The sequence below is a fragment of the Neodiprion pinetum genome, chromosome 4 (genome assembly GCF_021155775.2).
Source record: "Neodiprion pinetum isolate iyNeoPine1 chromosome 4, iyNeoPine1.2, whole genome shotgun sequence".
Taxonomy (NCBI): Eukaryota; Metazoa; Arthropoda; class Insecta; order Hymenoptera; family Diprionidae; genus Neodiprion; species Neodiprion pinetum.
Genome location: NC_060235.2, coordinates 4,180,012 through 4,319,596, shown reverse-complemented (window position 1 = coordinate 4,319,596; position 139,585 = coordinate 4,180,012). Strand labels below are relative to the sequence as shown.

At 40.6% G+C, this 139,585-nt stretch overlaps 17 protein-coding genes across 31 annotated transcripts in view; 11 read left to right on the top strand and 6 right to left on the bottom strand.

Annotated features, from left to right (window-relative positions):
• Positions 1–1,340: 1,340 nt before the first annotated feature.
• Wat (worker-enriched antennal transcript) lies at positions 1,341–10,967 on the bottom strand. The gene is made up of 3 exons (XM_046621260.2): positions 10,756–10,967; positions 3,459–3,591; positions 1,341–1,815 (listed from the first exon to the last, which is right to left on the bottom strand). Exons 1-3 carry the CDS (start codon positions 10,762–10,764, stop codon positions 1,706–1,708), a joined length of 252 nt encoding a protein of 83 aa, XP_046477216.1. The 5' UTR covers positions 10,765–10,967; the 3' UTR covers positions 1,341–1,705.
• An 11,448-nt stretch (positions 10,968–22,415) lies between these two features.
• Positions 22,416–42,329, bottom strand: LOC124216597 (angiotensin-converting enzyme-like). The gene is made up of 13 exons (XM_069135017.1): positions 42,279–42,329; positions 26,136–26,424; positions 25,515–25,619; positions 25,295–25,456; positions 25,083–25,215; positions 24,583–24,774; positions 24,236–24,333; positions 23,997–24,172; positions 23,798–23,922; positions 23,473–23,716; positions 23,233–23,331; positions 23,016–23,160; positions 22,416–22,896 (listed from the first exon to the last, which is right to left on the bottom strand). Exons 2-13 carry the CDS (start codon positions 26,340–26,342, stop codon positions 22,672–22,674), a joined length of 1,911 nt encoding a protein of 636 aa, XP_068991118.1. The 5' UTR covers positions 26,343–26,424; positions 42,279–42,329; the 3' UTR covers positions 22,416–22,671.
• On the top strand, positions 34,191–79,027 carry Ance-3 (angiotensin-converting enzyme Ance-3). The gene is made up of 13 exons (XM_046621232.2): positions 34,191–34,438; positions 35,098–35,331; positions 38,076–38,234; positions 38,358–38,454; positions 38,893–39,036; positions 39,124–39,315; positions 40,831–40,928; positions 41,670–41,839; positions 42,301–42,425; positions 43,222–43,564; positions 70,247–70,387; positions 77,113–77,279; positions 78,443–79,027. The coding sequence occupies exons 1-13, from the start codon at positions 34,379–34,381 to the stop codon at positions 78,613–78,615; spliced, it is 2,103 nt and encodes a 700-aa protein (XP_046477188.1). The 5' UTR covers positions 34,191–34,378; the 3' UTR covers positions 78,616–79,027.
• LOC124216588 (uncharacterized) lies at positions 43,841–45,762 on the bottom strand. Its single transcript, XM_046621249.1, has 2 exons — positions 45,647–45,762; positions 43,841–45,271 (listed from the first exon to the last, which is right to left on the bottom strand). Exons 1-2 carry the CDS (start codon positions 45,656–45,658, stop codon positions 44,060–44,062), a joined length of 1,224 nt encoding a protein of 407 aa, XP_046477205.1. The 5' UTR covers positions 45,659–45,762; the 3' UTR covers positions 43,841–44,059.
• LOC124216580 (uncharacterized PPE family protein PPE54-like) lies at positions 51,350–54,281 on the bottom strand. Its single transcript, XM_046621230.1, has 2 exons — positions 54,133–54,281; positions 51,350–53,789 (listed from the first exon to the last, which is right to left on the bottom strand). The coding sequence occupies exons 1-2, from the start codon at positions 54,142–54,144 to the stop codon at positions 51,558–51,560; spliced, it is 2,244 nt and encodes a 747-aa protein (XP_046477186.1). The 5' UTR covers positions 54,145–54,281; the 3' UTR covers positions 51,350–51,557.
• Positions 62,137–64,195, bottom strand: LOC124216594 (valine-rich protein-like). 2 transcript variants are annotated; one of them, XM_069135183.1, is made up of 4 exons: positions 63,970–64,195; positions 63,807–63,890; positions 63,515–63,716; positions 62,137–63,303 (listed from the first exon to the last, which is right to left on the bottom strand). In XM_069135183.1, the coding sequence occupies exons 2-4, from the start codon at positions 63,816–63,818 to the stop codon at positions 62,561–62,563; spliced, it is 957 nt and encodes a 318-aa protein (XP_068991284.1). In that variant the 5' UTR covers positions 63,819–63,890; positions 63,970–64,195; the 3' UTR covers positions 62,137–62,560. The 2 variants fall into 2 exon arrangements, with proteins under 2 accessions (XP_068991284.1, XP_068991285.1); XM_069135184.1 differs by having other exon boundaries at positions 63,515–63,713; positions 63,807–64,195.
• On the bottom strand, positions 66,759–68,814 carry LOC124216585 (mantle protein-like). Its single transcript, XM_046621242.2, has 2 exons — positions 68,654–68,814; positions 66,759–68,386 (listed from the first exon to the last, which is right to left on the bottom strand). Exons 1-2 carry the CDS (start codon positions 68,663–68,665, stop codon positions 67,076–67,078), a joined length of 1,323 nt encoding a protein of 440 aa, XP_046477198.1. The 5' UTR covers positions 68,666–68,814; the 3' UTR covers positions 66,759–67,075.
• A 5,384-nt stretch (positions 79,028–84,411) lies between the features above and the next one.
• On the top strand, positions 84,412–102,688 carry LOC124216583 (uncharacterized). 4 transcript variants are annotated; one of them, XM_046621239.2, is made up of 11 exons: positions 84,413–85,277; positions 89,173–89,373; positions 89,623–89,756; positions 90,294–90,420; positions 96,808–96,991; positions 99,043–99,160; positions 100,027–100,328; positions 100,396–100,566; positions 100,669–100,896; positions 101,404–101,541; positions 101,826–102,688. In XM_046621239.2, exons 3-11 carry the CDS (start codon positions 89,647–89,649, stop codon positions 101,954–101,956), a joined length of 1,509 nt encoding a protein of 502 aa, XP_046477195.1. In that variant the 5' UTR covers positions 84,413–85,277; positions 89,173–89,373; positions 89,623–89,646; the 3' UTR covers positions 101,957–102,688. The 4 variants fall into 4 exon arrangements, with proteins under 4 accessions (XP_046477194.1, XP_046477195.1, XP_046477192.1 ...); XM_046621236.2 differs by having other exon boundaries at positions 84,415–85,277; positions 100,651–100,896; XM_046621237.2 differs by having other exon boundaries at positions 84,415–85,277; positions 89,138–89,373; positions 100,651–100,896.
• Positions 102,689–102,987: 299 nt separating this feature from the next.
• Positions 102,988–106,375, top strand: LOC124216589 (epidermal growth factor-like protein). The gene is made up of 4 exons (XM_046621250.2): positions 102,988–103,220; positions 104,205–104,283; positions 104,846–105,288; positions 105,766–106,375. The coding sequence occupies exons 1-4, from the start codon at positions 103,060–103,062 to the stop codon at positions 106,235–106,237; spliced, it is 1,155 nt and encodes a 384-aa protein (XP_046477206.1). The 5' UTR covers positions 102,988–103,059; the 3' UTR covers positions 106,238–106,375.
• A 13-nt stretch (positions 106,376–106,388) lies between these two features.
• Positions 106,389–114,010, top strand: LOC124217223 (multiple epidermal growth factor-like domains protein 11). Of its 6 annotated transcripts, none has more exons than XM_046622618.2 (13): positions 106,389–106,530; positions 106,853–107,182; positions 107,277–107,373; positions 107,475–108,613; positions 108,700–108,875; positions 108,953–109,105; positions 109,176–109,262; positions 110,317–110,449; positions 111,002–111,101; positions 111,184–112,730; positions 113,085–113,245; positions 113,346–113,498; positions 113,694–114,010. In XM_046622618.2, the coding sequence occupies exons 2-13, from the start codon at positions 107,073–107,075 to the stop codon at positions 113,750–113,752; spliced, it is 3,915 nt and encodes a 1,304-aa protein (XP_046478574.2). In that variant the 5' UTR covers positions 106,389–106,530; positions 106,853–107,072; the 3' UTR covers positions 113,753–114,010. The 6 variants fall into 6 exon arrangements, with proteins under 6 accessions (XP_046478574.2, XP_068991039.1, XP_068991040.1 ...); XM_069134937.1 differs by having other exon boundaries at positions 106,390–106,530; positions 106,927–107,182; XM_069134936.1 differs by having other exon boundaries at positions 106,397–106,530; positions 106,857–107,182.
• A 144-nt stretch (positions 114,011–114,154) lies between these two features.
• Positions 114,155–120,798, top strand: LOC138190740 (epidermal growth factor-like protein). Of its 5 annotated transcripts, none has more exons than XM_069134943.1 (8): positions 114,787–115,151; positions 115,272–116,408; positions 117,425–117,585; positions 117,755–117,907; positions 118,083–119,317; positions 119,468–119,598; positions 119,824–119,982; positions 120,156–120,798. In XM_069134943.1, exons 1-5 carry the CDS (start codon positions 115,042–115,044, stop codon positions 118,154–118,156), a joined length of 1,635 nt encoding a protein of 544 aa, XP_068991044.1. In that variant the 5' UTR covers positions 114,787–115,041; the 3' UTR covers positions 118,157–119,317; positions 119,468–119,598; positions 119,824–119,982; positions 120,156–120,798. The 5 variants fall into 5 exon arrangements, with proteins under 5 accessions (XP_068991046.1, XP_068991044.1, XP_068991043.1 ...); XM_069134942.1 differs by lacking the exon at positions 119,468–119,598 and having other exon boundaries at positions 118,083–118,455; positions 119,036–119,317; positions 120,156–120,797; XM_069134944.1 differs by lacking the exon at positions 119,468–119,598 and having other exon boundaries at positions 118,083–118,465; positions 119,036–119,317; positions 120,156–120,797.
• A 111-nt stretch (positions 120,799–120,909) lies between these two features.
• On the top strand, positions 120,910–123,902 carry LOC124216592 (uncharacterized). The gene is made up of 6 exons (XM_046621254.2): positions 120,910–121,554; positions 121,759–121,861; positions 121,965–122,455; positions 122,730–122,890; positions 122,973–123,134; positions 123,276–123,902. Exons 1-6 carry the CDS (start codon positions 121,433–121,435, stop codon positions 123,356–123,358), a joined length of 1,122 nt encoding a protein of 373 aa, XP_046477210.1. The 5' UTR covers positions 120,910–121,432; the 3' UTR covers positions 123,359–123,902.
• Positions 123,903–124,427: 525 nt separating this feature from the next.
• On the top strand, positions 124,428–127,926 carry LOC124216593 (uncharacterized). The gene is made up of 7 exons (XM_046621255.1): positions 124,428–124,645; positions 124,730–124,855; positions 125,022–125,121; positions 125,196–125,656; positions 126,296–126,468; positions 126,623–126,787; positions 126,936–127,926. Exons 2-7 carry the CDS (start codon positions 124,749–124,751, stop codon positions 127,010–127,012), a joined length of 1,083 nt encoding a protein of 360 aa, XP_046477211.1. The 5' UTR covers positions 124,428–124,645; positions 124,730–124,748; the 3' UTR covers positions 127,013–127,926.
• A 213-nt stretch (positions 127,927–128,139) lies between these two features.
• On the top strand, positions 128,140–131,220 carry LOC124216595 (uncharacterized). 2 transcript variants are annotated; one of them, XM_069135209.1, is made up of 5 exons: positions 128,140–128,595; positions 128,754–129,035; positions 129,186–129,316; positions 129,542–129,700; positions 131,045–131,220. In XM_069135209.1, the coding sequence occupies exons 1-5, from the start codon at positions 128,498–128,500 to the stop codon at positions 131,059–131,061; spliced, it is 687 nt and encodes a 228-aa protein (XP_068991310.1). In that variant the 5' UTR covers positions 128,140–128,497; the 3' UTR covers positions 131,062–131,220. The 2 variants fall into 2 exon arrangements, with proteins under 2 accessions (XP_068991310.1, XP_046477215.1); XM_046621259.2 differs by lacking the exon at positions 131,045–131,220 and adding an exon at positions 129,868–130,321 and having other exon boundaries at positions 128,268–128,595.
• Positions 131,221–132,303: 1,083 nt separating this feature from the next.
• Positions 132,304–134,683, top strand: LOC124216590 (uncharacterized). Its single transcript, XM_046621251.2, has 6 exons — positions 132,304–132,554; positions 132,654–132,753; positions 132,848–133,338; positions 133,530–133,690; positions 133,854–134,015; positions 134,178–134,683. Exons 1-6 carry the CDS (start codon positions 132,454–132,456, stop codon positions 134,303–134,305), a joined length of 1,143 nt encoding a protein of 380 aa, XP_046477207.1. The 5' UTR covers positions 132,304–132,453; the 3' UTR covers positions 134,306–134,683.
• Positions 134,684–134,818: 135 nt separating this feature from the next.
• Positions 134,819–137,262, top strand: LOC124216591 (multiple epidermal growth factor-like domains protein 10). Its single transcript, XM_046621253.2, has 6 exons — positions 134,819–135,251; positions 135,338–135,437; positions 135,548–136,068; positions 136,301–136,485; positions 136,633–136,794; positions 136,909–137,262. Exons 1-6 carry the CDS (start codon positions 135,130–135,132, stop codon positions 136,941–136,943), a joined length of 1,125 nt encoding a protein of 374 aa, XP_046477209.1. The 5' UTR covers positions 134,819–135,129; the 3' UTR covers positions 136,944–137,262.
• A 944-nt stretch (positions 137,263–138,206) lies between these two features.
• The window catches only part of LOC124216582 (protein draper-like), a 3,294-nt gene continuing 1,915 nt past the window's right edge, over positions 138,207–139,585 (top strand). Inside the window, exons 1-2 of the mRNA XM_046621233.2 lie at positions 138,207–138,332; positions 139,341–139,585. The exon at positions 139,341–139,585 is cut by the window's right edge and continues 850 nt beyond it. Coding sequence (XP_046477189.1) covers positions 138,223–138,332; positions 139,341–139,585 — 355 coding nt within the window. The 5' untranslated portion in view covers positions 138,207–138,222. The remainder of the gene's footprint in view (positions 138,333–139,340) is intronic.

The window sequence follows — 139,585 nt, the reverse complement described above, 5'->3', positions numbered from 1 at the left end:
ACGTTGCGCATACGTGCAACTGTAAGTTTAACCCCGGGCAAAAATATTCGCGTTTATACTCGCGTTTCGCTGCGCGTGTGTGTGTGTAAAGCGTCGTTACCCAATTCCCGCATATCTTGATTCTTCTCACTTGTGTAATATTGATACATCTACTTTATGGTTCGCGTATGGATAAACGAAGGTTACTTCACCGCGTTTGACGGGTCGTCGAGCTGAGTTCAAGGCTCGTTGTTATAATATCAGACGGTATAAGCGCATCGAATTATTAATAAAAAATTTTAATCCCGACTCGACGGTAACGTTAACTTTTTTTCATCTGAAAAACGGGACAAAAGTAGCGTATTATTCCCTATTAACTTTATTTTCCTAATCTGCGGGAAAAATGTGACACTTTTCTCCCGCATTTCCGGGAAATATGAGTTCTCCGACTTTATTCCCTTGTCACATAATGCATTATTCGTGCAAACGAATGAGATCGATGTTTAAAAATATCTGTCTCGTCTTAAAAATTCAGATTTTCTTCAACCTGCACCCCCATAAATTTTTAGTACACCACAGAAATACTTAGGAGGTTGTGCAACTTACAATTAAACCAGTGCTTTTTTGGGAAATAGGGGAGGAATTTTGTGTTTTCCTTTATAACTGGCATGCGTTTCAAGGTGTTGGTACTTATCGTATGGTATGTAAAATTTCTTTTTTTTCCAACTTTTTTTTCTCTCTCCCAGGGAAAATCATGCAAAACGGTGATAAAAATCAAAAAAAAAAAATACGATATTTAAATACATCGTGCATTCGTTCAATATTTCACAACATATAAAACAGACACACAACTTGTTAAACATTTATACTAATCATGCAAGATATACGTTCACCTTGTTTCACGTTTCGTCTTGGATGTTTTTTTTTTTTTTCTTTTCTTGCCTTGTTCTTTTCTTTAATTGTTAAGTAAATTACCCAACTAATTGGGGTCTTCTACCTTTTCCCAGTGATTTATAACGTACAACATTACAGGTGCTATGTACACCAGACTGCAATTGTGCGACGACTTTCGCTTTGTCAGGAAAAATTAATTATACCGTCCCAAACTGATTGTATATAAGATTAAGTATATATATATATATACATACGTACAAAAAGGAGAAACAAAAACACACACAACCACAAAAGTAACCAAAAAAATTCGAACAATCATAATCGACGCACCATGCAGTAATAATTTGTGTATATATATACAACATCCCTGCCACAGGGTAAGTTTTTAACACACCCAAAATAAGAAAACAAAAAAATAAGTGAAACAACAATAAAAAGAAAAACACACACCTGAAGAGGTTATTCAATAATGATAACATAAATAGCGTTTATTTATAAATAAGTGCTTGTGAAAGTGTGACTTGTTTGTGCTTGGGAATGTCCGTGTGAGTGAGAGAGAGAGAGTGTTAATTAATTCGTCTATAATTTGTAAAAAATATTATACAGATAGACAGCGTCCAAGTGTTTCATGTATGTACGTGTGTGTGTGTATGCCATACACATATGTATATGTACGGACGTATGTTTTTTTTATACAACGTGTGTTAGGAATGCGCGGAATCGAATCTTAGCGTCGTTTCCCCGCATTCGGATCGACGCGACGCTCTGAATTTTGCCATTTTTCGTTGATTCATATTTTCCTTAATTACTCCCTGCAACCTTGGCGAAGATCTCAGTATTTCTGGTTACCTGGGGGTACAAATCCGTAGCCACTAGCTCCGACGATCACGCCGCTTGTCTCATCGCTGGGTGACGGTGGACCGGCGGGAAATACGACTGGACCTAGGACCAAATTAACCCTCTTTAACACCACCCTCAACTTTTCGTTTTTCATTGTACGCAAATTTTTTACTTTTTTTTTTACCAATCATTTTTCGATTTCTCGTTCCACGTGAGTCGATTAATTAATTAAACTCAATCAGACGCCAATGCCGGATTCCGCTTTTGTTTCATTACGTATCCATAGAACTTGTTTATCGTTTAAGATTTTTCGCGTGTCAAGCAGAATCGATATTTTTATTTTATAGCCCGGAAGAATTTTTCAATTGAATTTAATCGTACGAGTAACGAGATTGACAAAATCTATAATCCGATTATTATTTCATCCGTGCACAGTTTTTACTGTTTATAGTAACAAAGAAGTAGCTATAATAAATTCAGGAAACGAAATATCCTGCTGAAAATTACCGTATTGTCAATGATAAGTCATTCGATCGTTAAACTTATACTGGAAAAGGTGATAATAGAAGCAGAAATGTAAACGAAAAGAAACTAATTCGTATAAATGTATCTACACCGAGTTTCAGAACGTTTAATAAATTAACGATAATAATGACTATTGGCGTGCATAAAGTTGTTTTAAAATTTACTGTAGCGTATCGGGATTCTCGTACTGTATACATACAATAAATATATATATATATATATATATATATATATATATTCTACCAACTGCAGTCTCGGTAATCAAGTAATTAAAACATGTTACATTTATAATTGACGTTAAATAATTACAGGCGAGTGTTAGACTATTTGTGTTACATATATATAGCGTCGAGTGAGAAACTGCCGGCCATTTATTATATATCATTTGAAATCGGTAAGATTGATATTTTCACACACGAAATGCGTGGTGCGTGCGTATAAAAGGATATATTTAAATGCATTAGCCGCGTGATCTTTGCACTCTGTTATTACGTTATAAGTTTGTATGAAAATTCCAAGACGAAGAAAAATGAATAAAGCAGGAAAAAAACAATTCACTGTACCCAAATTAAAGGTTTTTTTTTTTTTTTTATACACGCGTGGAAACTTGAGGTATTTTATTCGAAATCGGTTGTCGATCGTTATAAAATTGTTGCATAACGTTGCATTGTTTAATTGTATATCTGTGTATAAATCCGATATACACATTTATGACATTGTTAGATAAATATTTTACAAACGATGTAATAAAACTTTCTAAACGTTTAACGACTCTGCGATAAATTACGGTTTGAAAAAGCTAACGGCGCGAAATTTTGACATACTTATCGTTCGGTTGATTTTTCGGAAAAATTTTTCTAATTTTCACCGTCACTGCTTTCTTTCTGGGATGTTGGAATACCGGAATAACTCCACTCTCATCTTTTACGGTCTACGGATTAACAGTCGTAACGATTTTAAGAGTTGATCGTTTATTCGATGCTTTTTCTCCGACTTTTTGACCGCGGTCAAGATTGAGTAATTTTAAAACACGCGGAAATGCCTCAACGATTTACAAAAAGTGAAACAAACCACACCGATTGGATGAATGAATAGACAAATATTTAACCAAAAAAACAGGACCAGGTATTCCCACGTGAATTTATCACCGAACAACGAGATTAATTCGTTGCTTCCTTGCAATTAAAAAGTTGGGATAATCTCCTCCTCCTCCTCCTCACCTCGGTTAGATCGGGGGTCCCTAAGGCCCGAACTCCTCTGAGGGTAGGATCCAATTTCGGCATATAGTTGTCTGTAATAATCCTGGGCAAAGACGCCGGCCAGGATGGCGAGGAAACAAACTGCCAAGGTGATCTGAAAAGCACAATAATTCCTGGGTTTAAATTCGCTGAGCATTGGACAAAAATTTGTTCGTGTTTTTTTTTTTTTTTTTTTCACGCGTGGCTGATTCGGCGAGTTTGTTTCAAGAGAGGGAGAGAGAGAGACAGAGAGAGAGAGAGTTTACGCGTTTGGTAAAATCCGATATTGCGTGTTTTCGAATTTTTACAACCCACCGAGGTGAGACTTGTAAAAAGTTTGTTATTGCGGTTGGTAAACACGTTCGCTAAATTCCACCGACGTCTTGCTGGATTCCCTTTTTCCCATTTTCTCTATTCGCGGTAAGCAAGAACTTTACGACACGCAAAGTTGAGATGAAATTTAGGCGAGTCTTGTATATTCGAGGTTTGAACGAACTTCTGCAACTGATTCTTACACACGCGGGAATTATAGAGAAATAAGAGAAATGAAAAAGGAATAAAGAAATTCAAACCCGATGGTATCGCGACAAGTGTACGTAATACCGGGCAATATAAAACAGATAAACGAGCGGGAGATGAAGTCAAAAAAATCAAAGTGTAAAAAAAAAAAAAAAAAAAAAAAAAAAATCTTACGCCGTGAGAAACTCGCTTGGAATTTCGGAGAAATTATTCAAACCAAGTTGCAAAGAAGACATCTTGAGTAACGATTTCGGATGTGCAGAAACATTTCGCGCTTAAGCCTGTCTGATTTTAATACGTGACGTATATGCCGTATGTTATTCAGTATTAAGTAATGAGCTATAAAATTTGAAACGTCTTTCTGTAGCCGTAATAATTATCGCAATCAAGTTGAAATATTAACGATCAGTGTTACACCGACAGGTAAATAATTTATGTACACCCGTAGCGGCATTGTGAGAAATATTATTTCAACTAATAATAGGCCCGCAACGGGAAGCGGGAAAGTTGTTTATTTGCAAAATAAGAAAGTCCCGACGGCAATATCATAATTACTCCTCGTAATCCAGTCGCTCTGTGCACGCAGTCTGCACTTTTTATGCGTTCACTTTATCCCCTGAAACGATCCGAAAATATATAAACCGATCAATTCGCGAGTTGGATTGATATTTTGAAGATAGATCCGATCGCGGGTTAATTCGGGAAAGAAATAAACGAACCGCAGCTTTTGCACCCGGGTCGCTAATTTTAAGTTTCACTGTTCGAGCTGCGAGAAAGGGAAGAAAAGGAAGAAAACTAGGCGAGTTTTAATTTCCAGGTTTATGTTATCCCCGTTAATAGACGTGTGTTTACGGGCCACCAGACGCAACATGTGGGCCCATTATCGCGATCTTTATACTTTCACATTTCTATAAGGTGTTCCTGAACAATGGCTCGATAATTATAATGAATTTTTCGCTAAACCGATTTAACGATCTATCGATAACCGTTATTACAGAGAAACACCGCCTTCGCGGTGTAAAAATGATCTTTCTCGTTTCTTCACGTGTCGGGAAAAGAAATTCACTACGTTTCTAGGAATAACCTGTATTTTCTAAAGGGTTGCGTATAATTCGCGACCTGATTTACGAAAAAATAACGACAATCGCAAAATTATTTCATATTGCAATCAGACATGTTCCAGGTTATTATTCGTACAAGTTAAACATTCGTCAAAAATTTTTCACTTTGGAAATTCAAGAAATAGGAATATTCTGTTCACGGTAAATAAATTCAAACATTTTTTTTACAAGAAACGAAAGAGTCTTTCAATTTCTTCGAGGGAAATAGACGCGTTGATTAGGTGTGAGCGGCATTCTCAGCTGATCGTCGGACTTCCGTGTGACCGTGCGACTTATCTGTGCAAAACAGAGCATGCAGCTTATTCCGTACCTTTCGAACCTTCACGTACGGATGTGTGCTGGTTCGTTTTACGCTGTACTACACGGGGTTTGTTCGACATGCGATTAGACACCGTACGTAATAAGTATTGCTCTGCGATTGCACACCCGCGTTGCGAATCCACAAAGTTAGACTAACGTTGCGAAGTCGGAAAGATTAGAAATTAGAGGGATGGCGGTGTGGATTTTTTTAAACATACGAATCGACTTTAAATTACGCGAAAGGTCGAAATGCAAAGTTTCGAATCGTCCGAAATTCGACGCTCAAAGTTCCGAAAGTGCAAAGTTCCAAAAGGAGAAAATGCAAAGTTCTGAAATTGGGAAAATTAATAAATTTGAAACATCGAAGTTCCGAATGATCCAAGATTTTCAGTTCTATGAATTTCTGGCTTGGTGAAAATTCACCACTTTGATCTATTTTACCGACTTTTCACACGCATCCGCTGAACAAACTACGCTGTATGAGTATATTTTAATTTTTGGAATATCACTTTGTCGAACTTAATTTTTCGAAATTTTATTCGCAACTATCTTGACTTGAATTATCAGAATCTTGCATTTCGAAATTTCGAGCCTTCGGGTTACCGGCAATTCGAAACTTTGTTAATTCGTAAAAGTTTGACATCTTTACTTCAACTTTCGCCATTAAATAATTCAAAATTAAAAAACTAAAACCCCGCCCCCAAAAAACCGAAATACGTGACCCTTCAATTTTCCAATCCTTCTACATTTTCAGACCCGTCCAAAAATTGGAATCGTATAACCGAACGATACTCAAATTATACGCGTAGATATACGACTATTTCATTGTTAATACCACTGCTTTATATTTTCGATTAAATACACCTAAGAAGCGGATGAATCAATTAATTAAGGTGTGAGCATAATGAGGCCTGCAAACCGCACACCGACTACCGTTAATTCCACACGATAATTTATAAGGTATTAATGCAGCAGCAGGCAGCTGATACGTTCGCCCAGTGGAGCCGAGATATATTGGACATGCTTTCTAGACTCGTGCGATGTATTATGCCTCGGCATATCAGGCTGTAATGCGAAATTAATCCCAATCGCAGATCTCTTATCTAAAATTTTCAATTTACAAGTTGAAGTTTAAGTTTCCTTTTTTCAATTTAATCGCAATTTTAAAACTAACCTTTTCCCGTTTAATTATCACAAACGTCTCGCAGCGTGACAATCAATTGTCGCGTTACACGACCGAGGGACAAGATCGTTATATTCCGCAACGAGAAATGTGCGAAGAATGTTGGATGGTAATTATTAATTAGATACGCACGATGACAAGCTAGACGCGGGAAATCCAAATTCGGTAATTACAACAAGATTGTCTCGATTTTAAAAGGAAAAAGTATCGCGATCGACGTCCAGCTTCCGAAAATTCGCGCTGCAGTTTTGAGATTTTGCAAACTCCCAGCTACGTTATATCTATAATCAAGAAATTCGCGATACGATATTTACGGCTGTCCTTTATATTTGCGTAACCAACCTCGCCTCCTTTTCGCCGAGCATAACAGTCTCATTGTCTTCGCGTAATCCAACCGAAACAGCTTAAAATCCACGATCGGTAAAATGTGAAAGTGCGGAGTGCCGATCGAGTTTGTTCAACGAACCGACTTGCGCTTCGACGTCCGCGGTGGCTGAGGACCGATTTTTTCAACATCCCCCAAACCGGACACGATTGTAAACAGAACCACCGATCGTTGAAGCGTAAAAATTCACAAGACCGCAATGAAATTCGTACGTGTGGGTAATAAATGAAAAGAACGTCTTCTTTTATACGAAGGCAAAGATTCGGGGTTATAAAATATTTTCGCAAATTTCATTTACCACCGGTTATTACGAATACAAGCCGCTCGATACTTGCCGCGTTGCAATTGACTCGAGTTATTTCTCGCACTGTGCAGTCGTCGTGAAGTAACACCGACCGACATCCTTTTATTAGCCGCAAGACCCCGTGCCGAGCGAATTCGCAACCCGATCTCTCGAGTGTCGGAATCAGATACTGTGTTCAGCGGCAAAACGCAAGGCTAGAGAACACAGTCGGGGCTTGTCCGTAAGAATCCAGGCTCAATAGTCACGGTTGACCGAATCGAGTCGACTCGACGCGTGTACGTCGGGAGAACTCAAATCGCAGATATTGGTCAATAGGTGGAATTCAGCTGATCGTGAATGCCAGGCAGTTGCAATTAAACGGCGCCAAATCAAATCCCCCTCCTCTAAATCCTGAATGTTTGAAACGATACGGTGGAAGCGAGATTCTGTGTGAATAATGCAAAAAAGGACAATTTTTTTCAAATAAAGAGACAGCCAAAAAACGAACGATAATTTGCGACACGCGTGTAACGACGGAGATACGTGATATCGGTGCTGCAAGTGGCGAGTGGAACTAATTTCATTCGTTTTAATCCACCGAAGAGAAATAACGAAAGTTCGAAATATACCCGGCAAAGTGTAGAATTGATTGACAGATTTCACTAATCGTGCCGTTGCGTGTATACATGTATAAATTTATATATAAATATTATGTATATACACGCGAGTGTGTAAAGTACGAGACGTGTTTTAGGTTTAGCCGGTGCAGAACAACGGTTTGCACAACGTATAATGATACGCTTTATACCTACACACAATAATAATTTCCTTATCTATCAGTGCCGATCGTGCGGTGCAAGAAGCAAATACCTTTGACTCTGGACAAACCGGGAGTTTTATTGCGAGTATACGTGTAAGTATACCCATTAAGACAACGAATAAAAGTTCAAGGATATTATAGCTGTCAAAGCGAGACGGAAAGACGGAGACCTCCGGCTTGTGGCTACCAAAATTTTTGGTTACTCGCTCTCAAAAAAAGAAAGAAAAAAAAGGACCAGAGTTCAACGAAAACCCGAAAGCTTCGTTTTAATGCTTAAGTCTTTCAGTCACGGTGGAATTATCAGTGTCCCACCTAAAAATCATCTTCAAATTATCTTTGATACTTTTCTGCAAGCTCAAAAACTCCCGGGTAACAAGATTCGGTCAGAATTATCGAATTTTGATTTTCGAAGTTTTTTTTTTTCGATTTTATGTCCGCCGTATCGGATCCGTCATCTTGGATTTAGAAATTATTAAATTCCAATTGATTTTTTAACCGATTCGAATATCGAGTACCAATTTAGTTTACTTTTCCCGGTACAAGATACACTCGATAATCGCTGATCACGACATGAAAGCGAACCCTGAACAAGCGGCCGAGCCTTTCACGGACGATTTTTATTTGTCGTAGAGACAGTTGCAGGGATTTTTTTTTTTTACCTCCGTATAGTGCAAGAAGTTTCTGATGTAATTGGTCACTTGGCACGGTTCCTAACTAGTTTTATTCGCCACCGTAACCCATAAATCCGCCGTTCTAGATACAAAATGAAAATGGAGGATCTGGATAATCTTAACTGTGATCAAAAAATCGGATGATTCGTTATTCAAAATATTGCAGCAAAACATAATTTACACCAGTGAAATAAATTCAGTAATTGTGCAGTAACTTCGACAGCCGTATTGAATTTATTAGAAAAAAAGTTATTCGCCAAATGACTCGCCAATTTTCAACTTCCGATTAAAAATAGGAATAAAACAATTTGCTGTAAAAAAAACTTGAGATTCTCTAAAATTTTGACCATGACAATTTTTCCTCCACGATCTATATTTTCTGACTTGAATCATAAATTCAAGATGGCGACCTGAGCTGCTGTAGAATCTCATCGAATTCCGGATTTATACTGTCAATGACCTTTTCGAAAGATTAGAAAAAGAAAATAGAGCTGTCAGAAAATAGAAATCTCAAACGTGTGTGTGTGCGTGTGTTTTTTTTTTGATTTTTTTTTTCTTCGTCGTTAAACCGTCCGGGATAAAAATCTTTCCGTTGACGAGAAGGATCGTAATAATGAATGACCGTGTCAGTGGGCCATTTTCATTCCCCCCCCCCACCGGTTGACTGTCATCCGACATCCTCCTCTTTAAGAGCCTGGAAGCGTGTTCCGCACGCCTCCGGCAAGGCCGAAGCCCAACATCGTGGGTTCGACCTGTTTTGCCGAGGGCTATAATAATACGCGCGATATTGCCGTGTATTTGCCGCGCTATCTCTGCATGAATGAATCACCGTTTTACTACGATTTGCTCGGTTTGTCGTTCGCCAGCATCATCGTTATGCGAATCATTTTAATTGCCGATTCCCTTTTTTTTTTTTTTTTTTTTCTTTTTTTGTTTACCACAAATTTCAAGAACGAGACGGAGACGGAGATGAAAAGTTTTATTTTATTTCGTTCCCGATCAACGGTCAAGGCAGTTTACTCGTTTTAAATAAAAATAAAACAAACGTCTAACGTATGCGCAATCTTGATGTATTCGACTATATAATGTCAAACAGACACGGATCAATTCATTCTTTTTCAAACTTGCACCGATAAGATTACGAAAGATTGAATATACCTGATTTTCATAAATTTCTTTCTTGATTCGTGTAATTGTTTACTTGTTTATTTTTTTTCCATTATACATACAGTTACAAAATCGCGAATAATACTTTTGGGGTCAAATTTTAAACTTTTAAACCCGCTATCGAAATATAATCTATCTTAAACATAGGTTCAACAATCGCGATTAACAGCTGGCGGAGGAATTTGCGAAAAAAATTTAACAATTGTAAAATTAGCAGCATAAATTCGATCTTTACTATTACCAGAGTAATTTATAGTGACTGTAAAACGCGACAGGTTTACGGATAATTCCGATTGAAACTTGTCAGCACCGATGACTACGTAATATAATATAGTATGAAATAATGATCGAAGTGTCTCGACGCAAAATCATCCCGTATAAATTACGTCGTTATATTTATATTCACTTTCATTGCGACAATCCTCGCCGAGCGTGCGTTTTATTTTTTACGACGTCTTCGCCTGACGGGAGTTTTACTGGTCAAACAACTGTACGCAAGACAAGAAGAGAAGTTACATGATCGCTCGAAATTTCTTCACGGTTTTCGCCTCGTACACACTTGTCAGTGTATGTACGTACTTATTATATACGTGAACTCCAGACACGACGCAATGACGAAACACGATGTTCTAAAATTATCATCCATGCGTACAAGTAACGCTTCCTCCGTATATTGTTTAAAAGACAAAAAAAAAAAACGTCAACCTAAACACGTCTCGTGAAAAAAATGTAGAAAATTGTATCAAATGTAAGAAACCATTTCCCGAGATTTCATTTCACTTTCAGGGGGTGTGTAAAGCCTTTCCAAACACCGTGTATTGTATACTTACGAATTTCATGTTGTTTTGTAGTTTTCCTTTTTTTTTCTTTCTTTGTTGATTTACTGAATTTTCCTCGTTTTTCACCCGCACTGTCGTTTCGATTCGCCGGCTTAACGAGTAAACTTACTGAGGTAGCAGGTTGCGTTCTTACAACAACTGTTCGCACCGTAGGGGTAAGGCACACTGTGTAGCTTGGTATCGTGTTCTGTTCAAGGTGGGGGCCCGACTGGGACTTATATCTATCCGACGGAGGCCACGGGCCCCCCCGCCATCCGGTTATCCACGTGACGGTCAAGGTGGCCTGAGCCCCGGGGGTAAAATCGGGCGAGAAGGGTTGTCGCCGGATTCCGGAAGCGCGAAATTCGCCTTCCTCGTGCCTGTTTCTTTTTTTTTTTATTTATTTTTTTTTTTTTTGTCCTCTCGTTTTTTTCACTACCGCAGTGAGAAGAGCCCAGTTTTTATGCCCGGAAAAATATTCCTCGTAGAATAAATTGGCGTCGTTGCAATAAGTATATACATTAGCGCTGAAAAAAGTGTTTTGAGAAAGATAATAATTGAGTTAATTGCATGCAGGAACAAACTATAGAAATCGGTAATATTATTTTTTGAAACAAATTCGATGGTCTACGTAATTGTTAAGAATTAACTCTCCATTACTGGAAAATAAAGTTGAAATAAGGAAAAGTAAGAAAAACGATTCATCAAAGTAATAGCGAATTTTATATTATCAAAATACTTTTGAGCGCTGCTGTGATAAAAAATTTATACTCCCCTATTACAGCTACAGAAATAAGTTTAACTCTATAGTTGAAACTGTATTTTAATATATTTTAACAATTTTCGCTTCGGCCAATTCCCCCGATAAGCTGACTCAATAATTCAACAATTTATTTTCGCAATATTCTTCGAACTTATCTACACTCAGGCATCTAATTTGTTAATTTCGCACGAATTTATTTACTTAGACACTTTCGATTTCGCATCGGTATAGCGCCATTCGTTTCTTTCGAGCGTGTTTCTTTAGCGTATATTCCTCGCTGTATTACAGCCTTGATAACTAATTATAAACTTATATGTACCGCTTTATCGCGGGGATGAATTATTTATGGTATATACTTATTGTGGACGCAGATACGGTTCCACGGACTTTGCCGTCTCTGCTGATATGTGACTCAGGCTGTGCCAATGTCTTACCGCAGACCGTAGAATGCCCCATTTTTTTGATTATAGGTACCAAAATTGGCAAATGAATCCAGTTTTAACCCTTTCGCGAAATATTCGAACGGATAATAAGCATCGTAATTACGGGGGAGAAATATATTTGAGGAAAATTCGACGGAGTAAAAAGAAAATGTGAAATATTAAAGCTTGCAGATCAGGTTAGCTATCAATGACTAATTTCGTTTGGATTTCTAAATGATTAAATTTTTTTGAGCCACCTACTCACTGGGAAAACAAAAGAACTCGTCTTTTCCGCAAAAAAAAAACGAACAGAAGCTTAGAATTTTTTGTTTTTCAAACCATTTCGCAAATTCAACAGAATATTATATACGAATAGTTTGAGAAGAAGCTCGTCAACGAAATTGGAATCTGGTAAAATCGAAGTAAATCGTGTAAGCATTAAAAAAATAGCAGTGATTTCTTTTACGGATAAATAAATGTTAAAGCTTCTTTCAGGTTGTGAATTATTGTTGTTCTTTTTTTTCCCCTTTCGCTGATACGTTGAAAAATTAATTAATCTATAAAATATTTACACGATGAGTAATCGCTCAAAGAGTTGATTCATGTACCGCGGGGTGGTCTTTTTATAGACGCAGCCGCACAAGTTAATTAAATCTCGGAATCTCAGACGATCACGTAGATAAAATATTATTTTCTTTACTTTTTCATAATCATTTTCTTCGCTTGGCCGTTTCTTTTCCACGACAAGAACATCATCTCATCAGCGCCGATATGAATAAAAATACACCGTGACTCGTACGACGGTGAAAATAACAAACGATCTTGAAGAATAATTTTTATAATCGTAACAAAGTGTAAATGTACAGAGATTATAAAATCTAAAAATACAATTTCTGTACGTCGGTGTGTGTCTCTGAAGTTAATTACGAATCTCGGATGGCGTACTTGCGACGTGTAAAAAAGGGCCAGATATAAGGAAATTATGCAATCGTACCGCGTCACTTCCCACAAGGTATTATAAAGTTAAACGCAAGCATTATACGCGCGTTCGTTTCACTTGAATCCATGCGATGGAGTATCAACGTAATATAATGTAATGTAATGGTAATTGCATCTAATTTTCAGGTGGAATCCGGACCTGGTTATGGTCAATGCCGGGGCAATTACAAATTAAAACCGATTACTCCTGTACGATAGAAACAATCTAAACATCTTTACGACGATGATAGCTGGCAGCATAGCTTATACCGCAGGCTGCCTTGAATGATCCTTGAAAATATTACACGGCAAAATCCATAAAATCTCACGATTTTTAAATTACACATTTCGTAAGTATCCGCAAGGAATGCGGAAACCGCATTCACCAGAGAGAAGAAGAAGAAGAAGATGAATGTCAAGAAAGAAAAAAACACAACGACGCGTTGACAGAGTTAAAATAAAAATAGTCCGGCCTCAAGAACGAAAAACTCAACGTCTAGACTTGCGTTTTTTTTTTCTTTTTTTTTTATTCATATATTTATTTTTTCGCTCAATGCATTACAATTTTTTTTTTTTTTTTACGTAAACTATAATATAATAAATTGAATTATTACGGTACAGGTATAACGCATCATCGAGTCGCAAGCCACTCCTCGTTTATTTTCAATAACGAGGAAGGTCGACTCTTTTCATTGCATATTTTGACAACGAACGCGTTTCGTGGAACAGCAAAAGCAACGGCAGCGAGGTACGAAATAAATACGAAATCGTTTAAGATTCGCGATACGAAAAGTCTGCTGCACAGAAGTGAGAAAAATAAAAAAAAAAATAAAACTAAAAAAAGTCAATCAATCGACGTTACAATCTCGAACAGCGATCGTCCTCGCCATATATGTACATATTATATATTTGGATAAAATCTGAAATTGCGCAAAATTTTCGAATGTTATTGTAACGTGAAAGAAAATACACCCATAATGACACATTTTTTTTATACACGTACAGACAGGCCTTGGCCTCGACTTAGGCTTCGCCCACCGATTTACCATGTAAAACGGTAGCTTATCGGGGCGTCATCGTCACATTTCGTCGATAATGCGTGTAGTACAACATTAATCGTATAAATAATAATAAGAAAAAAAAAACAAAAAAACATTAATCAATAATCAATCGATTAACGAGTTGAAAATATTATCGATCAGTTGCGTCACTCGTAGAGCATAATTTAGAATTTTGGCGAATAGTACGGAAGCGATCGATGTCGACATGATCGGTTTTTCTTTTCTTTTTTTTTTTTTTGGTTTTTTTATTTTATTATTCTCTTCTCCAATAGTCGCGATTAATTTCACCGAACAAATGTAAGGAACAAAACTGTTTCTGCATCACTTCCGTAGCTACAATAGACGCGATTTTATCGCCGAATCCTTGACTGAAGGATTTTTTGCACGATGATAAGGATCGCCATCAGCAAGGTTCGCTTCGTGTTATTATCCTTTCGCGATTTTTTACCATCCAAATCGCTCAGGGTTTGCCTTACTGCACGATATGTCCATGGAAAGTGTTCGGAGTGAATTACCGAGAGACAATGAAACGTTTTTAAAATCACCAGGCGAAAATTATTTCAACGCGAATGAATCGCGGGAAGAAATAAAAGATAAGAAAAAGCAAAAAAAAAAAAACAAGAAATACACTTAGCCTTAGCCCGATAATTAACGACGATTTTCATTAATCCTTGTGCAATATTTGTACAAATCTTATTGGTTATTATTATAATATACCTGTCCGCGATCGGTTTCCCAATATTGGTGAAAAAAACGCTTCTTTTCTCCCACACCTCGTTCCTCATTTATTTATTTATTTATTTTTTCGTTTTCTTATTTCGCGTTACTCGTCAAGGATTCAAACGCTCCGAGTCTCTCACTCGAGATCTCAAGCATCACGCGGTCTCCGCTATCACTGACACTCGAAACTGCCTGTTTGCTTGTGTTGCACAAAAGTCGAGAGTGTTAATAGAGCTATAAATCCCGAATATCAATCACCTTCACGCAGCTCTCGAGCCGACTCGACAAAATTTTACCTGCGTAGTCTCGTGCGATCCTAACGAAACGTAAGTAAAATACGCAAAGATGATTGAACATTGACGCAAGAATTTAACCGGGCGATGAAATTATGATCGAGAGGCTTAAACGCCGTCGAAAATCGTTACTAATTAACAGGCAGGATTCGATAATCAGCGAACAGCTGGCTATACCTAAATACCTCCGGCCTCTTGGCTCGTTCAATTAATTATCTAATGATTCATGTATAATATGTATTATGACAGAATTTGAATAACTAGTCAGCCGATTTCTTCTTCTCGCATCTGTTTAAATCGCGCCAGCTAAAAGTGTTCTCAACTTCCAGTCCTGAGGTAGAAAAAAATTAATCGTACTCGGACCCTGATTTCGATGGTTTCTCTGCCGTTTTTATTGCCTCTAAATTGACTCTTTCCTTGACGCCGATCACACCAGGTGACGAAAGAATCGCCGGAGCTCCTTGTCTCCGTGCGTCTGTGCGTGTAAAATGTAATACATCGATAACGAAACGAGTCCAATAAACTCACCCACTGATCTTGAACCAGTTAGAAGCCTGCAACAGCCGGAGTGAGTCAGTGGCAATGGCAAAGATATCGGTAATCGTCTATACTGCAATTTTTCGTTATATTACGCTTCGTAATCGTAACGATCTATCGATTGCCGGAATCCGTCCGATTCGACAAGACAATGCCTGAGACGGCTGTAATCGCGTCTGGATAATCAATTCCCACTACAATTTTCTCCCATGAAATTCCGTCGCAAGAGTTAATCTCGTTGGCAATTACCATCGGTCGGTATTACGTGATCATTGCCTACTTTGTAACTCGGCAAAGTCCGTGTACTCAATCTTTTGTCGTCGGTCGGAAGTTGGAGAACCGACGGTTTCCGGTTGTGACGTGTATTCCGTACCGTGCGACGCATTCGTACCCGGGTGTTTAATTCCTCCCCCCTGCCGAGTTAAAGTATAGGCGTAACTACTGTATATTGTTACGACGTTGATTGACGTTTAGATTATACAGAAATTTTTGTATTTTATGAGACACGCGGAATACCAGCTTCCGGAATCCGAGTAACTCGCGGAGAATATGAACAACGAAGGCCAAGATGTGGGACATTAGCGTTACATTTGCATACGTATGAATTATCGGCAAGTTAATTAGAACGTTTTTCACACGGAATCACCGATCGTAAGGTCCTTCGTTCTGTAAATTTATTCTTTTAAATAGGTGTGATATTTATGTAGAGGAGAAAAAAAAAGAATAAAAAAAAAAAAAAATAAAACGGGAAACGGATACAAATGGAAGAGCTAGGATACACCTACGCGTTTGGCGTAATGCATTTATTATATCCGTGGCCTTTCATACTTAACGTCGCTCCAAGGTGCCGGGTAAAAAGTTGCCGCAACATTTACGACGTGTAAAACGCTAATAAGCCCATTAACGGATCGATCAGCTGTTCCAGAAAAACAATTTCCTCTTCCTCGAGCCGTAGAAAAGTAATTACGTACCCAGTTGCACGCACTTTAGAGACACACGCAACTATGTACGTTGAAAATTATCAAACGATTTCCATAAATCGTTCAACGCATTCCGTCATATCAAGGGCTGACCAATGCAGCTGCTGGAAGGTTTTCACGCTCTTGATCACGGACGTAATTACGCCGATTTGCTGCATTATTCGATCTGCAATTGCCGATTTTTTTTTGTCCATATTTTTGCATTGATCTACCTGATCGATCAGCTGGCAAGATCGGCACTCCGGCATAACGGAAAAGTTTCGAATTTCCTTGGTGTTGGGAAAAATCGGTAAACGATCTAGGGTAGATCCTTGACGGACGATACTTTTGAGGAGCGGATTTTGTATAATGAATTGTTTGTACCGGGTGAGCGAGTCGCGGAGACAATTTACTCGATCGGCCAATTAGTCCGATCCAGGTTTAATGAGCGATCAACGAAGGCCGAGATCGGATCACGCGTATCGCGTTCTAGGTATAGTACACCTGATCGAGGATTTTGCAGAAGGTGAAACGCAGCAATTAATATCGATCGATTCGATCCGATCGCGCCGTCGCGTCTCGCTTCTAATTGAAATTCGGAACTGTGTTGCTGTTGGGCCCAGTTTTAGACGGTGATTTTGGTCGCTGGTCTCTGCTAATCGAGATCAGCAGCCTTGCACTTAGCCTTTCTAGTCTCTTTCCGATTATACGAGGTGACTTGGCCAACTCGACAGCTCGGATTCTCCATTCAGACTGAACGCCGGACACGTACGATCGATAGCCGATCGCTGTGCACAGTCTGTCGATCCTTGGCCTTCGGACGAGATTACGAATCCGATCTCTGTAAACTCGAAATCGTTTTAGAGGAAAAAAAATTCAATTTCTCAATATTTACACTTAAAAAACGATTTTTTTTTTTTATTTGCACTATGTATTCATTTACCAATTCCGTCTAACTTCTCTAAAAATCATAATTTTTCTCAAATAGTCATCAATCTGAGTTTTTCTGATTTTCTCTCTGTTGCTTCTTTTTTTTTTTTAACGAGGGAATAGAAAATTACACCCGAATTTCAAACAATGCCACGTAATGACTTGATTGATTACAATATTCGAGGCGTATCTAACCTCGTGTGGCAATTCCTTTCTCCGTTATACGTATACTGTTAGATTCGTTAGCCGCATGTGTACTTATATATATATATATATACACACGTGTATCCGTTGAAGAAATCGAGACAATTTCGGGATTTTAGTACCGCGACAACCGGGCACAGATCCTGCCTCGTAAATCAACCGATTCTGCCTCTTACGACAATCTGTATTACCTGCACACGATGTGTGATGTAATAATTGGTGACAGTTTTTACAGAAAAATTTCACGCGATCTATTTTCAACGATGCCGGGTGTCGATAATTTCTTTAAGAATTTTAATACGAATATTACAACTAACTAACTAACGGTGATCTTGATCGAAGTTTTTCTCACTGTATTGAAATTACAGAAACGATTTGTAAAGCTGCAAATAATCCAGACTAATGCCATTCGAATTTTAGTCTACATAAATTTCGGAAGAAAGTTTCATCAAACTTTATCAAGTATAGATTTCATGGACTTCGAAACAATTAAATTACGATATTGTCGGGCACTTGTCATTCCCTGATAACTTTTTTTACCGCAAACACTGGACAGTAACGAGAAACGTTGAGAAAATTGTATGAAAAAAAAAAAATAAACAAAAAATTAATTGCAATTCCAGGTTTCAACCGAAGAAATTCAATCTGTTGCAGTATAGAAACGATCATTATAATAACAGTCGGCTGGTATAAGCCGGTAGTCTATAAACGAATATAACTATAAAGGTATTACCGTTGCATAAAAATAGAAATACTTGTGTGATCATGTACAGCGTGTAATAATAATTCTTTGGCGCGTGGGCAAGACGTGAGTGAGTCGTTGAGAAATTGTTCGTATCACTTTTTTTTTTTAGCGACAAGTTTCATTTTCATTTCCAGTCACGAGTTCGAGTTTTGTTTGTTTATTATTTGCTTTCTTTCATTTTTTCCTTCTTTTATTAATAATATTCGTTGTTGATTGTTTTTGTTTTTTTTTTTTTAACCTGTCACCAAGAGCGCTGCACTTTCGATATTCTAATCAAACTTTTTTCATCCTTTCATCCTCTGTGCCAACCACTCGCTGTATGGCGAAAATTTAATGTAAATTTCGTATTATTTGAACCAACTTCCCACTACTGCGTTTTTGACCCGCAGCCTCTTTCATCTCGCTCCTCTTCTCTCATTGTGTTCGCGCTTCGGAAACTTGCGAAATTAAATGAAACCGCACACAATTCGTGCGTGACAACTTATAGCTCAATTAGTTTCTGCCTTTGCACACCATGCTGCAGGAAGGATTTAACGACGTGGCATAAAACTGGCCCTGTACATACACGTGTTTGATTTATCGTCACCACGTCATGGCTGCGATAACGATTTTCACGTTTGTCGTTATTGAATAGAATCTAAAACAGCGCGTTCTCTGTAATTGCGAAATGCATTTCCGTTCGCAAAGTTGTGTCGTTAAAACGGGAGAATGCAAAATAAGAAAAGAGAAAGGAATAAAAAAAGAAGCGTTACCTACTTGTCTTCAACATTACGTCTAATATTTTTCTACGTTCATCTAATATCGGACGCGATAAGTGTTTCTACGAATTTTAATATTCCAGGATCGCTTTCTTGCTCAATATTCAAAGTGTCTGGAGTGGTTAACTGGCGAGGGTTTCCAAGGATTGTTCAAACACGGCTCGAGTTTGTTTAAAAAAGAAAAAAAAGAAGCGAAAAAATTGCGCAGCAACCGGTTACAGTGCGTTCGAATTTTCACCGTCAGGCGCGTTTCGAAACGATCATCGACGGAATAGAAACGCGGTGAAAAGTATCGAATTAAAATTAGAAAGAATCTATTGTCTCACAATGGCAGCAGCGATTTGCCAGCTGTGAGTAAATTTTTAATGAGTTTCTATCGATGTAACCCCAACAGGTAGTCGGAGACTGGAATACCTGAATAGCCTCAAACCTATAACTAGTCGTGCGGCGTGAATCGGAGCATAGAAAGCCCGGAGTTAGTACTCAGCTGGCTAAGTCCCAACCCTGTGTGTACATACAAATATACATATTTCTACGTGAAGTATTATGTTAGAATGACATAACGTATCGTTGACTGTAATCGTTCGTGCCGCAACAGTGAAGTAGAATAATTAAACATCGATTTCGCGTTACCCGGCCGATTCGAAGCTTTATATTATATATACATGCATGGTATATACCTGTAATAATTTTCTCCCATTTTATAGGAAAAAAGTAAACCTGCGTCGCGAAAAACTCCGAAAAACAAACCAAAGTATGTTAAAAATTCCCGCATGTAGGAGGAGGATAAAAAGGTACCTCACACACGCTCGGCACTCCACATCCTGTTTAAGGAGCAAATAATACTACAAGTATCCAACGGTAGTTGGCAAGCACGTGAGCCTGCAGTTAACAGCTGTAAATGTACGGACAAAGGCGGTAACAACACGCTTAGTTAGAATATAATGCAGTATTGTACCTGCAGTTGTGTGAACAATTTTTTTTTTTTTTTCGTTTTTACACAAACAGCGCTTCACCATTGTCCGACAACCGGTTAAACTACAAACGAGATGAATGATAATTAATCGGTAGAATAAAGTCCCGCAGGCTCGCATGTTCGCAGAACCACCGTAAGATAGACTGGGTGTTTGAATTGTTATCATTGGGGATAAAAATTTATTACCGCGACGTGTTAGGTGAACGGATAAATTGTTGGTCACAGTATAAAGTGTTACGATATGACAATCAAACGAGTAATCAATTTGTTCATTCTTTCGGTTGATCGATATAACAACAATCAGGATCACCTTCGACCGATTAGTGATGAATAATAACGACCCGACAATTATTCATGTCTGTTAATTGCTGTTTATCAACACGTACGTATCCGGAGAGTAACTTAATCGATTATTTAGCCGAATAATAATTACATATCGTGAACGATGTTGGTCGGTTTGATTGTTATTACTCGTACAGGATACATTCCCATTGCAGAAACAAATTTAGACACAGGCATGGTATTATTCTGATGCTCGACTTCCTTGTGGAATAAATTAACATCACCATATACCCGCGTATCCTTACGCGAGTCAAAGCCGGATGTCGAAAGAACGAAAGGAACCGGACACACAGTCCAACCTAACCATTGCATTGTCGCAACCTTGTGTTGGACCAGTTTTCAGACGGTGTTCTGTCTCAGGGCCGGTCATCACCCTCGCATTATCGCTGGTTTAAATAATTACCGGAGGGCTTTAATCGGGTTACGTGTTTTGAATTTCGCGCTAACCGATCGTGGGTGATTAATCAGATTGGTATATAATCCGGCAGAAATTAACGATATTAATGCGGACCCTGAAGCCGGACCGATTCACGTCATCCGGTCGAAATTATCTCGGCTACACCCCGCTGTTCTGATATTCGACCGAGTCACCTTGAGGTCGATGATTCCAGGTCATCGACCAATCCACCAGGCAAGTGAAAAAAAAAAAAAAAAAAACGAGGTTACTTTAAGGCGGTTAATTATTCCATCATCGGTGGTCTCGAATCCATTTGATTTCATCCGTGAGCTATGATAATCGTTCGGAGATGAACGATCGCGGGTTTTTCTTCTGGTGCATCGGAGTTAGTTTCTGTTTTATTATCGCGGCTTGGAGAGGTGCGGGTTATATAAATGAACCATCGACGTCGTAAGATGCAATTAAACAGGCGAGTTGCAGCGTATTAACGGTATAATGTGAGTGAATTTACGGACAGTTTATTATTAACACCGAGCTTGATCTGCCACAGCCAGCCTAACCGATTTCTCAGTGATGCAACCCGGCTTCTTGCTGCTGAAATTATTACGCGTGTGCATGTAACGTGCCTACAAATTTCTCAACCCACATGTTCGTCGGTTTCTAGTTAGCCATGCGTTCTCCAAAACGTCGATTCAAGCTTCTGAAAAAAGATACGACTCTCAAGGCGATGGCTGTTAGCGATTAGACAGATTGTCCGTTGGTATCTTGAACCTGGGTGAGCACTTTTACCCTCGCAAGGTAGCCGCGTTTAGTCTAACCGGTCTATCCTTGGATCCGAGTATGTAATACAACGTACAACACGCCTCTCGGACTCGTGAACGAGAAGTTTTTTCCACGGAAGTAGACTCGATAGTTGGTGAACTTGAGCGGGATTGAACCTTAGACCACGTCGGTTCTTCGCGCCTTTCGCAAAAAAAAAAAAAAAAAAAAAATGGGTGATCAGGTATCCATGCACGTAGAGAAGTTGCGAAGCGTAGGAATGACGAATTGATATAAATAATATAACGAAAACGACGCGATGAACTGGGGCGAACTTAACTCCGGTCACTTGACCGGTTTCGGCAACGCATTCCAATTTTTATGAGGAAAACAGTCGTAATTTAGCGGATCTAGCGTGCTGGAAATTGATTAAACAACCGGCCCAATTTAGGACCTCATGGTCCATCGGGTACGCGGAACGCTTATGGAGAAGTCGGCTATTTCGAATTACAAACGTGTCACACTATCCATTGTGGAAGGTTGAAACACTTCTGTTTCGACTAAAGGCCTGAGATCAGGTGTGCTCAGTCACGTAGGCTTCAACCTCGAGTGTAAATTTTTTTTTCCTCTCAGAAGGGACTGTGAAGCAACACACGGATCGCGTCTGTTACCTCTGACAAAATCTCTTATCGCAATTAGCAATTGGAACGGTATTAAAATCACCTCGGGATCAGGGATGCGACGATGTGAGTGTAAATAATATTCAAAATTGTCAATCTTTCCAATTTTTATAGACGAAAAAAAAAAAAAAATCACCATACCCGGTTATGTCATCAAATTTAAGACTTTGAGTACCAAGTGAAATATTCTCGTAGTTTTTATTGTTTCTCTCTCGCAAGCGCCAGGCGTTGTTATGTTCTTGATCATCAGAGAGAAGTCTGTCTTTATTTGTGAGTGGCAACAGGTGATCGACAAACTCAGGCTACCAACAATCGCTACTATATTTTAATCCAAACTGCTTTACCGTCCAAGAGTCGAAGCTGTCGGTGGTCGATAAAGCAACGCGAGAGAACATTCTCTCACTTCAGAATCCAACTGGTTCTCTGGTTCGAGAGTTTTCTTGTTTAAGCCAGTTGTATAGAGGGCGAAAGTAGGCCGTTATTCCCTCGGTCCGCATCACGCGGCTTCCAGTGAAACGTTCCATCGTATCCTGCCAGGGCAGACTGGATCCAAGCTTCATCATTTGCCTGAAAATTACAATGCGCAAGAAACAATCTACTCGTCTTTTGAAGAACAAATTTGAGTCCATTCAATGAACTTCGAAGGACCGTGCACAGGAGCTGCTGCAACTTTAAACGGCAGTCGATCCTAATGGATCCCTTGATTGGAGCGCCTGGATACTGAGATTCATCGATTGTATCCCTATACTGACCGCATCGCTATCCCTGCTTCCCTGCTGCCGTAAATATCGCATCGATGAAGAGGCCTGCTCGGATCGTTTGGGTCGTACTGACCAGCGTTGAGGCACAGTGCCTCATGGAACTGGAACTGAATGATGAAACTGACGAAGTACCTGGAAGCAGTTTCACATTTTTTAATGCAAGTTCCTCTTTCATTAGCTGATGAACATCATCCGCAGATCCACCTTATGTACGGCACGTTGGCAGCCACGTGATACTTAGCTCCAGGGTCGAAGTCGGTCTCGTCACGATTGATGGGAGGCTCGATGCCCTGGATTTCAGCCCTGAAAATTCGGAAGGACGGGAAACCGAATGAAATGGGAATTGGGAGCGACAAGAAGAAAGACGAAGCTATTCAAGATCCCAAATTGAAGACACTTTTGAGAAAAGTGGTTTGGTACTTATTTCCTGACGATAAAACGTGCCTGAACTTCCACCAAAGGCTGTTGTATATCTCGGGCGTAACTTCATCGGTGAAAACGGTCCAACGCCACTTGTCGACGCAGTAGGCAAATGGGAGGAAAGCGATCTTCTGAAGCGCAATCAAGTACAAATAGTTTATGTCCGTCATGGGCTGATAGTCAGCGTTGTCAACGAGGCCCAGGCCGCAGGCGTGAGGCAAGGAGGAAACCGACAGCGCTATTGTGTCACCGATCGCCTCGTGAAACCCTGCGAAAAGTGGTAAATGGTAAAATTTTCAAGCTGCAGCGTTATTCATCATGTTGCAGCGGTGACCGGAAAAAGCTTCACCAGGATTGGCTCCTTCTCTGAAAACGATCGGCTGGTCTCTGTACTGGATGTAGTACTGAACGTGACCCATCTCGTGATGAACGATCACCAGATCATCGTAGGTTACTTCGGTGCACATCTTGATCCTGGATCAGGGTTCCAAGTGGTTCAGAGACTCGAGTGCGATACTCTGAATCCTATGAATCTCGTGTTTCCTTACCTGAAATCCCTTCCGTCGTACATGTCCCATGCTGACCCGTGACAAACCAGTTCAGTCTTGTTGTTGGCTGGACGTTCGATGATTGAATTCTGCCAGAACGTTTCTGGCAGTTTTGGGAAACCCAGGGACCGGAAAAAGTCCTCGGACAGCTTGAAGAACTCCATCTTTGTGAAGTTCTGCAAGGAGAAGGAAGAGACACTCGTAAATTTGATAATGTCATTTGTGATTTACGATCATACGTTGAGCTTCAGCCTGTTCGTCATGTCCGGAATAGCGTGATCAGGATACGGCATCGTTTCTTTGTTCAAATGAATCCAAGACTGGGTCCACATATCGCCTGAATAAATCACATACGTTATAGGATTGCAATTGATCGAAGCTGTGTTAGAAAAAAAAACAAATCTGCTCAAATCGACTTCGACATTAACTTTGTGACTTGAAACAAGGTTTTGGAAAGGCTTTCAAAAGAATGAAAACTGTACAAAATACATTTCTCTGGTAAAAAGGGGATCGCAAAATGTGCTCTATTCGATTTTCACATCAGCGCATGTCACAAAAAATTCGTTAACTTTGGAATTCGACTAACCAAAGACATGAGCTGGGATGTACCCGCTCTCAGGAATAACCTCAGTTCCGTACTTGGCCCTAAGTCGGTTTCTGACGTGGGCGTGAAGTTGTAGATAAAAAGGTTTCACCTCTTGCCAGATGTCGAATATCGTCTTTTCAAAATTGGGATCCTCGTAGGGATAGGTCCAGTACCGAGTAACGGATGAAAAATCTGCAACAAGATTACTTGAATCTACCGAGGTACCTCCTTCAATCAATTAACACGCTTCCATTGAAGCGACTGGATAACGAGAAGCTGCCAACGCCTCAGCGAACTCGTACTGTTCAACTTGGCGATTTCTTTCATCAGTCCAACGTAGACGATGTAGTCGTTCCTCATCCTTTTACCCGTCGCATCCCGCCAGGCTTTCCAAACGTACGCAAGCTCATCGACGTCCTTACTTTCCGCCATAATTTTCACCAGGTCTGAGATTAATTAGTCGATCAATCTTCTGCTTATAGTAAAAAAGCTCAACTCACCTGGCTCTAGTCGCAATCTCCGTTTTCCACTTCTTCGCAGCCTTTTCGACTTCGAAGAATCGTCCATTTTCACGTAAGGTTCTATCGTCGCGGTGCTGTAGATTGATTCCATTTTATTTATCACCTCGTCCAGCTGAATACCGATTCGGAAATTTTTGTGACAGGATCTGACGAACTGGCGGCCCACTCTCACCCGCACGCTGCCTATTTACCTGCTTGAACTTGTCGTCGGATAAAACGGCGCTTCCAAGCACTGAGATCATTTGAAGCTGTCTTTTCATCCCTGACGTGCCGTTAAAATTCCGCCAATCGTATTTCGCAGCAGCTTTCCAAACGATTTTTTGAAACTTGGCCAGTCGGGCGGATGACTTGAGCTGAAAAAATTATTGCGAAGCTCTAAAACTGTGGTTGAAATTTGCAGTAAGGGCTCACCGCCTTGGTCCTCGTCGTCTCAGTGATGTTGCTTTCGAATTCCCACTGCGCCACAGCGTTCCTGTGATACTCGACAGCACTCAGGTTGTTCATCAGTTCTAGAAACTGAATTCACCCATAACTTATCTCGATGTCTGTTTACTTTTGGGCAGGGTACGGGCACTTACTACTCCCCTTCACACGTTATTCAAAAGGTTTGGACCAAAGCGATACCACAAGAATGGAACAAAAGTGCAGAACACATTTTTTCCCTTGCATTCTTGATTTCAAGTGATGCCTTCCGGTGCCAACTTTCAAGATGAAATTACTCACGGATTGAATAACACGAATCAAAAAATTTGTACGTGCATCACCGCTATACCAACAGCTAAAAATTACAATATAAAAGTAATTCATGAAATGGTTAAGAGGGGCTTGGGTAAAATTGTTATCAATCACCAGAGGTCGCCACGAAAACTGAGTTACCAGCTACTTCAGTGATAATATAAAATATTCTATAACATCACTTTAGTGGAAATCATTATTATATTGGCTTCAGTTTGGTCCAAGCTCGATGAATAATTCATCCGTGAAATGGTAGAGTGTCCATAGCCTGCTTTTAGGTTCCACATTGGTTCTTACCACGTCTGGAGTTACAGGACCCTTCGCCAACTGTTCCATGTCCTTTGAAACCGACTCGCTCCTGCGTATTCTGCGCTCTTCTGTACCAGAGGTGTAAGAACACGACCCTTTGGAGTTGTGACATCTGTGCTTTCGAAAACCCAATGAAGTTTGAAGAACGGAGGAGATCGCAATCGCACGGATCACCGAGATCATCCAGTGTGACATGTCGTTCAGGCAGATATACAGCCTTCAAAAGTCGATGACGTCGATCAGATCTCGAAAATCTCGCAAGCATTGTTGGGTGAATCTGGGGATTTAAAGCCAAGTTAGAGGGTGTGAGAAAAATTTATTTAATTGATCATCGCATTTTTGTGGCGTAATTTGATATCGCTTATTGGTTGAAACGAGGGAATTTGATAATACCAGTGACGAATAATCGTCTCTCTTATTTTAAATCCTGTAAAGTGCGAGGTACGATTTACTGCGTTGGTACATAAAACGCAATTTCTATAGACGTAACGTACGTAACAGACTTGATTAAAGGCGAGGCTCCTTCGAGCCGAGAAATTGACGAGGATAATTCCCGAGGTGGAAGATTTACAACAACGTCACATGAACGAACGAACAGGCGAGTGCGGATTGTTTCCTCGATTTTCTTATGGTAATGAATTTGAATAGCAGGATCACGGTTGCAAGATCGATCCGTGTGATCATCGGGTAGCGGCAATAAGATCTCGATCACGGCCATGATCAACAGCCGCATAATAATCGTCATCTTTTCGCCGTATTACTACGCTGCATCTATTCAATAGGCTTCAATTATATTGCATCGCCATTAATAAACGCGCAAAAGCCGTTCCCACGATAAATCGAGCAGGTATAATAAACTGAAACAAAATAAATAAACATAAACAAAAGTTCGCGATATTCAAAGAAAAATTAACGAGGTACTTTCCGTGGGCGGCTTATTATACATACGAAATGAAATATCTAATTAAGCATCACGCGGTAGGAGTTTTATATCCTTATTCGCGAAATTATAAATTATTTCTTGTTTTGTTGCAACGCGATTCGAGCATAGAATGAAACTCCGATGTTTGTACTCTGCGGAGTCACGTAGCAGGATTTGGCCCGTGACGCGTAAAGGGGGCAACGAACAAGGCCGGTCTTTCTTTAACAAAAATTTTCACAAAATAAGCCTTGCTTTGTTAATATCTGTGAATATGCCTCCGACACGCGTTCGCCTAATTAATGACTCGGGTTTCAGCCTATCTACGCAGTCCTAAAATATATTACAAACATCTAAGACATACCACTCGTATTATACACGTATACGGTAGAAATAGACGACGGTACTTCTTGCACCTCGTTTTATTTATCGCACGCGCTCTTGAACTCGCTATCAAATCAACGCGCCAAGCGTGAGATTGGAGTCTCCCAATTTGTCTAGAGAAAACGAGATTGGCATTGTCTTCGCCGTCTCCTGCAGGACCTCGGAAAAACTTTACTCGCATGTACAACGCGCGAAGCTTTAAAAACGAGACTAGTTGAAACTCCTCTATTTCAACCAAGTTTAGCCCAATTTTTTTCTATGGTTCCCAATCGACTTCCCGCCTGGATTCGATGAAGGAAAAATGCGCTTCGCTTCAGGGATCCGAGAAAATCGTTAAGAGAAAAATCTTTCGCATCTGGATGTTTCCGATGTATGTCTTTCGAGTCTAGTTAGTATATCGTTACGCAAAACCGCGGCGTAATGCACGTAAGAGCATTGTTACGACGACTCAAGGTCCTCCAGGGCCAGCAAGGCGAGACCGTACTGAAATCGTCGTGTGTGCCTTACACAGTCACACTAACACCTTTGACGCGTGTTCTTACAGCCGGTCACGTTCTCGTATTCGTGTATAATGTGCTCATGGTAGGTGCCATAATACCTGCCTATTTTTTATTATTTTTTTTTTAATTATAATCTCTCATAAAGTACATGCAGTTTATTGTGGGAATCTTTTTCTACGACGACGTTTATTCCTCAATTATCAGGTTTGGGCGCGGCTTTAGCGTTCGTGTTCGTTGAAATTAATCTATTCTTTTGCATATAACCCAACTCGGTTTCTTATAATCGACGGTATTTCGACCTACTCGATAATATCGATGGATTTTTAACGGGACTGAGAACAATGCTTGGTTGATAAAAACCAATATCGTGAGAATGAACTCAACTTTAGTGGAATGAAATTTACTCAAGACCTTTTTGAAGAGAATTTCTACCAAATGTGACTGAATATTGTTCAAGGAGTTTAGAAATACGCGTTAAATTCTGTAGAAATAATTTTCTCCGAAGCGTATAGTGCACATGTGCAGATTCGTTACGCGATATCCTTTTTCAGCGATGCATCGCTGCGCACATAGTCGAGAGGGTCATAGGAGCGGCAAGTGATTGTGATTCTGGACGAAAGGTAGTCAGCGAGCGGTATATAATGCATCATTTTTGACAAGTGGCTATTATATCCGAAATGTTTTTACAAAAGGTTTTTGTTTTTTTTTCCTTTACATTCTCGAAAATACGGTCCGGTTTAAATTCAATACAATTATCCCCACTCGTATAATAATTACGCCGCCATGCGTTACATAAATCGCCTCCAAGTGAACAAATCGTCCTGCATTTTAATTTTCCCTTTTTGTTTTCGGCTCGCTTTTTCCCCGCAGCTTAATCGGCACGAGGCATCCAGACAGACCGGAAGGTGAATTAGTAGGAAAATGCACAAGGTGAATGAGGCTCTTGTTCATCTACTGCTTGCAGCTGATGACTATTTATAAATCTGCGATGTTACCTAATAACGACGAGTGTGAACAAAAGTGACAAAGCAGTCACGAAAAAATAACGCCATTGCAATTGGATATTTGGTCAACGGAAGAAGACAAACATCAATTTGACAGAAATTAATTGATAAGATGCTAAAATAAAAATCGAATTTCTTTGTTTTGGAAATTGGATAATTCTTACGATTCCAGAGAAAATGTAATTTATCGTATACCTAGGGATTAGAATATTCTACACTGAGAAAAATTTAATTTGTTAGAGTAATTAAAAAAATTTAGTAAAACAGGTGTCGTTAAAAAAACTGTTTGAATATTGTTGGATTTAAAAAAAACGAGCTACGCCTAACCATTTTACGCCATCGTCGATCCCTTTTTGGTTATTGAAACGCAAAATCAGTTTCTGAGCTTTACTCAACTTTTTTAGTTAAGGGAGCTTTCCAGTGTGAAATTTTCAAAAAATCGATTTTTTTTTTTTTGCTTTATCGAATAGTATACACTCTTCCGAATATTCCCTGAAATTTTCATGCCGAAATTCAGATTATTTCGGTTACTGTACAGCATTTCTTGGTAGAAGGCAACGGAGCGCTACAGCTGCCGCGTCGGCCGTCTGCCCGTGCGACTGTTATTTCTATTGTCTCGTTCCTACCTGCACGTACATGAACTTGGCTCGCCAATTGTCGAAAATGTGAATTCGGACTATTGCATAATTTGCCGTTAATTAGTCGTAAATTAGTCGCGCAATTTATTTTTTTGTCGCACTCAATTTTGAAAAAAAAAAAACGGATGGCGTGCTAACTTTTCAAAAACTTAGCGCGCCATCCACCAAAATAACGCACAGCGAGCATCATTCGTAATTCTGACTTGGTTGATAATTTGCCAGAAATAAGCCGCAAATTAGTCGTCGAACTTTTGTTTTTGTCGCACTCAATTTTCAAAAACAAAAGCGGATGGCGTTCTGATTTTTCAAGAATTTAGCCCGCCAACTACCAAAATAACGCACAGCGAGCACCATGAGTGATTCTGATTAGGTTGATAATTTGCCGCAAATAAGCCGCAAATTAGTCGTCGAATTTTTGTTTTTGTCGCACTCAATTTTCAAATACAAAACCGGATGTCTTTAGAATTTAGCACGCCATCCGCTTTTTTTTTTTTAATTGGGTGCGACAAAATAATAAGGCGTGACTAATTTCCGGCTAATTGACGGCAAATTATGCAATAGTCCGATTTCATATTTTCGATAATTAGCGAGCCAAGTTCATGTACGTCCTACCTGCTCGTCGTTCAGTTCGATTTCGACATTCAAAATGGATAGATGTACGAAAGAGGAATGTGCGTGGCAGGATAGAAAAGGCTCGAGAAGCGGACATCCGCGAAATAGACGAAAAAGATCCGGTGGTTTCAAGGGAACAAATCGACACGATATCGAAACGAATCTAACGTTTGCGAGCACTTCGGCAGCAAAAATCTTGAAAAAGAGTCCAGAGTTTGAAGTCCGAATCGATCAAACGTTTAGCTACGTGATTTTGGAGTTCTTTTTGGTTTTCGGCGCTCTTCAGGAACTGTTGAAGTGCAAAAAGTGTAATAGCGACGTGAAGTTTTTTAAAAAATCGATTCGCGGATTGGGCTTTAAAATTTGTGTTCAGTGTTCGTGTCCAGATCCGGCCGAGATAGATTCTTGTCCTTTGATAAAAAATGCTTATGAAATCAATCGTCGTTTCTGCTTTGTCATGCGATTGGTCGGCATCGGCATAAATGGCATTAGAAATTTTATCGCCTTGATGGATTTAACTGCAAACTTCAATAATAACACCTATTATGGAATCGTAAAAATCCTGCAGATTGCAGCGAAATCAATATACGAGGCCGTCGTGAAAAAAGCAGGTACCGAAGAGAAGGAAAAAACTTTGGAAGCAGAAAATCGGGGCGATATTCTGACGGTGTCCGGTGATGGATCGTGGTCGAAACGCGGTTTCACGTCGCGCATGGGTATCGTGTCCGTGATTGGAAAATATACCAACAAAGTTTTGGATGTTGCTGTCAAATCAAGCTTCTGCAAGGCTTGTGTATTCTGGAAAGGACAAGAGGGAACAACCGAGTACGAGGCGTGGTCTGAGACGCATGAATCCGAATGCAACGTCAATCACGAAGGCAGCGCGGGAAAAATGGAAGTCGACGGTATAATCGAAGTATTCAAGAGATCAGAAGAATTGCACAACGCGAAATACGGTTTCTATATAGGAGACGGCGATACAAAAACATTCAAGATGTTATTAGAAGCCAAGCCGTACGGTGACGATTTGACGGTAAAAAAAAAGGAATGCGTTTTGCACGTGAAAAAGCGAGTATATAAAAGGGGAAACGAAGCAAGAAAAAGGTTAGTTCAACTAAAAAAGGCCAAAAATCAAATCGAAGACAAGGCAATGGAGAGTGAACCGAAAAAAAAAGGATCTCGTTCGAGTTCTCCGAAAACTAAAAAAAATCAAACAAAAAACACTGCTGTTGAACCGAAAAGAGCGCAATTGACGTTAAAATTATTGACAAATCTCTCGGAATATTATGGCTTGGCAGTTCGTCGAAATTCCAATTCCGTGGAAAATATGAGGAAAGCCATATGGGCTACATTTCATCACAAAAGCTCAACTGATGAAAATCCTCAGCATGAGTATTGCCCTCCGGGAGAAGATTCGTGGTGCGAATGGCGCAAGGCCGAGGCCACAGGAGAGGAGTACACCCATCCACCAGCACTCGACGAAGACGTACAACAAGTTTTAAAACCGATTTACGATGATCTAACAACGGAGGATCTCTTAGAACGATGTACGGGCGCGAACACTCAAAATAATAACGAGAGCTTCAATCACTGTGTGTGGCAACTAGCCCCAAAGCACGTATTCTGCGGCAAGCAGATAGTAGAAATCGCTGCGCAGTGTGCTGTGTGCACCTTCAATGAAGGTTACGACCCAATTTTAAAAATTTTGGAGACGATGGGATGCACGATAGGGCCGAGCGCCGCAGATTTCGCCGCTAAATACAAGAATGCGCGCATCACCCAAGCAAACCGCCGGGCGTCCCTGGATAGCAAAGAGGCGAGGACAGCTCGTCGGATTGAACAATCCATTGAGCACGATCTTTTCGAAGAAGCAGAAGGGATATTGTATGGACCTGGCATCGCTGATTGACCGTAAGTAAACGATTTACCTAAAATTTCCTCACTTGAAACTTTGAACGCGTTTTTCTCGAAACAGCATTTTTCAAAACGGTGGCCAACTTGGAGGGCAGAGTTTTAAAGCTATCGAGTTGAATTTTTTACACAATATTCTTAACGTCATTGTTTATCGTGCTATGGAAGCTTTTTTTTTTTTTTTGACATCTTCCTATTTTTTTGTAAAAAAAACTGCCAAAAAAAAATGCTAAAATCGATACTTTTTGTTCAAACCGGCGCCATTTTTGCAAAAAAAAAAAAAAAGAAAAAAGCTTCCATAGCACGAAAGCCAATTATATACCGATCAATAATCTTTTTGTGTTTTTTGTCTCAGATCAAAATTGTGACCCCCAATGTGGCCACCACATCCAAGTGCATTTTCTGCAACAATTGTTTCATCATTTTTATAGATACTAATTAATAAATAAATCGATCTTTAAAAAATTGTTTTGTATTCTTCAATACCCAATTAATATACAAAAAAAAAACCAGACCGATTAGATTATTTTTTCTTTAAAAAAAAAAATCGCGAAAAACAGCGATTTTTCGGGCTGTCACACTGGAAAGCCCCCTTAAACAAGGCTTTAACGTCGATTTATCGTTGCGCAGGCATTAAATATTCGCAACAGTTGCAAGAAAATATAGTAACAGCGATCGTAATAAGAAAGAATAGTAACGGATACTAGACTTTTTGGTAACAGCTAGAAAACTAATTTTCATTTTCTACCTAGAACGATGTTTTTCGATTGTGGTAAAAATTGAAAATAGTTAAGGACTGAGCGGTAACCGGAATAAAAAATTTCACTCAGTGTAGTAAAATGGGCACTGACAATGGATTAAATATCTTTGGAATAATTAAAAAACAATATGGTGCAAGTAACTATTTAGTATGATAACAGCTGTCGTTGCTATATCTTCTAGTAATTGCAACATCAGATTTATTACACTTATTCAGTGAAATAAGCCTCAGCGTCAATTCATTGTCGCGAAAACACGTGAAAATGTCGCAATAGTGGGAAAAAAAAATAAAGTACCGGTAAGTGTGATAGAAAAAAAAAATAAAATAAATAATAACACCGGTAGATGTTTCTAATCACAGCTACTAATATAGTTTTCATAACGTGTCGAGAAGTATATTTACTCGGTTGTGGTAAAAAATGAAAATAGTTGAGGACTGTACCAGATCAAGGAATTTCTATTTAACGTATAAAGAGAATCCCGTTCAGCATTGATTTCTCGTTTTTCATCCTTGACGTCCTTCAAATCCCTCAGAGCACCTGCTGCACTTCTGCAACAGCGTGAGACCCGAGACGTGCATCCACCCATTTCGAGCGCAATGTCAACAAAGTGATTACTTCTCAGGCCGCGCCCGCGAAGTGTCTTTGAAACGTGACTCTTCATACCGACTCGGTGAACCAGCCCTGTCATCTCATTCCGGGCTAGAATTAATTGCCACGGTACCAATTACAAACAATACCAAGCCCAGACCGGGGGGTCAACATAGTTGGAAAGGTCAAGATCAGAATATTCAAAATTACACTCCATTACAACTTGAAACATGCTCGTTTACCGTGTAAATTCACGAATTTATCAAAATCGCATCGATCGTTCGAACTTGAGTTCTTCGCCTTGATTAGTTCAACGGTGTTACCACGAGACCAATATAATAGGAGGAAGCTTCGACCGTCGAATTTTCAACTTCCATCGCGAAAGGAAATCGGCAAAAAGTTTCTTGAAATGGGGAATTTTTAAACGCACAACATTATTGCGCATGCATGCATGCGCTGCAGTGGAGGCCTCATTGAGCCACAACGACGTTGGCTATCATCGTGGGAACGAGTGTCGCAAGTCCTTCCTTCCGTCCGTCGCTGCCTTCCCACCTTCTCGAAAGCCCCTGGAAGTCGGTATGGTTTGTCTTTTTTATGTGTTGGCCTGGGTGTCTCCCGCTATTGACGGTGCAGCACACAAACTCGACAGACAGACGTAGAACAATATCCCCACTCCATGAATGACCTCTTGTGTTGTTCAAACTAGCTGGGATAAATGAATACATGCAGGCTTACCTCGAGTTCAGTATCATTACGAGTAAAGACCAACGTGGTCGCCATTCGACAACTTACAATTAGTTTCGACAATTTTCAGTACCACTGGTATTTCGAACCTCCCAAGGCTTCGGTTTTGGTTTTAATGGATCGCGGTTCATTCGATTTGAGATTCTGATCCATTCATCCGTACAAACGTCATGGAAATACTTCGCAGGCCGGTCGTTGTTACTGTTGTTCGACAAGGAAGCACGATTTTTGTAAGTTTTCGAACCAGCGACATCTGGACATCTAGAATTGTATCAAAGTAAAAAATTACCGAAGACAGATATGGAATTGCGCCGACAATTTGAATCGGACAATTCTTGATTCAATTGTGCAGTTTTAATTTCCTAGGAAGATTCTATACATTCAAATTTAACCCATCCATTATCAATTCCTGAACGATAAAAGCGAGCGAAAACTAGCTTCGTAAATAGACCGATCCACCTTCACCGCTATACATAATAAAATCAGTCGTAACCGTAGTTTGAAAATTTTCAGCAGCAACAAAAAAATTGCTTACTCGACGCGAAAATATTCATTTTCCCGCTACGCACTTTCAATTTCCGCGAGCATACCTAATGACAACACGTAACACAAAAGGGCGCTTAGTCTGATTGAAAGCTGATTGGCGGGCTATTAAAAGGACAAGGTCCTTGTCCTCGGTTGTACTTTGGAAAAATCGATTAGAGCGAGTATGTGGTGAGTTAAATATGAACGAAACGCGTCGGAAAGAATCGATCAGTTTGGGTAAACTACGTAGAAAGCATGGACGCTTGTTTTACAGTATCTAACGATGTCCGGCACACGTGAAAACGTCGGGGAGAATCGTTTTAATTTTTTCAAAAAAACTGACCGGCTTTCCCTCAATTTTCAGTCCATTTTGACACTCGCGTTGTTCGCCCTTCTCTCCGCTGTCTCGGCACAACTCGACATCCCGCTTCGGGATGATCTGCTCCAGACGATGATTCGCGAGGCTGGAAGCGGGAATTTGGACTACAGGAACGTTCTGGCGAAGCTCGAATTCCAGGGGATTCAACAGTGCAGCAACAACGTTGCCAGTCAGTGGGCTTACGAGACTAACGTAAACGAGTTTACGCAATCACAGGCGGTGAGTGTTACGACGTCTTATCACCCTTGCGAAAGCTCCGACTTATGTCTTAAAACGCTTTGCCGAGTGGCTTCGATCTGATGCCTCGAAAACTGGTAAAAGCGTTTCTCCATATTTCGCAAATATCCGAATTTATCAGACGATTAGCGATTACATCACCGAAAATATCTTTTCATTATGGTTTGTACCTTACTGTCCCTGACTATTTTCATTTCTTATTCCAAAATCGTTCGATATCGATTCGTATAAAAAATGTAAATCAGTTTTGTGCCTCTGACCAGAAAATCAAATACGTGTAGTGTTACCGTTTCTTTTTTATCGTGTATAAATCACACGTGATATATTTTCTTGTTACGTTTGCGATAATTTCATCAAACAGATTCAATATTGCGATGACCAAAAAACGTGGTATTGACGACTGTAATAATTACACGAAATTCAGCTGTTTTTACCACATATTTTCTTGTAATTCCAACAATGTTTAAACCGTTGTATTTCAACCGCAAAAAAAAACAATCTTACTCAACTCATTTATTAACAAATGAAATTTTTCTGTGTGCAAAAAATTTCGTCCGGCTATTATATTCGCAGATTAACGAATTGATCATTTAAAAAGGCGTGCAATTGCGAACTGCAGCGATCGCATGAATGATTCAACGCAGCGGCAGCGAGATAATCCATTCAGGAATTAAATATTCCGTACGCATATTTTACTCTCGTTCTTAATTGATGACAATTTCATAATCGAATGAGTCCGCTACGCTTGTGTGGGTATAATAATGTAATTTACTGTTCAACGTTGGGATCACGACTTGTTATGTACTTGTAGAAAATTCTCCAGAAAGGTTTTCAAAAGGTTATTAAAGCCGCGATTTCACGCTCAGGTAATTCTGCCCGAATCCACAACGCGGTCGGCTGACCTAGAAACTAATTCATAACCCTCATTTTTTATTTATTTATTTACTTTTTCTTTTTGTTCCGTATGTTTTCTTTTTCCTTCTACCAACCCGTATACCTATACACAACAGTGTTTGTGGCTAAATTCACGCCACGGTTACGTTACGCTACGAGACTTCAATCGGCTTGTGTTATACGGTAAACTTTTTTTCCAACTCGATCAATGAATCGGGAGTGTTTTAAGTATAGGTGAAAAAGACTGCAGAGGCTATTAACCAACTGATCAATAATTGTCTCGTGACTAAAGTCACTGAGCGTAATATAAACGGCATTAGAATGAATATCGCGCAGTTGTTGAAGCCAATTCATTAGGGTAATTAAATTAATTGTGACGTGACGGTAATATTCGTTAATTATTTTATTTTTATATCGACGAAACACGGAAGCCAAGCACAGGGTTTTATTTTTCAATCGCAATCGCGTCAGCACCTGCATCGCTAAAAGTGTTTTAATTGACGTATGACAAGTTCTGTAAGACGTAATTGTAGAGCTCTACCTGTAATATTCTGATTCCACTCATCAGCTATTTTGATGACGAATAACGCGATTACACACCCTGAGAATTCATTTCATTGATGAATAATATTGAATGATTATTCCTGCATTCATACTGCTGTGAATTCATCACTCTTTGATGAAAAAAATGCGATTGCAATACAGGCGTGAATAATATTTTCCGCGTCTTTTCTAACACTGGAAATAAAATAGTGAACTACTTTAAAGATTCTCAGAGAATTTCAAATAAAAGTAAAATGAAATTCAACTCAAGGCGCCAAATTGTATTAAAGCTCTTCTGCAAGTCTCTGCATAAATTTGAATGTTTGTATTTTCATTGAAAAAAAAAAGAAAGACGAACTCTGAGGAACAATAAAATTTTCTGCCGAAATCAAAATGTCACTACTTACAGGCATAAAAATGCAATTGAAATTCGATTCGTTAACAAACGTTTGATAAAATTAGCGGTGGATTTACCGAAATATAAAAACCGAGGTGATTAATCAAGTTGCGCAATTTTTAATCAAGCCGACATCAGTCGCACTTTCATGCCCCAAATGCAAGTAGGTATAGCGATTTAAATTTTCCATGACACGAGTAGAGACGGTGCCCTTGTCGCCTGAGAAGTGGGAAAGTCGTGAGGGGGAGTAATGCGTGAAATTTTCCCATACGATACCATTGTGCGGTAGTTGTCCGTGTCTGTGGAGTTGAGTAACCCGCAAGTTTATCTCTCATAATACTTGCTACTGGGTCAACCCGAATGGAGAGACGTGCCGATGAAGAAGACGACCGTGACGATGAAAATAAGGTGGACGAACCATTGCGTGACAATGATTGCCTACCGCTCGAATGTTTATGGGAACTTTGCGAAATTGACATGTTGTACACACCGATACTCATATTATACATTTCCTAATAATGTTAGGCAGTTTTTAAAGCGACCGCTCACTCGCGCCTGCAAGTCAGGCAACCAGCTCTTCATTACTGCGTTGCAGAATGCGGTACAATCAGGATGACGCGGTTCTTTTGATTCCTGTAATTTTATACCGGGCTGTTCGAATGGTTGATATTTTTATTTTATTGACGAAGTTAGAAATTAAATGTATATTTCAGGGTATAAAAATAATGTCGGTGGAATTGATTTTGTATACTATGATTGACGACGATCTTCAACGATACACCGTTCATTGGATGATCGATGCAAAAATCCTTTCACAAGTTTCGAAATCACGCCTATGCATTTGGGTTTTACCGTTTTTTTTTTTTTTTTTTCAATCTTAATTGTATTTCAGCTAGAAGCGCAGCAGCTGTATTCGGAGTTTCAAAATCAAGCGTGGCAGCTGATTAGTAGGTTAAACATAAACGGTATTAGAGATCCAACGATCAGGAGACGTCTAACTTTCCTGTCTATTGTCGGTCCAGCCGCACTTCCGCCAGGTCAATTGGAAAGAGTGAGTTGAAAAAAAATACTCGTACAATAAGCATATATTAGAAGAAAAAAAAAAAAAATGCGGCTCGTTTTCAGCAGTACAAACGAGCGTGTTTCGTTTCTTATTTTTTGTATCTTTCCTCAGTACAACCGTGTCATAAATGACATGCTCTCGATCTACAACAGCGCAACAATTTGTGCCCATAACGATCCTTTCCGCTGCGGACTGCGTCTTTATCCCGGTAAGTTACATGATTCGCCATATTAGCCATTGTAAATCCTTCAATTCATTAATTTTTTTTTAGCATATCTTTTGAAAAAGCAGATTTCATTGTCCAAGCTTTTGTAAAGAGATTCACAAGACACTCGCGTTGGCAAAAATTCGCCAAGTCATTTTTTGCGAGTGGAGTACGATTAATCATCCTCGACCTTCGAACCTGCTTCTCCAAAATTACAACCCACCGTAGTCAAATTATACACCATTCACGCAAATAATTTTCAAGCGAAATTATATTCTGAGAAAAAATGATGATACACACGTTGATGATGTTTTCGAATGCGTGAGTGATTCAAATGACAATCTTGTTTCGAATTTTGAACGTGAAGAACCAGATTCCCACCAACGATTCGATCAACGCATCTTTTGAAAAATTTTTTAATATTTTCCCTCACGTCTACAGACCTTTCCCAAATAATGGCAAAGAGCAGAGATTGGGACGAGTTGCAGTACGTTTGGATCGAATGGCGAAGACGGAGTGGTAACCAAATGCGAGATCTCTACGAGCAGCTGGTAGATCTGAACAACGAAGCGGCGAGTTACAACAGTCAGTGAAAAACGCATAACGATAATGTTTTCGCGGTAAACGGAGATCGAACAAAACGCGTAATATTTCCAATTTCATTTTCCGCAGATTTTACGAACGCAGCTGAGTACTGGATGTTTCCCTACGAGAGCCCTGATCTTCAACAGGAACTCGATGCTGCCTGGAACAGCGTTCGTCCGCTCTACGAAGAGCTGCATGCCTATGTCAGAAGGAAGCTGCGAGATCTTTATGGTCCGGAAAAAGTTAGCAGACAGGCGCCTTTGCCGTCTCACATACTCGGTGAGAGTGCGAATTGATCGTGAAAAGCCCGTTTTTACACCATTCGATGGGACACACGAGGGATATTGGGCACCAAAAACGATCGGAAGCTGTTACGGACAGCAAGATTTATTCAACACAGCCAATTTAGAAAATTTAAACGATTCCGAAAGATTTTGGACGACGAAATATTGAATAAATTCTTACAGACTGAGAAAGTAAATTAATATTTGAACACTCGATCGGTAGCAAAATTTAATGAAGCTGAAACTAGCAGCCAAACCTTTTTGACTTTTTGGAATTAGAAAAATGCAGTTCACTTTTGTCCTCGTAATTCTATAAAAGTATTGGGGGTTCAAGGTATTTCACTACATTTTGATTTTCATACTTAACTACCTTATCCGAATAAACATTAAAACATTTGGCAGCTAATTCTTGCTGCTAACTTCAGCCTCGTCAAAATTTGTCAGATGTGAAAAGGTAACATCTCATTTACAATCGGACTGTGTCTAATTCATATCGTGTCCGATACAACTTCCGGTATTTTCATTATTTTGTTTTTGGTGTCTAATAACACTGGTGTTTTATCGAGTGGTGTCAAAACCGGATTATCTCGACTGATCTGCGAACCATGTGAAGAAAATAAAAGCAGCAATTTCAGCAGAACCAAATTGGATTGATACGCACTTGCCGATGTAGGGCGAATTTTTTCGTCCAATTCGCTGTAGAAATAAAGTTAATGGTGATTTAATCGAGTCGATGTAGATTTTTCACGAGATATCTAATTCGGAAAATTTGCTTTAACCACTGCGTAATAAAGTGAGGAAGAAAACAGGAGGTATAAATTGAGCGAAACAAGGCACGCCGTTGAAATATTTATGGGGATTCTTATCGTTAGAATCGTGTTCGCGAGTTAATGCGAATCAATCGAAACATCTGATCTCTGACCTTTGGATCCTCGAAATATAACGGCCTTTTATCCGACGATGAGGCGCGAATCCGATCAGCCATTTTATTACATCTTTAAAGCATGCTAATTTCGCCATTTACGATCACAGCTTATCGCGCAATTAACCGACACAATCAGCGATCACCAGAAGCTGATCATATATTTCACTATCGCATCGCGCTGCGAACGTTTAGGAATAATGAGATTTTTATGCCCGATGACAAATTATACGACGTTGTCCGAAGCGAGTATTTTTTTTATTTATTCTTTTTCTCTTTTTCAATTCCACCAAAAGCATTTTTTTCGTCTAATTTTTGGTCAGCCTAAGAGTGGCAATTTGTATCATTGCCTTTGAAGAAAAAAAGACGTTGAAATGATGATCTCACGCGTGTAACAAACCTTACGTAATCCGTTATTTGATGCACGAAGAAGAGGATTGGCTGTTGCTGCTTAAGAAAAAAAATTAGGAATCGATTGATTTTTATGTTTTTTCTAAGCCGTTCACTTGACCGTGGCATTCGGCAGAAGATTCGAAAAACAAATAGAAAAAATGTATGAAAAAAACTTGACCATATTTCCATTTACAGGTAACATGTGGGGACAATCGTGGACAAATATTGTGGACATAACGATGCCGTATCCGGGAAAAAATCGTTTGGACGTTACGCAAGAAATGTTGAATCAGGTATGCAAACTGAACATCACATCGCCCAACTTCTGTTTTTATATGGGTCGTTCCACGCCAACTGTAACAACTTTCGACCCTCGCTATTTTGATTTCGTTTTTCCCAACTCTAAAACAGTACCCCGAATTTTTTCAGATCTGTTTTTTTGAGTAAATTTGTATCACTTATCGTTTATGAAAAGCAACATATCTTATGCTGTGAATCAAAAATCTGGAAAAATTTCCAAACAAATTTTGTTTCATATCAAAACTTTCAAGCCTAAACCCAAAGCTGGCTGACGATTGCTTCTACTATTTTTTGAGCTTTTGAGCAAAAAAAAAAAAAAAAAAAAACAAATGTAAAGAAGAATTAGTTTATTATGAGCGGTTGCTCAAACAGTTCCATATATAATACCAGATTGTCTCGAAAAAATCTGACATAATTCAGGGTACTGCTTTGTAATTGAGACAATCGCATAAAAAGTTTTTAATAAACTCAGGAATGGTGAGGATCTAACATTGGTACAATGGGCGTGGAATGCCCCATATACAGATATATATCTATCCTCTTGATTTTGTTACGGCAAAATGTTTAAACTTAAAATTCGCAACTCTATATGCAATAAATTGCGGTCTCTGAATCGTAATTAACCGTACGAGTAACGAACCGCGCATGGTAGATTCCCGCCTAAATACCACGTAGAAAATTTATAGAACAGTCAACGCCTCTGCCGAATACTAATAAAAATATTTCAAACGCAGGGATACACGCCTATCGACATGTTCCGTGTTGCTGAGGAGTTTTATGTGTCCCTAAACCTGAGCGCTATGCCTCCGGAATTTTGGGCGAGCAGCTTGTTCGTCGATCCTGGAGATCGCGATCTGGTCTGTCAGGCATCGGCCTGGGATTTTTGCAATCGTCTTGATTACAGGTAGATTGAAATTGTCATTGAAAAAAAAACCGGACAGGTGCGAGTAAGACTCGCGCTCTGAGGATTCCGTACATACATAATTATTTTTTTACTATGTGACATAACTACGAATCAACTATTTTCCAACTTTTTCTTTTACTTGGGCTGTGAGACCTTGCTTCTCTCCAAATTTCATGACTCTAGGTCAACGGGATGACACCCTATAGGTTTTGACGAGTGATTTTGCGAGTATCAAAATATGTGGCATAGATGCTTCAATTTTTTATTGTATTTGATATTAATTTGAAATTGATACCTCTATCCGTTTCTGAGAAAAAGAAGCGATCCTACAAGGGTCCCGTTTTTAAAAATGAAAATGGAAGACGGATTAGGAAACACTGGCACAGTGTTCGTGGCTTGCGGATTCGCAATTGGCGAAGAAACTTAAACTCGCACTCACCTTCCGCGGGTCGTGTTTTCAGGATCAAGATGTGCACCAGAGTGACGATGAAGGACTTGATCACCGTCCACCACGAGATGGCCCACATCCAGTATTTCCTCCGGTACAGCAAACTGCCACGAGAATTCAGGGACGGCGCGAATCCAGGTAACCGAATCGGCACAATAGTTTCTCGGTGTCAATCACGAGTCACACTCAAATTTGATATCGATTTTCCGAACGTGACACGATTCCAATCACGGCTGAGCGAAGACTGAGTTACGCAAGTTGAGCCGCTGCTCGTAACGTCCGGAAGTAAATATTTACTCGCATGTCTCTGTGCGTCGCCGGTAAGTAGAGTCGTAAATAGAGTTCAGTGTTTACGTTTAATGGTTCGAAAGTCGGTATAAATACTCGAGTTTAACAGTCGGAATGAGTTACGTCGAACACGAGGAGTGGAATACAAAGAAGAAGAAGAAGATGACGATGAAACGAGAGTGGAAAATAAAACGCCGGACGAAACGGGTACAGGTCTCATTTTTTCGCGGGCATAATTGCACTTTCTCCAACGCTGGTCGCGGTGGTAAAATGTTCCTCTGTAGCAGCGTTAATCAGGAAGCACGCGTGCGTGTAATGAGCGATAAGGCTGATCATCTCGCGCCAAGTCGTCTCCATTTTTTCGCTCGATACCATATCTGGTCCGTTCCGAGAAAACGAGACCTCGGATCTCCGTGGCGTGAAAGTCCACCGAAAGTATCGAATTGGAAAAAAATGTATGGTAGATCTGAATCGTGATAACTATTGTGCCTATTGTGCCTATTGCGAATCTCACATACGTACAGCAATTGAACAGCTGAAACGATTACGATTCGGTATGGATTAAATTTCACCACATCGCAATTGCTTCAGACAACGTTTACCATGCCAGTTTCTACGTATGTCATTTTCTCGTTAATTTTCGCAGGGTTTCACGAAGCCGTTGGTGAAGCTGTCGCTCTGAGCGTCGCGACGCCTCGACACTTCCAGGCCATTGGTCTGGCGCCCAGATATTCGGTGGAGCCTTCGGCGGACATAAACTACCTCTTCGCTCTCGCGATGGACAAGGTGGTACTCCTGCCGTTTAGCCTGACGATGGACAAATGGCGATGGGACCTTTTCAACCGGGTGGTGAACAGGGAGGAGTACAATTGTCACTGGCACAGACTGCGCGAACAGTACTCGGGGATTAAGCCGCCGGTCCTCAGGTCCGAGGACGACTTCGATCCAGGATCCAAGTACCACATACCGGCGAACATCCCCTACATTCGGTGAGTGATTTACGGGCTTTGAGAAATTGCCTTTCGAGAATCTCGACGAGTTAAGAGGAAGTGGATGAGATTAATGACTTGATCGCTACTTCCGGGCAATGTGATGTGTTTCAAAGGCGCGTTACGGTACGGCGGAAGTGGATCACTTCGATCGCAGTTTCACTTTCCGATTTCCGGGTCTCAGTCATAAATCGTACAAAATGATCCGTTACATGCAGGGATGTAAATCAGAACGTCGTACGATGATATAAACACGCGCGCAGCTGTGCACACGGGTTTATTTTCTTCTTTGGTTTTTATTAGAAAGTGTATACAAGACAATTAAACGATACATCGTAGGATACGTTAATACAGGTACATGCATTAGACTCGTTGCTTCGGAGCTTCCGAGTTTAGGTTTATTTTTCCCCTTTCGTACACGTCGAAAAGAGTCACGATCGTAGCAATGGCCGAACGTAAAAAGGTACAAGTAGACCTCAAAAAAAACCATGGTCCCTAGTGTCCATGGTGAGACTCCTGGTACCCGCCAAAGCTGGACTCGTAGTCACCAACGGAAGTCTGTCCGACGTCGCCACCACCGCCGTATCCCGATTCAAGACCACCATCCTCTTCCTGGACGTGAACCGGTACCGGGACCTTCACGGGGTATGGAACATGCTTGACGACGTGATAGGGAACATGCTTCGTGACGGTAACGGGAACCGGTCTGTCAACCGGTACCTTAACGGGGTACGGAACAGGCTTCTCGACCGGATAACGAACCTTCTTCTCTACGGGATAGGGCGCAGGGACGGGAACCTTGACGGGAACGGGCACCGGCTTCTCTACCGGAACGGGAACCGGTCTCTCAACGTGTACCTTGACCGGATATGGAACCGGCTTCTCTACCGGAACGGGAACGTGCTTGTCTACAGGAACTGGGTACGGCTTATCGACGTGTACCGGATACGGTCTGTCCACGTGCACCTTCACCGGATAAGGTACCGGCTTTTCGACCGGGAAGGGCTGCGGCACGTGTACCGGAACCTTGACCGGATACGGCACAGGCTTCTCTATGGGGTAGGGCTGCGGAACCGGGACCTTAACGTGGTAGTGGACCTTCTTCTCAACCGGATAGGGTTGTGGCACGTACACCTTGTAGGGCACTGGTCTGTCCACCGGGACGTGAACCGGGTAGTGGACTTTCTTCTCGACTGGATAGGGCTGCGGAATGTGAACCGGAACCTTTACGTACACCTTGACCGGGTAGTGTACCTGCTTCTCTACGGGGTAAGGTTGTGGAACGGGAACCTTAACGGGGTAGGGAACCTCCTTCTCGACCGGGTACGGTATCTTCCTCTCAACCGGGTACGGAATCTTCACGTTCTTCACTATCGTTATCTGCTTTATCTTCCCCCCGTCATCGCCGTAGCCACCCCCGTAACTCTGACCCGAACCCCCATGGCCGCTCAAGTCCAGCCCGTGACCCCCGCCGATTTCGCCACCCCCGAACGAACCGCCATGTCCCGCACCGCTCAGGTCGAAGCTGTGGCTTCCGCCCAACTCGGAGCCCAGATTGAAACCGTGGTTTCCAACGTCCACCAGGCCTCGCTTGTCCTGCTTCTTCTCCGAGGCTGACGCCAAGTCCTCTTTATCCTCGACCGACTTCGGCGACGCGTCCTTGTCGCAATATCCCAAGGCCAGCAGGCCTACCAGAGACAACAGCACCTGGAATTCAGAAAGAATTACTTTGAGGTTGATCGCCATGTATCAAACTCGTATTAATTCACGTTTCGTCGACACTGGACCGTGGCTTTACCAACGCTTTCGATTTTTCGTAATTGAGCAAACACGGAGGAAGGATCGTTTGTCGAGTACAAGGCTCATTTGCCTAATGCGTTCGTTTAAGAAGACGCTAACGAGTCGCTGGTAAGGTGTTTCACTTCGATACGTAAACTCATGTCCGTACGAGCCACGGCTTTTTTCTTCTTTTACTTTTTTCGATCTCCTCAGCGCGGAAAGAAAAAACCGATCCTTACTCCGCGTTCCACTCAATGTATATCAAATCCGCGGAGGATTCACGATGCGTTTTTTCCATCTTACCAATAGCCGCATAGTTCCGGTATCGCTGTGACCAAAGTCCAGACTTTACTGGATGCTCGCCCTCAAGAACCACCTGACTTTATACCTACCGGCTGCTTTCCCCGGTTGAAAAGAAGAGGTACATATATTGTTGTGTGCTGCAGCGGTTGAAAGTGAAATACGTACGATGATTACACCGAGCGTATGTCTAACGTGTGTATATTACTTTTTTTATTTCTTCTTCTTCCTCTTCTTCCATTTATACTTCACCTACAAACTTGCCAGCGCAACACGTGAGACTATCTCAGCTCATCTACAACCACGCTCTCCTACTCGGACGCTATTACGTTCTATATGGCTACTTGTGTGTGTTGTTCACGTTTCTCTCCGTTCCCATATAATATCCTTCCGTAGCTCAACAAGGAACTGCACAAGCCTCGCAAGTCTGGCATGAACGATTTTCGATCCTACTTCCGATATATCAATCCCTTTCATTTTCTCTTTCACGCTAATCGATTCCCTCTTGACACCTGCTCGACTTGATTCTTCTTCTTCATTTTTACACATCTCGTAATTGTTAACAATTATTGTCAAAAAAAAAGAGAAAAAAACTGCCCGAATTATATACCCCAATTGTTATCCTGCTCGCAGTGACTTGTGGGGAAAATTATTCGGCTGATTCGAATTAATCTCGCGGTTGATACCTTCCACGCCCGTGAATTATGCGAACCTTGCAAGTTCATTGCTACGCGATTGGCCTCATTGCGTTATTGCGCAGTTGTATATCTACAATACCGTAGCCACGACACGATACAAGCGGTAATGAAAATTCATGAAAGTAAAAGGAGGTTTGATATCTGCGGCAGCAGTCAGAGTAAATCGTTATACATCGTTGGTTGAAATTTCCATCTACGGAATGATATTGTTTTACATAGTATTTCACATTTCCTGACGCCCTTATACTTAGCTTTGCTTTATCTTTTTCTTTTTTCCTCTCTCTCTCTCTCTCATTCTCTCTACTCTTACAATTTTTGTAATTCAAATTCCAGCGATCGGAGATTTGTTGAAGAGTCTTTATTGTCGAACAGAAAGCGAGTGTTACGTAAAACGAGTTCTGCTACTTCGTATTAGCAGCTCGCTACTCGATTCTCTTTATACTCACTTTGTAGGTCCGTAAAACTTCGAGACACTTTTATTGCCAGCCCCAGCGGCGTGCGTGTTATTAAATATTAACTCTCTGCTATATACAGAAGCGAATAATATCTGTATTCTCTAGTACCCAAGAAAACTGGACACTCACTGAAGATAATTTTGACGCGTAAAGTAAAGTCGATGAGGATAAATATTCAAATATTTGCTCAACGTCACGCTTTACGAATTCTGCGCATACACCGGCTTATGGAAATAAGCCTTATTATACACGCGCATACGTGCTGTGTACACACTTGTAGCCTGATTTTTTATTTCTTGTTTTTGCCGACAAAACGATTCCTCCACTTCCTCTAAAATTTTACATTTCTTCTCGTCCAGGCGTTTTGCTAAGTGCCAAAGAGAAACTTTTTCGATATCGTTACTTTTTAAGATCGTAAACATCCTGTATCCTCGATGATTAATAAAATCGGTAAAAAGAAGTAAACAACACAAGGAGCAAAAGATTCTTCACAGAAATACGAGATCCGCGTTAGAAGATAACGAATGAAAAGAATAAACAGAATTGAATGGGATGTGATTTAGAAAAAAAGAAAACCAAAAAAAAAAAAAGAAAAACTGAACTTCAATTGTTATTTCGAAAGAATGAAACTGACGATTTCTCTGATACTTAAAAGTGGGGATATTTTACTTAATATAAGGTAATTCTGTAATTATAATTATACATATCGTATGAAAATCTTCGACTTCTCCAATTACCCGAGTACGGAGTCATAATGCGTATTAAATATGGGAAAGCCGTATCATCCGTATAATGAAATCTACTTTCGATCGTTACAATTTCACTCTCTTACTTTGGGCCGCGGCCTGTGTTTATATTCCTGTTCGTTTTTTTTTTTTTTTTTTCTTATTTCTTCCTTTTCTCAAACGTACCAAGGAAAGAAAATAAAAATACCCATAAGCAGCGACTCGAGCAACAGGACGTAACGGGCTTAAACCAGACGCGAACCGGATAACTTTAGGCATGGAATTACCTGAATGGTACTCCGGGGATATTACGCTGCATATACGTACATGTACAATGAATACCGTAATGCGTATTAACTCAGTAGCGACGTGACGCTGTCGCATCGCTCCCAAGTGTGCAATTACACGGGTAAACCATAATCGGAACTGAGAAGAGGTGAAAGAGCTTGCGGTGTGCGAAACGCTGCAACGATTCTGCACACTTTGAAAAATTTCATTTCTCGTATTTGTCCGATGGAAAACTTTTACGTTTCAATCACGTGCGATGAATCTTTCGGTTAAAGAAACTAATCTTCTTTTTGAATTTTTTATTTTTTTTTCTCATGGTGAATAAGTAACTATAACTGGATAAATTTTTCTCGATGCAACCTTGAAAGATTTTAGCAAATTAAAAATCGGAACAGAAAATTCGTAAATCATTCTACAGCTAAAGACGCCTGCAATATCGCTAAGCGGCGAGAGAAACTCAATTTGCGTGTGTGCAAGAGAACCGGGTTTCGCGATTAAGTTGAGAAAAGCGAACAGGTTTCAACTTCGTCCAATTTGTCATAGCGCAGTGGGCACGTAGTTAAATATTATGCAACAGGAGTTCTCGAGCGCATGGTGCAAAAGGTACATAACGATGCAGTGCGTAAAACGCAGCTGACGATGTCCAGAAACTATTGTGCAACGGCAATTAGAACTCCGTCGAAGCTTTTCGCCTGAAACTGACCGGCTTCGAACCCTCGGCAGAGTTCAGCATTTGACAAGACAAGCGGTTGGATTCGGTTCTCGAAAAATCGAAGATCGACGTCGAAAGTAGTCTGAATTTCATTAATTACAGGCGTTCTGTTTCACAAGAGCATCAACAACGCGATCGACGAGTTGCGTGGCACGTCAAATTACTTCAAACAAGACAGAAGCAATTAACGTCACGGAGCGCGAAATTCGAGACCCTTTGGTGATTCCCCGATGTGTGTGTACAAAGATCGGAGAAAGTATCGAAGAGTTTTAAATTATACGTGTTACTTATACACACGTATGGACACGATGCACGCCACATAATCGGTTCCGTGGATTGTGCAGGATGAGGATCTCTATTCCGTGGTATTCCTCACCTGCCAAACCATCAGTCACGAAATAAATTGGGCCCAATTTGTCGGCGCGATGCCAAGATCGGACCCATTTATAGACTTGTAATTACGCAATGATGACACGGCGCACAGGCGAACGATCATTTTCTAATCTCAACGCTATATCGACCGCTGATTGTTATTTTATGTATATTATACAAGTGTAACGCGCACGATCGGCTGCGTCGTCGAGTGAAATGTAACAGGAAGTGGAATCCGACCGGTGCTTGCGATTTATCGTTGCATTTTTACACGCGTGTGTTATTACTTGTTGAGTAATGCGAGTCGAACGATTCTCGATAATCGATTTTACCAAGGCACCGAGCAATTAATTTCGTAATATTATGTTGCCAATTTATGGTTAGAGTTAATAGTTGAAAATGTGAAAAATATACGACAATTGATTTTTCGATATTCAACCGCGTGTCTAACGTAATTAACAAACTGGAATTGAAGCGAAAGTCGATTAGCTGAAATATCCGAGACATTTTTAATAAATCGTTTCAAGATTTTATGTATATTATATGTAATTTACGCGACAAGTTTTTCGATAGGTATATTTGCCTGATCATTACTAGCAAATTTCCTTCCGCACCATCGATCAAACTTTCTGTCGACTTGAGTGAGAAAATAAATAGTGGAAAGAAATTTTTTATGCAGTCCCAGTTTAGCATTAGAACGTAGCAACGTAAGCCTTTCCGTGGCTTATCATATAAATTACCCGATTTCGGTTAAAGGCCGCATGTAAGTGCAGACTGAGTGAGCAACGCAGCGGAGCCGCAGAGTTCAAAAAGACACGAAGCATGCTCTGTTTTTAAACAAGTCAGTTAATTATATGTACGCTATTTTCAAATGCAGGCGAAAGTCTTTGCGACGAGCGGTTGCGAACCGTTCCTCTTTCTTCTTTGCGGCATAAAAGTTTGTGGAAAAAAATTAAACGGGATCGACAATAATTCAGGCGATTCGAACCACGGACCAAAAGTTGAAATTCATTTAAATCCGGTATCGCATCCGGTTATTGTCTTTCAGTTTCAAACGCTACTGCGTGAGATTCTTTAACGAAATATGTAATATTTGCGTTTCAAGGCGCAATTTAAATCGGCTGAAGAATTACAAAAAGAAATTTTCCCCGCCCATGTAATCATTGATATGTATAATTTAATTAAACCACTTTCACATTCTGCGAGCGAACATAAAGCTTCTGCCATTTACGTAGCCCCGGGGTCGCGTCATAAGTCGGGGCGGGCAAATACGAATCGCAGAATTTTAATTAGTTGCATAATTCATGACGTCCCGTTTGGAGTAATTTTTTGCACAATAATTGGAACACTTTCCAATGCAGCTGAACGAAACTACCGTTAACCGAATGTCAGGATCTGTTTCTGGATCATCAAATCGGCGAGGAGGAGCGTTGAAAACTGGTTTTGCAGTTATTGTTAAAGACGGGAAATTTTTTTTTGCTCCACCGAGCCTTTGTATCGAATCTCAATTGCCGCCTGAGGCCATTATTCAAATTCCAAACTCCACAGCAACTTTCCTCTCGGTGAAATGTTACGCAGAGTTCGCTGTTCAGAGAAATTTCTATCACTGATATCTCGAGCAGATAAACAATTTGGCGAAAAGTGTTTCAGCCGGTAAGTTGACTTGTCAATATCGGAACGATTTGTCATCGTTTGGTCAAGCAGTGACGATTACGCGCCGTTATGACAGCACCATTGTTACACACGCAGATCGGAGATTACGATGATTCCTTTCGCCGCATTGCGTCCATCCATTTCACTGTTCTTTCCGGGCACCTTGTTTCTTTTGTTCTCAATCAGAATAGAAATCTCTCGACGAGTTAAGAGGTGGGCGCTCGATCCTCTCACGGCTAACGACCCAACGGTATTATACTTTTTAATATCCAAACAAGTGTTTTACCATCACCTTCGCCCACATTGACAATGATGCACAGCTTTGAGAGAAGGATAGAATTCAACGCGGTTTACAATCAGACGCTGTGGAAGGGGATTCCCTTTCATTCAGGAAACGAGTAGTGCCGCTTTTTCGTAGGGAAAATAGATTCTGGGCGTTGATTTGACGAGATGAAATTGCTTTCGATTTCAATTGTAAGAAGAACTCAGCGAAAGGGAAAAGAAACTTCTCGTGGTTCCGATCTTCTCAGTGTCAGTTCTTATTTCGGGTTCTTCGAAGGTCTACGAATCATATTGCGTTACTTGTCAACACAGAAGCTACGTATTTCTGTTCTGGAAAGAGTCGACTGGAAGAACGACCGCGAAGTGAAATCTAGAACCTTTCAAATCTGGGTTTACGATTGTTTCGCCATTTATCTGCAGCACCGGATCCTTAGACCACTTTTTGCCTGTTCATTAATGCATTTGTCTCCCAGTCGTGAACGAGCGGAAAAACGATAGAGGGCAACTAGCCGTTGGGTGAGTTCGTATAAAAATTGTCTTTTATTACACATCGGTGTATACAAATTGTTTCGGTCTTTCCTTTTACAATATTATCATTATGTTATTAACATCAATATACACACGTGACTATTAGCAGTAGGTACAAAAATTGAAACATCATCGAGTCGTTCAAGCAATATTATTACAATGTACAAAAGTTATCGCTGGAACGCTGGAGTCGAAAACCCTCTAGCTTCTTGACCACCCACTGTTCTTCTCACCGGACCATTCGGTGTTCTTGTGACTGGACCATCCATTGCTTCCTTGTACCGACAATCCGCTTCCAGAGTTGACCACTCCGCTTCCAGAGCTGACCAATTCACCACTTCCCTGGGACAACCATCCGCTTCCAGAGTTAACCAATCCACTTCCGGAGTTGATAAGTTCGCCGCTTCCCTGGGACGACCATCCGCTTCCAGAGTTAACCAGTCCGCTTCCAGAGTTGATAAGTTCGCCGCTTCCCTGGGACGACCATCCGCTTCCAGAGTTAACCAGTCCGCTTCCAGAGTTGATAAGTTCGCCAGTTCCCTGGGACGACCATCCGCTTCCAGAGTTAACCAGTCCGCTTCCTGAGTTGATCAGTTCGCTGCTTCCCTGGGACGACCATCCAGAGCCGTAACTACTTCCCGCCGAGAGAACAGGTGGAGTGAGTTCAGAATGTACGGACAAGTCACCAGAGGACAAGCTCGAGACCGATCCGGAGCTTATACCCTGAGAAGAAAGATCCGCGGATCCGTATCCCTGCTCTACGGAGAGTCCGGAAACGCCTCCGTAAGACCCTGAGTTGGTAAGACCAGAAGATGCCACGAAGTTTCCACCAGTCGCGATGCCAGAAGATTCGACGTAGCTGGCGCCGTTCGTTGATACGGAACCTCCAGCGTTCCAACCATTGGAACCAACGTTAACGGGAACTGGGACCTGGACTGGAACTGGATAGGGTTTCTCGACGGTGACTGGGTACGGCTTCTCAACGACGACGTTGTACGGTCTGTCCACCGGTACCTTGACTGGGACCGGGTACGGCTTCTCGACCGGATAAGGAACCGGTTTCTCTACGTTATAGGGTTGTGGCACGTTGACCTTGACGTGAACGGGGTACGGCTTCTCGACCGGAACTGGGTAGGGCCTGTCGACCGGAACCTTAACTTCGACGGGGTAGGGTTTGGGAACGTCTACGGGGTATGGTTTTTTAACGAAGACCTGGTAGGGCTTGGGCACGTCAACTCTGTAGGGTCGGTCAACGTGGACCTTGATCGGTACGGGGACGTTCCTGACAACTTCGTAGGGCTGGGGCACATGGACGGGTACCTTGACCTCGTACGGTACTCTCCTCTCGACGGTGTAGGGCTGCGGCACAGGCACCCTGACCTCGACCGGCACCTTCTTCTCGACGGTGTACGGCTGCGGCACCTTGACCTGAACCGGGACCGGCACGGGTCTGTCGACCTTGACTTCGTAGGGTACGGGCTTAACGACGTGGTAGGGCTGCGGCACGTGGACTGGGACGGTCACGTAGTGTTTGACGGGGTACGGCACCTTGCGCTCGACGGTGAAGGGCGCCGGAACTGGCACCTTGATCTCGTACGGAACTCGACGGTAAACAGGGACCGGCACCTTCTTGTCAACCGTCACTGGTACCGGAATCTTCTTCTCAACCGTCAACGTCTTCACGGTGTTTATCGAGATCAACTTCTGGCCGCCGTTCCAGCCCTGGACTCCACCCAGAACTGCTCCTTCACCCGCGATTGCGCCTCCACCGTAACTTCCGCCCGACCAGCCACCTCCGTAACCCAGACCGGAATTCACACCCAGTCCACCTGCGTAGAGGCCTCCGTTAACGCCGGACAGCTGCCAGCCCCCGTTTCCGGAACCGTATTTCCATCCTCCGTTGCCACTCAAGCCCGATGATTGCCAGCCCGCGTTGCCGAGGTTCGATGAATCCCAACCACCGTTTGAGCCCAGCGATTGCCAGCCACCGTTCGAATTGCTCAACGATTGCCAGCCACCGTTAGAATTGCCCAGTGATTGCCAGCCGCCGTTGGAATTGCCCAGCGATTGCCAGCCAGCGTTTGAACCCAGCGATTGCCAGCCAGCGTTTGAACCTAGCGATTGCCAGCCATTGTTGGAATTACCCAACGACTGCCAGCCGCCGTTTGAACCCAGCGATTGCCATCCGGATCCGGAGCCATAGCCAAGTCCGAGCGTGCTACGCTTATCGTTCTTCTTGTCCGTGCTCAAGTGGGACTCGTGGACCGTCTTTGTTTCCGTTGATTTTGAACCGCTTTCGATGTCCTTTTCAACCGCCCTTTCGGCCGCCTTTTCCGCCGCTTTCTCGACTGCGAGCTCGGCTGCTCGTTCGAGATCCTCTTTATTGCTGGCTGCTGACGCGAAGGCGAACAGCGCCAGGAAAGCGACGAGACACTGCAATTCAAAGACGAATAATTAGCGGCGAAGCTTAAGTGATTGGAAGCGGAGCAATATGGGACAGGTCTTGAACGATAGTCAGCGAGAGGTGAACTATAGTGATCGACTATTTGAATTCTGAGTAATTGCATTCGTAACGTTTCAAAGAGTATCAGCTGAGGGACAAACGGAAATTCTGCACTTCGGGAAATATTTTCAAAAAATATTAAAAAATCACTATCAATCTTATGGGTACTTGTACATGGAGCACAACACTAGTCCCTTGCATTATGACCTAGTAAGATACTCCTCGGACACTGTGTATCTTGTCCGAGAATGAGAGGCGGCGAATATTACTGACCAGATGTCTCATAGCTGTGCGTTCAAGAGACCAGGAGAGCCAAACGAGTACTGGATGCTGGTCGAGAGGTCTCCACCATTATTTATACTACAGACAACTTTCGCCGGTCCGCCCGCCCGGTCCCAGAGGCCTCCACACCGCGCCTCTGTATGTACCCACAATTACATTTGGATGATCGACATTGTCCAGCTTTTTGAAAGTATGGGATGAACGCTCAACGCCGCCCGTGAATACCGCATTTGCAACTAAGGCGATACCAATTCACATCTACGATTCTATTGCTTCCTTGCGTTGCTGTGAATTATTTCTGTGGATTATTCCTACAAATTTCACACGTTTTGGTGACAGTTGTTGATTCAACCAGCGATTATTTGTCGTCTAATTTTGGCACTTATTTTTTTCTCTTCTTGTTTTTATTTAACCTACAAAAGGTGTTCGCTGTTTTAAACTTTGTATGGAATAGCCGTAATTTATTTAGCGATAATTTTGCAAGGTCGAGAAGCCCGCATCTCTTTTCTTTTCTCATCCATCACCAAGTCGGCTCCTCCTCTTCCAGTGGTGTACGAAACACTTGTGAAATTTTGGTAATTAGTTAATTAACAGATTAATAATGTAGCTGCAACTTGTTTTTCGCTCGGTCCTTGCGAAATTCTGCCGAAACAAGCGGGCGGGATAGAAAATTAGTGTTTCTAACGGAACGGTCTAGCAATGTATGCATCGGCTTCTGCCGGATAGTTTATTATTCCATTATCGGGTACAATTGAAACATGGACGCGTTTAGTCTACGGATAAAAGAAAGAAGAAGGAAAAAGAACAACGCGCGATAAAAAGAACTCTCGTACTCGCCGCAACCTTATTTTACCCACACCGCAACTGGGTAACAAAGGCAAAGGCAACTTTCCCGAAACGGGAAGGGCCATCGTAATTGGCCACGTAATTTTTAACCCACATACTCACACATGAAAAAATTTATTCAACGTCTGACGATGGTTCAAGCTTCATTTTTAATCACCTACGTGTTTATATATAATGCGTTATACTTGTATTGAGCGACTCGCTGATCGGTTACCTTTCTGCTTCATAGGCGGGATCAACGCGCGTTACACTTTTCAACATTTTATTACAACTCTCACTCACATTTTCTGCTGCAAAAATTCATTTACGCCTGGTAGTATATTTCAATTCCAAATTGTCACTTTGAGTGAAATTTGCCCTCTAACGCCTTCGCTCCGCACCGGGGTCAAAATGACTCCCACGGCATCTTCATCGTAAATCCTAAAGGTATGAAAAACATTGGAAATAATCTGATTTGATCTCAGATAAATAACAAAATATCGTAAAAATCGCTATTTCGTTCTTATTCCAAAAATTGTTGTGAACAATGGATCGTAAATTGATCACATTTATTTTTTTACCGTCCTCTGATTTTTTTCTCATTTCTTGTTCAATGAACAGACCGATTTGAGCATATAAGGCATTCGCTTATATGACATCGTCATTATACGAACCGCAGTTTTCTGCGACAAAATTCTTCCGCATTCCACGATATTCCTATACTTTAGTCGCTTTTGTCGAAACGATTGGAATTTGAAAACAAAGTTTTTCCATCGTGGGGTTGAGACAAAGGTTAAGATCGAGTCTGAGAAAAAAAGTGCAAATTTATCGCCTCTGCGTTTTTGTATGTTTATCAACGATTTTCTAGATTCCGTAATAAAAATGTGTGTAATAACGTCTGTAAGTTCGAAATTATGCAAATGTATTCATAGTATCGTCCATATGTCGCGGTTCTTGGCTCTCCTCCGCGTGGGTTACAATATCAAGAAATGGCACGTCCTTGCTTCGCTGGTCCAGGAATTTTCGACCAACGGAGGGGGAAATTGTTGGGCAAAATAGACGGGAGGGTTATAATAATATCCTCACGGTATACCTACATGCAGAAATTAATCGCCGACCGATTTGAGCGAGCTATGTAATGTATGTAATAAATCGAATATCGTCACGAGTCATTTCGCAATTTCGCATCACCGTAGTTAATATGTAATATTCTCGAATCGTCGCATTGAATTTGTCACCGAGCCTGATATTAGCGCGAATTAAACTAACCGCAAAATAACCAAAAGAAAAAATTAAACATTTTGTGGTTGCACGAAATTATCAACAATCTTTTCAAAAACTCGAAAACTTTTCCCTTCTGTTCACGAGATTTTGAAAAACTAGAAATTTACTACCACTTAATTGCTGTTCTCCGTCAAAATTTATCGCTAGTCTTACATTTTATCTCAAAACTTATATTCAAGGTAAAAACTGTGCAGCGCTGATAATTCCATTTTTTATTTCAACATCTTTTACTTTTTTTACAGCATCTAATGCCGCGGTGTTACGAAGCATATTATCATGCTCGACAGAATTATCGAGTGACCATATAATTTGGAACCAAGTGAATCGATACCGTCTAATATATTAGGCGCCAAAAATTCCTCTCCAATCAGTTTTGATTAGGGTTATGAAAGAGACAATTCTGTGCTTTCACTCGGCGTTAAAATATGGGCAAATTTTTTCTAATCACATGTATCAACTTGTCGAGTTACGTAAGATCCGTACATCGCAACAATAATAATCGTATCAGTGGTGCCGACTTTCGGGTCCAAAGATTTCCCAAAATAACCTTTCGAGAAAAGTTTTTAGCTGCAGATTGAGTTTTGAAAATTTCACGTTTCATTGGCGGCAGCGACTCCGCTTCTCGGGGTTTGCTAAATTTTGTCCGAATTCCGCGTGGAATTCATTCCGCAATTTTCCCGCGGCGAGTAATGCAGCTGATTACTTCTGTAATTCCCTAATAAAATTCCTCCACAGTGGATGAAAAATTCTTGCTGATATAATCTGAACCGTAATTCAAGTCGCCAACTTGCGCTGCTAGCAGGTGTAATTATTACGGTTTTTAACTATATACGGACGGAGGTAAAAAAAAGATGAAGTATTACATATCTCGCCAGGTTTCTCTAATTAAAACCGCTCACGATTAGCAACGTCTGCTGCAACCGATCTGCAGAACGATGTTACATCTCTGCTGCACACGAGGACTGTTCGAATGTCCTTAGAAAATTCATTGCAGTTCGTGTGACAAAAAATTGAGTCATCGATATGACATGTGATCAAAAATTGCCATACTATAAGAGTTACAAACATTTAGAAACTTAAGCGTTGCGTTGTATTGAAAACGGAATGGATAATTTTTGTTTTTCACATTCCCCCCCTTTTCCCGAAAAATTTCGTAACGTCTGAACGATTTGGTCATCGATTAAGCCTGGCTTGTCTAAAATGTTGAAAAACCAGTCGTCCCATAAATTTACGTATATATCTATGAACTTATCCCGAAAAATCAGTTGATAATTAAAAATTTTCGTTATTCAAATGGCCTGCACATTCATATACGTACGTTCAATAAATCTCAATCCTGAGAATCCGGTTCAACTTTTACACATTTCTATTCATAGAGTATCTAGATGACGTTATATTTTATCGAGAATAAATAACTGACGCATAATTCGATGTTATAAAGAGTAAAATTTATGTCACAATTATTGCGTAATATTATAATATAACCGCCTGCAGCCTTGGATCATCCTTGACATTCTAGCCTGAAATTTGATCACTGCGATGTGTTTTTCTGATATGTCAACGTTCACAAATCAGTTCATCTTTTCATTCGTACACTATTTTTGCATGTTTTATTACAGCATTGAAATAACGTTTCTCTAGACAGAATTACAGCAGCTAAAAGTGATTTCTATGCTCGCTGAAAAACTTTCTTTTCTAATATATTGTTACAATTAAAGTATTGCTCTTGAACAATTATTCCTTAGTTATTTGTTTCGGGAATATTTGTTTTTTTTACGTTGTATGGCCAGACCTTCCGGCCTTTGCTTCTCCTTTCACACTAAAACACTGGTAAGGTATATCACGACTGGCTTTCATTAGTTTTCGCGTCAGTTTTCTGCTCGTTTATACCATTAGACTTTTTGCCACGCGAAGAAAGTACCTCGAGCTAAAATTACGAGGATTTTTAACGAATTACTGATCGCGGAAATCAGAGTCTACCTGTTGACCATGACATTCGGTTCGCACCTTCGCCTCGAAATGTAATCAATTAATTATTCGCTAATCGCAATAAAATAGCAATTCAAGAATTATTTTTGTCTACCTTTCGATCCCTGCAGAAATTAAAAAGCCATTTTGTTTCATTTCTTATTTATTTATTTTTTTTTTATTCCTCGATTATTCAACCAACGCAATTCAGACGGTATCGCATTTTGTACCTGTGGTTAACCAAAGGATAATTTTTTTTTTTTTTTGTTTGCTTGATTCAAGATTTGCGGTAAACATACGTTGTTATTATCCATTCGGGAATCTGTTTCTTCCCGACAATGCCGAGCAAAAATTTCTGCGACACATCGGCGATTCCTGCCTGGTTCTCATTTTTCAACCAGTTCAAACACGCAACGTGAAAGTGTAAAATGTCAGGCAGTTTTTAATTTACGGTAGCTGCAGGCTTATCTCTTGTTCATTATTCATTATTCTGAACTCGGTTTATGCAACGTCTTTAAATTATAGTGGGAGAAACGCGCTTCAGTATCGAAGATAGTAGAATTTGATTAATGTTTGTTCCCTTTATCTTTATTGTCCCTAATTGATTTCAATTTATTACCTAATTTACGAATTATACAGACTCAACCGGATGCTTCAAACTGAATTTTAATCACTCGATTTTCTTAATATCACTCAAACGTTTTCGTTTTTGTTTCGAATAGCGCCGAAACGAGTTATTCAAGGTGACAAACAAGTGATAGATCCGCCTCGTAAGAAATTTTGTAATTCATATTAATTATTTCGAGATAAATCTTGAGAGAAATATAAAAATTTGCAAAGAGCATCCAGTTCATATTTAGAACTAACGCATAAATCCCGGTTATAATGTCTTTCAAGACTCTTGCGCTATGACTAGAATCACTTACGTAACTTACACACGTTAACGTTTAAGGACACTTTTCTCGTCGAGCTCTTAGCGACCGCTGTGTCGTTAAAATCTCGATCTCGATCTGAAGCGTGCGTGCCACCGGAGAACGGAGGCTGCAAAGCGAGCGAAGAAAAAGTAAAAAATAATAACAAAACGGAAAATTGAATGGATCCAGCTGCTGTCTGGATCAATTAATAATTCGAATTATGCGGCCGATCAATTTCATCTTGCAAACACGCACATTGTCCAGTCGCGGATCACTGCAGTTACAAAATTTACCAAAGAGTTACGTAGCGATTGTATAGCTGCAGCGTAACACCGTCCACGCGTTGTCTTCGAAGAAAGCGGAAGCAATTTTCGTCCGATCGAATTCTCCCGAGACCAAAAAGAAAAAAGAAGCAGAACATAAAATAAAAATTTGTGAACCGGCAAGCGAGATCATCTTTCCACACCGCAAGTCCCTTCAGGCCGATTACCGTTTCTCACTTTCTAAATCAAATAAAGAACAACGACGACTAGAGACTCGGTATTCATTTTTGACAACAACTTAGTCTCGAAGCGTACAATAAAATACGGGAGCAATGTCGGATTTAATGGTCACTCGAGAATCACCTCTGATCTCTTCGTTCCAATTATGTAACTGTTATAAAGGTGGCAGATACAGTTTCATACGTGAAATACTTATGAACAGGATTTTTTATTGCTCGTTGTTGTTGTTTCTTTTTTTTTTTAATTTTTTTTTCTGGTCCATTAACGTTACCAACGTTCGTTACTGTGAGTGTGATTAAAGGGCGAACGGCTCATCCGTAGTCCGAAAATCGATTATGCAACCTTGCATACGTTTCGTTACAACTCATTTATGCAATGACAAGCATTGATAAACCTGTGTAAACACCTGCAAGCAAGAGAAGAAATGATATACGACTGGTTGCAGTCCGTCGTAAGTGGCCATCGACGGTTTACGTCGATTTTTGAATTTATCGTGTCCGCTTGGCCGTGGGGACCGGTTACACTATCCGCAATCGTGCGTGTAAAAAATTTAAACAACAAACAACAAAAAAAAATAAATAAAAAACGACTTCACCGCAATTCGGCGACAGTGGCATCTTAAGTGGATTTCAACAGTAAATGAAAATGGTGACATAATTAACGATCGAGTTGACTTTTTGCTCCGTTTAAATCCGGGTTTAGAGTGATTCCCTGATTAGAAAACGATTGCAAAATTTATCCATCCTTATTTTGTATCTAGTTCTATTGGGTACGTGATAATCGTTATGGCTTTGGTTCCGCCTTAAAAAACCATGGCCATACCATATATTCTTCGGTTCCAGTCGAGGCAGACTGATCGACCAGATGACATGCTCGTCATTTTTAAAACCTGTCACCTTTAACGTACCTTCACAATGCATGTTCGAATAAATACAGCTCAGTTTTTGATAACTTCAGAATTATTAAATTATCTGCTGTTCAATTCTTTTTCAATAATTCAATTCCCCTTAACCCTTATTCCACGGCATGATCACCGTAAATTCTATGCGAAAAGCATCTAAAATAATCTATTTGATAAATAATGAAATATTGTAAAAATCGTTAATTCACTTCACTCACTCATACAAATAACTTTTTTCATCACGCGGTGTCTTCATATTTTTTTCCCTACATATCCGTGTCTTGAGAGTTACTCGGTTGATTTTCAGCACAAAATATTGAAAATTCAGCGAGTTACGATTTTGCAAGTAGAATGATCCATTTTTTTATTTTTTTTATTTTTTTACTTCTTCATATTCAAAGTTTTATTTTCCCAAAGATAATTAATTTGCCTTGAAATATCATAGTTAAAGAGTATCCCAAAATGATTTCCAAGTTATGTAAATCAATATCTTAGTTTCTACGCAAAGACCCCGGTGTGACACTAGTGTAATACACAGGTATTATATTTATATTATATTTATTAATAAGAATTAATCGATTTCAGCCACAGCTTTTGGACCTGTGTTCTTGTATCTTAAACTTTGGCTTTTTCACATTTTTCGTTCGGACTGCAGATTCGTTGGGCACAGAATCTTGCAGTAGAACGAACGACATGGTTGACTTTTGCGAAACCAAGGTGTTCATCATCAAGCTCCGCGGGCTTCAAAGAGTTCGAACGGTGATTAAAGGCCGCACTTATTTGTGTTTTATTCGTAATTCGGAAAGGGCAAGCGGCGGTTGAGAAGCCAGATCTTATCGAGGCTGGATCGTTTATTCGAACCTGATTCAGTGGGACGATGGTTCGTCGAAGGTCGATAGAGTCCATGTACAAGTCCATAAAATTTTATATTTCCTTAAATAACGTTGCGTAACTATGAATTTCATATTGGATGCCTGGAATTTCGAGATAATCCGCTTCGGAGGAACTAAAAATAGTTCAGCTGGCGAAAAAACCAACCGGGCGTTTTATGAATAGGGTGCCAATTAGTCGTCAGATAACAAAATCCGGGTTTAATACTGCCGTTTGATGTTCTCATCGCAGGTGCTTAATAACGTTGTTTGTCAACTCGTTGCCATCAAAGATTCGCTCGTATAAATAAAGTGGAGGAATAATTCAGGTTTTTTATAAAGCCCACACCCTTGGTTGCGTAAGAAATCCCACTCGTTAAATGCCTGTTTTGAGATATATTGCGAGACGAGTTTCTTCTCCTCACTACGAGTTTCGATAATTTATGCTTCATTTTTTGCCAACAATCTTGATGCAGTTTATTTCGAGGAATGAAGTATGACACTCTCGTTTTTTCATTTCAGTTTTACAATTATTCAATAATTCATGAAACTGTTTCATCATTCAGCGCGTGAATCTCGGCATCTCGTTCACTCGATCTCTGTTCATTCTAAATTTATTCGAAAATCAAACTGGTTGACATTTAGTGCCAAGTACTATAACGTACAAAAAGAATTAGTCAGCTATCAAGATCTTTATGTATCATATTGTTACCATCGCTATTACTCTTCTTCTTTTTCTATACTTTTAAGCTCTAAAAATAACTTTGTCGTGAATAATGCTAACTTCTCAGAAATATTACAAATAGGATCGGGAGTAATCTACAGCAACGCTTGCCATTTTAGATACATCGTTGCGCAGTGATGCAAGTATAATTTATTAACACGATAATAAAATAAATAACAACGAGGCGATCGGTCTACCCAATGTACTACTACATTAAAATGAAGATGATCAGTACACCATTTTACGCCGAATTTAAACTCGTGATTCCAACCATGAGTCAGCCATGCCATATGCCATGCCTCGCTCCTAAATCCCCATTTCTATTCCAACAAGCAGCTCCACCCGATCACTTAACGAGCTAACGATCATTGCCTCCCAATGCCAACGCCTTTGTCCGATCACTCGACCGAATTTGCGACCCCATGATCGAGCTATCGATTATCTTGATCTCTGACCGGCGCATCCGAGGCGTTAGTAACCCAGTGAGCCATGGTCTCATCCACCAGAAGTGTCTTCTCGTCTGGTACCGACACCGGCTGTTCAACCAGGACATTCACCGGATATGGAACATGCTTTTCCATGGAATAGGGAACCGGCCTTTCGACTGGAACAGGGTAGGGCTTCTGGACGTGGACCGGCACCGGTTTATCCACCTTGACTTCGACCGGGTAGTGAACGACCTTTTCGACCGGATAGGGCTGCGCGTAATGCTCCTGAACCTTTACCGGAACCGGGATGTTCTTCTCGATAGGAATAGGCTGCGGTACCGGGACCTCGACATCGTAGCGTATCTTCTTCTCTACCGGGTAAGGCTGGGGCACATAAATCTTTAGGGGAACCGGCCGGTCTACCGGCACCTTGACGGGGTACGGTATCTCCTTGACGATCGGCACCGGCTTCGGTATTTTAACGGGGACCTTGACATATACCTTTACCGGATACGGCACCTCCTTCTCAACGGCGTAAGGCTGCGCGACTGGTACTCGGACTGGGTATAATATCTTCTTTATCACTGGATAGTGGACGGTTTTTTCCACGGGATACGGCACGGCCACCTTTTTTGTGATCGTTATTACGCGGTAGTTGTCTTCGTGGACGTGCTGGCCCAGCAATCGACCCTCGAAATTACCGCGTCCGTGATCCTCTTCTACGTGTCTGGCGCTGCTGACTTCGTCTGGAAACATTAAGAGTGCGGATGATGAAGTAACGTGATTTCGACAATGTTTCAATGTCACGAAACTGGAATGATTCGAGTCAGCATAATTTCACTGTCGGTTACATGCATTCCAAGACCGATCTCATCCCAAGAGAGCGAAAAGTTTTTGGAATCGTTAAAGCTCTGCTGGTGTGAAAAGTGGAACGGCAAATGGTGGTCAGAATCTTACCTGCTCCATGGCCTATGCGATCTGTTCCAATTATTCCCCCTTTTCCGAGATCGTTCATGTCCTCTGATATGTTAAAATGTATCACCCCGTAGCCCAAACCCATCGGTGTTTGATCCGCCTTTTCGCCCCATGAATAAACTCGAAATCCCCCGGACTGAACTGCCAGCAGTATAGCGGTTACAATCCATGAAACTCCATGCTGCTAAAAGTCGATTGATGGAGGTTAAATCCAAGAATCAAGGTTTTTAAATTGAGGGGACACAGTTAACCACAAAACCGATGAAGCCGATACCTTTTTCGACATGTCGATGAGATTAATAGCAAGCTGAGGTTCTTCACGTGAGATGAATCGCAGTTTAACTGACGGCTGCTGCAACTGAGAATGGACTTTTTATACGGGATTAGAAGAGCGAATCGAGGTGTGAATCGTTTAACTTAATGTACAATATATTTACAACTTTCCCGCTGCACTAGTAATTCTCACGAGAGTGAAATTCCTCAGACTACAACGACGTTTTTCTCCTGATGTCAGTCCGTCAGTTAAGATGCGAGTCCAAAATATATACAGTGGATCCAATACTCGAAAATTCCCGAGTAGAAACCTGGAGAATCAAGGGCTTCCACCCTTCGGAATTTCGGTCAATAGGCGGGTGCAACGTAGAAATCGCTAAGCTATATCGGTCAGCTCCTTTTCCCCGTAATAGGAAGACCGTGTTTAACGGACACTTGATTTCACGATTCGCACGCGATCTCTCCTTGGTTGCAGGGCTTCACTCTCGATTTTCGATGCATCTGCTCACGGTTTACGAGCACTGGTTTAATTGCCCTGAAACGCATGTCAATTAGCGGATCTATCCCGTCCCTTGATCACTGTCTTGATGTGTTGAATTCGCTCTGAGTCAGCCACATTCAGTGATTACCGTGATTCTAATTTACCCTACTATCAAGTCAATGATAATAAGTTCTACTTATTCACTTATTTCTAACGCTGAACCCTTTTTTTTCCATACCAAAATTTAATTGTCCAGCGGAAAATAATTGGCAGATGGTTGAAAATAAATAACACGTTATCCGTAACTCGTGATGGAGAAGTCGACACGTGATTCTTGCAAGTTTGGTTTCTCATTTGTCCGTTTAATTGAATTCTCATGTATCAGTCGTCCCGTGAGAACCGCAATTGTTACTTGAACCATTGTTTCCTTTCGACGGTTTCATAAACGCTTATTAGCAAACAAAGACCCGCACAGACACGACGTATTCTTTTATCGGACAAGTTACCCCCTTCGATTTTCAGTAGCTGACAATTGACTTTGTAGGTCGAACAGACTCATCAATCCCATTTATATTCCATGGTGTCACGTTCCATGAATTCGCGCAATATCACAACAGTTCATTTATTTGTGAAAATTCCGTCTCGTGGAGAACAGTGAGTCCCTATTAGGCACGAGGGATTTTCACTTTCTTGAAAATATGCGTGCAGTACCCTGCAACGTTCATTTACATTAATATTTCTTTGTCCTGGACGTTTATGGAAACGAGCCTTGGACCGGTTAACTTGCATAACAATTATTCAGCATATGATGCAAATCTGAGGTTAAAAAGTAAAGTGCGACACGTTTGGCATGAAAATTGCAGATGATAATCATGGGAAGACAATTACATGCTGCACGTTCTCCACTAGCCGTAGCGGATCGTGGTTTTCAGATGGTAACTTGACGTTGGTTGCAAATTTCCAACTCTGTGTGTACGATAACTAGACTAGAAAGCAGCGCTTTTACCAACGAGTCTCTTACCGCTGAAATATCCTCTACGCAGTTCGATGCAGCTTTGACCGGATATGGTGGCTCTGCACGCAGCAAGCAGTTGCTGCAGACCAGATGTAATACTAATTGCAGCTAATAGTGTAAACAGTCCTTCTGACTGCTCTACGTTGACTCGAATCGCATCAGAGCATCAAGAATCACATCACCGAGGGCCAACTTTTAATATTTAAGAAGAAAAAAACTGTCGAAGTAGTTTGTGGTTTACATAAAAATTCAAATTTATAGATTCGTAGCATGGATCCTGTTTCGTGGTTGCAAAAAATTGTCAAATTGAGACACCTTGGTGGTCTACGTTTTTTAGAATTGATTTCATGTTTATGGATGAGCTTGTTTACTTGTGTGGGATGTCAACGATTTTTTCTGTTGAGCCACTGACAAAAACCATCAGCACTCAGCCGCTGGTCGAATTACCATAAATGATTAATGAATCGTGTGCCTTGCCTTAATTTGTTTTCAAGTCGCTAAATCGACTGGAACTATATTCTAGGACAGTATTAAATTAGAAGATCAGTAAGAAGCGGATGAGCGTAAAGCAAAAACGTCTCAACACTGAATGAAGAATCTTTAGAGCTTCATCAATTCGCGAAAGGCGGAAAGGCCGAATTCTCTAAATACACACATTCTCGTTTCCCATTGATCAAGATCGAGCGATGAAGCATGTTCCAAAGTCGAAGACGACGTCTGATTATTACTGACGGCAGTGAGTTAAGAAGAAAAATGACGAAAAAAAAAGAGAACAGATGGTAAAATAAAAATACAACAAGCCCCCAACGATCACGCAATTGGTACCCGATCCGGTCTCTCACTTCTTTGGGGCAAGGCGATCATCGACCGAGTGAGAGGGGCATTGTGTTTGGAAGGAGAGATCATTTCCTGGGCCCGAGGCATCGGCCCTGTGTTCAGCGAAGGAAGAAGAAGAGGGCGGAGCGGAAGGGGGAGGGGGGTACTCTTACTTTCAGCCACAGATAGCCGCATGCGTTAATGACTGGACTTACGCAATACCGGATAAAACTGGGAGTCGTCCACGTAAGTCACGGTGCGTGTGCGGCGTCCAGTCGCCGGTCCGAAACCGTCATGACGACAGCTCGATGGATGCACACATACGTATTACTCACTTACATATATTATAAGCCGTGGATATTGCAATACTTTGAATTAACCGGTGTAACGGAGCGTTGAAATACGTGTACGATTACTTTCCATTGCCCCGGTTGAAGAGGTCCTGTAGTCCATTCCTCACATTACGCCTACGGAAGTGATGAGGTAACCGTAAGGCTCATTCCTGAAAACTGGATTGGAATACTACCAGCACATTTTCCGCGGAAAATGTCTGGTCTTTCCATAGCTGTTGACCATGTAGTGCGAGAAGCTTAAATCTTAAGAGAGTGTGGGATGGTAGACTAGGTACGAAGGAAAACGAGTTGTTTTCATTTTTCTATAAAAAAAAACCACTTTATTTCATTTAAGGTATAAAAATATTTCACTGTACAACATGCATATAGCAGACGATTGTTCGGGGGTCGATTAACGGGTCTTGGACTCCACCGCTGTTCTGACAATTTAACAAGCCTTGAACAATACCATAGAAAACATGACTCCGAGGTCTTGCCCAAAGTCGGCAAGACCCCGAGTTGCTGTGCATCCATCGAGTCCAAAATCTCGATCCTAGCTTTCGATCCGTTTCTGGTGGCTTGCAACTCGTCGTCAAATCAACCCCTCGTATCGTGACTCCGTCTGTCTAATGATGATGGGAAAATCCGCTGCTGTATGAGTCCTCGACGTTCAAACCGTGTCCGGAAGCGTAACCGGAAAATCCTCCCTCACCTATGCTGCTGACGACACCGCTTCCATAAGACTGGATACCCTCGTGATGAGAACCGTAGTGGACTGGTACCGCAACCGGAACCTTAACCGGGTATGGAACAGGCTTCTCAACGGGGTACGGGACGTGCTTCTCGACGTGAACGGGGTACGGTCTGTCTACCGGAACGCTGACTGGGTACGGAACCGGCTTCTCGACGGGGTACGGAACTTTCTTCACAACGGCGTAGGGCTGGGGCACCGGGACCTTGACTTCGTAGGGCACGGGCTTGGGCACATGGACGGGATACGGTCTGTCAACCGGTACCTTGACTGGGTACGGAACTGGCTTCTCAACTGGGTAGGGAACCGGCTTCTCCACCGTAACCGGGTACGGCTTCGAGACATGGACGGGGTAGGGCCTGTCAACGTGAACTTTCACGGGGTACGGGACGAGCTTCTCTACGGGGTAGGGCTGCGGCACGTGGACTGGAACCTTGACCGGGTAGGGTACCTGCTTCTCAACGGGGTAGGGCTGTGGAACGGGAACCTTGACGGGGTAGGGTACGTGCTTCTCTACGGGGTAGGGTTGCGGCACGAGGACCTTGACGGGGTAGGGACGGTCAACCGGGACGTGTACGGGGTACGGAACCTTCTTCTCTACCGGGTAGGGATGCGGAACGTGGACCGGAACTTTGACCAGTACCTTCACCGGGTACGGAACCTGCTTCTCTACGGGGTAGGGCTGCGGGACCGGGACCTTGACTGGGTAGGGTACCTGCTTCTCGACCGGGTAAGGGACTTGCCTCTCAACTGGGTACGGCACCGCCACCTTCTTCACCACCGTCACGGTTTTCACGTTCTCATGAGCACCGTCGCTTCCGTAACCTCCTCCCAAGTAGCCTCCGTAGCCTGCGTAGCTTCCGTAGCCTCCGTGGCCTCCGTAATTGTCAAGCGAGTAGGTGTTCAAGCCTCCGAGGCTCGATCCTCCGTATGAAAGGCCACCGTGACCACCCCCGATTTCGAGGCCGCTGTATCCGCCGTAGCCGCCGTAGCTGCCGTAGCTGCCGTAGTCACCGTAGCCACCGTAGCCGCCGGAGCCGTAACCGTAAGCATGGTTGATTCCACGCTTGTCTTGCTTCTTGGGTGATTCCGCCGATTTTGAACCTTCGGAAGCCGCAACCGGTGTCGCCGCCGATTCCTCCTTAGCGTTAGCCGCTACGGCGAGCGCTAGTAGCGCTAGTAATAGCTGGAATAGGAGAAAAAAAGTTTTATAAACAGCTGGAGAATCTCTCTCGGTTTCGACTATTCTATATACCCGAAAGCAGACAAAATTGAGAAAAAGGGCGTGATTCGTGATCGGGAAATTTTCACTTGTCGTATGTATAGCACTTGATTTTAGAGCTCCCGTATCGAATATCTCCCGATGTTATGGGTACACTTATAACGCGGTTTCCTGCTCGTTTCGTAACGACACCGCGGGCTGGTTGTAAAATATATCGTGTTATCGACGTACCAGGCTCTTCATTTTTGTGTTTCACGATGTTCTGGGTGAGTCCAGGAGTGAACTGGATGCTGATTGCCGTTGGCTCCGGGCCTTATATACGCGGCACACTTTCGCCTTCGGACGGGGCCCAGCCGCCTAGGCCCTACCCCCACGTCTCTTTGTGCGACGAAGTCGGGCCCGCCGATGAGGTCCTGCCTCTCCCCCTTAACGCTCGTGTGGTTTCGTTCGAATTTTTTCTTTTTTTTTCCCCTCTCTCTCTCTATCTCTCTTCACTTTTTTTACTCTTCCTTCTGTATTTCCTCTCCTCGTCTCTCCTCTTCTTTCGCTCGATTCACTTTTTTACCCAAAGTAGCCTTAGTAAGTTTCTTTCTCGAAGAGAGTTTATACACACTAGCGGCCGGTACTGGACGGTTAATTCAAACCATAGAATCGTCGAAAATTATGTAAAGGACGTCTGGGACGAGGCAGCGAAACCTGTACATGTCACACGAGGTCTTCTTCTACTTCTCTCTCTCTCTCTCTCTCTCTTTTTCTCAAGGTAGTTTGAATCTCGTTCACGAATTTCGCGTAGGTAGAAACCATTATTTCTCTCTACATGCATTTTATTTTTTTTTCTCCATCTCTTTTCCGCTTTTTTACGTATCGTATTGAAGCCTCTCTGCTCGAGTGAATCGGGATCCAGTATTTTAGATCATGCCTCCGGTGTTATATTTTGATGATAAATTTCACACGCCGTAAGATACGTAATAACATTACGTACGTACATATGCACACGTACGGTTTCTTTTTCTCTTGTCTATCAACTACGTGAAAATTCAAGGCTGCAAGTAAAAGTGTCTACTTATACACTTGATATTACGTTTGCCGTGATTTCGCGTTATATATAGGAATCGGATATATTCCACGGTTGACATAAGAGGCTCACTGTCGATGTGTGTGTGTGCAGATGTCGGAATCGGAGACGACTCGTTTTTCTTCTTTCGGTACGGCATTTTTTATTTTTTTCTATCTCTCTCTCTCTCTCTGTGTTTACTCCACTCCGCCACGTCAAACAAGATTGGTGAGATCTAAGAGCGAAAACTACACTATTAGATTTGTTTTTCTAACCAAACCTTACACTGAAAACTTACCAAATCGGTCGTTATTTATGTCTCACTTTTTTTACCACAGACGTTAATCCGGCCATCCGACTGTGGTTTGATTTTTGGTTTTGAATACTTGGTTATTTATTTATTTGTTTATTTTTTATTATTTATTATTATTTTTTACTCTATTAAAGACGACCTCCGGTATTTTCTCCTTTTTCAGTGAAAAGGATTTCATTTATATTTGAGGTTCTTCAACTTCGTACAGAACGGTATCGTCCTGTTAGCGAGGGATCTGTAAGTGGAATACAAACGCTTGTGCGAAGTCGAAATAATTGAACTGCTTCGTGAGGAATTTAATTGCTGATTCGTATTTTTTATAAAATCCACATTTATTGTAGCGAGGAATTCATTAGTACGCGTAAATGTCTATAAAGGTGCAAATTTCAGACTGTGAGGATGAACTTTTTAACAAATTCACGAACGTCACCCAATGATTTCGTTTGATTTATTTCAGAAATTTTGTCGCTGGTATTCTGCAGTTCCAAATTTATCGAGCTCTCTGCCAAGCCGCTGGTCAACGATCCCTTAACGATCCTCAGAAGCCACTGCATCGATGTGATTTCTACGGGAGCGGTGCCGCTGGCGGAATTTTAGGGTGAGTGAAAGCGGATTTTTTTTATCTACTTTCTATACAATTTATTAAAATGAGTAAGTGAGTAAATAAATAAATAAATGCATAAATAAGCTTGACTTGAATCGATAGGCTCAGAACTCCGAGAAGAAAATACGCGAGAATCAAGAAATTATTTTCCCCATATTTTCGATCATTGTTTTTCTCAAATGAAAAATATTAAACAAAGTTCCTCAGCGATAAGAAATATCCGAGACTCTAGCTATGTGTAACATTTACAGCAAGGGAAATATTACGCAGCAAATTTCGTCTTCCGTATTTATGAAGTCAAGATTTACGCAAGGTTCTTGTTTTATGGTAATGGAGTATATTTTTCCCGACGACAAACGATGGTCGATGAAAAGATATACGAGCCCTTTCTATCATGCGAAGTTGTTGAAAATTTAACTACAATTTGAAAGTTTAAAAAACTCGGCTAATCGACAGTCATAAAACCTGGAATTAATTATTCTTATCTTCGTTGACGAAAAAAGAAAATGTCAAAAGATTGAAATAAATAAAAGCACAGAGCACAGCATTCTATAATCATGAAGATTTCGATGATACCATACATATATCGATCCAAGGATATCGAGTCGGTAAAATTGTCTCCGGCATAAATTATCAACCAGAAGCAAAGCATAAAATGTATAAGTAATCCGAATTGAAAAGTGTCCGCCCAAAAAAGAGTAAGAAAAAAACAAATCATCACCACGATGATAATAACAACAAAAATAAGGAATTACAAAAATCGATACAAAATCGTTGATATCAGTTCTTGATCGGTAAAATAATCCTGAGAGAACCGACGTCGAGCCGTAAATCAATTACAAGACGAAGGTGATTAACGCGTTAGGAAATAATATAGAAGGATCTATAGATTACGTCGTGGAACACGGATTCGATCCTCGCCATTGCTCTCGTTTTCCTTCTGCACGTTATAGCTGCCGGCTGCAGGTATCGATCGGTTAGATCTCCGATCGCGATCGAACGAAGCTGTTGTGCGAGCCGCGTTGCAACGCGCCACATTCACAAAGTCGCGAATAAACCGTGGGGGGGATTGAAAGACACGGGAAACCGAGGCGAATTAAGGACCTCGTGCATGCCCGTTACAGGTATATTATAATATGCAAAGTGTAACACACGCGGGAATTGTCTCGGCGTTTGTAACACATTACATTATATTCCCACGTTAAGAGCCGGCATTTGCGGCCGACTTGCGCCAGCGGAAAGCTTGCCGCACACCCTCCGGAATATTTTCCAACGGACAAAACGCCGAGAGTATCCAAAGACAGACCCAGAGCTACTCTACGTATGCAAATTAGGAATCACGCGAATGTACGTATATACGCATATATCCATACACCGCGAAGTTAAGTAGTGCAAACAATGCAGCTGACGTAACGATTCTCGACGATGTTTTCTTTTTTTTTCACCTTATGAAACGTAACGGTGTAAATTTATATCGTGAAGTAATTTTTTCAGGCGAACGGGACGAGTTTTGCATTAAAAAAAAAAATTAATAAGATCCTACCTTCCACCATCTTGGATACAAGTGTCTAATTATAGAATTAATTGATTAATTATAGGTAGAATCCTCTGTGACTATGACTTTAATCATGATTTGCGGAGCCTGCGATATCTCGGAAACGGTGAAAGCCGATTTAGGTATTTCAAATTTGGAGACGATATTCTCGGATTAATTAACCTCTTTTTCTATCAAATCTTCTTCTTTTTATGAGACATGGAATTTAAAAAAAAGTCTTAAAACCTTCGACGAAGGATCGAATTTCGATTTTAAACAGTCGTCATTTTGTTGAGAAAAAAAAACGAATTCAAATGAAATTTCAGATTGTGAAAAAGAGGGTGAAATATAATGCGGATGCGCTGGAACTTGAAGATCAATGCTGGCAGGAAATATAAATTTTATTTTATATTTTTCTTCTTCGCAATAAAATGCGACAACGGTTCGTTAATTTTAAGAAAAGATCCGTTTTTGCTGACAGATCAGCGTATCGAGCAATGCGACAAAATGTACTGTAAAATATTTTCGAACCCGGATATAAGACGAGATTAATGGCGTGGGCCTCGCCTGGTTTCTGCTATAATTAAGAATATAGCAAATTCTTTGGGTATACTACGATTCACAAAGAATCTTTAGGAGGCTTTGACCTTTCCAAATTCTGTCTCCTTCAACTCTCATAGGTACGTAACGTGATATTTACATTCATTCGATTTTTATTCCTCGGAATTTCGTAGCATAATTTTTCCAGAATTATACAGGCGACAACAAAATACCAGTATAATAAACTCCTTGAAAAGTAATTGTGAAAAAACGAGTAGATCGCGATGCAAATATTGCAGTTGGCCTGAATTTGTTGAAAGTCAAAACAAAGCGGGGAAAAAATTGTTTGGGTTTGTAAAAATTGTTGGTTAAATTTTTTCTGGCCACTGTTTGAGATCCGGGATCCGATCGATTGAAACCTGTGCAATAAAATTCCAAGTAATTCGACTCGCCACACAATAAATGGCGGACTATCATTCGTCATTGCAAAGCAACATCTCGACTCGGGCCAATCATTGATCAACAATGGAAATGACGCTCGATTGAAATAATCAGATCCTAGGTGGTGCAATTACCGTCGATCGTTTGGCCGTGTACACGCCGATTCAAAGCAAATCACTCGCCGTTATAATTCACCTTAGGTATATAGGTTCAATTTGTGCAATGGTAATAAAATTTCTCATCTAATACGTTGACGAAATCGGTATTTCATACTGCCGATTTTTCTCTGCCCGAAACCGATCTCGCCTCGTTATCAAAAGGTTGCACAGCAATTGCCGTCCTGCGATTTGAACGAAAACGTAAACTGGTGAGAAAGGCTGGAGATAATAAACGAGCGCGTATCAAACCGGCGGCAAGATCGTTACGCAAAATTGCAATTTCCGTCGTCATAAAATTCGTGTTTTTTTTTTTTTTTTCTTTTCTCTCTTTTTCTCTTTTAGCCATAAAAGTCTCGCGGTGCTTCAACACGGTGAGAGCAATAAACAAAATGAGGCAACACCTTTCTTCGAGATCGGTATTAACAACGTTCAGATACGCCGGTAAAAATCTGTATCAAAAAGCTCCTATAAACCGAGAATTTTCTGCAGGGTGATCCTGAAAGCTCGGTCAATTCTCAGCTCGCGTGTGACGGGTTATTATAATACCTACCGATTCGGTGAACAGATCGGCGATCGGCGTTACGCAACGGCGATATGGATTACACGTTGTCCGGTTGACACTTCCTTGCGGGAACTCGAATCGCAGGAAGAAAGTGGACCGTTGTTGAAACGATCTCGCGTTCGCGATCGGCTGTCCAACACTCGACGTTTTTGTCCAGGAGCGTTCGAGTGTAATGAGAATAATAGAAGAAAAAAAAAATGAAAATTAATTATAACGAATATCCTGACACAGGGAGCGGAAATTACGCCTTGAAACCGTTTCGCGAGTCCAGCTGCGGGGACCGGATGAAAGCTGTGCTTACGCTGCCGATCGCGGTTAATTGCGTCGAACCCTTCGTTACACCGGGACAGCCTAGATAATGCAACGTTTTTCAATTGTTCACACGTGCCCGTATATTACGCCAGTGTTATTTTCTCACGTAGCTTAAATCGGTACGCAGTTACGCGTGTGTACGTACCTATTTTACAAACCCACCCGTCCATAGTGTCGCATTAAAGTCGCGTTACATCAACGTCCCCCATTCCTTGCGAAACTCCCGGCCAATACGCGGGGCGCAACAGGAGAGTGCCGATTTCCCCTGCGAACCGGAAATTATAAAATTCATAAATTACCACATAGGAATTCGCTGATTCATACCTATACCTACCCGCGTTTCCCATACCGCGGGAATATTGCAGCGGGACTTGAAGCAGGCGCTTTATTGATTCTCGAAATATACCGAGTGTGAACGACAAGTAGAAAAAAAGACACGGAGACGTGTTATTGATGAAGATAGGAAATATGGGGACGATTTTGTTCAGCGAAGTTTTCGTTGCGGGCATTCGGCGGACGCACGAGAATCGAGAATCCATAAATACGCATAATCAGTCTTGAAAGTCTTGATGATTTCTACCTGGTAATAACTTTTACTTATATACCAGATACATGTTAGAAATTATATGCTGTATCCCGAGTTGCTCAACTTTTAGCCAAGGTATTCAAGAATGCAGTCAGTCGCCACGTTATAAATATATATAAATATATATATACATTTATATACGGTTATTGGTCAGTCGAAAGAAAAAAATATATATTTCACTCAATATATTCCGTCGACGAAAGATCGACATTTAAAACGATAATTTATCGTACGATTTATCGTCAAATTTTGGCAAGCAAGAAAACAGCCCGATTTTTATCTCAATTCTATTTTTATACCGCTACCAGTTTCTTCTTACTTTCGATTTATCGTTTCGCGTTATTACTTATTCGTTTGAGAAATTGTTTTTTTTACCATAAATTGTAATAAAACTGGCATTTGCATAGCGAGAGATGTAAAAATGGCAATTTCCAAGCTCACAAACCGGTTTTTATTGCTCAAATGCAGATTATTATTTGCAATCGGTCATTATCGCTTCTTGGCCAATGTCCTACAGGCGCTACCTACGTAATTTTCACCGATAGACGATCTCAATTTCATATCCGTTTAACGTTTCGCACTGCAGACGTGTGACACCGTCTATTCCAACGTGTGTTTATTGATTCCTAAGTTTATAACTTGATGAATAAATTCAATTTCGTGACGGATGTCCGAAGTTATATTAAAATTCATCATTCCATTGATTTATTTATTTTAATTATTATTAAGGAGGTTCGTTGGCCAAAATTCATCGATACTTTTTATTAATTTTATTGCGGGATCGTCGCGCATTGAATATTCAACGAATTATTACAGTCTTAAACTACGAAATATGTTTCTTAAAGAATAAAATACTTGAATATACTAGAATTCTATGCTTCATTTCAAATCATCTCAAAATTACTAAAAATCTAGGTAAAATATTTGACTGATTTTACCCTTCAAATTCATAAAATGTATCAATTATTTGCCAACGAACCTCCTTCGGAAAAGTAAATTAAATCTTTACTCTGATCGAATGATTGTCATTTCTTCTTTCCAAATCAATTCGAAGCTCTGCAGTGGAGGATTAGTAATGAGTATAATGCGTAACGAATAAGGTAGAAATCTGTGATTCGAATAATTAGCGTTCAATATAATCACAGCGTTGAGCAACGGCGGTGAGTTTCCATCATCGCGATGCTCGCGGTGCATCGGGAACGTTTTTTTTTCCCCCTTTTTATTAATTTAAATAATGGTTAAAGAACCGGTACCGTTGGTACCGAAGCGTCGTAATTTTCGTCACCGTAAACCACGTATCATTATATCGTTTGCAGAAAGCTGTGTGCCTAGTTATTAAATTATACCTGGACTTGTCCACGCGATACTGGAATGTAAATATCTTTATCATCTTGACTTCGAATACGACAACGGATCATCGTTCAATTACGCTTCTCCGACCGATCACTTGGAAGGTGAAGGTGAAGAGACGCATCGTTGCGTCACACGTGGCTTACAAATTATGCGGTGTATCAAAAGCTTCCAGAATGAGGGATTCCAGATTTTTCATGCAAACCTATCGCACGGCTCGATCTCTCGGGTCGATGGAGAAACGACCTACCTCAACGATCGGAATCCCCTCTGCGATAAATCTCTGTTTGCGATGTCAATCTATACCGTGAACCGATTAAAATAGCCGTTACAAGTGGGCGTGGTTAAGGGAAATTTAACGCCTTTGATACAAGAGGTGCTCGCGAGAGCATGCTTATATGTTTTTTTATTTTTTTTATTTTCTCCAACGGCCTTGTTAATTGGAACACCAAAAAACCTCAGGCCGTGGATCTCGTAACGATTCACACGCGCGATTATGCCATAGTTATTTTCATTCTGTATGTTTATTTTTTAATATTCTTATTTTTTTTTCTTTCTCCGTCTCTCTCTCTCTCTCTCTCTGGAGAATATTTCATCCTGTCTATAATCGATTATAAGATGTAATCGAGAAATCGGCGAGATCTATCCACGATATTAACATCTACTACGATCGAATATTTATTACAGCAATTAGTTGCTTATACGTAGATGAACATTTTGATTTCTACGTTAATGCGTGTTACTATTTTGTTTTCATTTTTATTATTTTTTTTTTTTTGTCGTCCTTATACTCAGTTCATCGTAATATCGAAGAATTTTTAATCTCGGATTTAAATACTGCGTCGTAATTTAACCAAATTTACACGGATATAAAGTCCGATTTGACGTAGAGATGACTGATTAATGAGAACAAAATAAACAGTGTTCCGGTGTAATGAAACAACCAAAGTTTTGAAAACCGGTAAGAAAGGAGTTTATGAAAGTGATACGACGATTTATGCACAGTCGCAAATAAATATCTACACGTCTGTATACCTACACGAATTTATAATCATTCCACCAAGGATATTGCTGCAGGTATTAAACGTATGAAATTTTTGTCATAAATTTAAAACGCATACGGGCGGCTTGATCGTTCGGTTCATAGAAGAACGCCTGCGGCTAGCCAAAGTCGTCATGTGGCATAACGCACCGAATATTCGGTAATTAATATCGGTGCCTCTCTGGTCATTATAGGAGATTAATGGAGAAAGGATCGTCCATTCCGTGGCAGGAGACGCTGCAAGAAGCTACGGGTGAAGTGAGACTCGACGGTGATGCTCTCAGGGAATTCTTCAGGCCCCTTGAAGACTGGCTCAGAACCGAAAACCTCAGGACTGGTGAACTCGTCGGATGGACTTACGGTGAGTCACTGATTTCGCTGAGAGTTTGATTTGATTTAAGGTAGTTGATGCGCGCGAATCTGTACTTTTATAATTCGTTACATACGCGATAATCGCACGACGGATATCAATAAAATTTAGCTACTCGCGAGGTACGAGAGAATTTCCTACGAATTTCCCATGAATTTCCCAAGAAAAAAATCTTAAAATCACGACCAATAAGTTAGATGTGAATTTTTAATTTCAAGGTGTTTTGAAATTAAAAAAAAAATCAGTTAGATTTGATCCATTCTACTCTGCTTTGGCTTATTTTGTTTAACCAACTATATTCTATAATTTCATCGTAACGATTAATTTTTTTTTCAAATATTCGGTTGAATACTGCTATTTGTTGATACAAATTAACGTCTGTGTAATCTTGGAAAATTGAATACTGGATATGTAAGTATTATGAAAAAATTGTATCCTGGTGAGGTTGTGGAAAATAGTCAACTGAACAAAATGAGCCAAGGTGAAAGAACGAAGTCCGTCGAATCTGATGGATTTTTCTTACTTTTACAACAATTTGAACTAAAAAAAAAATAAATAAATTCGTATCCAAACTATTTTTTGTAATGTTTGGATTTTTTTAGCAGATATAAAGGAAATTTTCTAAGCTCACGAATAGATAAATGTCATTGATATCCGATATGCGATTATTGCGAATGGATTTGATTAGAAAAGTTCATTCAAATGAATTAGTTAACAATTTTTCATCGCCCGCAACTGGGAAATATTTGAAAAAACCTGTAGACTCACTTTCCACGTCATTTCTCCTGCAATCTTTTTAGCTTCCATCGTCATGCGAGAATTCCAATCACACGATCAGTATGCGAAAAACGCAGCGTTGTTTGAACCTGCCAAGCCTTCCCGTAAGCGCGGAAAGAAAAGTGGAGAAGATTTGCATAGACGCGGATGTTTGGAAGGCGGGAAAATTGGCGATCTGCATTATGTATCCGGGTCTCTTATCTTATCGTCCTGCACTTCCTGTTCTCGTTAAAAGCGTATTTCGTCACCTTTTTGCACTCCGTGCGCGGAATCGCGGACGGCAATCGCCTCCCGCGGCGGTTTCACCGCACTATTATCGCGAGGTGTAAAATAACGTCCGCCGTTCGTACTGACGACATTTAACTCTGTGATTTCAGACGGAGATTACTGCAAACGGAGCATTGAAACGGCCGGACTTCAGGTATACGGAAGCGGATTTTACAACTCTGCATTCACCGTCGAGTCGCCCACCTGCGCCTTGCTAATCACGATCATTTCAATTGCCGGTTGCTTAACGTCTTCTCTTCAAAGCGCAATCGTTCACCTATGAAAATAATTAGGATACGTGGTGCTCGTTAGCCGGAAAATTCTCGTTTTTTTCGATAGGCTTAACGCAATTGTAATCCGCCTGATTTCATCAGATTTTATCGAATGACCTCGTTGTATGGATAAATGAATCGGTTCGAGGAGCGGTTCATTTTCAACAGAAAGCAATCCAAACCGTGGTTGGAATTGATAAGGTGTTAAAAATGAATAGACGAACAGTAGAATCTTAGATGAGAGTTAATGACCCCCGAAATCAGTACATTGAAGAAGTTAACCGTTCTCAATAACGAGGTTGTACCCCGAACTGAGAAAAATTTCTAGTTATGTTTACTGTATAATATTTATACCGTTTTATTGTAACAATACCGATTATACTAAAGTATTTCTAGTACAAATAAACTATGACGGATGAAATATTTCTCGGTGTGACTTTAAAATTACCCGCGCAATATGGCTGATCAATATGGCGCCGAAAAGCGAACTATAATCGATGACAGTTTTAACTCAATTCACGCAACTACGAGAATACGGAAAACTCGGTGCAGGCTGTGAGGCTTTAATTGCTGGAAATGGAACGCGAACCGAGTAAAAAATCCTTCGAAAACGATACTTTAAAATTAAATACGGGAGAATTGAACTGTCAATTTTTCACCACCAGATGTCACCACAGCTGCGCAACATTTTTCGCAATTCCCATTGCGTAATTCTTTCCCTCGACAGTTGACATCGGCACGATCTTCACCGACGTTCGGTGAAAGAGAAACGGTAATTTCCGCCTGGAGCAATTCGACCGTGTTTTGCGGTGTGCGAATGCGTGTGAGGTAAGGTGTGCGGATGAAGGTGATTGGGGGGAGAGCTGAGGCAGGAAGAGGTGCGGATCGGGATCGGTACGATGCACCGAAAACTGGTCCAGCATCTCGAATCGCTTATGTAACCGTTACTACGACTTAAATCGGCGAGAATTGTTCGAGTGGAAGTTAAAACTCGCCCGTAGTGGAAGTCGGCGCGCGATTCCACGGCACGAAATGTCACGGGAACAATGCTCGGGGGATATCCGCCTCTCTATATACGGACACGCGAACACATTTTTGCAATTTCTTCCCTCTCTCTCTCTCTCTCTTTTTTCCTTTTCCGTACTACGTTCCATGGTTTTTTTTTCTTACTTTCGTTTATTCACTTCCTTTTGTATTTCTGTTGTTGATATTGTTTATATAATTGTGGCAGTGATTTAAGACACGGCTGCTTTCTCGAAGATCGCCAACTCCTCGGCAAATCCACCGTACGTGATGGTTTTTACCTACGGTTTTATTTACAGTCCGTTTACGGTATTATTTGCTGTACGAACGCGTCGAAAATTTATTTTACGCTTGAATTAGAATTCGGGAATAACCGTACTGTTCCCGATTTGCGGTAAACTTCGATCATGAAATTTTATCGCGAATCATTCGTTTCGGTTATATTCAATTTTCGCACCAAATCGTGAAGCCGAAATTTAGTATCTTGTACGAAAATTCATTCCCTCGTTTTTATTGAGCTCTGAATTTAAGTGGGAGTATAAATATTCACCAGAGATATATTTTTCGCAGTCGGAAATGTTATTCCGAGGTTTCAACTTTCGTCGCGCGGAATTTACTCCTTTCGTGTAAACGAGAGCGGAATAATCACAGCTCGTGGTTGTGTAAAAAAAAAAAAAAAAAAAAACAAAAAAAAAAAATCATAAATTTGAATAACTCGTGGGCGAAGGGTAAGCGGCGTTTGACCCGATGAAAGGAAAAAAAACAAAAAAATTCCTTACTACCCAGCAGGAGAAGACAAGGTTTCGTGATCGTTGTACCTAAAAGGTTATAACGCTGCGTCAACGGCGAATGGATGATGCGTGTTACTTCTCCAACGTTGTCGCAACGTACGTGTAGATATCTTATAACGTACCTGTACATAAACACGTGTAATACGTAGGTATAAGGCAGCTGGCACGTGAAATGCGAACGGTTAAATCTGTGTGTATAACGGTGTAAAAAAAAGTGAGGAGATATTATTATCGAGGCCAGTGCACATAAATTTCGCTCGTGGAATTCTTCGGCAAAGCGCGCATGCCTACAATAATTCTACCATTCTTATATATATGTATATATATATACATGTATAACAGAAACCGGAAGTAGTCGGTAAGGCAGTTGCCGGTTACGTCAGTACAAACCACGCCGCTTGCGCACGAGAGAAAGAAACTTACGCACTTTAAAATCGTCGTTGCAACTATTGCCGCATATTTGTCGCTAAAGGAATCGAGCCTCCGTTTTTCACCCTTTCATGTTTATCCATAAAAAAAATTCATTCAAAAGACGATAAACTAACTCACTCGCTAAATTCAAACTTGGAATTCAGAACCACATCGATGATTATGTAATAAGTTTGTTTATTTTTTATCTTTGAATTACGTAATTATTGCGCTTCGGTAGTTTTCACTAATTATTGCCGCGGTTTGACGTTGATACTGCGTAGCGTAGGTGTAGAAATTTTTATATCTTCGCGAGAAGGCGCGAAAATCTCATCACGTCGTCGTCTAAACAAGTCCACCTTTTCTATAATCACGCTTACCACTTGCGACGAAGAAGAAATTTTCTTTCCATCGTATATAATTGAGAAATACAAACCTGAGGAAAAAAATTTTCACTAAACATTATTATTCTCATTCGGTGGATTTGTAATTATTATTTTTTTTTTTTTTTCTTACTTACCGTACCGAATGTCTTTGATATGAAGAATTTGAAAGGGATGAAATTTCGTTTCAAATTACCGCTTTTGATCCAACCGTTTTATTTACGTTTGACGCCACTTCTTCAACTTTAAAACTTTAGCTCGCTGGTGGGATTTCAAAAGTTCCGGGTTAAACTCTGTAAGCATCGTAATTTTCTCCCTCTGATCTACGTAGGCGAAGGGCACAGAATTAGCCGACAATCTAATAAAGGGACGCGCAGCCTCTGGCCCTCATATTTTTAGCCCGTCATCTTCTCCGAAACAAGTGCATCACAAACGATATATTACTCCTCGTATCATCTACTGGTTTTCATTTTTTAAACTCGGAAATTTGTATAGAAAATTAAATTTCTCCGAAGGTCAAAATTTCGTTCCCTTTATTTTCTTCTCTTTTTTTATTATTTTTAGTTTTAATACGACTTAATATCAATTTGTCTTTAGAGAATAATGTACTGAAACTTATTTATAAGCCCTTTTTATCAGATTCATACTTCATAAAAGTTCTTCTTCGCGTATCTTCTCGTGAATATTTATCAATTATAGCGTGTGTCTCATTGATTGTAATATACGAGTAATGGATGTGATAGACGTTCAAAATCAGCGTCTGGTCGTCATTCGTTCGTCGACGTGTAATTATAGACGATAACTCATTTATTATAATTCTATCCAAGTGTGCGGGAAATTGTAAACGAAGCCATATAAGTAAACAAATTTTAAAGAAAACGTCCCGATTAAGCACACGATAAATCATCGATATTTCTTAATTATCCAGATATTTCTCGCAGCTTAACTTATCACTGTATAAATATTCATAAATTAATGTTATACGATTCTCTTAACGTGTATATTAACCCAAGTTTGATATTTATAATATAAAGTACGTGCAGCATGCTTACGTTAACGTTATACATACGTAATTGTAGAATTTTAAACGTATATATATATATATATATATATATATATATATATATATATATAACTTGAATCTTTTTCCATCAATAGAATAAATGAAGTGAAATTATAAAAATAAGGAATAATAAATAATATGTCTGATTTAAAGTGCATGTCAATCTTCAATACGGTACCAAACTATAGACGATCAAATCGAAATTAAACAAACGGCCGCCGGTTCTAATCTCAGCATGGAAAATATAAATATCTAATTGTCATGAACTGAAGGCAGGAATTTGGATCATCGGATGAAAATTGTAGAGTTCAATAAATTGAGGTTCCAAGTAATGAATGAATTACAAAAAAAGTTCAATTGTGTGGGGGTAAAGAATAGATAAGAATATTGGTTAATCGGCAAACGAAACTTCCAGCATAATCCCAATTTGCAAATTGTCGATAAATCTCTTCGCGTCAGAGATTTGTAATTTTTCTTGACGACCACGTGATTGTAAAATTTCTTCATTTCTTTTCGTAAAATTGTTGACAACGATGGAAGGATTGCACAAGAATACGAAAAAGGTTACAAGGTACGTTTGTAAGAGTAAACAAGATTTAATCTCTCAAAATATGTCACGCATCGTTGAATTTCACAATCGTGTAGAATTTTAAAACAAGTTTTGTCGAAATGCGTATGACCGAAATTAATGTCGAATGATTCACCACAGAGTCGTTATTCATCTTTAATGTCACTTCTATAATATTTTCTGTTTTCATTTTACTCACACCGAATTTCGATACTAAAAATTCTGCGTTTCACCCAAGGTGCAACTGTACTAAAATACGATAAAGCATAAATAACTAGCATATGATTATTCATTCATTCGCGAAAGGCACTTGAATTCCGGTGCTTGTAAAAAAAATGTCGAGAAAACTGGAACAAGTGATAAACAAGTAGGTATCTAACTATACATTTTTTGCATTTTTTTCAACCTGAGTACGATCATTGCGAACTCAATTACGCTGTATCGAACAGTTTACGATTCTTCGAACAACAATTTTCACTCAATTCAAAGACACAATTTCCTCAATATCAGGCAGATGTGATAAAAATTATTTTTCTACACGATTTCGACCCGAGTACTACGATCACGCTGTTTTCACTAGTTTTTCAGTCTTCAAAACATTTTCACTTGATTCAGAGACACCATTGACCGGACGACAAAACAAGACGCGAATTACTACACCATTGGCTCTTATACGACCCTGCGTATTATAAATAAATTGACCAAGCATTGAGTGCAATCAAGCAATTATTATCGTAGCGCATCCCGCGGCCATTGCAAACCTCGAGGAGTTACATCCTTCGGAGTTCATCGGTCTATTTGACTTACGGCAGATCGTCCGAACGACACTCGAACAACACGAACCCCTCGACAACATGCCCGATGAATTTAGAACCGGGCCTTGAGCTCGTCATCATCTTTATCCAATTCATCCTCGACCTCCGTACATCGTCACGATGATTCAACGCCAATGCAGCGCACAATGCGACCACTTTCGAATTTGCTTATCCACCATGCGATCTGAGGTGTTCCGTTCTACTCTGGGTCGTATAAATATTTATAGCCACGATCTGTCAAACCTGATCGTTTGACAATTTTACTACCAAGCAAAAGCGTTATTCGGAATAACGGACGTAGGAAAGGTTTGCGAAGTTATTTATAGCCTCGGTTCTCGAATTCTCATGACTTGGTATTGATTCATCGGAACAAATCGACTACCGCTCTTTGTCTTTGGTAGATATATAAAGAATCGAATTTAACAGTAGGTACAAAGAATTCTTCCTGGTGTCAACTTTGACGAGATCTAATGTTGACGTTGGAGTGATGGCAGGTCGTGAAGGCACGTTTAGTGTTTCCACGTTATGTTCTCTGTGTACCAGTCCTCCTGCTGGTATGCCAACCTGTTACAGAACGGCATACAACAGTGGTGAATAGCAATTCGATGCAACGATCGAGACGGGTTAACTAATTTCCACAAGCTTCGACCAGCCAGCGAAGCTTATAACCTTGACATTTGTCGTCATTGTCGTGCATCACGGGTTACGGTGAACGTATAAACGGACAGCCGCGACTAGGAGTGCCGGTGATTCACGTTATGCAGTTCAGCACAAGTCGCGAATAGACAATACGAGAAACTGTGTGGAAAAGACGTGCCGCACGGTATCAACAGAGAAAGTAAAAGTGCCCGCAAGGCACATTAAGAAGACAAGGTATAAGCCAGACGGGGTCAAAGGTCGATCAGCGAGTCGAAATCCCGTTTCGCAACTCGGATATTCTGCCGTTGGTAAGCTCTTATGGAAGACAATTGTGCTCGTGGAAGATTGAGAGTCGTCGAGAGGTACCTAGAGAAGGAAGAGTGCTCGTAGCGATCAGGATGCGGAATGGATGGTTAATTATCAATGAGTAAAATGTTCACGTAGCAGTGGCGAGAGGTCGATTGGACCCTCGACCCCGGTGTGCAAATGTGGGTTCTTGCAGAATCAGTTACCGCCGAACTGTTCAGCGAATACGTCGACGGTTGTTGGGCCTCTTCGTTCGACGACGTAACGATGCCTCGACGAGACCCGAATAGAGCGAGAGAGAGAGAGAGAGAGAGAGAGAGAGAGAGAGAAATGAGGAGAGGAGAGAGACGGAGAGATCACGTCGCCCCCGCTGGATCCGTCATCACGCATTGTCGAGCTTCTCCATGGTGCCGCAGTTTAGTGCTAGAAGATTGAAGCCGGAGGGTCGGAGGGTCGGTTCATCGTCGAGTTCATTGTGCCTCGAGTGCCTTCCGACGTTTCGACCCAGCCGCATGTCGTAGTGCGTTGTTGCGTCTGTGTCGTGCTTTCCCGATGTTGTGATCCTCCGCATGGTACGGAAGCTGCGTTTTGTGCTTTGGAAAAGTTAGCCGATAAAACGGAAAATCGGACGAAATCAACCCCTCGACGTAACAAGTTGTCTGAGCTTTCGATTAAAGGTAAGTGGATACTGGTTCCTTCTCCTACTTCTTGCTGCCACAGAATCTGTTCCCCGATTAGAAACTTGGTAAAGAAACGCGTCTCGCTCTTTCTCAAAAATGTTCACCGTCATTCTGTTGTAATTTTTCTAAGCATGGTTTTGGGTATTGTGAACTTAAGAAAAAGCTCCTCGAAATATTCAAGATAACCTTTGCGGGGCAGAGTAGTATTTTTTCTTTAAAACTTTTCACGAAACTGTCAAACAACTTCATTTGCGACTGTTTTACCTTCTGGAAACAAGCCTTAAGCTCGCGTGTCTTACGGGTATAAATTATTCGACAGCGCTTCGTGTCGAGTATCGTTGCAACGAAGTTTGACTAACAAGCTTAGATAAGTGTTAGGATGATACATGTACACGTATAGACAATTCGTGATATTACAGTTATAACAACGAATTGACAAATAGTATGGTGATCAATTTTTCGTCGTTATTAAACGCTTGATAAATTGAATCTACGAAACTACGCAGTCCGTGCTGCACGTATACAAATGTACAATATGTAACGCCTGTTATTTATCATTACAATGCGCAACGAACGGATTACCACATGAACCGACAGCTACTTACTTTTAGATAAATCTAGGCACATCTACGCTGTTTTCATTCATCATCAGCCAGTCAAAACTGACTGCAATCAGTTTGTTGTTTTGCTGTTCCGAAAATTGAATAAAGTGAAATTACGATTTTTACTTACTCTGCGACAAGAATTTAATTATAGCCGTTGAATGTAATAACAGAAATAATAATTACGATGATGATGACGATGATGGTGGTGGTGGTAAATTGTCACGTTACGCAAACTCGCGCTCTCGGTGCTTCGTCGGTGATTTCGCAGCACTTCGATTTACCAATTTGAATAAGAAAAACGAACAGAAAAGAAATTATTTATACCCCAATCGTAAGGATTCGCCATAAATGAGCGACGGATTATTAAATCAACTATAATTTTTCGGATCACGAAATTCCAGTCGTTAGTTAATTTCATTGCCAAACATTTTACATGTAATGAAATTACAGGCAGTTACTGGAAACACAAATGCACGTTTTTTGATCCGATTTTAATCTCTGGCCTTGCCCCAGTTGAAAGAATCTGAAACAACGTTAACGGATGTTAAATTTCTTCATAACTCAGCTTGTTCTAGGAGCGAGAAATTTGCATTACACGCTGAAGATCTTAACGAGTGGGCAATTTGTTAAATCCGGTGTGAAGATTATTAATGCAGCTCATGCGGGTGATTTACTTGACAGGTCTGATTGTTTTTCGGTTTAAAACCTCTTTGCAATTTCAATTTTACCTTTCTCAATGTTCAAACACTTTTTCTCCCTGATTGTAAATGTTAATAAGCCGATAGAAGCAAGGAATAAAAAATTGTAAAATAGGTGAAAGACAGTAAGATGAGTGGTTAGAGTGTAAACTGGAAACTAGGTGACTAAAATATGTTCGAGAATGTCAATTGAGCACATCTGTCTGATCCTGAGTAATTAAACCCAATCAAAACAAAGTCGTTATATTATAGCAACGTTCATTATACAAACATGTTGCACAACAATCGTTTGTCCTTTGCATCTTTCGGTGTATTCTCACGATCGCTTTTATTATAATAACATACAGCGTATTAAATTGTGGAATAAAAACCGGGCAGCTTGTGCGTCTTGCGCAATATTAAAACGTATGCGTTGTACGAAGTAAAAAGAAATTGAAAAAAAAAAGAACTGGACGGTTGCTTTTCGTATCATCTTGTAGTTGATACCTAAACGCCTGAAGGAGGCGGGGAAAAAAAGTGGAAAGAAAACAGAAACAATTTGAACGAAATCCCATGTGCCCCTCAAGTGCCGTGCATGAATTCTCGTCCCTAGATCCAAGCGATCCTGGATCGTGGGTTAGAGATCTTGGATCGAGTGCATGTACACTTATAATCCGAGACTGTAATTACCAGATGCGGACTGTATTCAACCCATGTACTATAACAGGATAAGCTAATGCTGCTAATTACTCGGTCGTCGGGCTTTGGTAAGAGCAATAATTATCGGCAGTGAAAAATATGGCAATGCTGATAAATTGAAAGGAGATATTCAACTTTCCCACGTCGTTTCTGCTGCGGTAAAATCGAACGTGGGATGAAACTCGATCAACGAATTTGCCACGGTTTCTGGCCGTATAGTTGAAACGAGAGGAGTTTGGCGAGCTGAGAATAACGAGAGGAAATTCCGAGAGGCTGTTCACTTATGGAAATCGCAAACGACTCTGTACGTTGCCGTTTTTCTGCCATCACTTGAGATTTGTTTGAATTTGCTAAAAATTTGAAAGAAAATGCGATCGCTTGTCGTTCAATTTGTAAGTGGATATGTTCACTGCATAATTGAGCTACGTTTCAAAACATAGGGAAAGAGGAAAAAGAGTAAAACGTGAGAAGAAGTAATTAAAGTTTTTTTTATTCTCAATTTCGATTGATGTACAACTCGTTTATAAAATCGATATTATTCACGCAAGAATTCATTTATTTATTTCGCACTTAACGTGCAACGAAACGCGTTGCGAGGTGATAAAGTGATTGCTTAATTATATGTATTCGCGATCCGTCGAATTGATCAACTCGCCTCATACCTCTCATTTTTATCCTCATATTTCTAGCGCTTATTTCTGAAAGGAGGTATTAATTAGCCGTTTTATTTCAGACTCGCGAGTAGATAGATATACACGTAATATCATTCTTACGATTTCGTTCCGCGCTATTAATAATCGTCCACGCGACTTCATCCTACAAATCTTTCTTGCATACCAGATAGGACAATTTCATTTACACATTACAACGCGATCTCGTAACCTGCATACAGCTGCAATACGACATTAGCAACGAAAATTAATCACTGTGAATTTAGTCACAGCAATTTTTCGAGGACGTTACACAATTCTGCACTCATTATACCGACTCAAAAAATTGCATGATTATACCGTTCGCCGCTCGAACGACGCTCGTAATCCAGATTTTATCGTTCTTCCCGTATAAATGTGCCTCTCTCTACCTCTCTCTCTCTTTTTTATTTCTCTTTCTCTCTCTTGTCCATATACGCAATGGACCAAACGACAGAAGTTTCACGAACTGTAGTTTCTCAAAATCAGAATACATCGAAGATATAAAAAATAACAAGAAGCAGACCAAATCTGCCTTTTGAATATTCAGTCATCCGATCGAATGTCAAAATCGACATATCACACCTCAGGATCTGCATCTTGCAGCCGGTTTTTTTTTTCTACAGACCAATCTTCTGTTCGAAAATTGATTTCTGACTATACGACTCCGGTAATATTTACTTCAAAAGTAATTTTCTTGCTAATAGTAATTTTCTTATTATTCAGTTCACCACATTCAGTCGGTTCAATAAGTACCCATCATCCATCAATTCATCCCAGCACCAACGTCAAGTTGGAAAAAAAAATAAAATAAAATAGCATCAGTTACCATACCGAAAATGAACAACCCGCAACAGTTACAAAATTAGATTCAATTTCGTATCCAGAAACATATTTTTCGCTTATGATAAAAAATGAAACTGTAACCACAACCAGAAATTCGTCTCATTGTCTGTGTATAATACTGTTCGTGACGCTACCTAAAGATCAGTGCATCTCTACCAATCGTCAGTTGATAGCAACGAAATCATATCATTGAATTTGGTTTTGTTGAACCAGAATCTGAGATGAGCTTTCCTTGAACCAAATTCCAAGATAGGATGTTATTGCTCTCGGTGGAGGTAATAAGCTCAGGCCGCATAGCAAACCGTTCCATTCCACCTGAGATGATTTGCGATTTATTTCAGAAGGTGAATCCTTGCCGAACGGTTTCTGTTAACAGTTCTGGCGGTGTCTGATAGACGGAGATATGGCGAAGCGAAGCGGTCACACGACCCATCCGGTGTTGGCTGTCTGCAGTCGTTAGCTTCGAAATCCGATACCGTACACTTCATGCACGTCGATCGCACTTCGCCCAGTGACGTGCGGAATAAAAAAGCTCGTCTCAAACCGTCGTGGCTGGAAGGATAACATCGTTATCAAGGTATGAAGTACAGTTGCCGTTATTATTTTCATTGCGATTAGTTTCCTGTTTCCTATTTGCAACCACCGACGCGATCCGATTACCGCTCGACTTCCGAGCTCATCGTCAGATTCATAATAATCAGTCCAAAGCACCGCGTTCGCACCTCAGCGTAGTTCAATCGCAAAAACGCCTCGCCAACTTCGGGAAAAATCATTCAATCAATAGTTATAAGCCATCGATCAATGTTCCGATTATCCACTGCTTCAGGTGCACTTCGGTTACCTTTCCAAGATGCTCGGTTCCGGGATTCTGGACAGTCTTCGTATCGTCCTAACAGTCTTGGCAGCCTTGCCGTTGGCGAATTCCTTGTCCGGTGAACACGTCTGCAACAGGATTGAAAAGTGAGTACACTGATCAAGTTTTCACTTTCGGGTTCACCGGATCCCAGACGCTGCTTGTCGGTGGTCCAGTTTTAAGGAGCTGCGCAAACTCCACTCCCCGGACCAACGAACGCGGTTCCCGGTGATTTGATCGTGTCAAAAGGAACGGCCGCAATTCGAGCCCGACTCTCGGAGAACGCTCTTTATCACTTATCCGAGAATTGTACAATGTGCAATATCCACGAGCATGCAAAGGTATGCCTCGCTGGGTAATCTAGTTGTCGTTAGCCGCTCGAGATCATTTTCCACTCGGGCTAGTGCATGCAGGGTTTGATCGAAGCAATGCTCGTTGCCTGCGCTGTCATTACTCAATGTTAATAATAAGTCACGATTCGCTGACGTTGTTCGTTCCAATTTAGCATTCCGCGGCAAAATTAGGTTTCAATCTTTCGGACCTGGTTGACAACAAGTGGAACAATTCCACAGCTTTCATTTGCTCGATTTCAGAGCTGTGGAATTTCATTCACTTCACGTTCATTCGTCAATTTTACGTTTCAGCTACACCCTCACTGCCAAAGAAATTTACACGGAGCCTGTCATGGTACAGACGTTCACATGGTGTCTCCAGGTTCCTCCGAGGTGTGAAAAGACGCGGATTGAAATGAGGGAACGATATCGAATCAAGGTGAGTCGATCGAACAGATCACGTAAAATAAGGATCGATCAATCTTTGTCGCTAAACTGCAGAGATTTCAATCATTTGTCGGTCGTTTTCTGCAGTTAACATCGATGATATCTTCGATTCGTTTAACATAATCACCGCGATAAAAGATCTACCATTGATGTAACACAGCGGATGCTGAAGATTCGCATCGATCACATATTTACCCGTAAATCGGAAACTTTTACAGCGACGAGATAAAAATCATTGGATTCCGACTCCGTCATACAGACGATCAGCGAGGCTTGGCCTTGATAATCATAACTCAGGTATTACCAAACGAGAACGGATCTACACTTCGAAATTACGGCTCGCCGTTTTTGTAATAGGCTGCGCTTCTCTCTCTTTCTGCTTTAGCCGTGAACCAAATACGTTCAGATCTACACGCCAATTAGAAATTCGGGGGATTGGGATGATTGGTGAACTCCTGCTTCACAAGACCCGTTACGATTCGCAACGACTTGGAATATTTTCAGAGATCGCAAGCCGCCGCTGCATATCCGGCCGCCTTTCGTTCTAGCCAACTGTTCTGCAACTAGTTGGTCTATTTATACACGCGTACGCAGCTTGTTATTGAGTACAAAGTAACTTGGGTCTCCCTTTTACGAGGTTGTTGCACTTCGACTTCCCGTTCATTGAACAGTCGGGAAAATTGGTATTATATCAAGATCACTCGTATGGTGTACGGGATTGTCTGAAGTCTTTGCATCAAAGAGAAGTTTAACAGTAAATTCATTCCTTCTCTTGTCTTATTTAAAAATAAATAAACACTTTGCGGTACAGCGTCTCATAAGTGAGATACCTTTTTTGAATTGGTTGTTCAATATTTAAAAATTCAATTTTTGGGAAATCACTGTCATTTTTTTTTTTTTTGCCTTTGTTTATGCATAATTGGACTTCTAAGGTATCAGTGTTGATATTTTTAGAGGGCTTATGATTATTCGACGAATATAGTGAACCCTATAAATAAAGAAAGTGTTGAAAATGCCTGTTTTTACAGACCAAATGTAATTGTGGGAAGGTTAGGGAAATTGGAAAAGTGGAACTCTCTGATCTTCGGTTTTTGGGGTGGCTGAAAGCGAATCCCACGTCAGAATTTCAAAATTCGAAATGTCGGATCCAATATGGCGGACTGAAAATATAAAAATTGATCCGATTCGTTTGAAATATGTTAATCAGGGCTTTTCAGGGTCGTTGAAAACGAATCTGACGTCAGAATTTCAAAATTCACGATCGTGGATCACCGTTTTGAATTTTCAAAACTTCTCTCAGCCCATTTTTGAAATCAGTGACCTCGAGAATCCTTGCATACCCAGTTGCATGCTTCAAGTGGTTGAAGGATCATTTTGAATCATCGCGGTCATAGCGAAGTTACCTGCGCTGTATGTGCTTTGTTGCGGTTCTCTCGAAATTGCAAAACCGCGAGTGCCGGTCTTATCGAAACACGGATCGACCGGACGCTCATCAAATCTCAAGGCTGACGCCGGTTTCGCAACGAATAAATCTGCGGAAAAAAGAAAAAAAATAGAAAACGTGAAAACCGGTCTAGAAGTGTCCTTGCGTCACGCCTCGAGCTAGTTTGGCGAACGCGGTGAAAACTGACGTTTGGGTTCGCGGTACGACCTGCGTTATTTCCAAGTTCATCCGAACTACACAGTGCATTGAATTGATTCTTCCGAGTGCAGCTAGGTTTTAAAATCGCTAACATAACTATCCTTTCTACACACCTTGTACTGTGCGATTTTGTTACATGATCGAATTTCAAATGCGGCTATAGAATTTCCTCGTACCCATGCACGCAACAATTATCCGCATAATGCGTTTGATGTAACTTTGAAAAAGCTTCGAAGCGTGCTTGGTTCGAGGCGGAAGAACACAGTGGAATTCGAGACGCGCCGTACAAACTCCGCGATAATTGACGGGGCAAAATTGAAGGAAATTTGTTCGGAAATTCGATTCTGAGTATCGCGTTTGTGTAATGAATAATAATAATAATAATAGTAATAATAGTAATAATAAATCGAGAAACATTATTCGAAGTATTTTTTTGAAAACGCTTACGCGCATGTTAATAATCGTGGCGACTCCTTCCGCCGAGTCTGAAAATTCTTCTTCATCATCTCACGGCGCGGCGAACGATAATATCATGTCGATAAAATTCATTTGCTCGTAAAAATTTCACACACTCCTACAAATCAAACGTTCTTAGGGAGTAGTTCTCGCTGAAGAAAGTTTGATCGCATATGGCGTAAAGGTATAAAATATCCTGCACTATACGTTGCACGGTTTACGCCTCTCGCTGTGTAAACACTGAAATTTCGTAATGCAGAAACAGCCGCTGTTTGCGCCAGGACGTAACTGACAGTGTGATCGATTATCGTTCAGTGCTTGTTGTAGTTTTGAATCTGTCGGAAGACTTGACGCGTCGTAAGTAAATCATTGGTTAAGTGATCGAACATTATTGTGCTGGGTCAACTTTTACAACAAGAAGATGGTATTTCATGGTTTTTAGGGTCGCTGCTTACGAATCTAAAATGAGACTTCAAAAGTTGAAGATGGCGGATTCGATATGCCGGACGGAAATTTCAAATTTTATCGAATCCGGTCGAAAAACTCTGTGCAGAAGTTTCCGGGGTCCCTGATTGGATTCGCTGTACTGAATTTTCAAAATCTGATTTCAGATTCGTAATCAGCGAGCCCAAAAACCCTTGGAAAGAGTTTTTCTACGGATTTAATCGAGTTTTATGTAAAATTTATGTAAAACGAGTATCTGTGTAGACGGGTAACTTTCTCGGAAATGAATTATTTCTTCAATTTTCACGACTTTTTTCAATCAATTTGTTTCCAACGGTAATAATTTACATTATATCGTAATAATGACTCTCGAATAACGAAAACCTATTAGTATACTATCAGAAATAGCACAAAACCGGAAAAAAATATGCTGAAATGTTCTCTAGATATATAAAAATGGATGTAAAATAGGTGGTAAAAATACTTACCACTACGCTGAGAGAAATTTTTAGTTTCGATTACCGCTCAGTCCCTAACTATTTTTATTTTTAACCACAATCGAAAAATATAGTTCTAGGTAAAACATGAAAATTGGTTTTCTAGCTGTTACCGGAAAGTCTAGTATCCGTTACTATTCTTTATAATTACGATCACTGTTGCTAGATTTTCCTGCAACTGTTGGGAACATTTAATACTTGTGCAAGAATAAATTGACGTTAAGGCCTTGTTTAATTAAAAAAGTAAAGTAAACTTCAGAAACTGATTTTGCGTTGCAATAACCAAAAAAGGATCGACGATAGCGCAAAATGGTTAGGCGTAGCTCGTTTTTCGTAATTCCAACAATATTCTAACAGTTTATTTAACGATACCTGTTTTACGCAATTTTTCTAGTTACTGTATCAAATGAAATTTTTCTCAGTGTATAACTCAAACGGTTAATGATCAATATAAGAGCAGTTGAAATCACAGTTCTATGCATCATCGTTTCCCAAAAACGTAAAAATTAAGAAGACTGATCGATTACCATAAAAAGTCGGTACTTCTTCATTAATCTGACCAACAAATTCGTTAGATAACATTCAAAAATTGATAATTTCTCGATTATTAATCTCGTCAAGAAAATTCTCACACTCAATTTCCGTCCAAGTTTTCCTCTGCGTTTCAGCTACGCGTCCCGGATCACGCGTATCTAAACTTGTGCAATTCGCTGCAGTTGTTAGCGAATAATTCTACCCAGCTCGTTGCCGCGTTAATAGGGGGCGATGATTATAATCGTCGTGCTAAATCTCGTTACGTATACGTGCAAACGGCAAATGCGTATGCGTACGTACGTATACCTGACACACCGGGCACGCATTGCGTTCACTTTCATCCCGGGATGAATTATACATACATACATATATATGTATATACACACGTGTGTATAAAGTATTATACGAATTGCAGAGATCGGCCGGAAAGAAGCTGTCCGAGTATCGCGTATCGGCTGCAGACCGGTGAAAGTCGAGATTGCTGGTGTAAAGTCTCGGTCTCACGGTGGAGCATTCAGGGATTTTATTTTGACCATCGCCTGAACGTCGATCAAAGATCTGGTCAGCCGATGATTAAACATTGGCAACTCGCCGTAATCGAGTTCATTGCTAATCGCTAATCCGACGGTACAAATACTCGAGTCTTCGGGTTTAATTGGCTATTGAAATGGTTGGATGTACAGAAACGAGTAGACGAAAATCAAAGAAACGAACACGCGCACGTTAAATTCTATGAAGCCTGAAAATAAGGAACGATCTATTCATTTACACACTGTCAATTCGCCGGGCTCCAGCGCTCCTTTATTTTATATAATAATATTCTAACTACTAATTTCAGACTATTCCTTTGTGCCAATTAGGCATTAATTGAGCCGTCTTCTGCCTCGGAGTAAAAAGTTACGAAATTCGTGCCGGTATTACTCGCGATTTCTTTAACTCCTCCTACTTTTCCCATTCAAATGTGTGAACCGTATCGCCGAAGCGGCGAATTCCCGTATAATCGTCGATGAAAAATATCTCGCTCACGTTTAAAACGTTCACTACGTACGAGTGAAAATAATTACCGCATCTAAATTTAATCATTTAATTCACCGTTATACAGCTTCTTTATTAATTTTTTTTTTTTTTTTCTCTCTCTTTTATCGTGTATAAATTTATTAACCACTTATTATATTATACAGGTGTTGATTATGCGGCTGAACTTTTCGTTTGTCGAGTCTCAAGCGCCGCGGTGTTAATGCGAAGGTAATTGGCCAATTTATCGCCGAGGTTAATTTACCGGTTTCGGACTTCAACCATATTCACACTACGAGTAAGAAAAACAGGCTCATCTTCTGGCTCCGCTTATTTATCGCCTTAGCCTTACATTTCTCGATCACAGGTTCGCCCGACGATTAATTATTCGGAACAGTTTAACCCTGGCCTCGATTCTGGATTAAAGAATTCGTTCCAAAAAAAATTCAACCCAAGCGATACACCGCGGGGAAAATTTTTCAGGCATTTTCCGTGTTTCGATCGTGTCAGCGCCACTGGATTTTCATCTGGTACAGGTACGTAAATGAGCTGAATTTCGCTAATTGACGGCTCGCAAAAAAAAAAAAAAAAGAAAACAATCACTTGAACACGGATTTATATAATTTATTCTCGTAGTGCTATCAATTAGCGATATTTTCTCGCGGAGTGGGCACTAAAACTCTGCATTTGCATAACGTCAGCTGCATTAAACGCAACATGTGGGATAAAACGAGGCGTTGAATCGGCGGCCCAGGCTTGGGCAAGTATTCAGACTGGATTAGTCATCAGTTTTTACTTTTATGCGTCTACTTTATATGCTGCTGGTTTTTTTCCAACAATGAGACAGTCGTTTCAGGCCTCCTACGTTGACGTTTGTACGGTCAAACCGGATGAAGGGAAATGATCGACGTGGTTTCATTCCGAAATCTGAAGTCGAGTCTATGAGCAGCACATTTGTTTTGTTTCATTTTTTCTTTATACTTTCTTCCTCCAGTTTTTCTATTCTGTTTTTTATTTTTATTTTTTTTTTTCCCCCACTTTGTTGTTTCTTTCTTTGCACTCTCCGAGACCGTAATTATTCGACAATGATTAATGAGATGCTTGGCGACAAGGTGACGTGTTAGAATCTTATTACGTGTAGTCCGGACTGAAAAATGATAAACAAAAATAAGACCAAGGTGTTAGAAATCGACTCGTCGAGTTGACCGAGTCAGATACTTATTGAAGAATTATCCTTGGCGATATTTAACACGTGTTACGGGCCATTGGAATACGAATAATGATTCGCAACGAGGAAAGGAGTGATAAAACAGTGACGATAAAAATAAAAAGTGTATAATAACGCGAGCCTCGCGACTTTGCAGAACAGGTGAATGATTCAATCGGGGCACTTTATACGATTTACGTAACGGTGATACAACGCCGATAATAACAATAATGGAGCAATAAAAGTAACGATCGAACTGCTCGAACGGTGAAGAATTGCTGCGTTACAAGACAACTCTCGACACGTCCTCTCAAAAGTCACTTTTCTACATCGTTTTTATTACGCAACATCATTTCCAGCGCACGTATTATACGTACAAAAGGCAATCCTCGAACACTTTGTAATGAGTAAAAATTTTAACAATTATTATACGGTGTTCAGAAATTTATACAACATCTACACTTTACGTAATAATCGCAACAGAAAAATTTATCGAAGGAGAAAATCCGAAATCTCGATCACACTTTGCACTCTCCAATTTCTTCTACAGCTTCTTACCGTTCGTTTTTGCGTTCTCGTTTTCAGACCAACGTCGAGCAAAGATCGATATCGGAATGCTGCGAGGGATACGTGATCCAGGAACTGCATGGCGAGGCTGAGGCCGAACCGAAATGCATACCATTTTGCAATTCTTGCGAAAACGGACTATGCCTGGCGCCAAATTTTTGCCAGTGCGAATCCGGCTATCAAGGCGACAGCTGCGCTCATCGTGAGTATTTAACTTGGGAGATTTGTACAAATTCATCGATTGTATTGACGGGATTACGTTTCTGTTGCGATTTCCACTGAGATAAAAATAATCTATGCATTCGATTAATCGAGTCGAAAAAAATAATCGAGGGCGACTCGATTGAATCGGTAAAAATTAATCGATTCATCGATTGTTTCCTATTTTTTTCCTTTTTGAAACGGCGCATACGAAACAAAAATTTCGTAAATTTTAGTATGTAATCGTAATAGCGGAAAAATTTTTTTTTTTTTGATGATTTATAGTTTCAATCAAAATATTTTTCACTTTCAGGAGAAAATATTCATTTATCTATCACTTGTTATATCGAATAGGTACTTAGTAAGTAAGACAGTGATAATAATTGATACTTTAATGACGTGAATTGATGTTGCATTGCATCGTTCGTGGAAGTAAAAAATGAAAACCGATTGTGAGGAAAAATAATCGAGTTTGAAAAATAATTTATCATACTCTATTAATGGGGAAATAATAATCGATTATTTTTCATCATTCTCATCCTGTAGTTCAAACTTTTTCTTACCTGCCTTGTGGCCGATGAAATCTTGAGTTCGAACGTGAGAAATACGATTTCACGCGAATGTCTTGACAGTTTGATCCAACGTTGCGATGTAACAACAACGTGAAGTCAGAGCCCCAGTTTTTGGCTTTCACTCTTTGCTTAAATCTGCGATGTCCACACGGAGGAGAATATTTATATTCTGGATTAATGGCGTTAAAACACCGTCCAGCATTCACTGCCTATTTCTTCTCCTCTGACTATTGTAAGCTAAAAGAATTTGCCTCGCTTTTTCTTCTCTCATCCCACAAGAAGCTTGTTAGTTGAAAATCCTGTTAAGTCGTTTAAAATTTTGAGTACACTGCAATTGATATTTGTTTAATAAATTTTAGTTCGATGAGCCTCCCCTCCTCTCCCGAAGGACTGAAACGTCATATTATAGTTTTTTATTTTGGTTAACGGTGACAGACGACACCGATAAAAGTCCCTTATAATTGAGAACGGAGTCTGATGAGATATTCCGAGCGTTCAGAGCGACCGCCCACACGTCCAGATAATTCATGCGAGGCGTGCTGGCGTTTCTCGAACAACGCAGACCGCAGACGTGTATTGGACGTGTGTAGGTGCGTGCGTTGAATCACAAACCGGGCGTGGTGCAACTTTCATCCCGACTTCCGGACTCGACGAGCGGCCACAATTTTTCACCCAACAATTACCAGCCGTATAAGACAAGACGTAAACGAGAGTATTATAAACTGGTTTATGCCCTCCTTTTACAACCGTGCAATGCGGTTATCCGTTCAATCGCGGATCAGATTTAAACGCGAAATGCACGCATGCCGGACTCCGAGGAAATCCTTGATAGGTGAACCTCACCTTGTCGATATTCCGCACCTGTCTTGATTCGCAATGTACGGAATGTTTGATTCAGGGAACCGTGATTTTCCCTAAGTTCGAAAGCTGTGAATTCCCTCGGAACTTCTTGGAAGTCACTTGGAATTTACCGAGATAAACTGCCTCACTTGCCAAATCTTGAGACAGGTTCGGAAATATTGCAAAGATAATGTGTTTTTTTTTTTTTTTTTAGTTTTATTTCTTTCTGTTCAGAATCAATGTGCCGTTGAATGTGAAGAAATCTGTAAAATTGGCGAAAAAAGTGTCAACATTTTTAAAAATTACGTAGTTGATAGAATATTGGTTTCTCTCTTTCAAAACGATTTTCGCTAACTAAAACGATTTGGCGAAATTCGAATATTATATCTTTTCGCAAAATACGACTCAAGACTAATTCATTGACTACCTTCATTCTGTCACTACAAAAATTCATCAATTTTGCAAAAAACTAAATTCTTTTTCGGGTCATTCACACCTTTTATTTCCAATCAATCGTACTATTTTCGAATCGAATGTTATTAAAAATCAATCACTAGGATCTACACTGTATATATACACGAACTCGTAGAATGAAAAGTTAATGAAAGACTTCGCAACGCTGAAATTAAACGATTTTCAGAATGTCCACCAGGATCTTGGGGCAAGCAGTGCATGCAACAGTGCGACTGCGCGTCGGGAGAATCCTGCAATCCAGTTAGTGGGATCTGCGAGTGTCCCGCAGGATGGCAAGGACCTGGGTGAGTCGATTTGCTATTGTGTGATTGAGCAGAAGTTTCGATGAAAGTCACTTTACGAAGAGACGCCGAAGAATCAATACCGCAAACGCGTCGTAATCCATTTTCGAACACAGTCTTCCAATCTACGTTCTTCTGTTTATTAAACAAAGCCTCGTCACATTATTTCCAAAACCGAATGAAACATAACGAAATTGTGGCACAACGTTTTAACGAAATCAATTAACAACTATCCACTTTAATTTCATCAACAAACTTCGGAACCTGATTGGGCAAGAATGAAGAAGGATAAGAAAGCTAAGTAAAGGAAAAGAAAACTATTAGTGTTTAATGAAAAAACTAGCTGTACAAACAAGAGAAAAATGTCGAACTGAATTTGAAAGTGGGTATTTGTTTATATAATAAATAATAGAGAAGCGGCTTATTTTAATGTTGTGTGTGAATGAATGATCTTTGAAACTGTAGTTAATATTTACAGTTTTATTTATACAAATTTATATACGTATTGGTTGGACTCGTTTGTTAAATCTAAAATACATATGCAGTTGACTTTAGAGGAAAGAAACTCGTCAAAATTGTAATAAAACAAAAGAGCAAACCAGACTAATGGTACATATAGAAATTGCGTGACTAAACAATTTTTATTTTTAGTTAGATCCTGAAATCTATGAAAAATAAGTTTCTCTATTCGTTTAACATTATATTTTTTGTAATACAGAAATAAGTCCGTTACACTATCCGGATAAGTAATTATCTTTTACCACATCTTCTATTTTAAAAAAGAAGATCGTTTCCGTGTAGGAAAAATGGTGGTAACGAATGAATTTGAGTTGTGATTATTATAAAAGCAGTGCTTTCTTCTTCCACAGCTGCAAACTTGCCTGTCCCGAGGGTCGATGGGGATTCCGTTGCGAGTCGGTTTGCAACTGCGTCGAAAAGTACCCGTCGTGCGATCCGGAAACGGGAATTTGTCGATTTTCTAGAATCGACACACCGCAAACAGTCCTTCCGCAAAATTGGACCCAGGGAGATCTCTTCCGAGCTATTCAAGTTTCCGGCTTAATCCAGACGGAAACTTCGACGTCACCAGTTTCCGGGGACGCCAGCGAAGCTGCGAAAACGGAAACTGGCATCGCGACAAGGATTTCCAGGACTACGGAGCACGTCGAAGGTACGTTTTCGGTTTTTTGTTGTCTCTTTGACGCAAAATTGTTATAAGCAAAGTGCTTCTCTTCCAGAAAACGTTGTCGCCGTTTCCGAAGTTTCGTTTCCCTTGCCGTATTTTACCGTGGCGAGACCGGAAGACGGACTTCGTTATGCGAACGCCGAAGATGGCGGCTCGGACTCGTCGCCGACGGTGAAAAAGGCGGCGTCACCTCATCCCGGTTACGTGAAATCCCTGCAAAAAGGTAAGCGTCAGAAACAGAACATCCATGGAGTGAAAGTGCGGTCCGTTACCCGACTCGGAAATACTCATAAACCCTAATTGTCAGTGATTTTTTTATCCACAGAACAGGAAGATACCCAATCGCCGCACGATGTCACCTTGCTGATTGTTGTCGGGTCGATTGTTTCCCTGTGTCTAACCACCCTCGCTGCCCTCGTGGTGTTCTACATGAGGTCGAAACTCTTCGAGTCCATTCCTCTCTCGATATACAGCAGCGATAAGAAGGAAGCTTCGACACCGGAGAAGTGCGACAACGCGAAGAGCCTGAAGATAACAAACACGACGCTTCCTCGTAGGTCGATTTAAAATACGATCGTTTAGTGCAATTGAGCTTTTTTTCTAATCCAGTCGTGTTCTGGAAACCCGTCTTGGTATGGAAGTCTCACTTTTCGCGAGTACCTCTCAATGTCTTCGTTTGTTTGTCGTTGTTCCTTTGTTTTGTCACGTCCGGCAGATTCCCTGGCTTCCATTTTTATCTATTAACTGTAATAGCTTACTTTACGTCTTGTCTCCTCGGGCTTGCACACGTAGATGAAAATTACTTTTACCACTTTTCTCATACCTCCTCCGAACATCTCCCGCTTTGATTCGTTCGCTAACTCAGAACCGACTCTTTCTAAAAATACTTGTCCAGACCCTACGTTTAACTACATTCGATTGGATTCACCGAGTAATCTTTATGTCCACGTTCTTGAATAAATAAAATTTCCACCAATATCCTGCATGTAACCCTTTAGGTGATATCACTTTAAGCGTAACAGTTTCGAAGCAATTAGAATTTTACTGTCGATCTTTTCAGCTCTGCCGACTTTCGTCAATCCGGTATTTGCCACGAATCCTGAGACCGCTTTGATAACCTTCGACGCCTCCGAGCTGAACAAACACTACGACAACAGGACGGGAACCATCAGCATTCGTGTCTCTGGCAACATCCGAGGTGAGCCGAATTCAAATCCTCGTGTCCCATTGAAGCCTTATTTTCACATGTACCTGCAAAGTTGTTTCAAGAATGGATCTGATCATCCAATGTCACGCTTGCATTAAACTTGTCGCTTCTCTGCGAAAGACAGTTTTTGAGGGACCAACTTGATTCCTTTACTCATTTTTCTCTATTCATGGTAAATAACCTCGAGTCTGGTGGAAGGTAATGCAAATTCGACAATCTCTAATCGCTTGTTGTGAAGTTTCGACATTTTTTTAAGAAGAATTTTTGGTTTTCAGATCTCTTGGAAAGCCATTATGACAGGCCACCGACGTCGGCATGTCGCCACAACGCTTTGGACCAGAACACGGAACATGTTTACGACGAGATTCCACTCACCGTTCCACTGTGTGTGCAAAAAGAGGCATAACTTGATTTATTCATGCCTAAAAACTGCCAAAAATGAAACCAAAAAACCATAAAAGATTTCGAGGAAATGTTGTGCTTTAATGTAAACTCCGAGGGAAATTTAAACAAGAGATTAGCGAATAAGATAACAGTAACGCAAATGTAAGAGGCTCGTAATCTTCAACTCTCTTAGCGTTATTTATAATATTATGTAAATGTTTACCGTTAGCTTGATAAGCATTATGAAATACTTGAAAGTACTTTGACATATATGTATACGAATCCGATATAACCAGTGCGGATTGTGCGTTTTCGGTTAACCCCAGAATTTCTGTATGGCGATAATGTTATGAACATCATTATTTATTATTAACGTGACGGTGCGTCGGGTTAGGACAAATACTTTTTGCGCAAATCGCAAACACATTCGTGCACGGATTACAAAGAAGAAATCTATCGGGATGACAGATAATTTTGTTTTAGAATTAGCTGTATACGTAGTTCTGATAATCTGTTCCTCGTAATCGGGGTCAGACCTGACGATTGGAACCAGCTGGTCAAAGATCAACGCAAAAGGTTACTTGGTAAACACGGTGATAACCTTTTGCGATAACATCGTGTTATCTGAGGCAAGTATGTGAACCGTTGCTCATTTTTTAAAGCCTCTTTCGCGGTATTTAATGTACGTATTTTTTGGTAACTAGGTTTGTATATCCATATATTATACACGTACATACAATGTACTATACAGGAACACTGCGATGCGTATTTCATGATTTTTTTTCACAATCCCTTGACCGTTTCTCCGTTGGAACGAAAGCTGTGTGCTTTTCATCTGATTTTATTGTAATTTTGAAACAGCAAAAGCTGACCGATGTATTTTGTTTAAAAAAAATTGTTACAGTCGAGGTTGAATTACGATCACCTGACCCGCGGTGACTCGACGGATTGTTTTAGCGTATGAAAAATCCGATCACGAAGCGAGGTCCGAGGCGAGACTCTCAAAATCGGTTGCTTGTCTGTTTGAAAATCACTGAGAGTGACCTCCGGTTGTTTATCCAATTGCGCCGCACTCGGCGTACATCGTCTCAGAGTCAGTAAGTTGTAAGCATTCCTCGAGTCAAGATGCAAAGACTGATCGTATGGAGCTTCGTCTTTCTGACGCTCGTCGCCTCAGCCCTTGCTGTTCAGGGCGTGAAAACGAGCGGAGGGCGGAAAATCGGCGGTATAAATTCTGCCAATTCGGTAGCATCGAACAACACCGGACTTTGCTACATGAGAGTTCCGTAAGTATATATATATGCATTTATTAAACGTAAACAGAGCCGATCGTAAAACCGGGATTTTTCAAATTCGATTTTGGACATCGGAGAAACAGAAGAATGCCGACGTATTCGACGTACGAAGGCTGACAGAAGTGCCGATCCTTGGCCCAACGAAAATACGGAATCGGCTGACAATGTCGAAATCGTGATCGAAGCGTAATTTGCAATACATGTTATTTTCGAAACGGTAAATCGGTTCATTCAGAGGAGAAATTCACTTCGGGACTATCGTGAATTTCGGTGTAGATAGTCTTTGGTTTCGCAATATTCCGATGTAACGCGACGATGAAACTTGTTTCGATGATCGTTACATCGCCGTGCACACCGATTCAACCTATGACTAATTCATCGACGTGTCCTCGTTAGCAATGCGAAGGGAGTCTCACTGCGTAGTCACGTTTATAAATATACTCGGTAATATTTTGCTCAACTCAAACGATCGATTGATCGATCGCCGGTTAGCTGTAGATTAATAGATCTATGCTCACTTTAACACCGATTTGCAAATTTTCACTACAAATAGAACCTTATTGTGCGCATCTTTTCAGCAGTTAAAAAAAGTCCCTGCCTCACTAATTGTAAGAGTTGCTCGCCTCATACAACTATTTTGAATATAATCAAGGTTTGATGGAAGCAACGCGTCGCAAAACATTTTTTCTCAGTTCAAAATGAAAGTTAGGAAAAGTCCAGTTTTACAGACATTGTTTGCGAATCTTCCGATGAAACCTTTACTATTTTCGAAATGTGGTAGAAACACAGTGAGAGAAATACGTTCTAAATGTGACTAAAGTTCTGTTAGTATCGAAAATCTCTCCGTTTGTACTACTTTTAATCTCAATCGCTCACAATTCCGACGCTATGATTCTTCTGGCTTGCTTCAAATTCAACGGCATGTAATTATCTAGTGATAAGTTCGTGAAATAAACGAAGATTTTCTTCCCGCAGGTACAGTCATTGGGTAGCTCTTAACGGAACAAATACAACAAGTCGCCCGGTATCCCCATTGCCGAGGTATCCTTCCCCGGTAAGAGCTGAAACATGGTTGGAAACGAAATTTGACGCCCTGTTTGATTCTAATCGAAAACCGGATTCCAATATAACTAGGAAAAATAAAACATACCGAATTACTCTGATCGTTAAAATAATTCATAATTTTCTATAACATCAGATACTTGTATTTTTCCACAATTCTATGTTTACTCCAGTGTCTTGATAACCACCGCTGCAGGTCAACTCAAGATAAGAGAAGGAAAACAATTTTTAAACAATTGTTCACTCAGTTACTCATTCACTCGTTTTACCTAATGAGAACAAAAACGCAGTTAGAAGTTCGGCGTATCTCTGACAAATAAATTGAAAAAGAAAAGCTAAATTCAGTCAGGATGTAATCAGACTGCTACATTCAAGTAATGACGTGTTTTTCAAACTGTTAAACAATTTTCGATACTATCAACAGCGCTTAAATTATTATCAAACGCATTTTAGTTTATCATCGGTTAATTCCTCGGCCGTTCTCGTAATTCGTGAGTAAACGAAAGCTCGAAAAGGCTCTAAAATCAAATTCAACTTCACCATTCATTTTTCAGCAAGGCAATCAACCCTGGGTGACGCTGGTTGACTGCTGTGAGGGTTTCGTGCGAAACGGTACATCGGACAACTGCATTGCTCACTGTGATCGTGGCTGCGAGGGTGGACGATGTACGGGGCCGAACATTTGCTCCTGCGAGCCGGGCTGGGCGGCTGAAAACGGGGTGTGCAAGCCGGTATGTTCGCGGCCATGCCGTCCCCACGCCTACTGCTTTTCTCCTGAACAATGCATTTGCCAACTCGGCTACATATCCGACGGAAACGATCAGTGCATACCCGTTTGTCCCGGCGGCTGCACCAACGGCGACTGCATCGCACCAAGGACATGTCGATGTAAACCTGGTTACACCCTGACTGACCTGAACCAGTGCGTTCCCACTTGCGAGGGCGGCTGTCCTCACGGCGAATGCACCGCTCCTGGCGTTTGTACCTGCTACACAGGGTAGGTGAAAACGGTGGTTGAAGTATCTGTGCGATATGGTGATTCGTTGTTTAACTTTTTGTTTTTTCAGTATCTTTCACAAATTTTTCGAGTGGCACCTTAAAAACAAAATTGTTAAAAAATGAACCACCCTACTGTGCGAGGTCCGAAAGGTCAAAATTATATGCGAGACACAGATTCGGAAGCAGAATCCAGTAGCTCAAGTTCTAAATATCCATTACTGCTCCGTTCTATCCAGAAGAAGTCATTCGCACTCGTTGCCATATCGTTCAAGCAGTTTTTCCGACTGTTGGGTACATTATCCCTTCCATTGGAGCAGGGCTGATAACGGTTGTCCAAGTATTAAAACCACTCGTGCCAACCTGATTCAGTTTATTGAATCCCTCCTCCTCTGGCCCAGCACTGATACAAATATTCGTCAAAAGCTGAGCTCTACCTTCGACGCCAACCTTGGTTCTCTAATTATAATCATTTCAGGTACGTGAATCCACCAGGTGAAACGGAGGCTTGTATCGCGCACTGTCCCAATGGCTGCTTGAACGGTGAGTGCACGTCTCCAGGAGTGTGTACATGCAGGCCAGGGATGACTCGGGACACCAGCGGGAGATGCGTCGCTGAGTGTGAAGGTGGGTGTCCAAACGGCTACTGCGTGGGGCACAACAGGTGCGAATGCAACTCCGGATTCGTGCTCAATCCCGCGACGGGGAAGTGCTCCGGTACCTGCCAGTATCCTTGCTTGAACGGAGAGTGCACCGGAGCCAACGTCTGCACTTGTAAACAAGGCTACGTCCTCGATACTTCCGATCCGACCCGAAGCCGTTGCATCGCATCTTGTCCCGGTGGGTGTCCTAACGGTGTCTGCTCTGGACCAAACTTCTGCATCTGTAATCCTGGCTACATCAAAGACCGCAGTGTCAAGGGACGTCAGCGTTGCGTGCCCCGGCATTAGGGGGCGCTCGATTATTTTCTTATAATGTATTTTATTGTTTACTCGAAATCTTGAGTAAATCCAAGAGATTCGAGCAATTTTTTGTACAACTTGAAGGCGCAGCTGTATCGTTTGCTTAATAAATTCTTTATCACTGTGCTTGGTCATTCACACTGCATATGTTTATACTCGCAGACGCTTGTCTGACGTGATGTGATAACGAGATCAGTCGCCGTGACGCTTCTGTACTGTCCGGCCCCTTATGGTCACTTCTATCCAACACTTGCGTAGTGCACTCTGGGACAATTTTGCAAGTAAGTAAAAAATATGTTGTAACCTAAACCTGAAGAGCGAACGAATTATAATGGATACACAAATTTGAAGAAGAAAACCACATTGTTTATCTATATGAAAAGAATGGTTTAAAGAAAGTAAGTGAATCATCCTGTTCAGACCATTCTATTGATACATTTTATCAACAGCATGGTTTTTACATATTTCATGCATTAAATGAAGTACTTGTGATTGTTTTTCCATGTGTCGTATGCGAGTTAATCAACTCCTAATGTATAATATTTGTAAAACTCAACTATTACAGAATATAACACATGCACATGTTATATTCCTTTACTGAAGAAAGGTTGAAGAAAATCTCAACGCCTATAAAACAGAGCAACTGATCTAACAATAAATCGCCATCTGCTTACAAGAACAACGCCTACATCCGGATTCCTGAATGTATGGAACACTATGAATCCCCCACTGTTGGTGGGAGTGATAAGGTCTTCTTTGCGCTGAGAGTGGCAGTACGAATGCGGGTGTTTTCTTACCACCTTCGAAGAGTAGACTGAGCAACATGACAGTTGGAGTAATTTTCTCAATCGTGATCGCAGTTCTTACGATATGTATCGTGGATGGTGATAAACTGAAGGGTGATAGGGATGCGATATGTATACGGACTATCAGGTAAAATTATAATGAATTAAAAAGTAAATGAGGCACATGATTTTATACAAATATGATAACGAGTGTATAATGTGCAGTATCTGTTTCTCTTCAGTAAGAACGAATCCCACTACGTTCCATACATAGAGACGTACAGACAACACCTACTGCGAGGCTATCGCGTCAGGGTTCGTACGAACTTCAGACAGGAGGTAAGGATACCTCAAAGTATTAGAAAAATGACGAAGCAGTTGTATCTCGAAGTTGCGTATTACTCTGAAAAAAAGGTTGCAATAATTTCCACAACTTTCAGTACCACACTACCTACTCAACGGAGGCAGCATGCTGCGAGGGTTACAGCAACGTGAACGAGGTGTGCATACCAGTGTGTTCGGGTTCGTGCGAGAACGGAAAGTGCGTAAAGCCGGAAGTGTGCGAATGTGATATGAACTACAAGCTGGATTTTTTCGGTCAGAAGTGCGACCCGGTCTGCCGATCCTCCTGCAATTTCGGAAGCTGCACAGCACCGGATGTCTGCACCTGCAACGACGGCTACAGACCAACGGACGTCTGGCACAACTGCGAACCAGTCTGCTCCTTCGAGTGCAAGAACGGCTACTGCGTCGAACCGGAAATCTGCAGTTGCCACGAAGGCTACGAGAAGAACGGTACCGCAGAGTGCCTTCCGGTATGCGAACGATCTTGCGTAAACGGTCATTGCGTTGCACCGGATTCATGTCGGTGTGACGACGGCTTCCGGAAAACTCAGAACGACGTTTTTGCCTGTGAACCAACCTGCGATCCACCCTGCGTTTTCGGCTCCTGCACCGCCACCGACGTCTGCACCTGCGACACAGGCTACGCCATAGTTCCTGGATCGAATTCCACCTGCACTCCGGTCTGCAACCAGACCTGCGTTTTCGGGACATGCATTGCACCCGACACGTGCTCGTGTATCGATGGATACGTGCTGAGCACCCGATCCAATTACCTTTGCGAGCCGGTCTGTGAGGAGGAGTGTCATCGAGGAAGGTGCGTCGCTCCTGAGGTCTGCGAGTGCATCGATGGTCACGTTATGAAGGGGTCTAGATGCGTGCCCTCCTGTGATCCCAAGTGCGTGAATGGAATCTGCGATAGTCCCGGCATCTGCAAGTGTCTTCAGGGCTTTGTCAAGGGCAATGATGAAAACTCTACCGTCTGTCAAGCTTTCTGCGAAAAGTGCGTCAATGGATCTTGTATCGCTCCAGGAGAGTGCCAGTGCACTTTTGGCTTCATCATGGACTATAACGACCCCGGAACCTGTATCAAGGCCTGTATTCCCGAGTGCGTCAACGGTTTCTGCACCGCCCAAGGATGCCAATGCCGAGATGGATGGGGAGGTCAATCCTGCGCGGAGTCTCTTATCTGCTTTGTCAGACAACCGATCGAGGACGAGGTCCTCAAAATAGAAAGGTGAGAGTTGGTTATTGACAGTCCTGCATTTTCGATACTAAGCTAGTTCATACTCGAAATAAACAAAAAACTATTCCTCGAGCCAGCCAAATCGTCTATGAATACGAGACGCTCAATGCCGTTCAAAATGTCGATCAAAATTCGACGGGAACGTCGTTTGAGAGACCACCGTGCAGCGAACGGTGCATCGCTGAGGTTGAGAACAGCGTTGACAACTTTACTGATCATTTGCGGAAAGAAGTACTGTACTTTTTCCTATTTGGTGAGTCAAGTGATTATAGACTGAAAATCTTACGGTGCATCGAATTTTGGACGTGGATGATATTTTATTTGGCACAGATTCACCGTGCAACGTTGTTTCGGCCCAGACTAGTATCTCCAAGACTTACGCCAGCGTGATAGGCGGGGTGATCGGTATCATACTGTGCTCGGCGGTCGTCTACGGTCTATATTTAACGAAGTTAAAGCGGAAGCCAAAGTCACCGAGTAACCGTAAGCAAAATTGTACTTAGTTGGCGTCGTATTTTCTTCGTTGCGTGTAATCTTGTCACAACATCATTAGCTCTTTCCGCTCTGATTTCATGGCTGGTTCCAAAGAATGCGTATACGTGGAAGAAACGGAGGACGAATGCGACAGCATCTCTCAATCGTACGTGAATATCGTCAACTCTCCGTGAATAATCATCTAATAATGCAATAATTATGGATAAGTACTTTTGAAAGAAAAAATATAGCCGATTGTTGTTTAGGGAAGTGAGATGTTGTAGTAGTAACAATGTCGACGAGAAGCGCATCACATAGGACGACAGGAGTGATATCTGCTAGGCTGTATTTAATAAATACGCGTAAACAACCATTATCCAAGCGTTATCAGAGACATATCCTTTATTACTGATTAAACAAACGTTTGCTGCGTGCTCTTTGTAGTCTGAATAATCTAGAACAGAAGCTACTGCTGTGCACTCTTTGTTCCGCAGTTAAGCGTCACAGCTTTTGTAAGTACCGAAAATTTTAAACCTCCAGAACCTATTTCTATGCTGAAAAGTGAGTATGCTTCGACAAACAACATTAACCCTAACAGGTCACTCGGGGCTAATTTTACTCAAAACATTTTTCAAACTGCTCGTAGAGTCAGTCAGTTGGGGAAATGAGTACCGTGGCTCCATTCTTCATGCGAAATAAAGACTTTTTTTCGACACTTTTGGCACTTTCTTTTACTTTGCCGGTATTTTACAATATTTAAACATTCAATTTTGGTTAGGAGAACTGAGAGAGCTTTTCCCGCGATCCTTAAACAAACTTAGATATGTTTTTTTTTTAAATGTTTAGAACTCATCTTTGAAGCAAAATATCACGTTTGGGGTGAACTTCACCCACTGTGACTGGTATGCGATTTTACCGCGGTGTGACCTACTAGGTATAAAGGATAAATTTTCTAGTGTAGCGAAGCTGGTTCTTAAGTAGAGAACCGTCAGTGGAGAAGTCAATTATGACACAAACACCTACGTAAAATTCGAAGCTTTAATTAGCTGCAGTTCTTTCCGTTATTATGCATTGTATTCACCGCAGTGGAAAAACGCTGCGTCCGCTTCACTTGATATGACCGTTCAAATGCAAGTGGGAGAGATAACACCGGCTCCACAGTTAGAATTGTCGGTTTTACTTTTTTACTTTCATTCCAAACTGATTGCTGCAAACGGTAGCTTGGCAAGAGAGAATTACAATGCTGACGTTTCCAATTATCCTGTCGATCGCGATACAGTTTATCGTCTTTTCAACGTCGCAATCAACCGCTTTGCATGGAAGTCCTCAAGCTGTGTGCAAAAAGAGTGTAAGGTAAGATATATTTCACGAATTGTCAATTTCCTCCAATATTAATTAAATCCTGACCGAGCCAAATTCTGCATGATTGATAAGAAAAAAAATTAGATTACAGAGAGTTGAAGTCTCACGCACGTGGCTGACATTTCGAAGTGACGTTTTTTTTTTTTTCTTCTTGTCTTGCTGTCTAATTTTTTTTCTCAATATAAATTACCGTGGATGAAACAAAACTGTGACGGAAAGTCGAGAAAAAGTTATTATTTAAAACAAAAACAATGATCTGCATTTGTAAGCATTATCATAAACGTACGAATAGTTTAATTTTTCAAATTTTCAATTCAGGTTCTGTGTTCCTAGTAACAATCCACGACATAGACGGAGAAAAGTTAGATTTTCAAAATTATAGAAATCGTTACGATTTTCGCTACTTGCGGTTATTTGCATTACTGTCATGATTATACTTCATCCAAGATGATTATCATTGATGAAAAATCTCAATAAGTAAGAAAAATAGAAATTGGCTTAAAAAAATGTTTCAAATTTCAAATCCAAACAAACTTGGCTCAGTTCTAGGAAATCTCGTTACGTTCCATACCATGACTATTATCAAAATAGACGACTGGAATTTTTCCACCCACCGAGATGGCGTACCAACTGGAAAATCGAGGTAGGAATACGACGATCGCTTCTCTTTCCGCACGATCACTCTGCGATTTTATTTCCGCCTGACATTTTCCATCGTTTTGCAGTACTACACGTCGTGGTCAATCGTAGATATATGCTGCTTTGGTTACGACAATGTGCATGGTAGCTGCATGCCACACTGTTCATTGGGATGCAAGAACGGCAACTGCGCCCAGCCCTTCATGTGCGAGTGCAACAAAGGCTACACAAAGCTTAACGATCTATCAGGATGCAGTCCGATATGCGAGAAACCCTGCATTTTCGGAAAGTGCACCGCTCCAAACACCTGCACCTGCGACGAGGGCTTCGAGTACAACATTGAGACCATGACTTGCTTTCCGAAGTGTCCTTCCGGTTGCGAAAACGGGTGGTGCATCAAACCTAACAAATGCATCTGCCACTTCGGTTACGCGATGAGCGATGATAACAAGTGTCTTCCGACATGCAGCCACGACTGCGTAAACGGAAAGTGCGTTGATGCCGAAGTCTGCGGCTGCGACGACGGCTTCGAACCGTCGCGACTGAACGCCTTCACCTGCGAGCCACGTTGCAGCAAAACTTGCATCTTTGGGAACTGCACCGCACCAGAAAAGTGCACCTGTAACGAGGGCTTCGAGCTTGGTCAGGACGGTCACACGTGCAAACCGGTCTGCGGTTTCCCCTGCAACAACGGATGGTGCGCGGCGCCTGACATCTGCAAGTGCAATCCGGGCTTCGAGAAGAACGAGGACGACGAGTGCGTTCCAGCCTGCAGAATTCCCTGCGAAACGCGTTGCGTCGCTCCCGACGTCTGCATCCCCTGCAAAGATGGCTTCCAGCTCTTCCAACGCAGCGTAAACGAGTCCGTCTGCGAGCCGGTCTGCGAGCAGGGGTGCTTCCTCGGCACCTGCGTAGCTCCCGGAGTCTGCGCATGTCGCGCAGGCTATCGCCTAGCCAATCGTACCTGCGAACCGGTCTGCGCAAGGGACTGCGAAAATGGCTTCTGCGCAGAGCCCGATGTCTGCCGATGCGATCCGGGATTCAACGAGACCCAGGACGGCCGGTGCGAGCCCGTCTGCGAGCGGCCCTGCGTCAACGGACGGTGCGTAGCACCTGACGTGTGCGAGTGTAAAGAGGGCTTCCAGCGATCCCCGGACGACGTCTTCAGCTGCGAACCGCGGTGCGAGCCGCCCTGTGCTTTCGGCGTCTGTATCGGACCTGGTGTCTGCGCCTGCGGCACCGGGCTTAAGCTCGATAATGCCACTAAAGACTGTCAGCCCGTGTGCACGAAGCCCTGTGTCAACGGGATTTGCGAGAGTCCTGAGAGATGCGAATGCCTTGAGGGATATGAGAAGTCCGAAGTGGAGTCGAACGTCTGTCAGCCTGTATGTGAAAAGTGCGTTAATGGCTCCTGCGTCGCTCCAGGTCAGTGCGACTGCCAAGCTCCTTTTGTCAAGGACGAAAAGGACTCTGGAATCTGTCGACTCACCTGCCAGCCACGCTGCATCCATGGCACGTGCGCTCGCGATGCGTCATGTCTATGCTCTTTTGGATGGGCAGGAAGTTCTTGTGATCAGCCGTTGTTGTGTGTCATCGCTGTGCAAGCTCACGGCAACTCTGTTCAAGCAACGAGGTGATAGTGCGATTCCTTATTTGTATCCTGGGCACTATATTTTTCTTTCAATTTTACGTTGATCGGATGTTTTTTTATGAGAAGCTCACATGATTAGAATTCTGAATTGTTAGCAAAGAAAAATCTGACTCCAAAACAGTAACATCTGCCTGATATCGCTGTTTATTATTTCTGGCAGGAAGCTCTAGCTTTAATCTTCCGATGTTGATGAACTCAGCTTTCAGAATATCATTAGAGAGAATTGTTTTCATCCGGGAGGCCCATCCATTCACATTCCATCATCACGCGTATACGTATGCACGAAATTACAAACTGCAGAAATTATAATTTAATGCATTTTTGGAATATTTTTAGCAAGCTTCCGGAATTTAATGGAAACACGGTCACGAATGAAAGTCTTGGAAATGAGTGGGGCGTACCATCTTGTCGATCGGAATGTTCTAGCCAGCTTGTCAACATGACAATCAACTCGACGAAAGCTTCCGCGAACACGGTTTATCACTTCATATCCATAGGTAAGGCAGATCAACATGCCTTTAGTAAGATCCTCTGTTCTTTTGCTTCCGTGAACCGTTGGTCATAATTGATAAAATCATTTGCTTGTCGTGCTTTCAGACTCATCGTGCAACGTTGTCACCGCTCATCGAAATTTTTCGAAAACGCACAATAGCGCAATAGGAGCTGGAATTGGAGTTTTAATAATCGCTACCGTTGTTTGTGGCGCATACGTTACGAGAAGAAAATGGAAATCGAGGCACATGATGAAAAGTAAGTTTTCCGATGCAAGGAATGATTGAATAGTTGAAAAGTTTACTCGGACAGGCACCAGGTAAAGTAGTACCAACTAATTAACTGTGTGCCAAACCTACAATTGACCTTTTCCATCGGTGGAATTTTTTTGTCTATAAATCAAATCCTTCACCTTCTATATTACAACTGTTAAATTTATTTTTTTTCTTTCAGGTGAATCAACACAGTGTATACAGTATAATAGCTCGGAAAATATCTCTGAGGATACGTAAATTCAAACTATTTTCTCTAACGAATTATTGAAACTCATTTATTTATGCCGTGTTCTATATTTCATTGTGCGAATATATTAACGTGGAACATTTTAATTTGAAACAGCCGTAATCTGATCAGAAAATGGCGACGCAATGTGTTTTACGATTAAGTGTAAGAATGGTAGTCTACAGTCTTATATACTATTCGTAAAATTATCACATCGAAGTAATTCCTTACGTGAATAAAATTGTGGCCATGGGCTTTTTTGGTGCAAAGACTTTATTATTTTGATGGTAAAAGATTCTTGTACGATAAACCAATTGTTGCTATATTGCTCCGTTTCTTAGTAGCAGGAATATATTTTTCAATTGGACCTGTGTACATTGATTTTGTTTGAAGTATACCAGTTGCGGAAATTAATTATAAATGCGATTGCTCAAGTTTCCGCGAGTGACCGATCGGTGCTCATGAATCATCAAGCGCACGAAAAATTTTTAAACCACATGAGGAAAATTTATTATTCGTAATACGATTATTACGCTCATCCATTTTATCTATCCGTGTGGAGATATTGTCATAATTTAATTGCGTGGTACGCAATGAAAATGCTAATTGTAGGTCAAATGTTATAGTGGTTATAAATTTTAAAAGTATTGGTTATAAAAAAACAAAAAAAAAAACCACAAGAGATTAATTGTGTCAGTCTACAGCTACGACCTCACATATAAAAATTTGTTTGTCAATCATAAAACAGGCGAGATGGAATCAATTACAAACAAGTTTCTGAGGTTGTAAGAGAAAATCATAACCCGCCATAAACTGAATGACGAAAAAAATTACTTCGCTAATAAGGTAGTTAACCCTAATAGGTCACTTAGCGTGAATTTTACAATATTTAAACAATCAGCTTGGTTAGGAAAACTGAGAGAGCTTTTTCTGCGATTCTTAAACAATAGCCAGATATTTTTCGTTTTGATTTTTAAAACGTTTGGGGTTAATTTCATTCAGTGTGACTGTTAGACGATTCTACGGAGGTCTGATCTACTAGGATTAAGCTTTTAACTACATTTGAGTTATTACGTCAAGAGCGACAACAGCCACGTGCACAGTTTGAAATTCTAACATTGCTTCGGTCGCCGTTACTCATCAACCGCGATAAAAAGCAACGCGGGGTCTCCATTTGTTGTCGCTGACCATCGCTGGTGGAAGCGATAAGCTGCCAGCACACTCAGGAGAGCTGTCTCAGTTTTTATTTTCATTCGAAACCGACTGCCGTAGCTGGTAGCTCTAGAAAGAAAATTACGAAATGGCGGTTGAAATCAACTTGAGGACAGTGATAGTGTTTACCGTGTTTTCAGCGGTAAAATCAACTACTCTAAAAGATGGCCACCTTTTAACGCCTAATGTAACTGACAGGTAAATTGTTTTCTGAAAGTTATAAGCAAGACCTTGGAAACGCCAAAAACCGATTCTCATCCTCGTAATACGGTGTTTTTAGCGATCTAAACCAATTTTTTCGTACATTTCATTCCGCAGTATGAAAGGATTTCATGACCTTTCCCGGCGTGTGACGTATCCAGAGAAAATATGGCGTGGCGGTGAGGAAACATTTATTCATAACGGCTACAGAGGCGATCCGAAGACGAGAAGTTTGACGAAACGTTCGGAAGTCGTAAGTTGCATTACGAACTTTACGAGAGACAGCATCTACAACAATTGTATACTACCCTGTTCAGAAATTAACTGTATTAACGGAAAGTGCGATGGTTCCACCGAATGCAAGTGTAACGACGGATACGTCAAGTCCCAAACCAATAGCTTCATCTGCCATTCAAAGTGCAGACCCTGCCTGTATGGGAAATGCACCAAGTCGCAACTCTGTACCTGTGACAAAGGTTACAGGTTGAGTTCGAACCAACAAACTTGCGAACCGATATGTAATGCGCCACACTGCAATGGAGAACTTTGCGTCAATCCGGATCGCTGCTACAGGGGTTTGACCTTCGCCAAAGTTGTATACGGTCAGTATTGCAGTAGGGAGTGTGGGTTTGGCGAATGCGTTGGCCTTGATACCTGCGAATGCTTCAGCGGCTACAATAAGACGAAAGATGGTCAGTGTTTCGATCCGATTTGTAACAAAAGGTGTGGATTTGGCGAATGCGTTGGTCCTAATACCTGCAAATGCTTCAGAGGCTACAATAAGACGAAAGATGGTCGGTGTTTCGATCCGATTTGTAACGAGGGGTGTGGATATGGCAAATGCGTTGGTCCTAATACCTGCAAATGCTTAAACGGCTGCAATAAAACGAAAGATGGTCAATGCACTTATCCAATCTGCAAAGAAGAGTGCAAATATTCATCATGTACCGGTCCAGATATCTGTACTTGTCATCCGGGGTACGAAAAACCCTTTGAGAATTCGACAACGTGCGTTCCTCGCTGTACAAGATGTAACAACGGTATCTGCGACGGCCCTGAGATTTGCCGTTGCCATAGTGGATTTGTAAATCCCAAAAGTGATAATGGAACCTGCGTCAAATGCAACTCGGAGAGTAACCATGACGTGTGTCCTGACAGTGGATGCGATTGCTGTCCTGGCTGGAAGGGGGAATCCTGCAACGCGTCACTTTGGTGTGCTATCACGAATCGTCAGAACTCTACATACACAGCAAGGTCTGCAGCTCTTTTTCCATATTTGAAACTATTTTAAACAAGTTAAAAATATGACCAATAATTGGTAATATTTAGAAACATAGCTAATCAAAGTGCAAGCCAGCGTATGCTCAATTATATATATCGGTAAATTTCGGTAAAAAGCAGGAATAACAGGAGTACAAAATTTTCCACTTCAATATCACTAGACTGTGTTTCTCGTATGCTCTGCTAGGAAGTGCTGGAAAAATTATTATTCCTACTTTTGACACACATTGTAATATTTTATGGAGGTTTCCGGATAACGTAAAATAGACAAGTACGAAAAATTGGACCAAAACAGTTTGGATAGTGTGAATAATTAATTATTCATTCATTTATCTTGAGCTATATATGTTTCTATATATTCTTTATATATGTTTCCTACATCGATCAATTTTACAAACGAAAAAAATTTTAACAAATAAATATTCGTACGCGTCGCAAGCCAACAAACTTTGGTCTATAATTCAACACATTTAACAAAAATGGACAGCGCAAAGTGTTTAAAATAAAAGTATAGTTCAATGTAGAACAAGCCATAAAATAGTATAAAGAGGAATGAAATATATAATATCGCACAATGACAGTTAAAATGTTAATGCGAGAGTCGAGCGGATCAACAATATTGTACATAGAAGGGAGATCGAATATAAATAATTTATTATGTTTGCTATTTTGTTTATCATGGTGATTTTACGTTTGCTAATTCTACATGTCGCCATGTCATCGTGAATTTGTTATCCGTTCATCACCCGATTAGAATTTAGTTCCTTACACACACTTCGAGAAATTTAGTCTTACACAAATTCAAAATCGATTTCTCTCTTTTTTCTCTATTTTTCAATACGTCTCCTTGAGGAATTACACGATATTACAACATGCAATTAATACCTTGTATGAAAGTTACGATATTTATCATTCGAATTACATTCTTTCGCCTACGCTGAGGCATCGCAAACAAACAATAATTTATCGTGTTTGCGCAACATTCGCAGTGAGCGGAAGGATTCGAAAAGAACTAACAATACAATCGATTGTCATCGAATCAAGTGGGACGGAGCAATTTGTAAACAGGAATGTTCCGACCAACTCGATAATAGCAGTATCAACTTCACCGGTTGTTGCACGGAGATGGGTCATCGTCTCATAAAGATCGGTTAGTGAGTAAATTGCTGTAAAATCCTAGCATCGTTAACTTGCTTAGGTTAAATTTGGATTAAAAGTATTTTCCGACATATGTTACTGCATGGCTTATCACTCGTAACCGAGCTGCAGAAGACTTGCATGTAAATTGTTATTTAAAAAAAAAATTTCGGCATATTTAGACTCACTGTGCAATCGTTCCGTTGAGAAGACTTTCTTGGAAAAAAACAGAATCTTGCTGATCGGAACTGGGATAGCAATTCTATTGATCGCAGTTTTCATCTGCATTAGTGTTGCCGTAAAAAGAAGAGCCGAAACAACGGACAAAATATACAGTAAGTCTGTTGCACATGAAACTAGAAAAAAAATTACTCGAATATTTGGCGAAGAATGCATTCCGAAATTTCTGATTATTACTGTTAAAATTTTAAACGATCTTTATCTATTACTTGACATGTTTTTCATCATTTTTAACATGTAGACGTGCATAATGAAATCACATGATTTCAGGTGAACCGGCAGAATACGTATCCAACAACTATATGGTAGAAAATGACATTTATTTGCAAAGTTCGACTGTGTGATTTGAAGTTTACCAACTCATGCGTTGAAAAACATTGCATACTCTCTGTATATATTATGTTGACTGTATATCTGTAAATATTCAATTATCATTTGTATTCTAAGGCCCAAGATCGTAAGATAGTTGACACGTGAATAGATCAAGTTTGCTCACAGAATAATGACGACACGTTCAGTGATCGATTTAAATACCTACCCTGATGAATCTCATTGACTGCAAAAAATTCCATTGCCGCATATTTTGGTCAACAAGATTATACGGGAACCGGAGTCGTCAATAAAATCTGCGCTGAAAGTTAAGGTAAAATCTTGTAAGTTTCAGTCCATGTGTGGTATTTTCATACGTAGAAAATAATAGCCCGTACTTGCTACGAGGTCGTTCTTTGGCGAAATATTTCTTTTCGTTGCAATTAAATAATTCAATTAAATTTTTTCACTCTGTTACTGAGAAAAATATTGAAGGACAGTTATTTCAAACCTTACTTGTGTAATGATAAGGAATTTGGTGGTTGCTTAACCGTGATGTGGTCATGACGCAGAACGTAATATTCGCGTCCGATGACGATGGCTAAGGTCCGTAGTTTACCACTAACTTTTCACTTCCCTAACACGTTGGTATTAGCATTTATTAATTATTATAAGAAAGGATTGCAATGGTCGCCGATACTGCCAGGTGGACCACGATTGTGTTGGTTACAGTAGGATTTTCCGTACGTCCACGAGGTAAAGTCGACTGTGAAGTGCACGCAGGATTATCGATCTTCTTATTCTTGAGGTTGAAAAAAAATGTTAAACACGAACTTGGTTTCCATCGATTGGAAAGAAATCTGACTCGACGATTTGCCTTGTTCACCGCTTGTACGTACGTAATTCATTCACAGCTGCCTAGAATTACGGAAAGTCCCTTATCAAGAGTCTTACACCGAGAAATGCTGGTTGTTCTTCACCTGCGACGGATCGTGTACCGGTTACATCATTGACGTCAGAGCAGCTCTTGACTGTGAACGTGAATCTGGAAAAAACAAAACAGCCTACGTTAACGAAAATCAAAGATCTGTCAATAAGAGCAGATGTGACAGTGGCTTGGAAGGCGAACCCTGCGATGAGCCAGATCTGTGTGTGATCGCCGAACTCGACGGAGAAGAGGTTGCCAAACGAACCAGGTCAGCAACATTACCATTTTCGAATAGGACAAGATGTGTCAAGTAGCGGCGATTCTTCTACGCTCAAGTTCTAGCTAGTAAAGTTTCCGTACGACGAGCCGTTTTTTCCTGAATGTGGTGAATGTGGCGTTTCATTCTATTTTATAACAGGAACGATACTTCCGTAACCAACTGGCAAGAGTTCCCTGCTTGCCGACAGAAATGTCTCGACGAACTACGCGGAAAGGTTGTCCATTCTACCCAGATTCTCGCAAACATAACGTACTATTTGATTCCTGCTCGTAAGCAAAGTCGTTGTACGACAAGCGTCACAATTTGAATTACACATTAACTAGCGGTGTACCCGTCTTGAATAAACAAACAAAAGAATACTCTTCATATATTCTTGCAATCAACACGCTGATCCATTGGTGCACCAATTTTCAGTCTTTTGTAATCTCAAATGTAGTTCTAACGTAAAACCGTAAATTACTTACGAATCCATTTTGCATACTTAACAATTTCAGATTCCCAGTGCAACGCTACGGAAACTTATGAGCCATTTTATGCGAAACATGCTAACATAACGGCAGCAGTAATCTTGGCAGGCATAACATTTCTGTTCGGGATTATCAGCACTGCTTGCATCCTCCGGAAAAAAAAAGAAACAAAAGTCGACGAGAAAGGTAAAATTGTGGCCCGTTCAATAAAATTGCTATAATCACCTCGTGACTATGAATTATAAATCGCGCAGTTATGCGTATAACTCACTTTCCTCACTTTGAGTAATCGTGCAATGCATATTTTTGCTTCTCCTGATTCCAATCGCTCGCTCACATTCGCGTTCTGTGTCTTTTAGATGTAACGGCGCGATTTGCGACCAACGAACACAACGAGGAAAACACACTTTATATGGCCACTGGGAGTCGTAGGCGATCTCCATATCCGACGACAAAATCGTACGATATGTTTCTTCCGATCTCTAACATCGAAAACAAAGAGTGCCGATCAGCTCAACAGTTCTGAAAGTCTACACCGCGCCAATTACCAATAAAAAAATATAGATAAACGAGTATTCAGTCGAGAAATGGAAGTTTGATCTGTAGTGATTGATGAATTAGCTACCCCTTTGGCATGGAATTTTTTTTTTCACCGTTTATCGCCAAAAGCGAACGTCACTTTGCGATCTACTATTCCTGCTTAAATACCATTTAAAATCGTTACCAGTTTCCCGCGACTCCCACATTATTCGTACTATTTTCACAATAATGGGTTCAGTAAACAACTTTATTCTTTCTATATTCGTACTCTGTAATTACACAGATAAAATATAATATGGTAGAATAAGATATAGCGATAGAGACATTTCACTTACGCTACATTAATAATATCCGAATTATAATTTTCATATTGTCATTCTATAAAATTGACACTTTCCACGATGTCTGTAATGAACAAGTTTTTTATATACGTTTATCATGCACCAACATAATCATTTATTTTCCTCACTCACGGAGCTAGTTTTTTTAGTATTACTAAATTTATTATTCCAACCAAATAACGTTGACAGTTAAGAAATAAATTGAACTTAACGAGTTTATACATATTATGATGAAAAATTTCTTGCGTCATCTCAAAGTTGGCTTTCCCTGCGGCACAGATATAAATGACCGCAAGCTATAAGCGTACTTTGTTCACCGCATTTGCGATAAGCCTACTACAGTTGTCTTGTACGTTGTCGATTGAAAAACTTCGGCGGGAATCAGTTTGATAATTCTCGGTCAGTGTTTAAGGGCAACAATTTATGAAACACATAGACTGGGTTCCGAGCATTTGATTTTTGATTTCCCATACTTTATGTGATACCGAAATATCGTTCTCTTCTGCGACGCGAGATACTTTGGTCGGAACTCAGGGACAAAGTGTTGTGAGGATCATTCCGCTCGAAGCAAGCAATGCAAGTGATTTTATAAAATTACGAAAAATTAGTAATCTCAGTGATTGTCATCCGGAAACAACATTGGACTTCACACATGTCTGCTCGGTGACGGTGGGAGAGATAAGACTCAACACATAAGGTAGTCAGTTTTCTTGCTCTGCTTCATTTGTAACTAGCTTGTGACAGTGTTGCATTCGATGAAGAAAACTGCGACGCTAATTGGAAGTATCGGATGGTCAGCGACTGCATTGGTTGTTGGATGTTTGTTGTGTTCCGGCATCATGGCAGATAGTAGAGGCGAGTGCTACGAACGACACAGGTGAAGTGACAGATTTATTACACAACGCGTTATGGTGCTTTTCAAGATAAAAAATTCTCCCTGCGACCGTCAGTGGCGAAGTAAACCATCTCTAGTTTCCCGTGAATGTTTTGTTTCAACTTTCTACAGAAGGAGAAATTTCCTTTATGATCTGAAAATGTCACTTCAATAAGTTCGTTGTTTGAACTTGCGTATTTTTTGCAGTTATAACGCATCGCGTTCTATTCCGTACGAAGAGAGGTACTCTGAAAAATGTTGGAAGTTCTGGACTCTCTGCAATAGGACACGCATAAAGTACAAAAATGAGGTGAGAAAATCTTTCCGCGCAGCGACGTTGAATCTTATTGTTAGTCAAGTCGATTCGTCGTAAATATTCGACTCATACCTTTGCATTATACTTTTTGTCACAGACATACGAGGCGTTCAGATTGAATAAGACGAAGTGCAGAAGATACGAAGATGAAAGTAGGGATTATCAGCCACGATATTCCGAAGGCTACCGAAATTGCCAAAAGCCACGTATCTGTGACTGTAATGCAATCTCAACGGAATGCGATTCTATATGTGAACCTAGGGCTAAGTCAGGTGGGTTCATTTATTACTGCGGTGAAGGGTATGAGTTCAGCGACGACAGAACCAAGTGTTTGCCAAAGTGCAGCCCTTCTTGCGCGGCGAACGCATGGTGCCAGCAGCCAAACAACTGCGCGTGCAAGCCTGGGTACGTGGGTAACGGCACCAGTTGTTTGCCAGTATGCAAACAAGGCTGCGCCAACGGAATTTGCGAGGATCCTTATACGTGCCGTTGCGATGATTACTGGAGCGGATCTTCCTGTGACGAGCCACTCGCATGTGTAGTTGCCTCGTTGGCCTCCGACAGTTATTCTATCGATACGCTAGCCAGGTGAGCACGGATATCTATTTGCGGCATGGACGATTTCTCACAAATCGTAACATGACTCGATTGTTGTACTAAAAAGTGGAGAGAACTTTATACAATCTATTCCAGCAAGTCGCATCCAAGTGCAATTTGACGAGTTTCTGAAAAATTATATGAATTTTCCTTTCAGGATGATGATTCCGTAATTTAAGGACTAACCACACAGACCATCTGTTTTGTATTAGCGGAATTGTGAATATAAAATACTCATCTAATCATGTTTTCGCGACGCTTACAGCAATCTTTCATTTACAATGGACACTGATGATGAAGTGGAATATTCTAAAATTGCACGGACAGCGCCTGCGTGCGATCAAAAGTGTCCTGACGAAATCTTGATGCACGCTTTCGGTTCTATCACATCTCGATCAAATGTGACTTACTATTTGATCCCTACAGGTGCGTGAGTCGATAGTGATAAACATCACAAGTTGTACCGCAGCGCATTTGCGAATCATTAATCTTTATCTCATATTTCCAGGTGTAACGTGCAATAACACCGAATATAAGGAGTTATTTTTTGCAAGACACGATAAAGTGATAGTAAGAGTAATGCTTGCAGGAATAGCGTTCTTGATAGTAGGAATAATTTGCATTGTGTGGGTTCTTCGAGGAAGAGAAAAATCAAACAACAAGTCAACCGGTAAGTTGGTCAGTGTTCTGAAGACTGTATACCGTTCAAGAATAAACATGAAATTTTCATTCACCTTTACACCTGGTTAATCGTCACAAAATTAATTCCCCTTATTTTTCCAATTATATATCTAATTTTCGTGGATTTCAGATAATATAGTCCAATATACGAGCAACGGATACATCGAAGAAAATCCACTTTACGAAGCCACTAAGAATACTGTTGACCATTGACTTTCTATTCTATCGGAATATGGTCGAAATGGTACATATCATGTACAATGCGATAGAGTTCCTCAAACAACTTGACGATCACGGTTTCCCTAGTAGAATTTTAAACTTTGATGAAATCATCGAGTGTATTCTTCAGCCACGTAAACGGTGGTCATATACTTATTAATAAGGTAGTTCAGTTCGATTCAGTTTCACGGAGGTGAAATGGGTAAAGTGAGAAGAAAGCCCTCGATGTGAATTCGATCCTCTAGAAATTCCAATGAAGAAGTATATTTTTAATCAAGTTCCGTAGTAAAATTTAACCTGGGATTATTATGTGAAATTTGCGTCATTTTGCCAATTATCTCAGTCAGGTAGAAATTCAGAATTATCCAATGAGTTCTTCAAGTCGTTAGGCAATCACTTCGATTAACGGTAATTTAATAAGATCTATCCAGTGATTGCTGAGTAACTGAATTTATGCGATACTTTATTATTTTTCTTCTTTGGAATAGCATTTTATATCTCTCGGTGATTATCGATGTAAGAAAGAATATCATGGTATAAAATCGACGAAAATAAAGTAAAGTATAAATAATTCTTGTACCTACATAACTTTACCGTATATTTGCCACTCCATGAGATAACATCATGAGTATTAGAAAATAGACACATGCATTATTCGAAAATAATTATTCGAGAATCCGAAAAATTGCTGTGGATTGTTGCATTGTTGAAATGCTTTTCCTCGTTCCAAAATAATGATTGCAGTGTATCCAAACGCAATCTGTGGAATAAACCACTTTGACGGTTAAAAGATACAGCAAACCTCACGAGTCTCTGCAACTTGTCCAACATTAAAAAATATCTCTGAAAATAACAAAATGACAGTAGCCGATACAAGGAGGATTCTGAGTACAAATCCCTACGTTACCGGCACAGCTCCCCCGCCCCTTCCGAGATAGCCTCCCGCCTCGTGAACATTCCGTAAAAGAGTTTTTCGGGTGGGAGGAGCTGTGCCGATAATGTAGGGATTTATACTCAGAACCCCCCTTGTATTCCTACTAATGACGGATTTTTTACGAAGTGATTGTGAGGAGTGGTCATGCATCGATTGTGCTACGTTCTTGTGCAAATCGTCAAGTGATTGATTGGCGAAAATATTACTTCCAATCTCACACGTTATATTTTATATTGAGCCTGATTATGGCTATGCAGTAGAATACCGTGAAGGATTCGAAGTATCTCGACCGTCGTTACCCAATGACTCCGCAAAACATTCATATTCGCTTGCTGACGGTGGTAGGGGTAAGATTCAATCGACGACACATTTTTCATTTCCGTTCCTGCGGATCATTTACTATCAGGTCTTGAAACTCTTGGCTTCGTTAGAAGAAGAAAAAAAGCCACGATGACGGTCAAGGTTCACGGATGGATCTGGACTATTTTGGCCATGGGATATTTGGTGTGCCTCGTTTGTACAGAAGATAATCAGACAGTGTGCCATAAAGTAGTGAGGTGAGGTTTAGCGTAAGGTTATTGGTTTCTTGTCCTGTTTTCAAGAATGAAGTATTGAATTCTCTGTGTCTCTGATTGATTGATACCGTTATTTTATACCCAAGTGAATAATTTTTCTTCCAATCTAATCGCCCCATTCACTGGTTATCACAGATTCATTTTACAGGAACTTAGAATCACATTTGATCCCCTATCAGAGCAACTACACCGAAACGTGCTGGCTGTTCCTCACATGCGCCAGATCTCGTACGAAATACATAAACGAGGTATAACAGTGAAAATAGATTAAAATTTACTCGTCATAAGTTTTAGCCCCGTTTAATTATACTTTCTGTGACAGTCATATATGACGTATCGGTTGGAAAAAAAGTACTGCGATGGATTCAGAAACGCGAGTGGTACCTGTCAGGATTTGCGTTGCAAGAAGCGCGCAAACGCGTTGACCTGCGACTGCGAAAATAATCCAGGGGAATGCTTACACACATGCAAAACTTGTTACCAACGCATCAACACGAAATCACAGTGCCATAAACTATATTATTTTTGCGAAGACAAAATCTCACATTCAGCATCATGTCCCAAAGTTTGCGGTAAAAAATGGCGTAAAGTGACGAAAGTATGCAACTGTCCGGGTGGTTACGTGAGTAACGGTGCAGCATGTCAACCAGAGTGCAAGCAAGGCTGTCTCCACGGAATATGCCAAGCTCCTAATTATTGCAAGTGCTACTGTGGCTGGGGCGGACCTTCTTGCGGAGAAGCACAACTGTGCTTAGTCGCCTCTCCAATCCCTGGATCAGATAGGTATGTCGAAATTGATATTTACTTGATTTTTCTGAAAGTGCTTCGTTGCAAGACAAAGCAAGCCAGGGTCAATGCCCCGTTAGTTTGATAACTTCATCTTCTGCGAATCAATTTCTCCCGGAAGTGGTTTGTTGTTGGATAAAACATGACTACTTACAAGAAATGTATCTGAGACCGATCTCTCCGATTCAATTTCTTTTGTAATATGTTATAGTAGACTAAAAACTAAGCGACACGTATTTTTTTTTATCTGCCATTGAACACTTTAAAGGGGTGAAACCACCCTCCAAATGTGGTTTTTTTTTCTATCGACAAAATCACAATTTTCATTTCTCGTCATGAAAAAATTTTTCCAGTTGGATTGGTTGTAAAATATTATGTTCTTGTAGATGAAACTGCCAAATCGCCCCTTGACGTGACTCACTGTGTATGGTGGTTTCACACACTTAAAGTATTTGATGTCAGATAAAAAAAATTCGCTTCGCTTAGTTTTTACTCTACTATAACATATTACAAAAGAAATCAAATCGGGGAGATCAACTTGAGATACATTCCTTGTTAGAGGGTCCATGCGCAGATGCCTCATTCAATATTGGAATAATTGAAACATAAAGCGATAATCTCATCGTTGTTTTACAGAGACATCAGCCAGCATGCAGTACTGAGCAAACCCTGCATAGCAGATCGTTCTTATGCCAGAGAAGCATTGCCTGCGTGCCATCAAAAGTGCCCCGAGGAACTTTATAAAAAAGCTGCTTTTTACATCTCGCCTTCCAGGACCAATGGACTTACGTACTATTTGATTCCCATCTGTTAGTAAAGGAATAACGTTGAACGTTGCAGTTGTAAAGTTATTGTTACAAATTAATTCATGAAAACTACACCGATCTGTATTCTTCGTTTATATTCCTATCGCTAAATTGATATAGTTTCATACTATAAGTGACATTAATCTTATATCTTCAGATACAAACTGCAGTACCACTGAACTAGATGAGACATTTCTGGAAAAACATAACAACTTGATAGCAGGAGTAATGCTAGGAATATTAGCAAGCTTGGCAATTATATGGATCTTCTATATTGCATGTATCGTGAAGCAAAAACGGAGAACGGAAAGTATGCCAAGTGGTAAGTTCGCGCTGAAGGATTTTGCTGTGTTCTTGATCAAGAGATCACAGCAGATTAAAATTTATGTTACCCACTTGCCTTGCGCTTCGTCGCAAAGGATATTTTTTATTACACAGTCGATCAAATGTGAAATTTCCATTCGTTACAGATAAAATAGTGCAATATAACAGCAACGAATTCATGGAAGAAAACTCAATTTACGTAGCCACCACAAACGACAACTGAATTTCCTTCTCGTTAATATGGTTGTGCAAGTATTTCTCAACCGAAAATTAGGAAGTACGCCTCAATTAGGATTAATTACACACGAAATTACGTATTCATACTGCAACACGTAATCTTAGCCTCGGTCACCACGTGAGGTTTTCGTTTCATTGTAAAGTATCAAACGAACTTCAACGTGATATGAAATTGATTACTCGATTGTCCTTAATTACCTACACTTATAAATGACGATGTCGGATGAATCAAATGATTCTTTCCATTGCTGAATTTATGTGATGATTTAACATTCTCGCCTGGAATGCATATCATCTATATTAGAATATATCGACGAAACGAATGAAATGTAATGATAAAAAATGGATTATTAGTCATAAGATAGTAAATTTCGAGTTATTATAATGTCAGATTCCCATTTACAAAAATAGTTTAATCTGTAAAGTGTGTAGATTTGCTACTTTCAAATAATTATTCAACCACAGAATCTGAGGTTCAAAGGAGACGATTTAGTATTGTTGAATACAGTGATTGAAGTGAGGAAAATAAAATCGAACGCAGAATTTGTGTTTGAATTTGGGCTCTATTACAGAACCGTAGATTTCAGGGTTGAATAATTTAATGACGCAATTGAATTTGGCTCCTCGAGTGGCGAATCGAAGTATCGAATTTTATCGAAAAGACAAAGTTTAGATTCACTATTAAGAATTTCTCATCAGAGAATAGTACGCGATGCAGGCCTAGCTTACCAGCGAAGCAGTCTTTATTAAATTTGATAGAAGCAGTCCATCGCTAAAGTTTACAGAGAATCGATCTTCAAGTTCGGTTAATCTCTTATTTTCTCAAACAGTTGATCTCTGATAATCAACTCATTTTTAAACATTCTGCGTTTACTGATATCACCGTGAACAATTATTTTTGAATATATTTTTTTTTTTTTGATACCACTTACTCTCTAAATCTTAATTAGTTGTGAGTAGTGTGTTTTTTTTTTTTTTTTTTTTTTTCATTTATTTATTACATATTTAAACTCACTGTGCAATCATTGCACTCCAAAGGCTTTTTCGGTGAAAAACTGATCGTGCTGAGATAGGAATTCCATTAATCGCGGTATTCATCTGCACCATTTATGCTGTGAACAGAAGAGAAAAAGAAGGGATAAAAAGTTCGTTGTTTATCAAAAATGACAAAATTCACACGCTCATTTGACGAATAATTTTTCTCGCTGTAATTCAATATTTCAATTGAATTCATTGAATTTGTGTCTGAGGAAAATATTGCATTGCAAGTATGTATATTTTTAGTTATCTTGAAAAATGTTAAGAAATTCACTGGCCGGTACACCGTGATGTGGTCAACATGCGGGACGTAACATCGTCGGCCGATGATGGTGGGAGGGATAGAGCCTCGTTGACCACGGACTTCAATTTCTACAACCAGTCTGTACTGGCAATTATTACTTGAAACTGCTCGGGTATAAAAAGGATTACAATGCTCGCCAATACTGTCAGGTGGACCACGATTGTACTGGTTACAGTAGGGTTTTCCGTACGTTCAAGCTTCTCGAATCTGCCTCACGTGAACACGAGGTAAAGTCGACTGTGAAGTGCACGCAGGATTATCGATCTTCTTATTCTTAAGGTTGAAAAAAAATGTTAAACACGAAATTGGTTTCCATCGATTGGAAAGCAATCTGACTCAACGATTTGCCTTGTTCACCACTTGTACGTACGTAATTCATTCGCAGCTGTCTAGAATTACGGAAAGTCCCTTATCAAGAGTCTTACACCAAGAAATGCTGGTTGTTCTTCATCTGCGACGGATCGCGTACCGGTTACATCGTTGACGTCAGAGCAGCTCTTGACTGTGAACGTGAATCTGGAAAAAACAAAACAGCCTACGTTCACGAAAATCAAAGATCTGTCAATAAGAGCAGATGTGACAGTGGCTTGGAAGGCGAACCCTGCGATGAGCCAGATCTGTGTGTGATCGCCGAACTCGACGGAGAAGAGGTTGCCAAACGAACCAGGTCAGTATCATTACCATTTTCGGATAGGATAAGATGTGTCAAGTAGCGGCGATTCTTCTACGCTCAAGTTCTAGCTAGTAAAGTTTCCGTACGACGAGCCGTTTTTTCCTAAATGTGGTTCATGTGACGTTTCATTCTATTTTATAACAGGAACGATACTTCCGTAACCAACTGGCAAGAGTTCCCTGCTTGCCGACAGAAATGTCTCGACGAACTACGCGGAAAAGTTGTCCATTCTACCCAGATTCTCGCAAATATAACGTACCATTTGATTCCTGCTCGTAAGCAAAGTCGTTGTACGACAAGCGTCACAATTTGAATTACACATTAACTAGCGGCTTATCCGTCTTGAATAAACACACAAAAGAATACTCTTCATATATTCTTGCAATCAACACGCTGATCCATTGGTGCACCAATTTTCAGTCTTTTGTAATCTCAAATGTAGTTCTAACGTAAGATCGTAAATTATTTACGAATCCATTTTGCATACTTAACATTTTCAGATTCCCAGTGCAACGCTACGGAAACTGATGAGCCATTTTATGCGAAACATACTAACATAATGGCAGCAGTAATCTTGGCAGGCATAACATTTCTGTTCGGGATTATCAGCACTGCTTGCATCCTCCGGAGAAAAAAAGGAACAAAAGTCGACGAGAAAGGTAAAATTGTGGCCCGTTCAATAAAATTGCTATCATCAATTCGCGACTGTGAACTATAAATCGCACGATTATGCGAATAACTCACTTTCCTCGCTTTGAGTAATCATGAAATTCATATTTTTGTCTCTCCTGATTCCAATCGCCCGCTGACACTCGAGTTCTTTTAGATACACCGACGCGATTTCCGACCAACGAATACAACGAGGAAAATGCACTTTATATGGCCATTGGGAGTCGTAGGTGATCTCTATTTCCGACGACGGAATCGTACGATATGTTTTTTCCGATCTCTGACATGGAAAATGAAGCGTGCCGATTAGCTCAACAGTTCTGAAAATCTGGACCACGCCAATCACCGATAAAAAAAATATAGCTAAACAAGTAGTCAGTCGAGAAACGGAAATTTGATCTACAACTATTGAAGCATTAGCGACTCCTTCGATATGGAATTTTTCTCTCACCTTTTATCGACAAAAGCAAATGTCTCTTTGCAACCTACTTTACTTATCACTTAATTGCGATTTAAAATCGGTGATCAATTTCGTCTAACACCCACACTAGTCGTATTATTTTTTTGTAATTGTAATGGTCAAACGTCACTTATACTACATTATTGATATTCACATTATAATTTTCACATAGTTAAACTATAAATATAAAATTTTTGAGTCATTTCAAGCCTGCCTTTTTTGTATGACCGATATAAACAACCACAAGCACATATACACGACGCACTAATTTTGTAATTATTGGCCAGTGTTTGGGATCGATAATTTATGCAATACTTCGACCGCGTTGCGGGAATTCGATTCTTAATATTCGACAGAGAATTCGATCCTCCTTTGCCATTTTTTGGACAGAATCCAGGGCGAAATGTTGCGAACATCGTTCCGTCAAAGCGACTATTTCCAGTGATTTTATGAAATTGTGAAATGAATGAATTGTGAAAAATTCGTAATGTCATTGATTGTCATCCGGAAACCATATTCTGAACACGTGTCCGCTCGGTGATGGTGGCAAAGATAAGTCTCAACACACCACAAGCTAAATATTTTGTGACAATTGCCTACAGAGGAAGAAATTCCCTTTATTATCCGAAAATGGCAATTCAACAAAGATCACTGTTTGAGCTTGTGTATTTTTTGCAATCGTGACGCATAACGTTCCATTCCATACAAAGAGACTTACTCTGAGAGATGTTGGTTGTTTTTCGTATTCTTTCGGAAGCGCACGAATGACGCGAATGAGATGAGAAACGCTTCGTAAATAGCAACGTCGGATTTTATCCACTCGATTCGTCCTAAGAATTGATCTCAAACCTTTCAATTATACTTTTTGTCATAGGAATACGAGTCGTTTAGATTGAACGAGACGTGCTGCGAAGAATACGAAAATGAAAGTGAGAATTGTAACCTGTTTTAATTGTTATAACCTGGGTCAGCTGTATCAGCCGAATAAGAGGAAAATCGTAAAACACGTAAAACGGTAAGTTGACAAACGATTCGAGAAAGCGAGACTTGTTCCTGCTGTTCGCCAGAAAAAGAACCAAAATCAATGGTAAATTTATTCACGTATTTCATACGTCGGTATGCAACGTTAATTCAAAACGGAAATTCAATTGTTCAGCTTTCAACAAAAAGAAAAAAATTCATATCACAACAAGACGTATTCATATTTCGTCTGCATCAGACAATTTCATTTCGACTTTCAAATTGTAGATTATCCAAATCGTTCGGATTGAAATTAGTTCGTTAAATGGACAGTTAATCTCTCTCGTTGTGAATAATCTAGTGGCTGAGGAAGCCGTGCTTCAGACCACAGAATCTGATGCTTGACTGTGAATTTTATGAACAAAAATCAGATTAGCGAATAATAAAATTCAACTACTAATGTAGATTAATTTCTACAAGTACTATCAGCACACGTCTAAATCTATAATTTCAACCTACGTAAATCGCAATAACCGTATTTTTGATATTCGGTCGCTGGTCAAAAAAAAAGATCAAATATAGTCGACATAAAAACTACCCTAAGACATGTTCAGTATACTAGACTGTATTGCGTTGCGATTGCATAATAGGATTTAAAAAAAAAATTTTCTTTCATGAATAATAATACTTAAAACAGTTAATTTGACGATCTATGATTTAGAAAAATCACCCTCCTGTCTATCTTTTTGGGACATATTATTCTACAGAATCGTATTATCAAATCTACGGGTTGGGGGTCTAATTGTTCGATTTCGAAGAATGTTTTTATTTCACGATGACGATATGATATTTGCGATCAGACAAGGAAGGTTGAAAAAAATTGTTTAGGCTACGAGTAATTCAATGCCAGAAATATTTCTACTAAATGAACACAATGTTCGTCTATTTGTACCAGCTGACAATAACTAGCGACTCAAGTCGCTTCGACACGGCCATATGCGGCCATTGTTCAATCACTTAGTTAGTGAAGCATTGGATGCGTATGTATGTTAACATTGTGACAATTTGATTAAAAGCTCTTTATATTCGTCGAACAATTCGAATTTATGCATGTAAAATACAAGAGCGAGATATTCGCGAAACGTATCAACGTTTCAAGGTGAGTAGTTTTGCTCATACGGTTGTCACATTCGCCAACTGACATTCAACCGTCGCTGGTGGGAGCGTTAAAAAGACATAAACCGTGAACTTGAAAATTCTGTTTGCCGTTTACACTCGTCGATACAGTCGACTGCAGACAGAGTAACTGTGAAAACGAGCAGAATGACAACTAAAATCGTTTGGTGGACGATGGTTCTGTCATTTATAGGATACTTGGCGCATTCGGACTTCCAAGAAGATAACGTGTGCTACGAGACAGTGAGGTAAGGTGTGTCACAGTCCTGCTTCTATTCGATCAGACGAACGGAACCCAAAAGCATCGAGTCGCCGTATTCATTGTTACATTCACATTTACTCCACAGTTATGAGGAATTACGCGAAGTTCCCTATCAAGAGTTGTACACTGAAAGATGCTGGTTTATCTTCACTTGCGAGGGATTGCGAACCAATTACATCACTGAGGTGAAGAGCAGCTCTTAATTCTGAGCGTAAATCCAGACCAGATTCATGTTTGCTGCTTGTTTCAAACTTCCTTTAACTAAATTTTCTCTCTCAGTTCTACACTACCTTCAGGATTCAGGAGATACCCTGTCCCAACGATGAAACCAAGAATGAAACATCTCAACGAGAGTTGAGCAGTTACAATTGCAGCTTGGCAGTTTGCGTAGACTCGCTGATATGCGACTGCGGTAACGCTCATGGGGAATGTCAGGGTCTCTGCAGTGACAACAAAGCGGCATCTGGAACTTGGATCATGTGCCCGTGGGGACATAAGCACGTTGAATCGAATCAGAAATGCGTTCCTCGGTGTACCGATGAGTGTACAAATGGATGGTGCAAGCGCCCGTACAGGGACTGCACATGCTTTGACGGCTACTGGAAAAACGGTTCCGAATGTTTGCCAGTGTCCATAGCCTGCGTTCACGGAGAACAAACATCTGCTACTGAGTGCAGATGCGACTATGGATGGGACGGTGATTTCTGCGATGAACCACTTCTATGTGTAATCGCCGAATTCAACGGAAAAGAGGTTGCCAGTGGAACCAGGTAAGTCTGATTGTATAATTTCATGTTGGACCGTCTTTGGTGGGTCGAAACTTCAAGAGGATGTCACTTTAGAATTTGCAAGACATTAGCAGCCGAGAAGTGCCTAGATTACTACTAAATAGAATGTTCGTCATTCTCACTACGAGATGTTTGATAAAGTATCTTCTAACCATTATTTCGACACTTGCCAGTGTGATCTCAGCACCACATAGTGTCGTGACTACGAATGAGGATTCTGAAGATGAGTGGAAATTTCCAGCGTGCGATCAAACGTGCCCTGTAGAACTCCGTATAAAAGCTGTCAATTCATCCCAATCTCTGACGGATATCGTTTACCATTTGATTCCCATCGGTGAGTTAAGTCACAAGAATGATCGCGTACGGGATTTTTCAATTTCAAACGCTGTCTTTTTTTCCGGTAATCCTTTGGAACCCTTCACGGATAATGAATCACATCTAATAAGATACTTCGGATATTGTGTAAACTAATCATTTATTATCAACGATTCCTGCAGACTTGCAATGTAACGAGACGGAAGCTGATGAGCTCAGCTTTTCAAACAGTACCAGCAACAAAGTGTTGGGAGTATTGATAGGAGCGTTATTGATTGACTTTATCGTCGCCATTTTGGTCATCATCGCATGTAAAACGAGGAGAAGAAAATACAAAATCAAGGGTAACTTCATCTGAACTTATTTCATACATCAGAATTAAGCGTTGACTTGTAGCATGCCTCAAGTGATCCAGATTTCAGAAATATGAGAATATTTGGAGTGTATCAACCATATACGTTAAAAAATGACATCCACATCATTCAATTCGTTCTCTTTATCCGTAGATGCGTCGGTCCCAGAAACCAACGATACTGGAAAGTTGCAATTCGAGACACCGAAACCAAAATTCTTCTTTTCCCTGTCCAATGAAGTTACAAAATCTAACACACACACTAGTCCCAACTACGAATGAATTGTCGGAAGAATCCGACTATCGCTTTTGACCAAATCATCGTGTCGACTCACGGAACTTGTGATTCATCGACTTACGAGGAAGGTATCCCAGGTCGATCTCTCCGATTTCATTTCACTTGTAATATGTAATACTAGACTGAAAACTAAGCGACATGTATATTTTTTATCTGCCATTAAACATTTTAAGGCGGTTAAACCACCGTCCAAAGTGAGGCATGTCAAAGGGTGACTTGGCAGTTTCACCCACAAGAATATAATATTTTTTAATCAATCCAATCGGAAAAGTTTTCTCATAACGAAAAATCAAAACCGTAATTTGGTCAAAAAAAAAAAAAAAAACTACCAAATCGCCCCTTGACATGCCTTACTTTGAAGGTTGGTTTCACCCCTTAAAGTGTTTAATGGCAGTTAAAGAAAAGATACGTGCCGCCCAACTATAATTCTGATAATGCAGAGATCGGGGTAATCGTGTCGGATCAATAATACTCCGTCGAATATCTCTCCGAGCTGATAATCTGAAGACATATTTCATAACAATGTAGACTGTATTATTTTTTTTGCGTAATAAAACTTCAATTTACTCATCTCTTATAAATGATGTATGCGGAAGTTTTCCGAATTGGTAATGTCGCCTGTGCGCTATCACTCGCAAACCACTTTTCCTGCTCGTAAGAACCTCAGCAGAAAAAAAAAAAATACGAGGAAAAGTTGAGGTTGAACGAATCAAGTGGTAAGGGATACTCTGGTGGAAGATTAACGTCAACCATATTCGTTCATCGTTGTCATTCGTAATTTGAATGTTGCCACTGGAACTCCAAGGAAATGAGGGACATGACTGTTCGAGTTGTTTTTTGGCCCGTGCTGATGACAACAACATGGATCGGAATCTCTTCGGTACGTACCCATACAGTGAATGGTACAGAGGCGTGCTACATAAAAATAAGGTAAGGTTCACCGTTCCATTGATTCAATAAAAATGAAACAATCACGAGCTATTCGATGTCTGATTCCAAGTGCATATCCTTCGCAGCAATACAAAAGTCCGTTTAATCCCATATGACGAAGTCTATCAGGAAACATGTTGGATCTTCTTCGGTTGCATCGCCTTTCGGACGAGCTATATTCGCCAGGTGAGTAAAGTACTCTGTGACCAGAATGAACACCGGTAAAACTAGCTCCTATAACTTTTGACCTCAATCTCAAAACCACCGTTGCATATCGTCGTTTCTCCTTTGTACAGACTTATACGGAATTTAGGCTGAAGAACGTATCATGCAGTGGCGAAACTTCGCGAAAATCAAATAAAGACCTTCGTACTTGCGACTGCGATCAGCCGCAGGGTGAATGTGATTCGATATGCGAACACAGAGACTTGTACGACAACTTGGAGGTCAACAAGCTTCTCCGCTACTGCTCGAAAGGGTACAGCCTCAATATTAACAGAGGAGTATGCGAACCTGTTTGCGCCACCAGCTGCTCAAACGGATGGTGCCAAGAGCCAAACGTCTGCGCTTGCGAATATAACTTTGGTAATAATGGAATCGAATGTGTGCACGTAGAAAGATCAGCTTGCGTTCACGGATATAGAGCCTGCAAATCCCAGTCCGATGGTAAAGAAATTGAACGTGGACTAACGCAGAGACAACCTTGCGATTATGGATACGATGAATGCAAATGTCACTTCGGTTGGGTAGGAGATTTCTGCGAGACACCGAGTCATTGCTTAGTCGCCAAGTTTCCCCTTTCCGACAAGTCTCCAGAGTGAGTATAATTACGAATAATTCACGTCGCAGGCGATTTTTTGTCGTACGTGCGCTTCGAGTTCGCTATGATTACCAAAAGCATGCCTTGCGGCATGTAAATTACAATCTCAGTCATTCTTTGAACCGCTGTAAATGCCGCGTGTTTCCTGGAAGTGGTTTCACAGTTCACGGTATGCAAAGTAGTGTTTCGAATCATTCGAGATTTGAAAAAATCACTTTTGTCCCGTCAGGTTTGAGGCACATTTGACCGGAAGGAGTCAGAAACCCTTAAGCGAGTTAACTTGGTCTGCTGGACTCGAGAAATTGCGGATCTTACCTGCTTGCAGTCAAAAATGCCCCAATCAACTTTACCACGAAAGTGACGCATTTTTTCAGGATAATAACTTGACCGTGACTTTCTACGTAGTTCCAAACGGTAAGTTGACTGCTAACAACAAACGTTACCATTCGGTCGGAAAGACACGTTCACTGAATAATTTTATGCCAAATGACAAACAACGATTTCGGCAATCTCCATCTGCGGATGGTTCCTAAGTAAATCAGTAATTTTTTACGCTTTCAGAGGTGCGGTGCAAATCAATTAAAAGGCACGGCAACAACTTTTCTAACAAATTCAGTAACGTACTGCTGGGAACATTGCTTGGATTCACATCTTTGACAATATTATACTTCGTCGTAATTTCTGTCCGCAAAACATGGAAAGTGAAATGCACACCGTACCACCGTAAGTGAACGCCACCAAGCTAATTTCCTTCTGCATTATATGTTTTTTCAATCGGTTTGAGGGCGATAAATCTCAAATGCAGTTCAAGTCCACTCAATTCTTTTTCTTCCGTAGGCAGCCTATCGCCTGTGTATGACGACATCGGATAACTCAAAATACGTGGTATCAAAGCGAAGCCTCTTCAACCGCAAGTCAATTTTTGAGAACTGACCTTTAACAATGAAATACGAAATCGCTACCAAAAGATAGATCGTGTAATTGTAATTAAACAAATCATCATCATCATCATCATCATCATCATCCTCACTGTTAATTCTCCGTATCCGAATCCCTGCGGCGCAAAACTTGCCAATAGTATAGGTCTGAGCGCGCTACTTTTGTCACGTCTTATTTATTACTTGTAGCCAAAAATAAAGTAGAAAAAAAATGTCAAGTAGATGCATATTACCCGTGATACTCCTGTCCAGCTCTAAGGAAAGTATCGCGGCGAAAAAAGAAAAGCTGCAGAGCTCAGCCAATTATTCGTTTGTGTCTGTGTAAATTAAACTAATTCTAAATTATATTTAGGCTTTCAATTTCTCCCCGTCCAATCAGTGTTAGATCTAAATAACTAACCAACACTAATTACACCTCTACGCTTTTCCACTTTTTCTGAGTCTTTTAAAAATTTTTCGTCAGCAAGCTGCTAAAAAGTGAGTGAAGATTAAACGAATCCTCGGACATCTGACAAATTTGCATCGAACCTGCAGCCAAGCAGCTACTGAAAAATCCTTCTAATAAATCAAATATAAAAACCAACGCACGCTGTTGCGGACCCGATCCGATCCGATCCGATCCGTTCCGATCGGAACGGGTCAGACCGGATTCGCACTTTCAGTGTAACGCAGTACTAATTGTAAGACCGTTGGGCGCAAAACGATATAGTTCATTCCGCTATAATTCTCACTTGTATGAGACCAAAGATTTCTTACGATTAGTATTCCTTTAAGTCTTATCGCATTGAGCAATACCGAGTGAGTAATCAACTTATCTTGGCGTCAGATAGGATGGGCTTGGTCGCCGTACGAATTGCGGTATTTGAAAACTTGTAAACATTTGCCAACATGACAAACCGAATTTTTTTCTGCCAGTATACAAAGTACAAATAACTAAGGCAAACATGTTTGTTCGGGTTGACCAAAATAAATATGGCACCATAGATTGTTTAGTACAAATATTAATTTAGTGCCGTTTGAGTGGTAGCCGCATTTTGAAATTCAAGCATAAACATTTATATATCTGTTAGCTATTCATCAGCTGCAGAGAAGCTTGGATTTATATCGTTTTTATGTTACCACAGAGGGCGATAAGCGACGAAAAAGGATATAAAGTAACGCCTTACCCATTGACTTGTCATTTCGTTTAAGATCGCGGTGAAGATAGGTAGAAATGACGGACATAGTTATTATCTGGGTCATAGCGGTGTTTGCAGCGTTCTCTACAGCAAATTCAAATAATCCGCAAAGCTTCCACCCTCCGTCACGTTCAAAGAAAGAAAGGTAAGTTGCATTCTGATAAATTAGCGGCAGAGCACCCATCAAATACTGAGAACTAATTTCCCGCGGTCACAACACTATTGAAACATAATTACTCGGCAAAACATATTTTATATCTACGTAGATTTTAAATGTTGGATATGAATTTTATTAGATTTTGCTACATGCAATGGAATAGTGAAAATCGTTCATAAATAATTATGTACAGTTATGTTATGTGCGAATTTTGTTAAAATACGTAGCTGTCAACGGTTTGAAGAAACTTTAAAAATAAAAACAGTTATTACCGTGAGGAAGCGAGCCCTTCCCTTGCGAATCACTGTACTCGTATCCTACCGGTTGAAGTACGGCATTCCTTAAGCAGGACTTTGAATAAAATCGAATGGATACTGTTTGGTCCGAAGTATGATTTTGTAAGATGTACGTAAAACGAATGAGATCTACTTAGATCTAATCAGCACAGAGTTCTAATGCAATACGAACTGATTTTGAAAACTAGCAAATGGATGTATCTTTCTCAAAACGCGAGTTAGTCTCCGTATATCTCGAAAAAATTTTGTCACAGGCAATGACGTGGAATATGTGAATGGCTACGATGCCATGACGCATCGTGCAGAGTTTGAAATTTCCATACACTTCATATTGGTCAGTACATTACTCATCAGTCATGGCAATTGAACGCGACGTCCGTATTGTTTGCTGTTCTCAACCGGAAGTGGAAGAGATGAGATACCGTTCGCAGCAGGCTTTCCGAGCTTCCTTTACATTTTTATTCGAAAAAAGTTCATGTAGCTAATAGTTGCAAAAGGATCACCGTGAAATTTCCACTGTATTTTTCTACGGCAAAGTCAAGCACTGGGTAGGGCAACTTCGTGATTAATTGTAAGAGGTGAAATGTACTTAAAAAATTAAGAATCGGTAGGTACTTGCAGTAAACACCGAGAACTCTCATCTTAACAACTTAGCTAAAACATATTTTCAATAATTTCTTTCGTACATTTCATTCCTCAGTATGAAAGGATTTTATAACCTTTCCCGGCGTGTGCCGTATCCAGAGAAAATATGGCGTGGCGGTGAGGAAACATTTATTCATAACGGCTACAGAGGCGATCCGAAGACGAGAAGTTTGACGAAACGTTCGGAAGTCGTAAGTTGCAGTCTGAACTTTACGATAGACAGCATCTACAACAATTGTATACTACCCTGTTCAGAAATTAACTGTATTAACGGAAAGTGCGATGGTCCCACCGAATGCA

What these genes read in the sequence shown, in the direction of transcription:
- LOC124216593 (XM_046621255.1), top strand. Translation starts at nt 124,749, where the DNA reads ATGACGGTCAAGGTTCACGGATGGATCTGGACTATTTTGGCCATGGGA. An exon ending in GTGTGCCATAAAGTAGTGAG is followed by an intron (nt 124,856 to 125,021) that starts GTGAGGTTTAGC and finishes TTCATTTTACAG; the next exon opens with GAACTTAGAATCACATTTGA. An exon ending in CCAATCCCTGGATCAGATAG is followed by an intron (nt 125,657 to 126,295) that starts GTATGTCGAAAT and finishes GTTGTTTTACAG; the next exon opens with AGACATCAGCCAGCATGCAG.
- LOC124216591 (XM_046621253.2), top strand. Translation starts at nt 135,130, where the DNA reads ATGAGGGACATGACTGTTCGAGTTGTTTTTTGGCCCGTGCTGATGACA. An exon ending in GCGTGCTACATAAAAATAAG is followed by an intron (nt 135,252 to 135,337) that starts GTAAGGTTCACC and finishes TATCCTTCGCAG; the next exon opens with CAATACAAAAGTCCGTTTAA. An exon ending in GAAATGCACACCGTACCACC is followed by an intron (nt 136,795 to 136,908) that starts GTAAGTGAACGC and finishes TTTCTTCCGTAG; the next exon opens with GCAGCCTATCGCCTGTGTAT.
- LOC124216594 (XM_069135183.1), bottom strand. An exon ending in TCGCATAGGCCATGGAGCAG is followed by an intron (nt 63,304 to 63,514) that starts GTAAGATTCTGA and finishes TAATGTTTCCAG; the next exon opens with ACGAAGTCAGCAGCGCCAGA.
- Wat (XM_046621260.2), bottom strand. An exon ending in GGACCCCCGATCTAACCGAG is followed by an intron (nt 1,816 to 3,458) that starts GTGAGGAGGAGG and finishes ATTTGGTCCTAG; the next exon opens with GTCCAGTCGTATTTCCCGCC.
- LOC124216589 (XM_046621250.2), top strand. Translation starts at nt 103,060, where the DNA reads ATGCAAAGACTGATCGTATGGAGCTTCGTCTTTCTGACGCTCGTCGCC. An exon ending in TGCCGAGGTATCCTTCCCCG is followed by an intron (nt 104,284 to 104,845) that starts GTAAGAGCTGAA and finishes TTCATTTTTCAG; the next exon opens with CAAGGCAATCAACCCTGGGT. An exon ending in GTTTGTACCTGCTACACAGG is followed by an intron (nt 105,289 to 105,765) that starts GTAGGTGAAAAC and finishes TAATCATTTCAG; the next exon opens with GTACGTGAATCCACCAGGTG.
- LOC124216595 (XM_046621259.2), top strand. Translation starts at nt 128,498, where the DNA reads ATGCTCGCCAATACTGTCAGGTGGACCACGATTGTACTGGTTACAGTA. An exon ending in CTGCCTCACGTGAACACGAG is followed by an intron (nt 128,596 to 128,753) that starts GTAAAGTCGACT and finishes ATTCATTCGCAG; the next exon opens with CTGTCTAGAATTACGGAAAG. An exon ending in GTACCATTTGATTCCTGCTC is followed by an intron (nt 129,317 to 129,541) that starts GTAAGCAAAGTC and finishes TAACATTTTCAG; the next exon opens with ATTCCCAGTGCAACGCTACG.
- LOC124217223 (XM_046622618.2), top strand. Translation starts at nt 107,073, where the DNA reads ATGACAGTTGGAGTAATTTTCTCAATCGTGATCGCAGTTCTTACGATA. An exon ending in GAGGTCCTCAAAATAGAAAG is followed by an intron (nt 108,614 to 108,699) that starts GTGAGAGTTGGT and finishes TCCTCGAGCCAG; the next exon opens with CCAAATCGTCTATGAATACG. An exon ending in GCCAAAGTCACCGAGTAACC is followed by an intron (nt 109,106 to 109,175) that starts GTAAGCAAAATT and finishes CAACATCATTAG; the next exon opens with CTCTTTCCGCTCTGATTTCA.
- LOC124216590 (XM_046621251.2), top strand. Translation starts at nt 132,454, where the DNA reads ATGACAACTAAAATCGTTTGGTGGACGATGGTTCTGTCATTTATAGGA. An exon ending in GTGTGCTACGAGACAGTGAG is followed by an intron (nt 132,555 to 132,653) that starts GTAAGGTGTGTC and finishes TTTACTCCACAG; the next exon opens with TTATGAGGAATTACGCGAAG. An exon ending in TTACCATTTGATTCCCATCG is followed by an intron (nt 133,691 to 133,853) that starts GTGAGTTAAGTC and finishes CGATTCCTGCAG; the next exon opens with ACTTGCAATGTAACGAGACG.
- Ance-3 (XM_046621232.2), top strand. Translation starts at nt 34,379, where the DNA reads ATGGAAATACTTCGCAGGCCGGTCGTTGTTACTGTTGTTCGACAAGGA. An exon ending in CGGACTGCGTCTTTATCCCG is followed by an intron (nt 38,455 to 38,892) that starts GTAAGTTACATG and finishes TCACGTCTACAG; the next exon opens with ACCTTTCCCAAATAATGGCA. An exon ending in GCGAACATCCCCTACATTCG is followed by an intron (nt 43,565 to 70,246) that starts GTGAGTGATTTA and finishes GATTTATTTCAG; the next exon opens with AAATTTTGTCGCTGGTATTC.
- LOC124216583 (XM_046621238.2), top strand. Translation starts at nt 89,647, where the DNA reads ATGCTCGGTTCCGGGATTCTGGACAGTCTTCGTATCGTCCTAACAGTC. An exon ending in GGGAACGATATCGAATCAAG is followed by an intron (nt 90,421 to 96,807) that starts GTGAGTCGATCG and finishes TCTCGTTTTCAG; the next exon opens with ACCAACGTCGAGCAAAGATC. An exon ending in GCAGGATGGCAAGGACCTGG is followed by an intron (nt 99,161 to 100,026) that starts GTGAGTCGATTT and finishes CTTCTTCCACAG; the next exon opens with CTGCAAACTTGCCTGTCCCG.
- LOC124216597 (XM_069135017.1), bottom strand. Translation starts at nt 26,342, where the DNA reads ATGTCACACTGGATGATCTCGGTGATCCGTGCGATTGCGATCTCCTCC. An exon ending in CATCCCAGCTCATGTCTTTG is followed by an intron (nt 24,334 to 24,582) that starts GTTAGTCGAATT and finishes TGATTTATTCAG; the next exon opens with GCGATATGTGGACCCAGTCT. An exon ending in GCCAACGTGCCGTACATAAG is followed by an intron (nt 23,161 to 23,232) that starts GTGGATCTGCGG and finishes AACTGCTTCCAG; the next exon opens with GTACTTCGTCAGTTTCATCA.
- LOC138190740 (XM_069134941.1), top strand. Translation starts at nt 115,042, where the DNA reads ATGGCGGTTGAAATCAACTTGAGGACAGTGATAGTGTTTACCGTGTTT. An exon ending in ACGCCTAATGTAACTGACAG is followed by an intron (nt 115,152 to 115,271) that starts GTAAATTGTTTT and finishes TTCATTCCGCAG; the next exon opens with TATGAAAGGATTTCATGACC. An exon ending in AACTCTACATACACAGCAAG is followed by an intron (nt 116,409 to 117,424) that starts GTCTGCAGCTCT and finishes CAACATTCGCAG; the next exon opens with TGAGCGGAAGGATTCGAAAA.
- LOC124216592 (XM_046621254.2), top strand. Translation starts at nt 121,433, where the DNA reads ATGAAGAAAACTGCGACGCTAATTGGAAGTATCGGATGGTCAGCGACT. An exon ending in GAGTGCTACGAACGACACAG is followed by an intron (nt 121,555 to 121,758) that starts GTGAAGTGACAG and finishes TATTTTTTGCAG; the next exon opens with TTATAACGCATCGCGTTCTA. An exon ending in TCTATCGATACGCTAGCCAG is followed by an intron (nt 122,456 to 122,729) that starts GTGAGCACGGAT and finishes CGACGCTTACAG; the next exon opens with CAATCTTTCATTTACAATGG.